The sequence below is a fragment of the Diadema antillarum genome, unplaced genomic scaffold, assembly GCF_040938485.1.
Source record: "Diadema antillarum isolate AM-2024a unplaced genomic scaffold, OU_Dant_1.0 scf00000202, whole genome shotgun sequence".
Lineage (NCBI taxonomy): Eukaryota > Metazoa > Echinodermata > Echinoidea > Diadematoida > Diadematidae > Diadema > Diadema antillarum.
This window is the reverse complement of record NW_027271091.1, coordinates 145,974-268,958: the sequence shown is the minus strand read 5'-3', so window position 1 is coordinate 268,958 and position 122,985 is coordinate 145,974. Positions and strand designations below refer to the sequence as shown.

Sequence of the window (122,985 nt, the reverse complement as noted above, 5' to 3'; positions counted from 1 at the left end):
ATTATTATTCTTATGATGTCTGCAGTGTTTGATAACTCTGAACCTAGACCACTGTCACGGTGCCTCACAGGTGCACCATGGTCAAGTACATTCAAATAGAACATAATTTTCGAGCAAATTGGATAATTGGAACCCTTTCTGTATGCGTACCTTTGTGACTCAGGGCCGCTCGTTTCGGTCACATGACAAATCAAATTCAAACAGACACACACACACACACACACACACACACACACATATATATATATATATATATATATATATGATATAAACAAACATGTATATTTTATGCACAAAGTCAGTGTCATGTGATTGCAAAAAAATAAACAAACAAACAAAGAAACAAAACGAGAAAATGAAGGAGACTGGTCTATATAGATCTACAACTGTTAACGACACAGTACACATGGTACAAGTTTATTTATAAATGTGCCAGTGCACGGCAGATTCGTGTAAACGATCACTGAGTTAGGGTGAAACTTGGGCTGGGTGAAAAAAAAAATGACTAAAGGATAAAGATTGTGAAAATCTGTACTGCTGTAATTATGACGATCCAAGTATATACTCACGGCCACTTCCATTTTAGGAGACTGTCAGTTAATATCCAAAAGCAAAACGCAGCTTGTAACTTTCGAACATGTATCTTGTAAATCTTTTACTCTGTTTCACACACGAGCGTAATTCATAACATAACATAACAACATAACATAACATAACATAACATAACATAACGTAACGATGCAATACGACTACCAAAATTTAGACTCTTACTTTTAATTTCGCCTCATCTATCACTAATTTATGCCTACATTTTTTAAAGTAAACTTGTAACGTAAAACCGATTCATAACTTTACAATATAAGTATGTATTATAATGAACTATGAATCAAAGCTAGGAACATGACAACTGAACCTTTTCCTTCAACAAATGACAAAATATTCTGAAGTCATAAATCTACGAAACAGCATCATTAGCATCTCTCTTACAGGTTTTCGAAATGCCTGTACTCACACTATTCCATTAACAAGGATTTCGGCGATTAAAGTTGTCGCTACAAGCTCTCTGCTAGAATCACGAATTATGTTTACACTCTAGCAGGTTTCATTCCTACATAGCCATTCCATACCAGGTCTATAGTCATATTATTTTGTGGAAAAGTAGGTTAATATAACGTTCCATAGTTACATCTGAGATGGTAGATCACATTTCCATCTACACATGTATGTTCATGATCCTCTCTTTTTTTTTCTTTTTTTTTATACTGGTTTGGCAGATTAAATGCCGACATATAAATGGATGAAAGCGGATATTACGTTAAAGGACACTTGTTCGAAAAAAAAAAATGTCATGGATTGTACTTTCAAAACTGAAACGTTACAGCTGCTGGTAGTATAGATTTCTCACATAAGACACACTTAGGAAAAATTATAAAAATCATACAATCGTAGTTTTTCCATAGCGACAGCAGTGTCCTCAATGGAATGTTGACAGCCTGGATGGAAAAAAATATATATCAACCACGAAAATCATTCAAATTGAAATTCAAGCTCGAAGTCTGCCATTTCCTTGATATAAGTTCGTCGAATCGCCGGTTCTGGTCTACTGTGAAATAGTTCTTCCAGTCTCCGATAGCACCTGAGAAGATATGTCAGCCATTTACAATCATTATTTCACCCTGACGTTATCGACAGAGAAACGGATCTCATACACATATTGGGCTATAGTTATTAATGTATATATATATATATATATATATCTAATCATATTGATTTACTTATCAGTACGGCAGATATTATATAGGGCCTACCTTTCTTCATAAATGACGATCCAGTTTTGCTGCTGCTTTCGCTCGTGGCAAGATCATCTGTAGTTAGTGAATCAGGATTGGAACTTTTACTCTTCTTCATCGCACTAAAGGTGGACGCCTCAACGATGCAGTCTGTGACGTCATCAGAGAGGGATTTCCCCATGAAGTTGGCCACCTGTTCTACCGCTCCACGATGATCCTTAAATTACAATAATGTACACTTGCGAATTAGTTTTCATTAATGCTTTCATAGTTACCAAGTAATTTCCCCTCATGATGAAAAAAAAAACCACACCAAACAAACAATGAAATTAACCGGTCTGGCAAACTCTTGAAAAAAAAATGCTAATCAACTTTTTTTTTTTAATTTATTCAGTGGATTGTTAGAAAATACGTAATTTTTCTGAGAATGCTGATTGTGTATAGTCTTCTGTTTTACGACCATATTAAAACAATAAGAAATTTTCAAATAATCAAACTCGCATTCATGAGGTTTCCACTTTAGATGCAATTGTTATTTTCCCCCTTCTGTGGCTACCCCTTTTCTATTCACTCTTCGCCTTTCAACGAATTTTAATTTCGCGAGGTGTTTATCCTTTTATGCATTTGTGATATTTCGTTGTTTTCTACAAAGGCAATCAACTTTAATGCCTTCATAGATATATTCAAGTACCAGTAATTAGATTTGGCACTTGGAATAGTGACAAAATGTACTACACATTTTCTTCCAAATTACATCGTGTTCACCACAAGAAAGTTGTATTTTGAAAACGTGACAACATCTAAAGTAAAGTGCCTTATCCTTATTTTCATTTTTTTTCAGCATTACATCCCGTTGTAGGTATACCTGCAAAGTTATTACATGTTAAACCACTAAATTTGATGTAGAGTTATGCCAAAGTACAAGATGCTGGTCTTCCGTTCCAATTTCACCTTCACCTTTACTCTAGATGATAATAAAACCTGCACTTGGGAGAATGCAGTTGTTCTTTGCATGATATACTAGTATACGACAAGGATTATATACATATATATATATATATATATATATATATATATATATTTAATATATATATATATATATTATATATTTTATTATGTTATATTATATTATATTAGGGGGAGGGATGGGTAAAAAATAAACTGTTGGTGTAAAGCATGACAATTTAACGGAGTAACTTCTGTTTTCCCGCTATGTATGTTTGTCCGAATATATATATATATATATATATATATATATATATATATATATATATAATCATATATACATATATGTCTACTGGTATAATTGTTTATACAATATCATTATATTGAGCTGTTTTGCGTCACTGCATTCCCTGAATTCACATCATACTTTCTTCATGTCTTCGTATTTGAGGAAGAGCACGTTTGGATGATTCCTTTTTCTCCACCAATGTAGGACATTTTCAAACCAGGATCCACTCGGACCTGAAAGAAGAAAAAATGCCATTATCTATTTTAAAAAAAAAAAAATCACAGCTCTAATTATAAAGCAAAATGAGATGCACGGAATGCGCTCATTCTTCGCGGTTTGTTCCTATCTGTTGAAAAATGCATGCTTTATATCTCTGAAAAGATTCTGTGAGAATTGTAGTGCTCAGAAAGCCTATGTCAGTGCTTTACAAATCTTCCATCCTATATTACAACGTAGAAAAAGCAGGTACCTGTACATTGCATAAAACATGTAAAAAGTACACTCCCATTAAAATACTTTTTCATAACATATGTACTGCAAGGTTTCTAGTGATCAAAGTCGGATCTCTTTGGTAATTCCAATAATAATGATTTTTTTTTTTTTTATAGACCTTGTAAAGCATTTCGATTGACTTTGAAGGTGAATAGCAGCATGTATGCACATCAGGACAGGAAATGTCCTGAGGAAGTAGTCCGTAGAGCAGCTTTCTCATGCAACACACACACACACATACACACACACACACACACACACAAACACACACATACAAATATGGGATGGACATACAAAGGGTGATAGGCATGATTGATGTTTTGAACTCGAAAGCATGTCAAATTTTGCGTAGAAGACTAATCCTATGGAATAAATGTCATGAAAAATATGATCACTCCTCATAATGAAAGCAAGTATTGTCTTTGACCACCCTTCCAGCACCAAGATAAGAAACAAGTGATTAATCATAATTATGCAAAAATTGAAATATATAGGAAAGAGCAAAGAGGACGAATGGAATTTTCTAGCAAGTGCTTGCAAGCTTGTCATTACCTAAGAAATATACAGTAAAGATATGTAAACGGAAATGATTACCATTCAATTCTATTGATTTATTGTTTATAATACACAGAATAAATAACTGCATTTTCAAGGTGACATTCTTCAATATCATGCCGTTTTGAAAAAGACATTTTCCAGGATTGAAATCTTACTTTTCGTTGGAACTACTCGTACGCACTTGTTTTATCATTTTGCTAATTTCAAATGTGTATATTTTAGGCGCACGTCTTACCTCTTCCAGCAATGAACTGCTCAAAAAAGATGTCCCAAGTCTCGTAGGACGGCAGATGTCCTTTCAGCTGACAAAAATGGTAGAAAGACACTGCGGTGTCCTTTGGATTCCTTGCCACGTAAATGACTTTAGCTTTGGGGTCGTCTGATCTGATGTCCACGGGCAGCCAGTCTGGACGCCGATGAGTCTTTAACATCCTTGGGGATGGCATGTCTTTCACAATCATAGTCGGCAAGTGGTGGAGCTTTGCTCAACTAAAGGAAACGTACAACCAAAAGCTTAATGGTTGATGCATTTCATGAGAAAACGTAGCCTAATTCCAGATTCATGTCATTCAATAAGAAACGTTAAAAAAGGAACTATGCGAAGCATTCATCTATATCAAAAGAAAATCACCTTATTATATATATATATATATATATATATATATCATTCTTCTTTTAGGGTAAATAGATATAGGTTAACAATAATGTATGCATTTCGTCTCATTTTATTAATTTCCATATCCTGTCTTATATGCACGATGATATTTTTTCTAGATTGGAATATGGCTAATAGTGTCAGTGATGCAGAATATTATGGAAAGTACAAGATTATCTTTAAGTGTTCAGTATACTTACATCAGTGTATCTGAATATGTCGACTATATCTAGAAAGGGAACCACGTCCATTATGTGTTCCCCTTCTAATTTTGTAACGTCCCCCTCGTGGAGAACGAGCAGCATTATCTGCTGCATCCAAGTGGTACTTGGAGGGGAAAGATGTGTAAAACGGCTACCGAATGAAATCTTTGTAAAACATGCATGTACACATCACACAGGCAATTCAAGTTTAACAGCTATCAGAATAGGCTCACATACTCACACACACACACACACACACAGACACAACTTGGTAGGGATGAATATCTGTTAGAATAGGCTACAGAGTAAACGCGGTTTTGATATATCTGATTGACATATGAAGTCGTTCTAGGCTAATTTTCATTTGTGAATTAGAAGTGATTGTATAATAGTTCGGGGTAGCATTGCCGTCCTCGTTAATAACAAGGTAAATAAATACTAGGCCTATGCAATTCGCGAAGAGGGTTCATGTGTATCTGCGTTATACCACCAGAAGCACACCTAAGTCATAATTGAAGAATCTAAGATAGTATGTCAGTTTTGCAGTTGAGAATTTATATATTTGACGAAGTATTGCCAATAAAGTAGTTTAGCCTCCCCCCCCCCCCCCCCCCAAAAAAAAAAAAAAAAAAAAAATATATATATATATATATATATATATAATATTAGTTTCAGGCTTAAAAAAAAAGGTTTACTTTGCATACAATTATCATATAGAAACTACTGTAGGTGATTATCCACAAAAAAAATATTAGTGGTCTCCACGTACATTATGTTTCTTTAGGAACAAAATCATACGTCTGTGATAGAATCCCATAAAAGCATACGATTGCTCCATAAAATCCCAAACGAGATCATGTAAGTCAAACTTAACCTAATCGTAAAGAAGGAATGTTTGTGTTATTTACGACTTGAATTCTAATCATATAGCTCTTGGATGGTCCTAGGTATAGGCTATTGTACGTGCTCAGGAATGATAGCAGAAGTACGAAAGGAAAGTTCGGCCAACAGTAGCATATCAATACTAGTTAAACGTCGTTTGAGGTAGGTACTAAATCGTTCACAAACTCACCTGACTTCGGATAAGTTATAATAAAAACATCGTCAGGCCGTACTTCCATATTTTCCACGGATTCTATGGCGCGAGGAGGCATGTGATTTGGTATAACGGCGCCTCGGTATTCGCAACATTTCTCCTTCACACACGCAGGAACTTCGAACGAAAAGATGGGTTCGTCACTTTCAGAAACTCCTATGACATGATTATAAGCATAAAGCAATGCCTTGGGGAAAATCTCATGCCATTCAAAATTACAAAAGTGAATTTCAGCGTCAGTATAAGTATCATGGAATGGGATATAATGAAGTGAACTAGGAGAGGTAAAGTAGAAGCGATACAATGGTCTATACATGATACACAATGATAAAAAATGAAATACAACAACTACAGATTTACCTTCCATTCTGGATGCCACAATTGTAGTAGCGGTTGGGATGGAGATACACAGACTGCTATGGAATCAGCGAGCACCCTTCACTCCGGCGCAGAAAACCTTTTCTCGTTGCCAAACTCACAAGCAATACAATATACGGGTAGGTCTGGACGAGAAGGCAAGGCGTACGTGCATGGCATCCGATGACCATGGCCTGCGGTAAATGTTGGCATACGTGTTGATGTAAAGCCTCCAGGCAAAATTTCGCAATTTGATGAATTATCTACAAAATATACGGGTTGTTATCTCTTAAATGTTTTCACCATGGTAACATGATCATGAATCTGTATGCACGCGATGAGGCACTAGAAAAGGGGTTTTCTTTTTTATGATCAAATACTTTTCTCCCTTTTCTACGCATGATAGCATACTTACAACAGGGCGTCGAAGTCCATAACGATGACCTCTTATTTAAGTTTGTAGAGTCGAGAGAGCAAAAATGAATGTTTCAATTTAACTGTTTTTTTGTTAATCTTCATTTTTCACAACTGAAGGGCATTCTAACATGACAAACACACAATGTCAACCCCAAAGCTGAGGGGAACATGCATGAGAGCAATGATTTCACATATTTAAAAAAGAAAATCGTATTATTTGTTTCCTTGAGTGTTTGCCTGTCATACTCGTACAGATAATAGGAACCGCGAAACATTTGTTTGTTTGTGTTTTTTTTTTTGTCAGGTTGGTTTTGTTTTTGTTGGAGGTCCCGTGCGTGAGAGAATCACAACTCATTAACGCAAGTTCTCTTCTCTCTCCATTTATTAATCCAAAAGAGCAGAGTACATATTGAAGAGATTGCATGATCTTGGTTGAGGCAGAAATTCTACATTTTAATAATTTTGGGAGATAGCTAGAAAGCTCTCGATAATGTTAAAGAGCATACCATTCTAGGAGGAATTCAAGGTTTATTTGATGAAAATCGGTTTTGAAATGGCTGATATATCCAAAAACAAAGTAATACAACATGGTCCTGATAAAAGTTGGTACCCATCTTTGTTTTTGGATTTCCCAACCATTCCAAAACCATTTTTTCAATAACCTTACATTCCTCTTAGAATCGTATCCCTTTAATATTTCATAAAAGTTATGAATATTTCATTTTCCCTCAGAAGCATGGGAAACCTGAACCCAATCTCAACCAGAATTAAACCATCCCTTTAAACCTGGCAAAGTGATCCGCTTCGCATTCAACAGGACCCGCCAATAACCTGTTCGTGTATAGCTGAAAAGAGGTTATCCAGCCATCTTCTAAGATTAAGAAAACGAAGCAAACAAAGAATCTTGAAAATGGGTTTTCTTGTGCTTTTTAATTCCTGACTTTAATCGGAGTTTTTGTCAGAAGTGTGGGAGCTGCACCCCCAAGGCTCTCCGTCCTCTGCATTCTGAACTGGTAAGCGATAACGATAAGTATGCTGCGCATCGGTGCATTACAGCAATAAAGTAATTTCAATGACTTTCGTATGACCCACATATATCTAGGTTTGTGACAGACATATTGCTGAAATATCTCGGTAATTCAAATGATGTGTCTTGATTCACAGACATCATTTTTTTTTTAATATGATTTATTGAACTGATTCCATTCAGTTACAAGATAGAAGACATCGGGTTACAAAAACGATACCAGCAAACGAGAAAAAAATACATCACAATGCGCAAGTGTACCAGTCTAACTTCCGAGAATGTTCTAAAGGGATAAACACAATCAAATTATATCACTTCAAAAATAAAAAAGGTAAGTAATACACACAATTTGTATTGAATGCGTTTCCTCCTACTTTTAAGAGTCGCAGGACAACAAAGCACAACAAAGGACAAATTACCCCAGGTAATAAAAAACGTAACAGTATTATTACATAATCAATGAAGGATTAAGGATTACTTTCCTGGCTATTTCTTTTTAATCGTACAAAGAGAATACCAAGTTGACATATTGGCCTATATTGCAGAAGTCGAAATGAACTGAAAACAACGGCAAACACGATGTTGAAAATACTTAGTTCGGCTTTAGATTTATACGAAACACCCCCAGCTTTTTTCTTATTGGCTGTATGACATGCAATATGACATTGTCGTTACAACAATACGCTGAAATATATTTTTAGTCATGTGTGATATTCTAAGAGGCAAAAAAAAAACACCAACTTATCTCATATTTGGTACACAAGACAATCAAAAGGTTCTTAGGTGTTGTTTGATATTGATTTATATGAAAAATGGAATATGTTAAGAAAGCAATCCTAAGTAAACACAGGCATCTATAAGGTTAGGCCTATTGTTTCTCAACAATACCCTAATTTAGACACATATTGCAATAACTCACTATGTAAATGCATGTTACCCGAGAACATTACACGTATTGTACATACATAGTTGATGTGATAATATCAAATCAATTGTGATCTATTTAAAACTTTTGTTCATAGGAGCATTAGTTATTGTTCTGCGACGTACTTAAAACGATAACTATTAAGCTTTGTATATATTTCTGGCTAAAGAAAGTTACTTGTTGAAGTAAGATAACATTCTCTTAGTTTGCTAGTGTCCTTATAAACTTAAGGCTATCGTAAGGCCATCGTATTGAGTACACACGCAAGTGATTGCCCCTATCGAATATCATAAATGTAAACATTTCGTCGCTGGTGGTCGGTTCCGTCCGCTGGACGTACGGTAGGTGCCAGTGAATGAGGTGATCTTACGCATTAACCCGTAACACGCTGAGGTAAAGAAGGATCACACTTTCGGCGTCGACTTGGGCACTTCCGGTGACGCAGGTTACTGTGCAGCAGACATGAGCAGCAAGTACATGCGGTAATCCCATATTTTCTTTTTTATATCTTATTTGTCAAGACTTAGATTTTGTCCCTCCACAATAAGCCAGTTCGGAGTTAGCTCATGGGCACATTGGTCCGAATGACCTTGCTTTTTTCTCAGTCGGTTAAGGGGCTCTTCACTCGTTTTCAGAGCGACATAATGCATAAGCTTTACGCAACGGTTTATGGTATTCATCAATCCTGCTTAAACAAAGAATGAACTCGCATAGACCAGATGGCCAGAATGATCCGTCAATTAACACTTGGGAAAGCATCCATTTCATTATCTTACATTGAATGTAAGAACAACCTCTTTCTATCGATATTGCCAAATACCACTTTTGCTGTCAGGTGGATGTGCTGGCAAGCAGCATTTAAAAGGATTACATGAATAATCATTATACATAATAATACATCACAGACGCTTATCCCAGTGACTTTACAAACCAACGTGCCTGTTGGTCCGAATGACCTTTTTTCTGCTCATGCGCAGAGTGGAACTCCGAACTGGCTTATTGAAATGCATTTTCAGAGCTTATAGCTTCGTATTTCTTTTCCCAAAATTGCTGAGAAAATCTGCAAAACTATGGTTAGTTGGAGAGATGTTAATAAATACTGCACAAGATATACATAGGCTAAATTTGCACAAAGCCTTTCACCAGATCGTTGTTATTAAATTGTGATGATATACTTTATTTTGTAATCGCAACATACTCCTGAAGGCAAACAAGTGCATTGTAAAAGAAGAAAACAATTCGAAGTTCATCTACAGTCATATCAAGTGTATAATGGATCAAGACAACGTCTATTACTCATCAGGATACTTATATACCTGGAGACCATGTAGAGAAAGCTCAATTCTATTGTCGAAAAGAATGATAATTCACTTTCTACAGGGATTCTGAAATCTTTGTAAACTTTGTATAGGAATTACATAAAATACATAAGCGATAATTTATCGTATTAAACATATGCACACTACACAATGGTGAATAAACCTGAACACAAAAGAAAGAGATAATTTATTCAAAATCTGTCTCTGTTCAATCTGTTTCTGCACAGAAACAGATAATTCATTCAAATTGGAATTCAAGGCCAGTCCCCTTCATTTTTTCGGCGTAGAGTTCGTCAAATCGTCGGTTCTGGTCTTCGGTGAAGTAATTTTTTCCAGTCACCTATAGCACCTGACAAAACGAAAACAACGACAAAATATCGCGATCACCGTCAATCGCAAAAATATGTATTTATGAAGACAGGTACAGGTACCGATTTAGATATAGAAGTGTCCGAGTGACTTCCATGGTAATGCATAAACACCAGTTTGGGAACTACAATGTGTCATATCTGATAAACAGCTTGATACAAATCGTCGCTGTCCTCATATAATTAAACCTTGAAGTATCAACGTTCATCTCTGACAGTTTCAGGAAAATGCATAACTGATAGTTGTAGTGGAGAAGCTATGATAATTACATCTGTACAGTTTTTTTTTGTTTTTTTTTGGGGGGGGGGGGGGGGTTATCACTGCGTTTATTTCGTTTGCCGTATTAAAAGTCATTCGTAATATCGGCCTGTGATTTGCCATTTGTTGGGCAAGCATATTTTGCCTGTAAATATTTGTGCATGTTTTATGGACGCATATAACACAAAGAAATAAAATCGACAGTACCTTTCCGCATGAACGAAGACCTGCTCCTTCCGAGCCAGGCCCACTCTCGCCAGGAGGGAGTCAGGGTTAGAACTCTTGCTCTTCTTCATCACGCCGAAACTTGAGGCCTCAACAATTCGATCGATGACGTCATCAGTAAGGGACTTCCCCATGAATTGTGCCACCACCCGCTCCACTGTTCCACGGTGATCCTAGATCAGATAATTAGGCTTAAAGTTACTTTTTGGGTGTTTTTATTCAATCCTTTGATATATTTTCAGGTAATCTTTCAAGTTAGAGAGGAAAAAATAGTGAAGCATGGAAGACATTTAGGCAGAGGCTTCTATCTTTTTTTTCTGGATTGGGGAATGTATCAGGGGTGTGCATTTTGTATTTTCAGGATTGAAATTCCACTGAAAAGAATTTTACATATTTATTCGAAAAGTAAACAAAATAAATATTTCGCGTAAAAATGTGAACGGCTACAATGTATTAGGGTACACTGTATTAACTTTTTTCACTTTGTGCAAAATCTATGGAAATTTGGGTGTGAATAGAGGTATCCCTCGGCCACACGATGGGGTCGTAATATTTTTAGAATTAAAAATGAACGATCTAGTGCACATTTTGGGTGGAATACATGTATTCAGAAATTGAGGTCGAGTGAAGGTTATAAGAGGGGGTATCTCCCCTCAGACATGAAGGATTTTTTTTCCATTTTTAGAAAAAATTAGAATTCATTATCTGGTGCCAAGTATTTATGAAATGTTTGGAAATTCATTTTGATACCACACACTGTAAATGACCACATCACTGTGTATGCACAGTGTAATTTACACTATGTAAACAAAAAGAAACAGAAAAACGAAACACCACAAAGTGAAGACGCACACCCGGAATAAGAAGTGACAGATCCCACGATCTAGTCATTCACAATTACCCTGAATATCTATAAATCCGTACGTTGCATGATAATAAATCAAGTTATCATAACATGGTGTAAAGCCGGCAAAAGATTGCGCAATATCTATCCTTTTGTGGAGTTATTATACGATGATTTGATAGAAAATGAGGCTGTAAGATATGTTTATGAGTGGTATATCTATACAGCTAAAGTAATGGACAAAAAGAGTTGAAAAGTACTGTGAATAAAAAAGTAATACCAAATTTATCATCAAACCATTGTGTGCCTTCAGGTAGGTCCTGTACATAATTATACATACACATTCGTCTATATACATAAAGCATCTACATATCCACCCATAACTCGTTGGCTGACTGCTCTCCTTAAAGGATAACTCCAGTGTAGGTTAAAGATATTCTGAAAAGAAGGAGTAAAATTGTTTAGCACAACAATGAAAATTTCAGATGCGAGTTTCTTCTCTTTGTCTCCCTCTGCAAGGCGATCTTAACAAATTTAATTTGTACAGGGAGACAAAGTGAAGAAACTCGCATCTGAACCTTCACCCCTCTGAATAAAATCTTTCTTTCAAATGAAAATTTGATCAAAATTAGGTGAAAAATAAGGAAGTTATGACATACTGAAATTTCACTAATTGTTCAGGAAGCAGTTCTTGAACAGTCAGTATGAATATGCAAATAGTGAGGAGGTGCTGTCATCCCTCATAACTTGCCATATAGTTTGTATATAAAATTTTGAAATTTCCAGTTTTTCATTTAAACGCAAAATGACACCCAAGTCCAATAATCCTGATATTTCTAACTGATCATCATTTTGAAGTTATTCAATCTGGAATGACATCTTGTCTTACACATTGATAACAGAAACATTGAATTTTGTCATTTCTTTTTACATGATCGATAGATTAAGCCAATGGTAAATTGTGAAGTAATGACATCATAAGCTAACTCATTTGCATATCCTTGTCAAACTGGACGAGAACTGTTGTGCAGAAATTAGTGAAACTTAGCCAAATTCATTTTTTATCTGATTTGGATAAAATTTTCACAGTTGCACTCATAAGATTTACTCTTTCTTATCAGACTAAAGGGAAAGTTGAAGGGAAAGTTAAAGGGAAAGTCTAGACAAATTTCACTATTTCACATCATTTTTTACATTAATCGATACCTCCATGTACAGATTTGTGGAATTTATTGTGGTCCTTGATCAGATAAACCAATCCTCTGAAAAACTAAAAACAAATTACGCTGAACAAGGATGATGACACAGGTGGCTCACATATTTCAGAAATTATAGCAATGTAATTTCATTACAATAACTGCTCGGCTAACAAATTCACCTATGTTGAATCTATGCATGCTTTCTTGTTTTGTTTAAACAAAAGAAGAAAGCACGCATAAATTCAACACAAGTGAACTTGTATAGCGAGCTGTGTTGTAATGGAATTTGATTCCTTGAGCCCCACTCACGTATTCCTATGGTAAAGCTGCCATGCCATCATTTCCTTGTGTGGTGCGATTTGTTATGAATTTTGAAAGCATTTGTATTTCTCATCCCAATCACTGTAAATTCTGAAACTTTGTACCCTGTATATAACTAATAATTATAAAAAGTCTAAAAATCATTCGGAGTTCTCTTGAATAACTGGACTGTAATTCTTAACTTAGGAAATTAATACAGAGATTACGAATTTTTCTCTATCAGGAAACACACCTTCTTCATGTCTTCGTACTTGAGGAAGAGCACTTTGGGATGGTTTCGTCTCTCCCACCATGGGAGCACGTTATCAAACCATGGCCCTAGAACCGCTGTAAGACAAACAAGAACAAAATTGAAGGTTACAAGGACATTCCATTTCAAGGCGCGTTTCTATCATTTCCTTCTTCAAATCCTGACAAATGATGTTGACGGATTGCTTATCATTTATTCCGAAAGATTGCTTGAGCACCATAGTCAGGACACTATGACATTCACAGAACGATATTTGTCAGTGCTTTATAGAAAACGTAGGAATAAACTGTCGATATACATACACGTCAGAATACAAGTTAAACGATTTCGGTAATCGTCTAAAACATAAAAATCGCATAGAATATCATTGATATCTAAGGATTTTAGTTTCACAACATTGAGGACCATAAGGCATATTTTGTCGGTGTTTGCGTAGAGATATTCCTAAGCTCCATATATCTGCATTAAAAAAAAATCTAAGTATTAGGAAAAAGGAAATGATCAAACTCATTTCGCCATTTGTCAGTCAACGTATTGAATAGGCAAATAAATAACATGCATAAGCTCGTGACTTCTTGGTAGTGTCAGTTTTTGTATTAAAAAAAAGAACAACCAAAAAACGTTTGAATAAAAGAGCAAGGTTTACAAATCTAACAGACTTCCTCCAAACACTAGTGTTCAAAGAACATTATGATTCGATTACTTAGATTACTTTCTTTCCTTTAGTGCTACTAACATCGATCGCTGATGAATTCTTCGAAAAAGACTTCCCAGGACTTGTAGGGAGGAAGAGTCTCTATGAATTGACAGAAGTGGAAGAGAGAGACGGCGGTATCCTTGGGGTTTCGCGCCAAGTAGATGACCTTGGCTTTGGGGTCGTCCGATCGGATGTCTTTGGGTAGCCATGACAGCCGGCAGTGTGACTTCATCATCCGTGGCGACGGCATCTTGCTTGCCATAACTGCTATCGACGGAGCTTTGTCGTACTAGTGAACAGTGAAACGAATTAATAAAAGCATGTTTGGTTTATAGAGAAGCACGGTAGCTCTTGCAGTTTTAAGTTAATGATTAATGTACAGTGAATTCAAAACAACGACTGAAGATCATCTTAAACACATATATAGATAACAAAAACAAGAAAGATTTACACATGAGTATATCTCAGTATCATCGATATCTTTATTGTATTTTATGGTAGAATTGATTAGGGGTATAATAGGGAAGGAGCCGGGACACTGATAATTTCTAGGATTCCCACACCTCATTTGTAATTTAAGGTTAAAGAAACATCAAATGTGTCTTTAGTCTTAAATGACAAATTAGATTTTAAATTTTAAACAGTGTCATGACATCACACAGTGGTAATTTTAAAAATGCAAATTTGACCGTCCTTGATCGATGCGAATGTTTTTAGGGTAATGGCTTCCATTACATACAATTGTCAATGTGTTAGCATTAAAACAAAATGCTGAACTTTGTTTCCGAGCGGGGGCTGTGATGGATTTCTTCTGTTGTGTTTCTTCCCACAAGGCGACTGTTTAAAGGGATGGTACAGTATTGGTGAAGATGAGAATTGGGCTTTTAACTTTTTGCGAGATACCAAGAAAACACTTATGATATAGTCCAGAGCATACCATTTTAAGAGGAATTCAAAATCCTCTTTTTTTGAAATCTCAGCCATTTCAAAACCAATTTTCATCAAATAAACGTTGAATTCCTCATAGAATTACATGCTCTTTCATATTTCATAAGAGGTTTCTCATTATCTCACCAAAAAAATGTTAGAAACCTGAATTAAGTCTCAACCAAACTGTACGATCCCTTTAAGTCCCAATATTTTAAAAAAGTGGGATTGTTGAACAAGCAATTTTGGCGCGCCCAATGCAAAATCAAGAGGTATTGAGAGAGAGAGGGGGGGGGGGGACGGACTCTTTGAATATTTTTTTTTTAATACAAAAGTCCCTTATAGTTCTAACGGATATCTTAATTCTAATTGTTTAGAGGAACATCATATTGCAGTTGTTTTTACCCAATTTCTTATGACAACTTCAGTACGCAAAACAGTGGGGAGAACCACGTATTCAGGTCTCCTACTGGCACACAAGTAGGCCTACATGGGCCAAACATTTTATTTGACTTAAATTTGGTTGGAGGGTTCCCCACCTCTGCGTCTCCCCGATATAACATTCCTCAGTAGGGACAAAAATAGACAAAATTATATAAATACAAATAATTACTATCGGGAACAAAACACTGAATCGTTAAAAAAGTGTAATTTTTTGCTTTATATGATGACAACCCCCATCCCTCCCTCATAAAATAAAAAGCAAAAAACACGGGGGCCTCATTTTTATCATTCTTATCAATTTTTCGGGAGGGGGGAGAAGTATGCTGTGTGTGAGGCGGGGAGGTAAGAACTGACCACACCCCCCCCCCCCCCCCCCCTCCCGACGCCCCGTATGGCCTACATGTAGTTCCGATACCTCTGATATCCAAAGTTTGGGTGATTGAGAGGAGAGGGGATTGATTGTAGTGTAGCCATTATTCGAAATACGTTCTCTTTTATAGGTCTTTCAAGATACCAGCAAATATTTTCGGATACGGAGTAACTGAACTCCTATCATAATCATAGCCATTTATCAAGTCTTTAATGTTTACTACAAGCGCTACATAGTTTGATTTAATATTAACAGCGGGATACACAGCATTCCTACTGATGCCCTGTTCTTGCTATTCATAGGTTGTAGTTGTTGGGTTGATTCTAATTTTTAGCACGCAACATAAACGAGTTTTCTGTCTGGATTGTTTTTCTGTTCCTTTTGACAATAAAAATTATTGACATATTATATCATGGCCCGTAATAAACTTTATTATGCCCAATCATATTCTTTTATGAAATCCGTCTATATCTTTTTTTTTATATCGCTTTGATGACCATTCGTTCATTCATTCATTCATTCATCCATCCATTCATTCATTCATTTTTCTTTTTCAAGGAAAACATGTACATCAATATTATTTACAGAAAATAAATACATTGACATGCAATGTGCAATCGACGAAATTTATAAGTGTAGGGCCTATATGCAAATGGCAAAGAACGTATGAAAGCGACTACAAAATGTATTTTGAGTATATCAGAATGGTGATGATACAGAGGACTACTGCCAAAGCAATGCGTAAAGGATGCCTTTACCCTTTAAGATAATAAAACACTAATTGATTTACTATTCATAGATATTGAAGGAAGGAATTGCAAACCCAAACTAGGCGAATTAATGAAACTAAGGATAGAAACCTAACTAGCTCAAAACAAACACCCCAGAGCAATCCCAACACTAAGATGCTGTGTAGATGAAAAGAAAGAAAAAGAAGAAAAAGAAAGAGAGGGGGAGGAGGAGAAGAAGAAAAAGCTTAAAATATGGTGTGAAAATAAAACAAAAGTCGATGGCGAAAACAAGAATGAATGAATGATGGGAGCGGCTGAGCAATCCTTTTACGTTCAAGGAAAAAAAAAGCTTGATATTCCGGTTATTTTGGACGTATTTAGAAGTCAGCAAAGATTTAGATTTTCGTGGGGATAACATAATTATACAACATCGTGTCTTATAATTAGCCTCAGATGAATTTTTGCAAATTGCTCAAAAGGACGTTTAATTTAATTAGTTCTGAAAGAATTTAGACACGGGGCCATTTTAACTTATCCCATGGGCTTTTCCAGAATCTTGGTTCAACAATTTGATTAATGTATATGTAAATTGATTTAAAAAATAGTCCTAGTTGAGTTTTTGTGAAAGGAGCTGCTTTTTCACATGCATGCCAATAAAGCTGGCAGGTATAAGTTATAACTGAGTTTGTGCATAAATCAAGGGCAATTACCTCCTGGGCAATTATCCCAGACCCTTCCCCTTCCCCTAAACCCTAAGCCTGATCCTGAACCTAATCCTAACCCTAATCCAAACTCAACCATTAAACCTAACCCTAACCCTAATCTTTACCCTGACCTTTTTACTTACCAGTATTTAGTCGGGGGGGGGGGGGATTGCCCTGGTACGAAATTACTAATGACGATAAAGATCAGTTATCTTTAAAACATTAAAATGAGCTCACCAAGATACGTTGCAAATTATACGAAGGGCTACTTTTATTGTGTGTGTGTGTGTGTGTGTGTGTGTGTAGTTTTTTTTTTTTTTAGACGAAACTGTCTATCAAGATCAATTGAATGAGTCATTTGTCGTGGGGACACAGTTAAAAAAAAAACATTGGAAGCATATTTATATGATTTATGTACATTATGAAGATTGCCTTGAGGAACATCGCAATTGAAAGATTGTTTCCTAGAGCTCTGTCTGCCCATTCTTGATGTAGTAAACGAAAGAATGTAAATTCAGTGTATTAGGTACTCACATCAGTATGATTAAAGACATCGATAATGTCTATGAAGGGAACCGTCTTAATCAAATGCTTTCCTGCTAATTTTGTAACGTCCCCCTCATGACGAACGAGTAGCATTATCTGCTGCATCCAAGTGGTACCTGGCGGGGGAAAAGACAATGAAAGATGTGGTCACACAGTATTTCCTTTCTTTAATTGTTTTACAGAGTAGCAATACAGAGATTGAGCGGAAAAACGCATCACATCTCCCTGTCCCCAGCTCTGATTTAAACTTCCCGACTACGAACGGCAAACTCATGAAATGATATCGAGCGTCTAAATTTGTTTCTCACAAAGGTTCATAGTTCATGGACTTACTAGCGAATGGACTTTCAACGAATGCAACCACTTATTAGTACGAGATCCCCCGTGACCCGATTATGCGCATCTAAATGAGCACATACAGGTGCCATGAAAATGATGATTGCATAATCATGCATCATCACTTGGAAATCTAAATAAACGAACTGCAATGAGATTACATTGTTACAACAGAGGTGCGAAAAATGAGGTTCGCAACTCCGAAGGTTCGTTAGTATGCATCTTGTTTTCATTCAAATTACCAAACCTTCGGAATAACACTTTTTCCATATTCCTATCAATGAACCTTCGGAATATTGAACGATATTTTATTTTTAACTAACGAACCTTCGGCGTAACAAATCGCCACAAATCAACGAACCCTGTTTTATTTTCCGATTCACGAATATCAAAGTACAGAATTCGTGTGTTTCGGAATAACGAACCGTCGGAACAAAAAAAAAATAAACCTATTATTTTCAGATTATTGAACCTTTGGTATAACGAGCTTTGATTCGTTTTCAGATTATCACACCTTCGTAATAACGAAACTGTTTTCACTTTTTTTTGGGGGGGGTGGGGGATTGATAAACCTTCGGAATAACGCCACGTTGATCGGATAAAGTAACGCTATGTCATTTCTGGATTCATGAACATAGGTATACGGAATTTGTGTAGGTCAGATCAACGAACCTTGGCAATAATGTAACCCTCTTGACATATCAAGAAGTACGTTATCAAAGACACTTTTCTTTTCTGTAGTTATACAACAGAAATGTACAAACGGACACAATGTTGGTCATTAAAAAACACAAATTATTTCAATATATTGCTTTATCTAGCCGGATAGGTCATGTATTTTGATATCCCCGACGAAATCAAAAACATCACACATCACGAAGGCTCGTTGACCCGTGAGGACAGGCTTCTCGATGAAATAATTATATATATTGGTCAAACTTACCCGCTTTCGGAAAGGTGACAACAAAGATGTCATCTGGCCGGACGTCTAAATTTTCCAAGGCCTTCAGGGCGCGAGGAGGCATGTGGTTTGGCATGACCACACCCCGATATTCGTGGCATTTCTCCTTGACGCACTGAGGAACTTCGAACGAAAAATTGGATCCTCCACTTGCGGGAATTATCTCTGAGGAAAGCAGAAAGTGACAACAAATGGATGTTACCAATGACAAATACAGTCATGGTCGACATTATCATGCAAGACAAAACAGAATTTAAAAAATATATATATAATATTGCCGAAAATTAACTTTTTCTACATTAACGTGGCATAAAAACACCAATTTAGGTATATACGAAAAGGTTCTCTGAGCACCTCTAGCATTTGGTGTCGTCATTGTAGCTGGGTGCGATGTCGCTATGAAGTAAGGTTTGATACCCTTTCCTATCTCTGCAACATTTTATAGCATCCTCGTAAATCATCAAGTCCATAATAAGCTCAGGAGGTCTAGTGACGTAGGAAAGTGGTATGCAAGGTACAACCCATAACTGAACATGAGTTTTCAATTTGACTGTGTCTACTTTCATCCCCAAGTACGTGCACTGAAATAATTTTCTCCATAACATTTGCTCCTGCCACAGTTTTTATTGCTCCCATGAAATATATGCACGCTAAGCCAAGCATAGTCTCTATCCACAAACATAATCCTAACTCTAATCCTAATCCTCACATTAAACTACACCTAAAACCCCTATCTCAACCCTAATCCAAACCCTAAGTCCTTCCAGAAAAAAAATAAGACTGCAGCAATTGTCGCAGGAGCCGATATTGTGTCACCACTTTAGGTCCAGTAGGCTCAGTGTCTCGCTGCCGCGTCACGGATTTCTGTGTGCAATTCTATATATTTTTTTTTTTATTCAAATTCAGTATTGAAGTGTAGGCTTATCATGCATGATAGCATCTCGCCGCCTGTAAATTCTAAATGATTGCACCCTTGCTAGTCCCGTCTATACATAAGTGGTTGGGTTGTTGTTCTTGTTTTGGTTTTTTTTTTTTTTTTGAGGGTCTGCTTGTGTGTGCTCGCATAGGCCTACCAGTCATATTTCTTAACGGATTTTGCTCATGTTTTTCACAGATATTTGTTTGTGAAATCTGAACCCCTATAACCTTTGATGATGCTGGAGATGAATCATGGTGAAACTCAGATCCTTTTGTTTAGTGTGTTTAGTGATGGTGCCCCCAGTGTTCCGCCTTTCATAGTTTAAAGAAAATATTCTGGTCGATGTTCTCAATTATTTGAGTTCAGATTCAACGTGTTATCTCAGGACCGAGGACACGCAAAATGCATTAATGTTATCATGTAACAAAAACAGGTCTGAAGACATCTTTTTTTAAGTAAAAACGGAAAATCGGTGCATTTCTATGTGTTCAATGGGAGAGCTGCATTAAAGCGTTATTGTCAATTTGCCTTTCTCTCAAAACGTTAACAGCTTGTAAATTTTTACGTTTCTGACTTATTCCCAAATTTTCGCATATCAACTTCTCTGATGTTTCTGCTTTCATATATTAAGCGACTAATACAGCATCAGGATGGAATTCCCCTCAGCAGTTGTAGTTGAACGACCCGTGAGGTAATTTGTTCTTTCTAGTCTTGTGATATTTCTAGTTTTTATCAACATTTCAATACTCCAGTATAGTCCATTGGTTGTGTTCACTGAGTGAGTTGAGTTCATCTCAATCTCTTGTGTATGCCTTGTTTACCTTCTGTATAAATTGCCATATTAATTTTGTGTAACCTCGGGACTTCGCTGTTTATAATACTTGATGATGTAATTCTATTGTAGTTTTGCTTCAGATTCACTAATGCTCATGATTACCTTGCATTACAGCATTAGAAAGAGTAACAATAATATTATGTGCCCTCTATGGTCTATAAATGCTATGTATGGAACTTTCAGATGCAGGAATGCGCCGGTCAGCTTCAACTTTTACACAAGCAGTGCCAGTGCCAATGCCAGTGCCAGCGGGAGTCAGTGGTACATGAGGCGACTGGAACTGAAAGTAAAAACTTTAAGAAGCTTATTATAGATAAGCCTAAAACCATGTCTAGTCTGAACAGTCATCAGTGATTCTTTGGAACAGCCTGTTTGAAAAGAAAGCGGGGTTTGGTGAGTAGAGGATTTCGCAAAATTTCATTTTTCTATAGCGTAATTAAAGAGCACTATAATAAATGGTTCGGTGTAAAAATGGCAGAGGTAAAAATGGCAGGGGTAAAAAAGGCAGAGGTAAAAATGGCAGAGGTAAAAATGGCAGAGGTAAAAATGGCAGGGGTAAAAATGGCAGAGGTAAAAATGGCAGAGGTAAAAATGGCAGAGGTAAAAATGGCAGGGGTAAAAATGGCAGAGGTAAAAATGGCAGAGGTAAAAATGGCAGGGGTAAAAATGGCAGAGGTAAAAATGGCAGGGGTAAAAATGGCAGAGGTAAAAATGGCAGAGGTAAAAATGGCAGGGGTAAAAATGGCCCATTTTTTCCCGGTCTCCCCTATTTTACTTTCCTGCATTTTTTTTTTTCTCACGGATACCCTCTGCGTTTTAATGGAAAGAACCAAACCTTCCACCCAGCCTCCAACGTCTCTAAACTATTGCAAATGGAGCATGTACAAAAATTGTCCAGAATGAAAACTGCATTCCTTCACGACCAATAGGGCTTACGTACATGTACAAAATATTCCCCTCGTTTTCCTCACTTAAACAGGTAGAATGCATATCGCCTCACCTGACCTCTTTCTGGTTTATCCGAAACATTTTCTTGGGGCTATGAGATGAGAGTGCATAAACCGTGACGTAAACGATGTATACGTTATTATAAACATTAAAACGGAAAAAAAGGTAAACATGCGCGAAAAAACACGCGTAAAGGTTTGAAATTCTCGGATCACCACAAAAATTTAATCGTGTGTTACTTGTGCCATTCTCAACCTTTCCTGCAAGTTTCATCTCAAACCGTTAACTACTTTTTGACTTATTTTGCACACGGACAAACTAACTAACTAACTAACTAACGAACGAACAAATCAACGGTAACGAAAACATAACCTCCTCCCTTGGCGGAGGTAACTAACAAACTAGAAAAGCACTCTGAGAGCGCAGACCTCCGTCAAGCATGCAGCCCATTTCCACCATTGATCATGTTCTTCCATAGAACATTAAAAAAAAAGGGATTGTGAAATTATCTTGTGTAAATTAAATACGGCGGGGTCTAAGACTCTTCATATGGCTTCGTACTACAGGCCTCATGAAAATGACGAAGAGAGTCTTGCAGAGCTGTGTAAATTAAATCGCGATCATATGGTAGTCATCGAGGCGGTGATTTCATTCTAAATGGATGGGATTGGATTGGATTTTCTTACTGTTGTTTTATAACGAGAGAACAACGTCATTTTCGGTGGCTGAATATACCAATCTTTAGCAACACACAATGTTGATAGATTTACTACGTTAAACGTAATGGAATCTGACTTCGGGAGCAACAGCTAAGTTTGAAAGGCATCAAACATTTACATTTTTTCGCCTGCGGATTCGTTCGACAATGATTGAAAAAATCCCATGGCAAACTATCGGTTTTTACTCTCACTTGAACAGTTTATTGCTAAAGTTCGTCTCCAGTTTTAATAAGCATAAGTTTGTTAAGTGACCACAAAGTGTTCATTAAACTTCGAGATATTTGTTTTTGCGCCATGTGATACTTGAACAATGTAATAAAATGTTTTGCAAGAGCTTACTTATGTCTGCCGATACATCTGCTGTAGTTTGTTTTTTGCGTTTTGTATTTTTATTTCTACATTATGTCGTGATCAGGCCTTGTTAAATAAATAGCCTCCTACGAAACCTGAATGTGAGAAAATAACATAGAACAGGTGAAAAATTAGCGGTTTGCTTCGACTACTGATGTCTCCTTTACTTCTTTACACTAAACAGTTCAAAAAATGAAAAATAATGACAATATACTAGCCTGGACGTGATCGGAATTCGTTTGTTTAAGAGTGTGTATGTGAGAGTATGTATATCTGCGTATAGAAGTATAATGTTTATACCAAAAGTGGGTTCGTGAGTGTGTGTGTGTGTGTGATAACTTCATTGGGCGAAACAACATAGGATTATACTGTTTAAGGGTTTTGCAGCATTGTTGGAACCCCCTTATAATGATAGATAATAGTAATAAAGATAATAATAATAATAATAATAATAATAATAATAATAATAAAAATTTCCCATAGGCCTACTAGGCTCTTAGCTGGTTTATTATTCCTCTGAACGGACAGATTACGCCACTGCACTTGAACCAAACTCAGAATAGTGAGAGTGCTCTAATCTTTTTAAAACATAATTCAATATTCTTCAAACCTGCAGTTGGAATTTGATAATTCGATACAGTTTGCTCTGGCTAGGTTGTCAATCAAAACCTCTTCATACGTTTATCTCTGACGAAATCACTCTCATTAATTCTGACATTTTACCTCTGACATTTTTACCTCTGACATTTTTACCTCTGCCAGTTTTACCTCTGACATTTTTACCTCTGACATTTTTACCTCTGCCATTTTTAACTCTGCCATTATTACCTCTGCCATTTTTACCTCTGCCATTTTTACCTCTGACATTATTACCTCTGCCATTTTTACTTCTGCCATTTTTACCTCTGCCATTTTTACCCCTGCCATTTTTACCCCTGCCATTTTTACCTCTGCCATTTTTACTCCTGCCATTTTTACCCCTGCCATTTTTACCTCTGCCATTTTTACCTCTGCCATTTTTACCCCTGCCATTTTTACCTCTGCCATTTTTACCTCTGCCATTTTTACCTCTGCCATTTTTACCTCTGCCATTTTTACCCCTGCCATTTTTACCCCTGCCATTTTTACCCCTGCCATTTTTACCCCTGCCATTTTTACCCCTGCCATTTTTACCTCTGCCATTTTTACCCCTGCCATTTTTACCCCTGCCATTTTTACCTCTGCCATTTTTACCCCTGCCATTTTTACCCCTGCCATTTTTACCCCTGCCATCTTTACCTCTGCCATTTTTACCTCTGCCATTTTTACCTCTGCCATTTTTACCTCTGCCATTTTTACCCCTGCCATTTTTACCCCTGCCATTTTTACCTCTGCCATTTTTACCCCTGCCATTTTTACCCCTGCCATTTTTACCTCTGCCATTTTTACCCCTGCCATTTTTACCCCTGCCATTTTTACCTCTGCCATTTTTACTCCTGCCATTTTTACCCCTGCCATTTTTACCTCTGCCATTTTTACCTCTGCCATTTTTACCTCTGCCATTTTTACCCCTGCCATTTTTACCTCTGCCATTTTTACCTCTTCCATTTTTACCCCTGCCATTTTTACCTCTGCCATTTTTACCTCTGCCATTTTTACCCCTGCCATTTTTACCTCTGCCATTTTTACCTCTGCCATTTTTACCCCTGTCATTTTTACCTCTGCCATTTTTACCTCTGCCATTTTTACCTCTGCCATTTTTACCTCTGCCATTTTTACCCCTGCCATTTTTACCTGGCACCTAATAGATAGACCTACTTCTTTCAGACAGTCGGGGAAATAGCATTACCCTTTGAAGAATATGTCAGTAACATTTCAAAGGATGTAAATGCCTACTTTTCATTTTAAAAAGGAGATTTGTGGAATTCTCTTTTTTTTCTTCCTATCATATTTCTGCAGTGACGTCGTGAACTGTTGCCCGTTCGTCCGCAGATGATGGTACCAAAGCTTATAAACACTCCGAACTTTTGAACGCATCGTCCAATTTTTGTTAAAATTTACTATACGTTCTCTTAATATCGCTCTATACACTCGATGTAAAAGTACAGTTTGGACTGTTTGTCTTTACTATGTAAATCAAATTGAATGGAGAAAACCATAAAAAAAGGTGTCATGTTCACAACCCGGCTCATTTTCTTTCTTTTTTTCTAACAGACCTTTAACAGTTAAATTGGCAAAGAACTTGATCAATGACACCTAATGGTGGGATCACAGACCTTTTAATCGGCGTGATCAGACAGCATAAAATGTTATTACGTTTTGGGGGGTATTCACACAGAAATAGATACAGACGTATCACTCTTAATGCATTTACATGCATTACCATTAATGTAAAGGATATACATGTATTTGCATTACACATTTTCAATTCAATTCAATTTAATTTGGATGAAACTTTATTTCCAATAACATTGTTTGGTATCGATACAGATTCAAAGAAAACAAAACGTATAATGTATTGCAACAAAAAATGTGTACATATTATGGAACTGATTGTACAAAACAGGGATGCCAAGTTCAACAAATTTTTACGAGTGAGATTTTCATGACTCGGCATCTCGGCGAGCGAATGCGAGGGTGTGGGAGGGGTCCCCCCCCCCCCCCCCCCCCCCCCGTGGCCTCCCACGGTAGGGAGATTTTTCAATTTTTAGCTCTTAATGGTGCGATCACGGGCATACTTAAGTGAATATTTTTTACTTATTTTGAAAGCAAAAGGAAGATATACCTTCAATTTTAACTATCACTTTAATCCTTTGACAATTGTTTGAGCTATGCTCCTTATTATGGGCCCAAATTGCAGACTTTGCCCGATGCGTGAGAAAAATGGGTGCCATGCGAGAGATCGTGAGACAACCCCTAATGCTTGGGTCTCACTCAGAATGCGTGAGACTTGGATATAGCTCTGCCAAAATAACATGGCAATAACATGGATGATAAAGGCTAACAAATAAATGACAGCTAAAAAAATCATACTAAGGAAAGGCACACGATTACTAAAACTTTGAGCACATAAATGAAAACTACACAAAAGCTGTCATAGATTTTTGGTCGAGTATCAGTAAGTCTGTCATGTTTGATATGTGAGGAAGGTGCACGTGACGTTGGCAAAGACTGCTTTTCAGACACTAAGCAGTACAAGGCCACTGTCTTTTCTGCTCTCTTCTAGTACGGTGAAGAAAGTTAAATTCGCGTAATTTGTTACAAGGAAAACTCTCTGCTGTATAAATTGACTTTTAATACGTTGATCGTAATTGAAAGGTCGCATAGAATCAATCTAAGTAAGACCGGTATCTACATTGATCAAAACAACACGAAAATCATTGAAGTTATAGCTTAATAAGATTTCGCTATGAAGCAAAATTAACCATGGTCACATAACTTTTCTACTTAACTATAGACAATATCGTCTTAGACATCTGTCATTGGTTCTGTGGTTAGAGTTCGTTATTCGGAAAGTTCCGAAGGTTTGTCAATACAAAAATGAAATTAAAGTTCCTTATTCCGAAGTTTCGCGAATGCGAATCAAAAAGATTGTTGGAAGGTTTGTTAATACGAAAAAGAAAGGCTCGTTAGTCCGCACATCGTTGTCATTTTCCGATTAACAAACCCCATTTTATTTCATAATAATGTTTAACAAACCTTTCGAATCACGAATATTATCCTGTTTTTTTTTTGCTGAAAATTCAAAATTGATTCCTCTATATTATGAAAAAGCAAATAATTTTACGTATCCCCGTAATATGTCACCATTGCTAAATCATTATTACTCTTGAATATTCTTATGGGAATGATCACCATTCCTCTTGAATTCATATGCCAATACAGAAATTCAAGAGCGATCATTTTGTGTACCAGCTAATGAGAGACTAGTTATGCCAAAACAATATATAGTTGTCGCATCTGAAATGCATTGTATGCCTGTGACCATTAAACTTCTATTCTGGAGAATCTTATTTTCATGAAAACAAACAAACAAACAAATGTTATAAGAACAACAATTTTCGGTTATAATCAATTTAATGTTTTAATTCTAAAGATAATATTAGCATGAAATATTACCTTATAAAACTAGAAATATCACTTAAGGTGATTAATATCCCCGCCCCGTGACGACAGTCTTACCCAAGGAATGATCTTTCCTTGATCTTCTGCCATTTAAATGCCGTTACCATGGCAACGCAGCTTCCGACACGTCCGAAAAATATGTCTTGCACATCTTCCCACCAAGACTATTGTGTGTGCCACATTTCATAAGCTTTTGTCAAAAACTGAGGAAGTAGTTCAATCCGCAAGATCTTTCCTTGATCTTCTGCCATTTATATGCCGTTACCATGGCAACACAGCTTCCGACACGTCCGAAAAATATGTCTTCCACATCTTCCCACCAAGATCAAGGTGTGTGCCACATTTCATAAGCTTTGGTCAAAAAACTGAGGAAGTAGTTAAATCCGCAAGATCTTTCCTTGATCTTCTGCCATTAATATGCCGTTACCATGGCAACGTACTTTCGGGTACTGTCAAAAAATGCGTCTTGCACATCTACAACCAAAGGCACACATCTGTACCAAGTTTCATGGAAATTGGGCAAAAACTGAGGAAGTAGTTTGCAACACAAAATTTTCCATCATTTTGGCTCATAATATGTGAGCTGTTACCATGGCAACATACTTTTTGTCACTGTCAAGAAATGTGTCATGCTGACCTATATCCTAAGACAAACATTCAATATGAATTCCATGAGAATTGGAAGAACAATGATGAAGCAGTTTTGCCATGAAGCATTTTGCCCTATATTTTACCAATAACATGCCGTTACCATGGCAACTCACTTTTTGCCACTGCGGAAATATGAGTCTTGCACATTAACATATTCAGAAGAACATCTGTACCTAATTTCATAAAAATTGATCAAAAACTGTGGGAGGAGTTCGCGACGCAAGATTTGTACCCATTTTTGCCCATAATATGCCGTTACCATGGCAACGTACTTTTGGGTACTGTCAAAAAATACGTCTTGCACATCTACAACCCAAGGCACACATCTGTGCCAAGTTTTATGGGAATCGGTTGAAAACTGAGGAAGTAGTTCGCGACGCAAGATTTGCAACGGACCGACCGCCCGACCGACCGCCCGACCGCCCGACCGCCCGACCGACCGCCCGACCGCCCGACCGCCCGACCGACCGCCCGACCGACCGTCCGCTGATTCCTATATACCCCCTTCAAACTTCGTTTGGCGGGGGTATAGTAATAAAAGAGGTATTATAATTACCTTAACATAATTATAGTCATTAAGAGCAACATACTATATTCTGTTAATTTTACTCGTGGAGTTTACAGTAGTATTTGTTGTTGTTGCTGTTTTCTGTAGCCTTCTGAGCAAGGATAATATCCACGTATAAACAGCTATTATGCAAGACTCAAGAGTAAATATGATTATGTCATAAACTATGGAACTTATAGCTGGCGTCATGTTATTGATACTTTTTAATATCATGCAAGCCGTTGCTTGAAGTAAGATAGAATCTAAGAGCTGTAATCATGCTTCAAGAGGTTCAAAAATCTTCAGGGTTCTGTGCAATCTCTTTTCGAAATATCTGACATATATATGAATTTCCATAGGCCTTGGTAAAGTGTACACGTTTGATCAGAACATGGATGCGCATGAGAATCGATTATAAATGTCTTTTCCTTAAAAGTTTCCCTACCGTGATCTGCCTTACACGAAGGCATTTACGATTAGCTATGGTGAAGAGTTGAACATTATGAACTATTTTTGACTATTTCACTTTTGTGTTCATTTTCGTTGGATATTCTGAACTAGCTATAGTTCTTAGCTATAGTTTTGAAGGCAAATATAACCACCATCTGAATGAAATATCAGTGATTGTGTTTACTTTGTAAATCTCTGAGACACTTCTGAGATAAATAATTTAAGATATCACGCAATAAAAGCACAAAATTTTACTAACAAGAGGACCTTTGGTTCTATGATACACTGAACATGCAGACAAATTAAACGGAAGCAAAAGTGAGACTTCCCGCAGAAGAAGGCAAAGCTTTTTAGAAATAAAACATAGGTACATTATGTATATGTTTTATGCAAACATGCAATGTGTACACACACACACATCCGCACACACTCAAACATAATATTATATATATATATATAATATGCCATCCATTATTTTCCCTATCAACGAAAGAAACTCACACTAACCCCATACTTGTACACGAGTACAGATTTGATAACGTACAGGAATAAACATATCAGATGTACTCTTCATGTAAATGTATGAATTCGTCATTTTCATGTAACTGTCTGTACATGAATGTATTTCACAGGTCCTCTTCTAAACTGATTCGATGCTGATACAACGTCTCGAAATATTTCATTGTTTCGTCAGTTTCCTTGATGACGTCACTAGTCTCATCTTCTCACGAGGTGTTGGTCTATTCGGAAACATTAAATGAAGTAGGCCTACTTTGCATGGCACGGCCACAGAATGCCTCCATCTTTGTAATCTGGTCATCTCTACATTGCTATATACCACGAAAAAAAAAAAGCGTCACAAAAACATATACACAGGAAAGGACACAGTGCACACATACACATAAACACACAAACACAAAATATTTTAAAATAAACATACTTGCATACAAAAATATCCCCTGTCATATGCAAGTAAACATATGGATGCCAACATACACACATGCACCCATCTAACTTACTCACATATATGCACACATACACCAACACAAACCCAAAGCACATGTATACTAATAAGGAGTACTCACACATGTACCTACTTCGCTACACTGGGGCCGAGAAACGGGGTTGGGGGAGCGGGGGTGGGGGGGGGGGGGGGTGGGGCAAACAAAATCCGTGACTGCTCCGCCGGATATTCTTATAGAGAGACTAAAATCAATAATTCCATACAAAAACAAAACCAAGACTTCCTAGCTTTAGTTGTTGGCATATTCTGCGTTGCCAATTGCTACCGACAGTTCGGATGCCTGATGTCGTAAAGTTTAGTGAGGGGGAAATTCTCCCAATTTGTCCAATTTGTACGTTTTTCTCAGTACCAGCAACAATGATAACAATGTTTTACAAGCAATAATTGATCATAATTATATATCATGCAAGCTCGTAAATGCATTTATGTTACTACCGACAAAGCTCCTGGCTGAACATCCATTTTGCTTTAAATCTATTATCTATCACTAAAGCTTAGGCGCCGTCGTAAAGTGAACGAGGAAAAGGTCACAGATAATTCATGTTATTATACTCAAGAGTTTACGGCCAAATTCATTTCATTTTTCTAATGGACGAAGCTTGCCCTATTGTTGTTGATGTTATCATTATCATTATTGTTATTATTATTATTATTGTTGTTATTATTATTATTATTATTATTATTATTATTATTATTATTATTATTATTGTTATTATTATTATTATCATTATCATTATTATTATTATTATTACTAATAGTGGTTTCAATGGGGTGACGGCGAGAGAAACAGAGACCACTACTATACTGCAATGACGAGTGACATGGTATGCTGTGCTGGTTACCAAATGAAGAGTTTTTTCGCAAAAACCGATAAGTCCATATTTGCCAATGGAGACATTTGCGATTAAAGATCAAGAAAAAATAAAAAGAACAATAATAAATTTTTTGCTTCTTTTGACCATCACTTCACAAATGTACCTTTATATGTAGTGACCAATGTATCATTTAAAAAGGTATTATTTTGTACTTTATGACAGAGACCGTACTTCAAACTCTTCAAGAATGCACATGACAATATGACATTTGATCCTGCGACAATTGCTTCGGTCTTACTTTCTCCAAGGACTTAGGGTTAGGGTTGTGATAGGGTTTTAGGTTTAGTTTGATGTGAGGATGACATTAGGGTTAGGGTTATGTTCGTAGGTAGATTTATGTTTCGCTATAGCGTGCAGATATTTCATGAGAGCAATTGTTGCACGGGAGCAAATATCGGTCCTTTCTTTGAGGAAATGCCAAAAAGCTAATTATGTAGCCCAGCCCTCACGATGTTTTCATCGAATGCTTCTGTCATCTTGGGAAGAATGATATATTTGAGACAACTAAAACAGTAAACCAGTAGATGTCGCACGATGCCGGCTCGTGGTAGAAGCTTTCGACCGGATTTTAGGTCGAAAGCTTCTACATTGTACCACCAGGCGGCATCGTGCAACATCTACTGTTTTCCTTGTCTATACATACACTACATATGGAGTGATGGCAATAACTTCGTTAGATAATACGGTCTGTTATCACATTCACTCTCGTCATCTTCCGCATCAGTTCCCTGGTAGTAAGGGGGGGGGGGGAGAGGTGGGGATTCATTGAGATTGTGCTCGGTTTATTTTTGCCGCGAAGGTTAGCATAAAACAAACGGCGACGATCACTCCTCCAATCAATCTTTGAAGTCCACACATTTTACAAATGCTATCAAAATTGTCCGAAGATTGCCATAAAAGAAGGAATTTGAGTTGCCAGTCAGTCGTCCGCTCTGCCGATACAATTTTTCTGTGTTCTTGACCCCATACTCACATCAATTTTGCTCAAACATATTCACATTATTATTCTCATCAATCACAACTTCACGGCACCTGATGGTCTCATTAGGGAATGTGCCAAAAACAGATGAAAATACATGTAAACCTGTCAAACGATCGTCTTGATTATTCCATTACGACACTCACGTATCTCAGTAGGACCTACTTGTATCGGTAATGGCTCCCGATTCTCCCGTGATGTCAAGACAGGTTTAAACTATTAGTATGATGTCGCCCCGTAATACATGTAGCAGGAAACAGTCTTCAACTGCTGCCTATAATAGTTAAATCTCTTTTATGAAGTCTTGTGTTTCTGATCAGAAAAAAAGTGAGGAAATCGACCGAAAGTACTTCTGATTTTTTATAAACTTTTTATAGCGTAATAAAATATACGAATGTCAGGGGAAATGCTTATAAATGTTAATGAACTGCTGAAGTGATGATATCACGGTCTTTTAGAATATATATATAGCTTGGGTTGGAACCTGGTGCGTGCATAGACGCTCTACCCAGTTTCCATGGTGATGAATTTTCCTTTTGGTTTCCAATGTAAACGTAATGTGCAATATGCTATGTTATGTATATATTTAAATTTTATACTTTTTAGCATGTGGAATAAAATTGAAGATTGAATTGAATGATAATGACAGTGCATACTATCTGGTACTCTGCACAGTTCACATTTCCACAAATTTCAGCTAAAGACTTAACGATGATAACTGAGCTAAAAGGAGTGCTTTTGGAGAGTAAAGCATTTACAATGTATTTAAATGCTTCACGGGGTCTTCATAAATACCAAAAATACATACTGTAAAATACAAACAAAGCACGCACATACAGATACACATCGTCTTGGCATAAACAAAATGCTACTCGTTTGGCAGTTAAAAAAAAAAAAAATCATGTATGGACAGCGATCAAATATCACGTGATCTGCACAACTGCTATCAAGAAATGTAACCACATGAAGCACGCGCCACACATGACAAGACACAATATCACGAATCGTAACAAGCAATTACTGTAGACAGCACCTCCTCCGTACATGGATGATTCATGGAAAATGTAACGTTTTAAGAAAAAGTTAATGACGACAGACAAACAACACAGTACAAATATTCATAATAAACATATACTGTATTTCTTTCTATGCCTCAGTGTCATAATACAAACATGTTTCCAGATTAACGGATCAATAAATCTACACGGACCAGTTGCGCCATAAAACTCAAATGAGATGAACATAACAGGAGCAAACGTCAAAACAGTCATAGGCCTACATGCTCCACTTATGGGACAATTCTGTGACACTTCACAGAATTTCGTCAATGGCACTTCTTGATTTGTGTATTACACTGAGTTGTGATGGACAATACAAGACAACTAGAAATGTTATCATGGTGACTGGTATGCCTCCGCCATATACAGTAGCATAATTCTCCCATAGGTCTGATGTGTACACGTATTATCTTGACAGTGTGAGATGACAGTTTCATATACAGTGTACATTGTAATTGGTAAAAAAACTGAAATGACATATTTGAAAGTTTGATGGCACAACCCCAAATGTGTTTAGTGTTTATACATTCCTTTAATCAGATTTCATTTAAGAGACTAAATTGTTTTAGAGGGCAAGTATTTAGGAATTTGAGCATTTTCACTGGACCACTGACCCTCGCCCTTTGACTCCATGGCCCATATCTTGCTCCAAATAAGTACCAACTGGTAATATCCAATTTTCATGACAATACGTTGAGCTATTTTCAAAATATGGGGAAAATAGTGACAATTCAACATTATCATTAAATTAACCTTTGACTCAGTGGCCCAAATCTTTCCTTACAGAATCGCTCTGCAGTAATACATGTATACACCTAGTTTAATCAAGTGTATGCACGAAGAATTTTTCAAGGTATGTAATACTGTAATTTCAGCACTATTTCAGGGGAATTTTTGGATTTTCATCTGACCTTTGACTATTGACCTTTAACCCTAAAAAGGCGGGGGGGGGGGTTGAATCAACCCCCCCCCTCGACATTTTTCGCGACTGCTCTGCCGCGCGAAATTTGTTGACCGCGCCGTTCGCTGACTTTTTACTTTCAAGTCTCGCGCATCTTTTGACACCATTTTCGCGAAAATCGTGCATACCATTACGACGCTGCATAACGTTTTATACATGCCTGTCAGACCGAAAATGGTTCAAAAACGTGATTTTATGTATAAAGTCTATGCAAATGGAGTTTTCTCTTCTTATTCATAAAGATATGATTATTTTCACTTTCATAGGCTGAAACTAATTAATTTTAGCATAATTATGCTTGATATAGGTTCTGTCATAAATTTCGCGGAAAAAAAAATGATAAAACAAAAGGTCGAAAAAACAGAGAAATACATAAGAAATTCATAAAACAATAAAATACATAAGAAATTGATTTTGATACCAAATTTTTTTTCAAGTACATTGTTACGAATGCTACAAAGAATGTTTTCACCAAAAATTAGGATTCTAGGAGCTTTAATTTCTGATTTAGAGCAAAATGTATGATTTTATGCATATATTAGCATAATTAATCATTATGACGAAAATTTCCATTTCTTTTTGTATAGCTTGGTAGATTACGCCACAGGTAATGCACGTGCCAAATTTCATGGCGATTGCGCGATCGACGGCCGAGATCTCGGGGGGGGGGGGGGGGGGGGGGGGGGGTTGAATCAACCCCTCCCCGGCCACAGAACGCCCAAAAAAGCCCGGCCTGGTTAGGGTTAAACCCACGACTCAAGGATTCTCAAGAGAATATTTGTCAGGCAGTAAGTGCATATACAGTGTACTGAGTTTCATGAAGGTAGCATGAGCCATTTCCAAGATATGGAGGAAAACGTTTAATTTGCATTTTCACTTGACCTTTGACCACTGAATTTTGACCTCATGGCCTTAGACTTTCCCTAGAGAATCTTTACTTGGTAATGCGTGTATACACTAAGCTTCATGAAAATGCCTTCAGGCAGGGCAGAGATATGGGGGAAATAGTGAAATTTTGCAAATTTGACCTTGAACTTTGAATTTGAGCATGTGCATCCAGAAGTTGATAGGCGCAACCTTGTCTACTCATGTACATAGATATGCCAAGTTTCCTTTGGATACCTCAAATGGTTTGAAGTAACACTGTCCACATAATTGATTACAGATGGAAGGATGGACGGAAGGACAGGTGGATGGACAACCAGAAAACATAATGCCTCCAGCGACTCTTTGTGGCGGACATATAACAGAAACAAATCCTTTAGACATACCTTTACATGAACATTATTGTATGGAACTCACAAAGAGAGTTTAAATCTCGTCCATGGATTATGCAAAATTGATTGCATATAAATGAGTGTGACACATCATATATGGCAAGACATTCGAACTGAACACACACTGACGTGCCACACGTGCAAGGTAGGACTATTTCGAGTTTTAAGTCCAGGGACGAAATTCAAACCATGGATTTGATTTGAATTATCCTTGGGAATTCAAGCCTTTATGTTTGACTATTTTTTTGGCAAATAAAAAAAAAGAAGAAAGCAACACTAATACAAATCAATTTCTTAATCACATGAGAAGATTTAATGCTCACAGAAGGGAACTGCACAAATTAGGCAAGCAGTTTCCCCCGCACTTAATGTTTTTCTCTTTGTTCAAAACAATTTGAAATTGTGACATATGTATGTTTTCTGTTTTTTTCCACGCTCGTTTATTTGAATATCATCCATGCATATTCCCATTGATATTTGTGAACATATGTTATTTTAAGCACATGACGGCTTGTAAGCACTGCTGAGTTTACTAATGCAGTTGCTTTAAAAACACAAAATACAGCTACACTAGCTATCAATGTAACCAAGCGTTGAAGTAAAATGTGGGATACCCCACCCCCTTTCGAAATGTACATGTATTTCCAGTCAAAACCTACATTAGAAACTAGAGTTGTAACAGTACCAGTTCTTACGACGAGCAGGAAAGCTATTACTCTACAAGCTTACCACAAATAAATAATTGGCAGATAGTCAACTTTGCATGGGTGACATAATCCAAGAGAAATGTTCTTTGTGAGTCGAGTACTAGTTCAGAGCAGAGCAGAACTTAACAGAGCTATATATAGAATAGTGAAGTATTCCACATAAGACATACTATGATTGTTCTCCTTATGGATGACAAAGGCCAGATATGAAGATGCAGCACACAATAGAAGAGAAAATAGAAATTAATATGTGTGCCTAAACAAACTTTCTTTAAGATAGATAAAGTCCAAGAAAGTTTGAAATATTTTTCATCATACATACATTTTTTAATGCATTACCTGTATACTTTTTTTTTCATTCCACTCTATAAGAGTATTCAATTTCTTAAATGTTTGATCTTAAGAATTCAGAAAGAGAGTGAAATGTGTGTTCATTGTATTAAATGGTTGTAATGCAAATAAAATTTCCAACTTAATAATTAATGACATCTTACTTTAAATAACATAATGCAGTGACCTGTTTTTATCATGTCTTTTACATATGACTTTGTTTGGAAAGACTGGTAAGGTTTATACAGGTTATTGCATTGACCCGTTAAGACAGACTGATTTTCCTACACACATATCATGCATTTCCCATTTATCCCAGCCTGAGAATACTCAGGACTAGTTTTCAATGGGTTTATGACGAAGAGGCTTCCCAGCTTTCATCAAACATTCGCATTGACAGTTACTAAAGCATGACATACAGTGTACATGAATGCATTGCGGACTTCCACACCCAAGTTGGTAAGAGCTGTTTTTGCATTCCCACTAAGACTGTACTAGCATAATCTATATACATGTACAGATCTCCTAAGCATTTCTTTAACTGAATTTGGTAGGGAGGGAGTCTACATAGTTTTACTCTATTCATGTGCCAGAAACATATACCTCAAGGCAATGTTCATTTTGAAGAACAGACAAATAAATATTAGGGAAAAAAAAAACAAATGTCACTTTGCAAGTTCCTGTGTCTTTCTATTAATAAGTGTCTCTATTTTACATACAAGATCAACATTCACAAAAGTTGGCATGTGATGATGGTCATTTCCTTTAGTGTGCCGGACTATTCTCAAGAGTTCAAGTTACTTTTTTCACCCTTTTCTCTAATCCTCTGAAGACAAGCATACAATGTCATTGGCATCGCTTAAGTCAGGTTTTTGCAAATAGAATAAACAGGGCTTCATTTTGTCTGTGCTCATGCACATAACATCAGTATTTGGTTACTAGTACATCCCTCTGAATAGAATTTGAATATTAGTCCTTACGAAAAATCTGTGTAGAAATGCAACAATTCTAACATGACGGCAAGTGTGATACAATTAGATTCAAACATGGTTACGTAGTCTATGTTTATGGACAGTTCATATTGAAGACATTTGTGTCAATAGCAGGGGAAATCGAAAGATCAAAGTGCAATGCTCGGCAAACAAAACACCAAGAATAACATCATGAAGAATATAATATTTCTTGAACAGCATATATGCACATGATGCCCTGGCAGAATTATACGGGAAAATGTCACCCATTACTGAAATTTGAAGTAAAATCGTGATGAGCCACTTTGCACAAGCATCACGTTGAAAAAACAACCCATTTCACTGCACTCATGTGATTTTATGACTGCAACATGAATGAGGTTATTTGCATTTTGCTAAATTCTCCATTCACTTGTTTCTCGAATTACACTACTTTCATATCAGATAACCTTCTACCTGGAGACACATTCACCTTGCATGTATGCCAACATTGCAATTCAAAAGAATGATATCGTAACCTTATTACACTGATTGCAGCATAACCTATTTCAACTGATGTATACCATTTGTTGATTTTAATGACTGTTTTCCAGTCTAAATACATTCATAAGGATTTCAAAAAAAAAAGAAGGTAGTCTGTCTTTATTCATAATAATAATAATAATTGACAGTGCTTATATAGCGCATAACACATAGTGATAATGCCCATATGCACTCAAAAAATGAAAAGATTGTAACAAGAACATATAATTCCAATTACAGTGATGGTACCGAGCTTCATTTTGCTTACACTGTAACCCACTTTTGATGACTCACAATCAGTTTGCAGTTCCTCTACATTAACCATAATTTACTTGCTTGACTTGCTGGGTAAAGTCTGACATTTCACCTAACAACCTGGTAACTCTCCCTAAAATTTGATATCTGCATGCAATACCTGTATAACTGAATCAACTGTGTAATGTTCGGGGTTTTTTTTCCAAATCTCACAAAATTTGGCACATTCAGTTTCTTTCAACTATGAGTAACTCCCTATTGCCTCTGATTGTAGCTCACATATAACTCCCAAACTTGGAGTACCCTTTAATGTCTACCAGCATATCTGTACATGTTAGTCAGTAAGAAAATGAGTGCGTGGAAATTGTTCTACTAATGAGATGAGATACAACTAAATGAATGTTACTTTAAAGAAAGAAAGCAAATGTGTGCAGTTACATATACATGCTGTATTATTATACATACAGCTTGTATCTATCATGTTCGTGCATACAAGAAAATTTTTGTTTTTTAAGGGGAGGACTAAAGTTCTCCAAGGTTGCATGATCAATGTAAAGGCTTTCCGACGAACAAATCATTTCTTCTTTATGTTCATATGGTATCTTGCTCTACATTAGACGAGACGGTACAACCCTATGCTGTCGGTATACCAGTACAGGGCATCCAGAGCTGGGTTAATGTAGAAATCTGATTCTCTGAGGCATATCACTACAGTGAGGCTGCATTGCTGTTTGCATGTTCATCAGAAGATGGGATTTCGTCACCTAAAGTTGCCAACTCGTATCGACAGGCCCACCTCTTGCCTCTTGCGACGCTCCTTGGAGTTAGCCTCACCCATTGATACTGCATTTCTCCTATCCCTTCTCCTGAACAAAAGTAAAATTAAAAAAAAATGTTGATGATGGTAATAATGAATACTGAAACCAATAAACATGCAATCCAAAGTATGAATATTTGTATAGCTGTATAATACCTTTTATATATTTTTACTATATTTTTATATCTTTTGATATAAATATATATATATCTTTGACAGCCATTTTTAACAAGAGCTTTCAGGCAGTTTTGATGGCAATTACAAGGTTTTTGGTAGCCATGGCTTCATCCTTGATCTACATTTGTGTCACTTTCATAAAGTACAATGAACTTTCCACAAGCTTTCTATTCTGTACAAATATTTCACTAAGGATGTGTTCTCACACTGATATCTCATCTTTTCTTCCTCTTTTTTTTTTTTCCTAATATGCGCCTTGAAGATATCGTTCCATTAAAACAGTAATTTTCTGTTCATCTACTTCCAGATAAGACAGAGGCTGTGGTTGAATAATGAGTTTGTGTTTTAATACTTTTATACCTCGTTCTTTTCTCCTCTTCCAGCTGCTCCATCATTTGTTTGCCCTCATCGTCTTCTTGTGTGGTGAAATTGTCCTTTCTCAGTGGATCATGTTCCAAGTCCTTCATGCCATACAGAGGTGAATAAAAACCCTTTACGACATTTGTCATGAAACATTATACAATCAATTAAAGTTCATTGTCAGAGGCATGCACATCTGCATGTACGTATTTTGAGCTATGTTTCCGGCATGAATCAAATTTGATGGGCTATTATATAGGATTGCTACAACCCTTTGTAATTCAAGGCCTCATCAACACACCCAAATACCATCACATTTCAACTTGAACACATGCATTTAGCAATCAAATCACAATAAACTAAATATTATTCGCATAAAGCTCCCCGTCTGGCAGTAAAGTACCTCCAGTCAGAAACGACCTTTCATGAAACTAAGAACATATAATCTGTTGCATCACATCATGAGACCTATCAGTAATGTAAGGGCTCAAGACCTTAAAGGGATAATACAGTTTTGGTTGAGATGGGGTTTCAGGTTTCCAACATGTTTTTTTATGATGTTTTCTTGAGATAATGAGAAACCTGCTATGTAATATAAAAAGGAATATAATTCCAAAAGGAATTCAAACTTTATTTGATGAAATTGGTTTTGTTATGGCTGAGATATCCAAAAACAAAGCACCCTTAATAAAAGGGTAGACCCACCTTTTACTTGGATTATTTTGTTTTACTTTGTTTTTGGATATCTCAGCCACTTCGAAAACCAAGTTTGAATTCGTATACAATTATATGCTCTTTAACATTTTCATAACATGGTTTCTAAGTATCTCGCAAAAGTTAAAACCTGGATTCTCACCTCAACTAATACTATACCATCCCTTTCATTTAGTATTTGAAAAGTGAACACCATTTGCCATTGCAAGAATTGTAGAATAGATGTTACTAGCAATTTGTTCAGCTGTAAAAGTGCATGGTAACCTTGTACAGCTTTACCCTCTCAATTGTTGCAAAAATACTGATTTGTCAAACAGACTTGCTTTCCACATGTAACAGCTATACTTGCAAAAGCCTCAACTGACCAATATTTTGTATAATAAGACGACAGATGACTCACCAGCACCCCAAACACGTCCCCGTCCCTCACATTGTATGGGGCTTGCTTTAGATTGATGGGTTTGGCATTTTGGCCGCCACCTTTCTTGCCTCTTCCTCTACCCGCTCCTCCTCCTCCACCTCCTCCTCCTCCTCCACCTCCTCTTCCCCTGCCGCGACCTGCCTGTGTCACCTTGAAGGGGAACAAGCAGTATAAGGAAGCACACCCACGTACAGTGTACCTCACACAAGCCTACAGAGAATTCAGAGGATATGTGACCCGCTACAAAAAAAAGATCTAATAATTAGGGGAGGACAATTTTCTGAAAAAAAACACGACGTTATTTCCTTACTCTTCCACTTTAAGTTCATTTATAACACGACTCATTAAAGCACTCGGTTGCAGGGATATTGATGATTTTATTAGAGCATGTCAAGTGTTTTAGGAAATCAGCATTTCGAGAAAACCGCATTAAAAGTTTTCCTTCTGACACTACTATGATCAAAGGGAGGCAAGACAGTTTCTAACTCTTGACAATAGAAGGCATACTCCTAGCAAACTCTGCAATGTTCATTCAAGCTCAGCGCCACAGGTCTATACACGACCAATCAGTAACCAGGATGCCACAAACTGACCAATAAGATCACTCCCTCGTTGCTAGGGGCAGAGTCTAGCTGCGGTGCTAAATTTAAATTTTCGGACACATTTCTGTTCCGTTGAAAGTCATAAAATCATGTCCCAGAAAAACCGCTAATTTCTTGCCTTTCCCTTGATCATTTACAGCTTTGAAATTTCAGCAGATGATAGACGATACATAGAGTATAAAATTATGCCAAAAACAGAAATCCTATCGTTCTGACCAATTTTGATGATCTGACTTCAAACTTGATTTTCTCAGTTCAGCCGTCAGTGACTTTAGGATCCTTTTGTTGAAGCGGGTCACATATTCTGAAAGAAATTTGTGCCTTACCTGCAATTGTACAGGGTGTATGTAATATCACCATATATTTGTGCCTTGGCCTATGCCAGCACTGAATGTCCAAGAACTGTGCATGAAATCTAAATACATTCTGAAAGAAACTTGTGCCCTACTTTAATACAATTGTTTTAGGATGCTTTTGTTGTGGCGGGTCACATATTGTCTCTGAGCTTATTGCCACCGTGGTATTGCAGCAGAATCAGTCACCATGAGAGGACGAGTAGGCATTGTGCAAACAAACCTGTTGTACAACCAACACTGATGTTGATTACACTGTACACAGCTTATATATTCTAAAAACATATGTACATGTACACACTCCAGAAATTTCAGGGACTGAATTGTCATCAAATGCTCCTGATTTCCCCCCAAGTAAGAAAATTAAAAAAATAAACACTTACACATAAACTTCAATGGGTGGGACTACATACTCATTAATTAACACCTTCACATCTCTTAATACATCTTTGCACCTTGGCAATCAAGCCACACACTCTTGTGCTTTCTTCCTGCAATACTGCATCCAAGTTCACCTGTATGATCCTTCATAAAAGTTCTATCTAACTGCAAGTCAAGACACATAATGGGGTTATCCAAACGATTATCATAGTTTCATATCATGCAGTAAATATTAAATCAACAGCTCCATGTATAGATTTGTTGAATTGTGGGTCTTTGAGCAATGAAACCAACACTTTGAAAGAAAAAAAAATACACTAAACATGAGCGACTGCAATAATTGTCTGTTACCTGCCGGTCTTCTGGAATGAGAAGCCATTCATACTTTTTGTGGAGATGTTTGGCCACGACAATCCTCTCCACTGGCAAGAGCATGTGATCAGCAATGGCCTGTCGCAGACCGCTGGGGGCAGCAGACTTCTCAGCATCCCAAATGAGCTCCTCAGGGGGCATATACTGGCGGTCCTGCGAAATCCGTTGCTTGACCGTCAGGACGAGTTGAGCTGGCCTTCATATAGATATGGAGAACCGGCCAGAAAAATTAAAACAAAAGAAGCTTTTAGATTAGCACTAGCACTGATCGTCAGAGAACTCTGCATGAAATTTGAATATATTCTGAAAGAAATTTGTGACCTAAAATTGTATGTAATATCACCATGAATTTGTGCCTTGGCCTATGCCAGCAATGATTGTCTGAGAACTGTGCATGAAACTTAAACACATTCTGAAAGAAACTTGTGCCCTACCCACAATTGCATGTATATCACCACAACTTTGTGCCTTGGCCTATGCCAGCACTGATTGTCCAAGAACTGTGCATGAAACTTAAACACATTCTGAAAGAAACTTGTGCCCGACCTAAACATGTATATCACCAGTGATAAATTTGTGCCAAGGTCTTGCATGACATAGTGCATGAGACATGTTACAATATAGAACATACCTTAATTGTTCTTCCTCGGCAAGAATCTGCACCGCTATCTCCGATGACATCACTTTGGCAACCCTACACAAAGAAAACATCAGATGGTGTGAAAGAATTACATGTATGAGCAAACTTTGCTTTGCTATAGTCTTCATATGTGACAAGCCATAACAAAAGGATCCAAAAGTCGCAGACGGCTGAGCCGAGAAAATTTGAATTTTCTGTTGTTGGTATAATGTTGTAGTCAAATGTTTTGTGTATCATCTGCCAAAATTTTGAAGCTATGTTATAAATTATCAAAGGAAAGGGAAGATATTAGAGCTTTTCTGGGCTATGATTTTTTGACTTTCAACGGAACAGTAACGTGTATGAAGATTTGGATTTAGTGCCGCAGATAGACTCTGCCCCTAGCAACGAGGGAGTGATCTTATTGGTCAGTGCTTGGCATCCTGGTTACTGATTGGTCATGTGTAGACCACTGGTGCTAAGCTTGAATGAACATCACGGAGGTTTCTATGAGCGAACCTTCTACTGTCAAGTGGTGAAAAGTGTCTTACCTCCCCTCAATCACGATTGTGTCAAAAAGAAAACTTTGAAGGCAGTTTTCTTGAAATGCTGATTTCCTAGACCACTGAACAAGGTCTCATTAAATTAGCAGTATCTCTGCAACTGATAACTTTTAAGAGTCATTTTATATATGAAATAAAAGCTGAAGAGTAAGGGAATAGTATCATGTTATTTTCAGAAAATTGACCTCTCTCGACTGTCAGATCCTTTTGTTGGAGCGGGTCACATATTTAGAAAGGTATCTGGGCTGAGCCTCAGCAGTATAGCTATTCATCAATCTCAATGAAGTTTACTGATTTTCATCGATTGTTTTGGAATGAATCTTTATAAAGAATGATAAGATATCAAACAAATCTGAATCTACCATTGATGATAACAATTTGCTTTCTTGCATACTGATAATTTGCTTTCTTGTAAGTCTGACACAACATGAACCTTATTATGGTATCTACCAGAAAATAGAAATTTCCATTGCCAAGCAGGGCAAATGTCTCCCTCAGGATAACCTGAATTCAATGTACATATACAACATTTTATCAAAAAGATGGCACATCACAGGGATTATTACATAGTCTTGAGTCGAGGGTCAGGAAAATACAAGTGCTGCCATAAAACAAGAACCACAACAGGCTGCTACCTTTTTTAATGGTACACCTTGATAGGAACTTTTAACGAAATCCTGCACAGAAATATGCCCAGTAGAACACACAATTAATGTGACTCGGCAGCCCATGGAGGTCAGAATATAGGGGGCAGCATCACCAAACACACTACATATTAACCCGTAGAGGATGGTTTGAATTTGCCACAACACACATTTCCCACAGACACTTGCCCGAGTATACTCTAGACTCGTCCTCAATGGGTTAAAGCTAGAATGAGCAATCCTACAGCCCCATACTTAAAGGGATCATATACAATATTTCAGGTTTTTAAAATTTTTTTGGTGATATGAGAAAACTCTTATAAAATATGAAAGAGCATGTAATTCCATGAGGAATTCAACGTTTATTTGATGAAAAATGGTCTTGAAATGGCTGAAATTTTCAAAACAGCGCGATTCTAATAAAGTGTGGGACCCACCTTTTATTACGATCACTTTGTTTTTCTTTGTTTTTGGATGTTTCAGTCATTCCAAACCCAATCTTCATCAAATAAACTTTGAATTCATCCTAATATGGTATGCTCTGTACTAAGTATGCTCTGTAAGTGTTTTCTTGGTATCTCGCAAAAAGTTAAAAGCCCCATTCTCATCTCCAACAATACTGCACCATCCCTTTAAAGCTCAAATGAAACCCATTGAGAAAGAAATAGGGCACACGGACCCACCTCAAACTCTGCCTACTGTCTCGTAGCACCCTTCCCATCCTGCCTTCCTCCAAGAGACGGAGGCGGAGAAAGTCGTTCGTCGGCACAGAGGCATCCTTCATCGTCGGCAGAGTGAGGACCTGGTTCTTGAGGTCGTCGACAGATGCATCTTGGGATATTTCGATCTGCCCAAGCAAGGCACTCTGAGCATCGATGAGTGGGCGCTCCTGTTTATCTTGGGAATTTGCGTCTGCACTGCTGGTAAGACTGTACAGGATTTCTGGTTGCCATGGAAAGACAGAAAATACCGATTCTGCATTGGTCCCATTTCACTGACACTTCTAGATTACGCTGCAAGCCATATTTACAAAGAGTTTAAACACAACATTTCAAGGTTGATGACAGTGGATATCTTTCATGTACGGTTTGACAGTCAGTACCCTCTATCCATACAGACACTAAAGTGGGTGGCAGTGTACAGCAGGGCTGGCGGGGGGGGGGGGGGGGGGGGGGGGGGGGGGGGACTTGGGCCTCCCCACTTTTATTTTGCACCCTTCCCGTCAATAGGAATACATAGGGTGTCACCACTTTGGCCCTCCCATCCACTTTTTTTTTTTAATCCCAGAAGTGGCACTGGAAAAAATAGAATAAACCTTTGGGTACAGTAAGGCCTTTGTTTTTGTGCTGAAGACCATTTTGTTGTTGTTGCTGTTGCTTGTCAGCTGAAGGAACCCAGAATTAGTGGCACCAGAAGTTGTGCTGAAGGCCCTTTGCTTGTTAGCTCATGAAACTAAGAAGCATCCCACGCCCCACCCCCCCCCCCCCCACACCCTCCCCCACTTTTGAAAACATGGCACCGGTCATGTACCATGCAAAGCAGTTAGGCCTATTTGTTAGATCACAGTTTGTGGTAACTATTAGTAGGCATATCACACCATTTTTAAAACTTTTTTATTTTAACTTAAAACCGTTTGCAGAGGAAGGAGGGGCATAAAAGAAACACAAAACAGAAAAAAAAATTGAAATTCGTTTTTTCGTTCTCGAGTTATGCGAAAAATAAGACTCGAAAAAAGACCCTAAATTCAGCCATTTTGGGAAAATTGCATTTTTGGCACATTTTGACCCAGTATTTAAAAAAAAATCATAAATTCATAATTGCCCAAACACCGTCAAGTTGCTAGAAAGCTGGACATACCACAAAGAAAAGAAAAAATGAGCATTCAGAATTTTGTAATTTTCTTGTAATAAAGCATGGAAATACCTCAATTTGGTCATGAAATCACTGACGGGCCAGTCAAATTTGTTGAAAAATAAACTAAGTCCAGCTAACATGTGTAAAAGATAGGCATAGCGCTGCACAAGGTCAAACCCTGACTCGTGGTTCGCGGCCGTAGCGTAGCGTAGGCAGTTCTGCAAAAAAGAGTGGAAGGCGGAAAACAATAAGCTGTCCCAAATGCCATGAAAATAATTGAAAAATGAATCATATATCAAATGAAAGGAAAATACTTCAAAATTAATAATCTGATATCGAAATTTAGATATTCGAGCAAATTCGGGTAAAAAAGCACATCTTCTTGCCTTCCCGTCGCTTGCCGGCGCGAGTCGCTATCTTCGAAAATTTCGGGACTCGGTACCCGATGCCAAGGTATACAGCTTGGTGATTGGCAACCTCATTTCCAGATATATTACGTGTGGCACCCGGAAACGATGCAGAAAGCACACACAAACAGGTTACGAAATTGCGTGGCGCGGAGGTTGCCACCGAGATATCGCCGTTCGAGCTTCCCTGACCGTGTCGGTAAGCCGCGCTTTAAGCCTCTTTTTTTCGTATTTGTCATCAAAAACGGACACACATCAACACAGACACGCAAGAAACAGATATTTTTTTCTTAAATATGTATGTTTTTATTTCTCATCATTCAAAAATTTGACAAAACAATCATGATTTCTCACCCCAGTATCATCACTCACTTCACATGAAAATGGCCGAACACGCACGATCATTTTGAAACGGCTGATTTTTGGGTGCGCGCGAGTGACGTGCCTACTATTAGGTGGAGCTGTCAGTCTTACCAGACTGTCAAGTGGTTGAAGCATGTCAGGCCTAGGCCTGTGTCATTTGATAATAAGACTATAATAGGCCTACAATACTCTGACTCTGTTGGAAAATTCAGAGATTTGGTTATTACAGTGAATTTTGTTACTCTATTTCTAACGGAACGAGATCAGTCTACTTCTCGAACCTAAAAAGAAGGCCATCGTCACCACCGCCCTATAGACGAATGAAGTGAAGGGCAAGGTTAGAGCTGGTAGAGCTACAGTGTGTCACTCTCTTGTCATAACTAGAGTCGTTGTTCTGTTGAAGGTCTCTGCATCATGTTCCTGATTCTGGACAGACTACTGACTAATAACTGAGATTTTGTGGATGCGAAGGACTCACTTGTGAACTGCTCAGTGATCCATGACATGGCCCCGCCCATTTGAGAAGTGGCCGCCTCGCTCTTCTCCGGAGGTGGGTGGAGCCAGACGGAGAGGAGGAGGAACCCCTTGGGAGGGAGGCGCCCCGCTTCTAGCATGACGTGATCTCCATCTTGAAGATTGAGCTCAGACAGGGTTTGGTCCTGAGAAGGGAATGAGGGGTCATTGTACATGTATGAACTAAAGATCAGCCAATTTTACACACTAATCAAGTCCATTCTATCAATAACTTTACCAACTATCAATGCAATAGCATCACCCTCTGAAAAAGTACTAAAAGTTGAAGGTGAAGAGTGCATAAAGAGTTTTTTTTTTCCTTAACCCTAACTAGGCCGGGGGGCCTCCGAGGACCCCCTTGACGTCTCGCGCGATGTATCGCTATCGCAAAAAGCTGTGGCCGCGACATTTCATTCAATTTCATTCAATTTTTTTTTTCTCTTACATTTGCTAAGGACACTAAAAAGAATATTTACACAAAAAATGTGCCTGTTTGGAGCTTTAATTAGTGATTTATACCAAATTGTCTGATTTCATGCATCATTACATATGCATAAATTAGCATAATTTAGCGTAAATGATACATTTTTGAAAAAATTAACTTCATGGTACTTAAGATTACATCATAGGCAATGTGTGTGCCAATTTTCGTCGCAATCGCGCAGTCGATGACCGAGATCTGGAGGGGGGCCTGGGAGGCCCCCCCTGGCTCAATCATCTACCTAAATAGCCCGGCCTAGTTAGGGTTAAGAAATGAAAAGGGACTTCACAGATAAAACTAATCACACTACTCAAGCAAAAAAAAAGTATTCTAGAGAAAAACAGCACAAAAAGGCAATTTAACTTTCATAATTTGTTTTATGACCCCAAAACTAGTACGAGGAATTGCTCTTTCAGACAATTTAGACACATAAACAATACTGACTAGGTGAACCTTACACCTACTTTGAGTCCTTACGGAAATCAAGGTCAAGATACTTTTTGTTGGTTTTGATGCGCTGTCACATAAATTCTGTTCCATTTCTTATAACTCGTGTTGACATACCATGTCAGATATGACACCAGTAGCCTCCCCACACCAGTTGGTCTTCCTTAGGTGATACGCAGAGTCTTTGATACCAGCAATATGCAGCATTCTCTGAAGGCACTGCCAAACGTGAAGAAAGAGGAGTGTTACAGAGTGGTTGCATATTCACGAAAATGCATAATTAACTACTGCACACAATAGTAACCTACAGTATTTTACAAACCCTCCCCCCCCCCCACCCCCCTCCCTCAGCTACATCAGGGCTAGGGTTTAGGGTGAGTTTTGGGGTCAGGATTAATGATTAGCATTAGGGAAAGGGGAGGGGTCTGGGATAATTGCCCATGGGTATATTAGTTACCAAGGTACCTATGTAATTTTACCAGACTTATTTGGAGAGTATCAAAATTATATATTTTTGGAAAGCTTATTGTATAAGAAATTAGGAAAACAATGTTTCCTTTTGCCCCAATACCTATACGGCCGCCATATTTTTTTTTTCAAAATGGCTGCCATAAAACAGGTTTTCTGCAATACAGCTGTATATCTGCTTCAAAATAACCTTAAAAAAAAAAATGATTTTGACAGCAAAACCACCATTGCACCAAACATGAGTTCAATTGCTTAAAAATTGTGGAAGTTCACAATTTTGTCACTCCACGATCACGGTGACTCCACTCCACAAAATTTTCAAGAAAATTTACTGTTACCATAGTAATGCCTCGGCTGGTACAACTAGAATAATCACTGAAGGTGATTAATACCCCCGCCCCTCGTGTTGCTTTATAGTATGTGATGTCATGAGGGCAATGACGTTAATACCAAGTATGTGCACTTGTCGAATTGGAAACAGAATAATTTTAGTTTACTGAGCAATTACAGAGTTGACACTGAGTTCCACAAGGTTTGGGTAAAAAGTGTGGTTACCATGGCAATGCATTGTCAGATACAAACACAAGGGACATTTTGCATAACTATACTTAAAGGCCATCATACACACATTAAATTTGACCCTCATAGCTTGAATGGTTTATTTCAATACAAAAACCAGTGGTTACCATGGCAACACATTTTCCTTAAACTAACACATTGGTGTCTTGCAAAACTACACTTGAAGATCATGATACATACTAAATTTGACTTTAATTGCTTGAATGATGGAAAAGTTATTTGATCTGCAAGGTTTTGGTAAAATTGTGGTTACCATGGCAACGGTTTGTGTGACAAAACTGAAGAAGGAGTTTGAGATGCAAGATTTGCAACGGACCAGCCGACCGCTCGACCAACTGACCACACGCTGATTCCTAAACCCACTTATACACTTCCTGTATGCTAGGTATGAAAGGTATGAATTAAGCTGAGAATAAAAGGGTTGTAGAAACTGTCCTACCAAATGAAAGGACTTCACCGAGCTGGGAATAAAAGGGTTATAGAAACTGTCCTGCCATATGAAAGGGTCTGCACTGAGCTTATAATAAAAGGGTTATAGAAACTGTCCTGCCCAATGAAAGGAAATACTGTGAGCTGGGAGTAAAAGGGTTATAGAAAATGTCCTGCCAAATAAAAAGGTCTACACTAGGCTGGGAATAAAAGGGTTACAGAAACCGTCCTGCCAAATGAATAGGTCTGCACTGAGCAGAGAATAAAAGATTTATGGAAACTGTCTAGCCAAAGGAAAGGTTCCACACTGAGCTGGGAATGAAAGGATTTTATAAATTGTCCTGCATATGAAAGGACTTCACTGAGCTGGGAATAAAAGGGTTATAGAAACTGTACTACCAAATGAAAGGGTCTGCACTGAGCTGAGAATAAAAGGTTTACAGAAACTGTCTTGCATAGTGAAAGGGACAACACTTAGCTGAGAATGATTGGGTTATACAAACTGTCCTACCAAATGAAAGGGTCTGCACTAGGCTGGGCATAAAAGGTTTATAGAACCTGTCCTGCCAAATGAAAGGGACAACACTGAGCTGGGAATAAAAGGGTTATATAAAATGTCCTAAAAAATTAAAGGGTCTGCACTAGGCTGGGAATAAAAGGGATATAGAAGTTGTCCTGCCAAATAAAAGGGTCTGCACTGAGCTGGGAATAAAAGCGTTATAGAAACTTTCCAGCAAAATGAAAGGGTCTGCACTGAGTCAAGAATAAAAGGATTATAGAAATTGTCCTGCCAAATAAAAGGGTCTGCAGTAGGCTGTGCATTAAAGGGTTATAGAAATTGTCCTGCCAAATGAAAGGACTACACTAAGCTGGGAATAAAAGGGTTATAGAAACTGTCTTGCCAAATGAAAGGACTTCACCGAGCTGGGAATAAAAGGGTTATAGAAACTGTACTACCAAATGAAAGGGTCTGCACTAAGCTGAGAATAAAAGGGTTATAGAAACTGTCTTGGCAAATGAAAGGTTCTGCATTGAGTCGAGAATAAAAGGATTATAGAAATTGTCCTGCCAAATAAAAGGATCTGCAGTAGGCTGTGCATTAAAGGGTTATAGAAATTGTCCTGCCAAATGAAAGGGTCTGCACTAAGCTGAGAATAAAAGGGTTATAGAAACTGTCTTGGCAAATGAAAGGTTCTGCACTGAGCTGAGAATAAAAGGGTTATAGAAACTGTCCTGCACAGTAAGAGGGACAACACTCAGCTGAGAATGAAAGGGTTATAGAAACTGTCCTGCAAAATGAAAGTGTCTGCACTGAGTCGAGAATAAAAGGGTTATACAAACTGTCCTGCCAAATGAAAGAATCTGCACTAACTCGGGAATAATAGGGTTATACAAATTGTCCTGCAAAATGGAAGGGACTAAACCAAGCTGAGAATAAAAGGGTTATAGAAACTGTCATGCCAAATGAAAGAATCTGCACTGAGCTGGGAATAAAAGGGTTATAGAAACTTTCCTGCCAAATGAAAGGGTCTGCACTGAGTAGAGAATAAAAGGGTTATACAAACCGTCCTGCCAAATGAAATGGTCTACACTGAGCTAGGAATTATAGGGTTATAGAAATTGTCCTACCAAATGAAGTGGTCTACACTGTGCTGAGAATAAAAGGGTTATAGAAATTGTCCTGCAAAATGAGCTGAGAAGAGACGGGTTATACAAATTGTCCTGCAAAATGACAGGGACTACACTGACCTGAGAATAGAAGGGTTATAGATACTGTCCTGTCAAATGAAAGGGTCTGAATATATATTGGCAGCTACAGGGATTTCTTTTTTCCCATAATGATCATACTTTTCAGCAACGTGTTTACGATATCGTAATGAATGAGACATTATCAAAGTTTATCAGCCTGACAAATGAAAACTTAGCATATTGTAGTCCCACTGTACCTCATTTCCAGTTGTATTCTTATCCAGCATGACGTCCCAAGACTGTGGGTCCCCAAGCACATTGAATTTTAGAGTCAGTTCATTGGATTCCGGGGGCAGGCCTGTTTCTATGACGATGATGTTACCTCGCTTGATACCAGCATCTTCCAAGCTTTGGTTTTCATGTACTGTAAAAGGAAATCACAGAGTGCAGCATGATGCAAACATTTGTATACCAAGTAACAAATGGTTTGATATCTGTAAAACAGAATCAAAGTTTCTTAGTAATTATTTCAAAAATTACGATATTGAGAAAAACACAGCAACACACAAACAAGAGATACTCTTGTTCCCATTCTCAAAATACATGCCTCTTACACACGCTCAGAAAGGTTATCAAACAAAAGTAGTAAGTTAGCACTGTGCTTATGAACAATGTACAAAACAGATGAACTGGATTGAGAAAGCAGCAGATTAAAAGAGCAAAGTGACGTGGCAGTGTTCATTGTGTGATTTCACCAACATTGTAAGTATTAAATAAACTTTCTACTACTGTATTTGTACACTGTACAAAGTGTACAATGTACAATTAAATGACAAAAACTATATACTAATTATAATTACGGAGTGATCCATTACTTTTGACTCTGCACTAATAGGGGTTGCAGTATTCTTCATGACAAATTATATTATTTTCATCTAAACTTACAAGGAGGCAGGAGGCCAAGAGCATTGTCACTGATGCGGAGTCGGCACCCATCTTTGGGCCTGTGGTTGCCATAGAGATGGAACTTGATGATGATGGCCTGTTTCAGCTCAGCAATCGTCTGCAAAAGTATGTTGACAAAACTGTGACAAAAATTGGCAGTTTACGTGAGATTTGGGTTTAAGACGGAGCTTGGTAAATATACCGCACACAAAACAACACGCGCATTCTTTGATCTCTAAACTCTTTGTGGCAGCTCTGCATCAATTCTGGCTCCTTGAGACCTCACCTTTGCTTTGCTGAAGTCGATGACAGTGGTCGGCCAGTCGCCCTCATTGTTGGGATCTACACATCTGTTTTCGGCGGTCAAACGAAGGCTGCCTGCCTGCTTGTCTGCCTCCTGGCATGCCAGAGACTCCTCTCCCAACTTCCTATTGTCATAGAATACAGAAAAATGTGAGGATCTTAATTCATACTTCATATCAGATATTATCCCTATGATATAGTTTTTGTTGGAGATAGGGATTCTGGTTTGAACTTTTTGTGAAATAATCACGAACCAAGTTTATGAAATGTTAAAGAGCACACAGTTCTAAGAGGATTTATACATTGAAATGAAAATCAGTTTTTGAAAAGGCTGAGATATCCAAAAGCAAAGTAATGCAAAGCAGTCCTAATAAAAGGTGGGTCGCACTAAGGAATTCTTTGTTTTTGGATAACTCAGGTAGTTGCCCTTAAATCTGATTTTCATCAAATAAACTTTTAATTCCTGTTAAAATTGTATGCTCTACAAACTTTCATATGAATGGTTTCTAATTTTTCCCACAAAATTAAAACCTAAATGCCCATCTCAACTACAAGTATACCGTTCCTTTGCTAGGCACACTTTATAAAGACGGTATTTCCTAACAACTTCTTTATATGACAATTTTGGACATCACTCATGTGTAATAGTACTACGGTTCAAAACAGTGACCACTGATTGTAAAAGACAACTGAGATTTTAGGATGATGTAATCCCTATTTAGTAGTAGTTGGATTGCAGGATGATTATGCCTACTGTAGCAGTGACAGGGTTTGCTAAACAACAAAGCATAAGTATGCTCACCTTACCAGGCCACGAGATCATCTGTATATAAAACTATCTGAGAATGACCCTTAATATTGGGTTTCACAGCTTGAACTGAAGGTGCAAACACAAAAACATGCTTATCATTATGTACAAATTTCAGTACTGTTTCTCTGCAACTTTCTACCTCTCTATCTTTTTCTGCCACAGTGCTGTGGTCTCTTCAAGGCCTTTGAATGATTCTGATGGATTGACACAAAATTCACCTTGTCAATGTCTCAGAGGGAGAATGCATTTAACATCAGGTTGGGAGCATTTTTAAGAACTAGTCAGATCATCACTTCTCAATCTTGTCTGATAACAAGTACCCTAGGCACTCATAGGTGTATCATCTTAGCCCATTCAAAACAAGTTCCAAGTATACTCGGGCAGGTGTCTATGAGAAAAGCATGCTGCAGCAAATTAAGCCTGTCCTCAGCATCCACAGTGTTTTCACGACCCATTCAGAAAAAACTAGATATATCGCTACGGCGACTGATATGCCTCCGCCATAATGCATGGTTCTCCTAATAGGTCTGTAGTACAATGTCTTGACAATGTGTGATGACAGTTTCACACAATTGGCAAAATATTAAAATGACAGGTTTGACACAAATGTGCTGAATGTTCACTTTCCTAGAACAAGGTTCAATTGGATGAATGATTAAAATGTCAGAGTGCATGTATTTGGGGAACTGATGATTTTTACTTGACTTTTGACCCTTTTATAAGTTTATGCATTGAGTAATTTTCAAGGTAATGAGAAAAAGTATAATTTCAGCATCAAATGGGAAAATAGCATTATCTAAACCTGGCCTTTGACCTTTGACCTCACAGTTCCAAAGAGAATCACTGTTAGGTTGAACATGCATAAATATGTAAGTTTCATGATGATACCTTGAGTTACTTTTGAGATATGGAGGAAAAAGTGCAATTCAGTACTTTCACTTGACCTTTGACCTTTTGGCAAGAAACTTCCCACAAAATATATATTGGGTAATACATGTATACATCAAGTAAAAAAACAAACAAACAAACCTTCAGGCATTGCATAAATATAAGGAAAGTAGTGATATTTTGAACAGTTGACCTTGACCTTTGACCCCCTGACCTTTGAACCATGACCCCCAACTTCCCTAGATAATCACTGCCGATTGGAACAAGCATATATACTAAGTTCCATGAAGATACCTTGAACCGTTTGCGAGATATGGAGAAAAACATGAATTTTCAACCTTTTTTGTCACAAAATAACCTGTGACCTTTGACCTTTGACCCCGTGACCCTAAAATCCAAACAAAGTATTATCCCCCCAGGATATACCCTCATACTAAGTTTGATGTAAAACCACCACACGATTCTTGAGATATCGACAAAAACAAAACGGGACGGACGTACGTACGTACGGACGGACGGACGACCTTACGGTGATATACTTGTGTGTCTACCCCTTTGTTCTCCCTTTTGTTAAAATAGACACACAAGCAAAAATTTTAGCCACACAAGCCTGACGGAATAAAGGCCATCTATTGTGCACTATTGTTCTCCTAGCCACACAAGCATACTCTCGTTAGCACGTACATACGGACGGACGGACGGACGGACGGACGGACGACCCGAAAACATAATGTCTCCGGCCACTTCATTGGCGGAGGCATAAAAAAAAATAAAATAAAAGAATGCTGTAATATTCAGACTTTCATTCTAACCTATTCCTTCCGCAAGTCTTTTAGTGTCTTAATGACCCCAAACAAGATTCTTTTTTACTCGTCGACAGAGAATGGACAGATTGGTAATCCACCTGAGCGAAAGCAGTCAAGCGGTACATGTATCCCCTTTCCATGGTCAACTACATGTGCCAGTGGACAATGAAAATATCGATCGAGTGCAAGGTATGAATAGAGCATGCGCTGATGAGCTCACAGACTCTTTTGTTCTACATAAAACGGAGCACTTGAATGGGATGACTGGGATCAGCAAACACAAAAATCTACTCGAACTCAGCTTCGATCGCTATGTACATGTTCACACGAGTTTTATAGCAAAGCAGGCACAAACTTAATTTTAAACTAGAAATGTCGCTATGGCGACTGGTATGCCTCCGCCATAATGCATGATTCTCCTAATAGGTCTATAGTACATGTGGACAATGTGTGATTACATTTTCACAAAATTGGCAAAATATTAAAATGACATGTTTGTCACAAATGTATTGAATGTTTACCTTCCTTGACCTATGTTCAATTGGATGAATAGGAGAGCATGTATTTGGGGATTTAAGAACTTTAACTTGACTTTGACGATTTCATAAGTTTATGCACTGAGTAATTTTCAAGGTATGGAGAAAAAGTGCAATTTCTGTATTGAACAGTAAATTGTTATCATTTTCATCTGGCCTTTGATTTATAAGAGAAGCACTGTCAGGCAGAACATACATAAATTCAGCATGTGCTAAGTTTTCAAGATAACTTGAGCCACTTCCGAGATATGGAGAAAAAAGTAAGTTCAGCACTTTCACTTGATCTTTGACCTTTTGACCTTTGACCTTCTTGGCAAAAAAAAAAATCCCAGAGAATCTCTATTGGGTTAGACAGGCATACATCAAGTTTAAAAAAAAATATATCCTGCTGGCATTGCATAAATATAAGGAAAATAGTAAGATTTTGAAGTATTGCCCTTGACCTTTGACCCCTGACCTTTGACCCCATGAACCCTAAATTCCCTAGATAACCACTGCCAGTCAGTAGATGCATATACACTATGTTCCATGAAGATACCTTGAACAATTTCCAAGATACAGAGAAAAAAGTGAAATTTTAACATTTTACTTGACCTTTTGACCTTTGACCTTTTGACCTCATGACCCCAAACTTTCACCAGAGAATCTTAATTGGGTAGTACATGTATACACTAAGTTTCAAGAAAATATCTTCAGGCATTGCATAGATATGAGGGAAATAGTAAAATTTTAAGCATTTGACCTTGACCTTTTGACCTTTGACCTTGAGCATGTGCACCCAAAAGTTGATAGGCACAACTTCACCCCCTAATACACATACATGCCAAGTTTCATTAGGATACCTCAAAAGGTTTTGGTAGTTACCCTGTCCACAAAATTCATTACGGACGGACGGAAGGACGGACGGACGGAAGGACGGACGGACGGACAACCCGAAAACATAATGCCTCCGGCACCACTTCGTGGCGGAGGCATAAAAAGGGAAATAATGCTGTGACATACACATTTTTCATAAAGAAAGAAAACATATGGTGATAGAATGAACTCTCATCTTTTTATCAAACCCATTTTTCTGGGCATTACAACAAAAAGGAACATGAATTTGGGCCACGAGAGTAGGCACTCTTATCTTCATCTTGAGAACCTGGTAAACCCATTCCCGTATATCAGTTGCTCCCATAGGAACCTGGTGTACCAGGTTCCTGTAAGGAACGGGTTGATGCAGTTACATACAGTGTAAGAGGGTGTACCTTCCTCCAAGAACATACACAGAGTATTCACTAGAAGAGAAAGTTGTGCAGTCATTTTCACTAGAAAGCCAGCTTGCCAGGCCTTCAACATTCCAGATCACACCTACCCTCCTTTCCTTCCTGACTCGGCTACCACTCTGTCACCGTCCACAAAATTCATCTGGGTCATCGTCCTCCCACCGTTCTCCTCTGTCAGGACTACGGGACCATCGGCCCTGACCCGGCTCAGGATCAGGTTGCCGGGGGCGATGTCGACCATCTCGGACACCATGCAGCGAAATTCAGAGATCTTGGTGTCCTTGGCGACGCCCAACGACAGTTCGCTGACGCCCCGGTCATCCAAGGAGTGATTCCTAGAGGAAGTGGAGGAGGGAGCCGTCAGCACGATGAGGATCGGCTCACAGTGGGCTCCAGTCAGGGGCTTTTTTCCATCAACCTGAAGATGTCAAACATGGTAATAAGCATCACTCAACATGTGTAGTGCAACCATGTGTCACGACAGGGCCAGTCATTTTATCTATGAATCCCCGCCCCATCTATCACTCAGCCCACTGTTCATTCATCCTGTCATCTTAACCATTTATTCATTCACTCATTCATTTATTCAGCCAGTCAGTTATCCATTCATTCATTCATTCATTCATTCATTCATTCATTCATTCATTCATTCATTCATTCATTCATTCATTCATTCATTCATTCATTCATTCATTCATTCATTCATTCATTCATTCATTCATTCATTCATTCATTCATTCATTCATTCATTCATTCATTCATTCATTCAAGGGGTAATTAATAACAGCATTTTTCACACCAAAAGGCTAATCTGTAAAGTTTGCAACAGAAAGCAGTTAAAACAATTACAGTAATGATTACAATTTGTACATTGTCTTGAAATAAGCCCTGCACATTACTTCCATTTTCATTTTTTTTTCTACTACCCCCCTGTAACAGTTTTCCCTCAGATTTCTTGACAACGACTCAAAGTGGACCAGGTGGACAAAAACATATCAAACCAAGTCAAGACTTTACATTTACACACAAAAACATTAAGCAGCTTATGTATGTCTAAAGCACACACATTTTCTTGTCCTAACATTACACAAAACTTAAGTACTCAGAAATCCTGTTTTATGTTAATTTCACTTTTTCTTTGCAGCATTACTCTCAGAAATTCATTTTGTGCTAAACTAGGAATGTGTTGTCATGTAGAATGACCTATTTAAAGCAAAAGAGTATTCATGCATCCTGGCCTAAGACTACAAAACAAACAGATCTAATGTACTGATTGATTTATTTGGTTTTGATCAATTCTGGACTATTTTGCCCTACATATACTTGAATAAACATGTCTGTCAATGATTCCCAATCAAGACAACTCAACAGATGAATTCATCGATTTGAATATGTTAGTATTCTTATTCATAAAGTCTTGGATTGAGTCTACCTTCTGTTTTGTTTTCTTTTTTCCTTCTTTACCAATTTTCAGGGGTTCTCCCTAAATGACATTACCTCCTTTCCATCCCACAAGAAGAGAATTCTGCCATCAGTAACATTCTGTTCTTGAAGTGTTTTCTTTGGGTCATCTGAGGAACAAAATAAAAACAAGGCACTGTCATCACACATGTGTAAAAGTCACCAACTGTTATTTCACCAAAATACCATTTAAGAAAGAAAAACATGAGAGACATTTCAATATAGTCCTGTTATTAGAAATCAATAATCAAATTGACTGGGTCACCAACAAACTTGGTGATTTGTATCAGCCTTCAGCTCTAAACTTATTACATACTGGATGGTATAATGAAGAGCAATTAGTTTGTACCTCATAGTGATGGACAGGTTTGACAGCCATTATGTGATACATTGATCATTCATTCTCACTTTCTTTTCATAGAATTTCATCATATTTCATCATATTTGCCCACTTAACATAAAACTTCATATCTGAGTTACTGAAATAACTCCCATCATAAGACATGTTATGGCACTGAAAATCTAAACTGTAGCTAACAAGTACATTGTACACTGTGAATGAATCATTTTTGTTGCATCTGTTTTGCTTATTTGTCATCATCTTTAGTGAGATTAAAGCAGTATCAACATGATATCAGCTGGCCCTCACATCAAATGATTCCGCACAAATTAAAGGCAAGTACAATGCATTCATAATGAAGACACTAAACAGTGATTGTTTCAATTCTCAGAATCTATACAAGCTCTTTATCAGTTGGTAATTGAAACATTTGGCTGCTGGTGTTTATAACTTAGCTCAAACACTCACTACACTGCATGAGCATTATGGCATCACTCAAAGTCATCTTATAAATCCATACACAAATCTCTATGGGATTTCATATGGTAGCAAAGTGAGAAATATCGAGCTGAAAAGTTCTAAAGTTGCATGCATGCCTAAGTTGATAAAGGAATGGATTCAGGATAGTTATTGATAATTTCTTTTTTGCCCTATCTCATGACTGGATGTAAATGCTGCATCCATTTGCTTTCCATTTGCAATGAATACAATCCCTCATACTACGTCAGGTGACAGATGGGACCTACGTATGGGACTATCTCAAAATTTCTTCTTCCCCATTACGATCCCCACTCCACTCTGTGCATGAGCATCACCTGTGACACAATCATAGAGGTGGATCCCTGCTGGTAATTCTTTGGCAATGTGAAGGCAATTGTGGCACTTGTCTGGAGATTCAGGCACCTGTAGAAGGGCATCATTGTTGAGAGGGGGCAAGAGATGAAATGGGCTAATATGTATATGCATGAACAGAATGACAGAAGTTAATACTATTAAGGCAGACGGAAAACAGAGAATTACAGATAAATTGATGAATGGATAGATACAATGGAGATAGATAACTCCATAAATAAACAGACAGACAGACAGAGACAGGAAGAAAAAAAGGGTAATGGTATAGATATGCATTTAGGCAAAGACACCTTTTGCATAAAATTAAAACTATATATTAGGGAAGCAATAAACCATTTACATCAAATCATATTAGAGACATTTAAATGGAATTATGACAATATTTTCATATGCCTGTTTCCAGATCTTCTGAAAATTGGTAGCTATTGTAAAACTTTTGACATGTTTTCAACCAATGAAAATGAGATAGCAACACAGCGAATGTATGCCTCAGAATATTTCAAGGACCATCGACAGAGTCTGTTCAATGTCAAACACAAAAGCTTTTGTCATCACTGTTTTAGAGATAAATATTTTATCTTTGGTCAAGATGACTATGATGGGGTGTGCAGCATACGTAAACACAGCCTGCTTGTGTGTGTGTTTGTGTATGCCAGTGCAATGTAATAATCTTCTACTCGGCAAGTTAGTGCTGCACACATACATAGGTGCATTACAATGAAATCATTTTGCCACTCAATGCATTAAATTAAAGAAAGCAAAGGATTAAAAATCACACTGGAGAAATGCCATACTTGTTCGAGTATAAGCTCCATCAAATGCGTGATGCTTTTCCTGCGATCTAAGACCAACTTGAGTAGTTCCTCTGTTGCAGAAGGTTTCTTGTGCAGACATCCTCTAGCCAGTGTGTAGTCAGCCTCTAGTAGAATGGTAACCTCCACCTGATTCACCAGCTTCTCATACTCCGCCCTGAAAGATGATTTAGATGTTTTTCCTGCTGTATTTTAGTTTTATTGATAATTGCAGACTTACACTTATAACTTTGCAAAGCATCAATATGCAATGAAACTACTTTAAATATAAAAAAAAACAAGGTTACATGAATCTGATGAATTATCAATGTGCACTAATTTGACTTCAGTATTCTAAAATCTATCATTACACAAATACAGACAGGGTTACATAACATAGGATATGGCAATTATGCTTCATTTATTTTTATGTGTGTGTTGTACAAACCACTTGTACAATGTGTATTTCTCCAGTGCATCTGTACATGTTTATCTCTGTTTTGTTGTTGGCTGTTAGGGTCTTCAAATTTTATTCACTCATATTTAAATCTGATTCATTCTAATCTATGATTACAAACTGCTAGGAACTTTTCATTTGGCCTTCAAAAATAATAGGATAGCAGAAGCTTGACGAATCTGCTTGATGGAACATTGTACAGAACATGCTGGTAAACGAGTGCAAAGTATAAACTGAATGATGTCATGGAAAAGATTAGTAACACTCAAACCTCTTCTTCTCCATTTCTTGATTTGCTGCTTCAACCTCATCTTTTAGCCAGGCAGGCATCTTGTAATCTGGAGTGCAGTTGGCTGAAAATATGTATGTGTACAGATGGCTCCTTTGTCACATAAAATATATTACAATAATCATAATACACACTTTACAGTAATACATACAAAATTTGATATTATGAGAGGTACACCTGACTTTGCAATAATAAGAAATAATTTTTAAAAAGCAACTCACATGGGTGAGAGTAATGATACTAATAAAATTATAGAAGATGTAAAAAAAAGAATATACCATCTTACAAACTTATGAAATTACAAATGACCTAGTGACAGTTTTTCAGCACTTCTACACTCACAGTACAAGAGCTGGTGCACCATAGTCATGTTATTCATAAATTACTTTCTTTCCTTGCTTTTTCTACCTCTTTTACTCCCTGCTAATTGCATCATGATGTATTAAAACATGCAACTCAATGATGCTCCCTTGTATTGGCAGGGAAGACTTGCTAGTAATTGTATAATTCTATATTTTTCCCCCTTTTCCAGTCACGTCGTCAGGACAACAGTCTTTTTATTCAGATTCCCTGAAGGTATCATGATACAATTCCATTGCTGTTGTGAATGCTTAAAACCAAATGAAATTATAATAATCATACTTATTATTATCTCAACCACTAAATTTTCTATGACAAACGAGTTAATTTTCAGCCAGGGGGATCACTGTCATTCCATGCATTAACTTCTACATGAGCATTAAACATTTGTGTGTGGTTTTCAACACAAAATTGAAACAGGGCTCTAAATTTAACCCGTTCTATGTGGGAACCTGGTGGATTTTAGACTCGCGGAACAGGTTAATACACTGTCCAATGGATTATCTGTGCATGCTATGTCGATGCCTCACACTATCTTGGAATTTCTATCACTTCATCCATTTCATCTGTGCAGGAACATCAACCCGTTGAGGACGGTTTGATTTTGCTACAACACTCATTTCCCATAGATGCCTGCCCGAGTAAATTCGGGACTTGTCCTCAACGGGTTAAAGAAATACTTGAAAGACAAAACAATGCAATGTCTCAAGCCTCTTCAAGAATGTTAATACCTGCTGGAGGTCTTGGTAAAGCCTTGCGCCTGTACAACAGCATGTAGGCACTTTCCCTTCCCTGGAACTGCATAGCGAGGGCGCTCTCTCTGATTGGCTTCACAGTGGAGTCATTAAAATCAAACCAGCAGTGACCTGGCCTCGGTACAGAAGCGGTAGCCCTGAAAACAAATATTCATGAGAGCACTCTTGGCAACGGTGATATGAATATTTATAAATACCTCTTAATATTCCCCATCACACCTGAACAAAACAAAACAAAAAAACAAAAAAAAACAAACCTGATCTGTAATTATTGGACACTAGTTTGAAGTTACGTTCAGGTGATATCTAGTAGTATGTAGTTCACTTTGTACGCCACAATTTTATTGACACTTTCAGATGATTGAGTAATCCACCTCCCTGCAAACTTATGCATTATAACAAACACAACAATCATTTCAACCAATCAAAAAAGACCTCATGACGTATTTTCTGATAGTGTCATCAATTCACTTTTCTAAGAAAAGAAGTGAACTAACTAAACATCTTGACTATGTGCTGTGGCTCAGTGAATATTAAAGACAATGGATTGTCAAGCAAGAGGCCCCTAGTATGAGTCCCCTGGCAGCATCATTTGTGCCCCTACGCCAGATACTTTATGCTCATTGCATAAACCTTCGAAGGGGACTCCAAGTCATAAGTAAAATGGTTGCTTGCTTACATGCATTCTTTGCTTCCTTTAAAGGTCCTTTTACCTTTAGGAGCAAAGATTTTAAAATGTTAAAGATATCACTTTTGATGTATACACTCTATGTGTAGGTTAGTTGTATCACAAAACATCCGACCATATAAAATTTTTGCAATGAAGCCTAAAATATATGGAGATATCGCTATTTTTCTCATTAAACCATAACTGTAGATGGTTTAGTCTGGAAATACTTTTATTATAACTTTTGTTCATATTTTGTATATTCAACAATACTTAAGATCAATTATACTGGTTCAAATTTTCACATTATTGGTTGTTTCTATCCCTAACTCACATTTTAGAACTAGTTTGAAGCACTAATGCTGGGTCTTTGTTTCATCTGCAAATAGTAAATTGTGCTTTAATAGTGGCTGCATATTTTAACTAGAAATGTCGCTGTGGCGACTGATATGCCTCCGCCATAATGCATGGCTCTCCTAGGGAAATAGTGAAATTTTGAGGAGTAGACCTTGACCTTTGACCCATGGCCCCTAAATTCCCTCAATAATCCCTGCTAGTCTGTACATATATATGTACCAAGTTCCATGAAGATACCTTGAACCATTCGTGAGATATGGAGAAAAAAAGTGAAATTTTAATGCTTTCACCTGACCTTTGAAATTGACCTATTGACCTTTGACTTCATGACCTGAAACTTTCTCTGGAGAATCTTTATTTAGTAGTACATGTTTACACTAAGTTTCAAAAAATACCTTCAAGAATTGCATAGATATGGTGAAAATAGTAAAATGTTGAGCATTTGACCTTGAACTTTTGACCGTTTGTCTATTTCATTCAAAAACTAATTAATTAAGTGCCCCATCAAATATCATATATGGACCAAGTTTGGTGAAATTTGCTCATCCACTCTTGAATTATTGCATTAACAGATATATCTTTAGGATTTGACCTTGACTTTTGACCTTTGACCTCTGGCCTATTTCGCTAAAAAACTATTCAAGTAATTGCCCCATCATATGTCATCTCTGGACAAAGTTTGGTAAACTTCGCTTCATCCAGCCTTGAGTTATCGCGTAAACGGATACAATTTCATGATTTGACCTTGACCTTTGATCTTTGACCTCAGCTGATTTCATCCAAAATCTAATCAAGTAATTGCCCTATCATACTTTACACCTGGACCAAGTTTGGTAAAATTCCAATCAATATTACTCAAGTTATCGCATTAACAAATTTTGACGGACGTACGGACGTACGTATGGACGGAATACACGAAAACATAATGCCTCCGGCATTATACAGAGGTTCTGAGAATAAAGGGATTAATTAAAGGGAACTATCATATCAAATGGCCTACAAAATAGTGGTGAATGAAAGGGTTATTGGAAATTTTCTGGAAAATGGAAGGGTGCACAGAGGTTCTAAGAATAAAAGGATTAATGAAAGGGAACTATCATATCAAAATGTACTACCATATCAAATGGCCTACAAAATAGCTGGGAATGAAAGGATTATTGACACTTTTCTGTAAAATGAAAGGGTATACAGAGGTTCTAAGAATAAAGGGGTTAATTAAGGGGTACTGTCATATCAAAGGGTGAACAAAATAGCTGGGACTGAAAGGGTTATTAGAAATTGTCTGGAAAATGGAAGGGTGCACAGAGATTCCGAGAATAAAGGGGTTAACGAGATGTACTGCCACATCAAAGGGCTTACAAAATAGCTGGAATTGAAAGAATTATTGAAACTGTTTTGCAAAATGAAAGGGTGCACAGAAGTTCTGATAATAAAGGGGTTAATTAAAGGGAGCTGTCATATCAAAGGGCCTACAAAATAGCTGGGAATGAAAGGTTTCTTGGAAATTTTCTGGAAAATTGAAGGGTGCACAGAGGTTCCGAGAATAAAGGGGTTAACATATGTAATGCCACATCAAAGGGCCTACAAAATAGCTGGCATTGGAAGGGTTATTGAAACTCTTATGCAAAATGAAAGGGTACACAGACGTTCAGAGAATACTAGAAATGTTGCTATTGGCAACTGGTATGCCTCTGCCATAATGCATGATACTCCTAATAGGTCTATAGTATATGTGGACAATGTGTTACTACATTTTCACAAAATTGGCAAAATATTAAAATGACAAGTTTGTCACAAATGTGTTGAATGTTCATATTCCTTGACCTAGGTTGAATTGGATGAATAGGAGAGCATGTATTTGGGGGTTTAAGGACTTTAACTTTACTTTGACCAATTCATAAGTTTATGCATTGAGTGATCTTCAAGGTATGGAGAAAAAGTGCAATTTCTGTATTGAAAAGTACATTGTTACCATTTTTATCTGGCCTTTGACCCTAACATTCATAGGATAATCACCAGAGACTCCAACTCTCCCGTTTTCGACGGGAGATCTCCCGCCGAAAACCCATTTTTGCAAAATCTCCCGTTCTCCCGCTTGTGATTTAATTTCTCCCGCCCTGGCTCTGTGTCTCCCGTTCGAAAGGATTTCTTACTTATTGCTATTGTATGTTGAAAAGATAAGCGTTAGATAGCACCAGAGAGCATCTAGAACCCTAGGAACTTGGCACTTCGCACACATCAACTTGGAGTCTCCCGTTTGCTAGGGGTTTCAGGCAGGAGAATCTCCAGACCAGAAGGTGATTTGGGTTGGAGTCTCTGAATCACTGTCATGCAGAACATGCATAAATATGTAGTACGTTTCAAGATAACTTGAGCCACTTCCGAGATATGGAGGAAAAAGTTAGTTCAGCACTTTCCCTTGATCTTTGACCTTTTGACCTTTGAGGCAAAAAAAAAAAGAAAGTTTCCAGAGAATCTCTATTAGGTTATACAGTTCATGCATACACCATATGTAAAAAAAAAATATATATATATATAATCCTGCTGGCATTGCATACAACAATATGAGGGAAATAGTAAAATTTTGAAGTGTTGCCCTTGACCGTTGACCCCTGACCTTTGACCCCATGAACCCTAAATTCTATAGATAATCACTGCCAGTCAGTACATGTATATATACTATGTTCCATGAAGATACCTCGAACAATTTCCAAGGTACAGAGAAAAAAGTGAAGTTTTAATATTTAACTTTACCCTTTGACCTTTGACCTCATGACCCCAAACTTTCACCAGAGAATCTTGATTGGGTAATACATGTATACACTAAGTTTCAAGAAAATATCTTCAAGCATTGCACAGGTATCGTGGAAATAGTGAAATTTTACGTATTTGACCTTGACTTTTTGACCTTTGACCTTGAGCATGTGCACCCAAAAGTTGATAGGCACAACTTCACCCCCTAATACACATACATGTACATGCCAAGTTTCATTAGGGTACCTCAAAAGGTTTTTTAGTTACACTGTCCACAAAATAAATTCGGACGGACAGACGGACGGACAGACGGACAGACAGACGGACAACCCGAAAACATAATGCCTCCAGCACCACTTCGTGGCGGAGGCATAAAAACAAGTCAATTCAAATTAATTTCTTTATATCACAAAATAGGAATCGTCAAAGGCAAAAGCAGACCATTTTATTCACCTCGCTATTGCTTGCTCTTTGTTGCTTTGATCCTGCATGTCTCTGTCCTTCACTTTGCTAACCTCGGTCCCAGTATCTCCATCACAGATTGGGTCACGTTTCTGTTCCTCACAGGAGACTGGTGATGAGGGTTGCCGTGGAGATGGGTTGGATGCCTTCCCTTTCATGGGATCCACAAGGTGGACTACTGTGCCCGCCACATTCAATTCAAAGATATCATTGTGTTTCTTCAGGAACTGGGCATTGTTTCATGATCAAATACAGAAAGAAAAAAATAAGCAGGACAGCAAATGGTCAATTTGACTGAACATAACAAATAAATGGATGGATGAATGTAAACCAGCCCATTTGCATTTTCTGTTGTTCTTCATGTAGTTTCTGCACACAACATTTGGCTAATCATGTACAATTGTATTGAATATCAGATAAGAGTAAGAACGGAAACTTCATCTAGAAGTATCAATTGATATAGGGGTATGATACAAAAGCAAATTTGTGGATGCCCTCCTCCCCCCCCCCTTTTTTTTTTTTTTTTTTGAAGGGGGGGGGGAGGGGTGGAAATGTGTCATTTCTTTGGTTGCTATGACTTCAAGCATAATCTTGCCTGAAGGCACATACATCAATTCAGGCGTGATGCAATTTAAAAAGGATAACATCCAGTCAACTTTTTGCCAGTATATAATGTATCAATACACTGAACATTTTACTCAATATAACAAATGTTTTAATAGCAAAGGGAAGTCACACGAGTTTATTACTCAAACTACTAAAGTCCCAGTTGATATCAGCACTACTTTCTGTATTGTAAATGGATGTGACAAACCTTGGAAAACTTTGTGAACAGTATAACATTCTAAACTTAAGAAGTTTTTTGAGCATTTCTAAGAATAATGACTGAAGTATACTGCACTCTTACCTTGATGAAAGTGCCATACTGTCTCTTGAAGCGTTTGTTCCAGGACACTCCAGTTTCTTCATTCAACACCTGCGGATATCACCAGAGAACAGACTATCATCACGTGTGAAATCTTTATCAACCATGGCCAAAGAGCATGGATGACGGTGTTGCTGTAATTAGTCCACATTGCACTGACTGACATGGATGTATGCTGAAGCAGCCAAACACCCCAATGACAAATAATTTTAAGGTCAAGGGAAAGAAAAACAATATAGCAAATAATTTGCATTTTACCTTCATCTATGCCAAAAAAAAAAAAAAAATACATATATATATATATATATATATATATATATATATATATATACAAAAATTAGATTAACTCATATCCATGTAGAATTGACTGAGTTAATTGACTACTAAACCTTTACCCCAAAAGTTCAAATAGGTTCAAAAAGTCCTCTGTATTTCTGTAGTCTGGTGCTTTGTCGCTGTCATCATCACTGGTAGTATTTGATAAAATTTCCTTTGCATATGAGCCCTGTATTGGTCATGTACTTTTGCTTTTATTTTTCGGCAGAATAATCAAACGCCCCTAAACTGTGGCATTCATAGCTAAACCTCAGTGTTCGGAGTAAATTTGCAACTTTTGAATGTGTTTTTTTTTTGGGGGGGTGGGGGTGGGGGTAAATTTATTTACATGATTTTGTGCAGCTTCAATACATTCAACCAGTCACATTCAGTCTTTCTCTAATGCAACACAAGTAATCATGGCGATGGTTCGAGACTTGTAACAGTAATCTGGCAAACATTGTACATGTATCTCAAAGTTGCATGGTTTTGCAAGATGCATTATGTTGGTAAACATCTTGCATTTATACATGTATTTGCAAAAATTGCAAATATATCACAATTCTATTATTGATCATGATGAATTCATGCTACGACTTTTATGCAAAATACATAACTTTGCTATCAAAACGCAAATTCAAATCGTGTAATCAACTCTAAATCACTAGATTACATAGTTTGGTCAAATCGCTGCCGACTGATGAGAGGTTTATTTGGTCCAGTTACATGTACCTACCTTTAACTCTTGCGCAGCCAGCTTCATAGAAACAGGACTCGTCTGGCACACTTTTTACTCACGACCAAAAGTGAGCCCATCTCACACACTATTCAAAGAGACACACAAGACATGCACATCTCGTTTTCACTCAGTGGCCCGGCTACAGCCCATTTCACACTGGGCAGATTCACTATGACTATGTAATCAGTGGGCCGTGCATTGCCCATTTCATACAGTGCAGACTCACTTGGCCTAGTTTATCGACTGCCAGTGTGTGATCTTTGCCACCATGCTTCCTGAGGAGGGCCGTCAGGCACTGCTGGGGAGACTTCATGTCAAGGAGGTCTTCCTTTCCACTTCCTGGGTCAGGGGTCAGCCGAATGAGCTCAGATTCCTGTACAGTAGGGAACAGAATAATATATCACTATGAATGTAGAGAAGATTTTGAAGTATCCATGCATTATCCCTCCACTAGCTTACAAAGTCATGCCATGCCATACTCCTTAGAGACTTTTAATACCCATGAAATAAAATATTAGCGTAGTTGTATTGAAAGTCCTTCAAAATTAAATAGAAGCTAAGGATAAAGGTACAATGTATATTTAAGCAGGCAGTGAACTTTAAAGGAATACAATTTTTAAATGAACTTCTTTGCATAGCAATTTGTGAATTAGGTGTATTGCTCATGTTGCAAATGACTAAATATGCGTTGGGAGATAATTCAGAATTTTCATTACACCTGATTACTGTGTTGTACGAGATACTTATATTTTTTCAATTTTTGAGGCAAGTGCACGATACATGTACTACAGGTAGTCTCATAGGGTGAATCGCTGCACGTACAGTACTGTAGAACAAGTTCAGATTTAACATGGCCAAACCTCCTAGAGTGAGTTTAACCTACTAGAGACTAGTCCTGAGTATACACAGGCAGGTGTCTATGGGAAATGTGCATTACAGCAAAATCAGCTCATCCTCAATGGGTTAATACTGTTCATCACGCTCACCGGCTCTGACCACTTGCCGAGGTCGTCGACGTCCCTGATGTAGGCGTGGTAGTGACCTCCGTGCGTACTGCCGCTGTGAAGCACTACAGAATACAGCTCATAGATGGCTTCCCTACCACCCTGTGATACATATGAACACAAAGAAGAGGTACTGTATCTATCACAACAATCCACAGCATTGATGCACAGAATGAATGAAAATCGCTCACAGTGATACACAATTGCAAATGCACACCAGTGCAATCCATAGCAATGTAAAGATCTTGCGGATGTAAAAATCATAATCGATGTCATACACAACCAATACAGACACACACACACACACACACACACACACTCACTCACTCACTCACTCACACATGCATAGGTTAAAACTAAAGAGAAATAGACATTCTCACGGTTGGTAAATTTTTAGAAATACTGTAAAAGAGGATATTCTCATACAAGTTATTTTCAGTGCTCAGCCAGGTAAGATGAATTTTGCATGCTTGGAATCCACAGGATCGAAATATACGAGACTATTATACAAATGTTTGAAGTACCAACGCAAAAAACAGTTGCATGTATTTCTCATGAGTTTCATGTTGCACTAGATGTGCCAAAAAAAAGGTGTTTTTCACAGTTCATGTATCTCACCAACATATCTTCCTCAAGAAACAAATGGTCACTTACGTGCTCACAGTAGGCGGACATGTCGAGTTCCATTGGGAAGGTGTAGTGTCCTGTTTCCTTGTATCTCTCCAGCTTCACAAAGTCATAGCTGAATCTTAGCAGGGAAAGGGTTAAGACTGGGGGAAGAGACCTGATCTTCGCTCCCTGGAAAATTCATCAAAGAGAAAAAGACATTTGTCATAACCGTTTGTGGTCACATGAAGTCATATAGCAACCAGGCATTATCTGAAGGACTTGTAGGTAACTCTTTCAGTAATGGCCAAATGTCAAACACCAGTGTTGAAATAATTTCAGGCCTACCAAACTCCAGACTGCATCATTCACTTTTAAAGAACATTGCAAGTTGGACTTCAGTATTCACAGTTTTAATGAGTCTGCATTATGTCAAAAACATCAGGTTTGGGGTATTTGTTTTGCACATACGTGTCTACTGCTTAAAATATTGATTTGATTTTACGCAGCTTCAACAAGTCACTTAGGGTGTTTACGATAGTGCAAAGCAATACCTATTCATCAGAAATAAAATATCAGTAAATTATACAATTGGCACAGAACAACACACACATTATTTACATGATTGCATTGCTGTATTTTGGGTGCTCCTTTTTGTCTGCAATCAAGTGTGACCTATGGAGCAAGCAAATAATTATCATGATGATAAAAATCATAGTACATGTAATGATAATGATCATAATATCAACAATAATAAAACTTCAGTTATATTGAATCATTATGATAGAAGAATGTAACCATCTTCTTAGAACCATCCTCACTATGTGTACCTGTAATGCCCCATTTCTTACCTTCCTGGCATTGACCAGCTTCCTACAGGAGTCACACCGATACTGGTTGCTCCCTTCCATAGTCTCCTCCTCCACATAGTTAGCCCTGAGTGTGTCCTGCACCCCTACATAGCCCCCTACCGCCAGGGTCAGGTCCAGAAAGTCCTCCTAGAGTCCAACAAAAAGGGATCAGAGCACAGCACAAACATAGATCATGCTTGTTACCTCCGCCAAGGAGGTTAAGTTTTTGCCAGCATTGGTTTGTTTGCTTGTCTGTTCGCAAAATAACCCAAAAAGTTGTGAACGGATTTGGATGAAACTTACAGGGAAAGTTGATAACGACACAAAGAATAGATGATTAAACTTTGGTAGTGATCCAGGAATTTTTATGAATTTTTTAAGGATTTTTTTTTTTTTTTTTTTTTTTTTTTTTTGTCTCTTGGTAAATAGGGTTAATAAACTTGGGAGTTCAAGCTGCATATACTTGTACACTGTATTTGAGATCTGAAAATGTGCACTAAAGTGTGTGCTCTGCTCTAGGCACCGCACAGCAGGAAGCTGTGAGGTAAACACAAGGCTTCTTTATCATTGGGAAATTGGGCGATTTTCAGCATGCGTGTGTGGATGAAATGAGCTGCTTGGCGGAGATCTGCGCTCTTTGAGTGCTTTCCTAGTTACACATACAGCACTCCATCACAGGCATTGTGAGTTTGTGTTAAAGTCCATCCTAAGTAAGATGTCATTTGACTTCACTATTTGGCTTCATAATGAATTGCTACCCTGTGTGGCAGGGAAAGAAATCTACATAGATTGACTTAATTTTTCTAATTTTTTTTTTACTGGAATCCATTTCCATAATACATTGTACACCAGTACTACAAATTTGGGCAGATGTTTGTTTGTATCCACTATCTTCATATTTTTTTCTCAATTTTCAATCATGATGTTACTCTCCTAAATTGATTTTTTTTTCTTGTAACCTTACAGCTTGAGAAACAAAGAGATTCACATATTCTTGTAAGAAATAAGGAATATGGAAGGGACTTGACAGAAATGTGTTTTGCGTCACTTACCTCTCTTTCACTCACTCTCTTGCACTCTTCACATGTGATCTGTGATGGAAAAGAAAAAGAAAACGTACAAATTATAATTTCATGGGCACTGCATGTACATCGTCCTGTGAGACTTACCAAAAATGAGTGTCTCAACTCATACATGATGTATAGTATATTAATAGTGCACATTACTGTTGCGGCTACTTTACATCATATATGATGCAACCATACATCTGAAATTTTAGATACCATCTCTGGCTTCGACACTGACAAAAATACCTACATAAATGTATACACAAGAAAAAGGATAACTTTGTACGTGTGCTTGTTTCATTATCTTCAACTCCGCACACCGGGCACTATAACAAAATGTTCTCACCTGGTTGACCACAGTGCCCCTGTAGAGTCTAGAGATGAGGTGTTCTCCAGACGTCCCCACCAGACTCTCCTCTATGGCACAGAACAGGATGCGGTTCAGCTCCTGTACATCGTGCTGCTGTAACTCCTGTTGGGATAACACACGTCAAGATTTGCTCACTAAATTTTCACTGCGATTTGCTCACTCATGTCAGATTTGTGTATTCTTTTGTGTCATGGGTGCGATTCATGTGCCAATCTTTGTGGATGTATAACATTGATTATAAATTGACATGTAACTCTTCTATAAACTTACGTTTGGTTGTTTTTCAGTTAAGAAAAAAAAAAAGTTTTTCAAACTTTTAAGGTATGTACATGTTGCATATAAAATAGAAGTATGAGCTTGTGAGTGACACCAGCACACATGTGTACAGTACAGCATATAATCTGATTTGAGGTTATAAACATCCACTGGCAAAACAGATTTCAATTGCAATATGGTGATGAATCGTATGAAATTCTGACAGCGAGGTCAATTACCTGGTTTATGAATGCAAAGAAGCTAAATGACACAATGTATCACCTAAATTACCTGAATTACCTATTATGACACCCAAGTCAAAGACTCGAGTATGTTAGATACAAGTATGTTTATTACCACACCAGGATGATCCATCTGATTTGATATCATAAACTAATTATACATGTATCAGACCCAGGGCTGCAGCCAGTGCTGCATTCATTGGCAACCCTCTCAGCAGAATGCCTGGGAAATGACAAGGACACACCCCACTCTTTCGATTCAATGATAACCGCATGGTCACTGTAACTAAATTTCTCACCTCATTATTTGTCCAGCCAAAGCTGTCCGTCAGCTCAGCTGTCGAGGCACTCTTCTGGTCCAGTAACAGGAGATGAGCAAACAGACGCTGCAGGTTGAGGGGGATGATGCGCACCTGTGGATGCAACACAAGGAATGTCTGATCAAATATTTCCTTAAATCCCCTAATGCATGTACAATGTACAAATGTATACAATGTGTCAAAGATCAAGTTACAGTACCAGTACAGACTAGAGTAAACATCCCTGTTTGCGACAGGCCTTGTATAGGGTGCCTATTTGTGGCAGGGGGCCATTTCATTCATGGATGAAAAAGCCCAATCAGGTGTCACTTCCCATGACACTTGCCAGAAACTCCTGCTTGTGTTCTAAAGTGGGACTGAGCACACATGATGTTCATTTGCTGTTTCATTAATGAATGAAACTGTCCCTGCAACAAATAGGCACCCTGCCGCAAACAGTCCTGAGTATTTTACTCTATATCACACAAGAAGGAATACAAAATACACATGTATGAATAGCACAATATGATAACATTTATCTCAAATGAACTTTTAGTATTCTTATAACATATTTAACATGTACATTGTAAGTACTACTTTGCATATTACACAGCCTACACTCTCAAAAGAAATCACATGAAAGATTAACATAACTTTCAAGCAGTCATTATGGGTTTGTTTATAATACTGACTTAATCCTGCTTGTCTCTTTTCTCACAACTACAGTTGTACCTAAGGCACAATATATATTTCACTACAAAACAAGAGAATGTAAAATCAAGAGCCCACTTCTGTGTCTTTGTCACAGATTTTTAATGTGATTTAATTTTCTACACAATGTACATGGTACTAGATCTGTAATTGAGGTTGAGAAACTGGACTTCTAGTTTACATAGACGGCACAGTACTTGTCTATTAAAAGTCTCACTTGAGGTTGAAGTTTGATGAATTGAGTGAGGAAACAAGAAAGACATTCTCCTGTATCAAAATTTGTCTTAAAATCTGTACAAAACATTTTTATATGCACATACATTGTACCATGGAATATCAAGTGTCATTTACAAAGCAATTGTGCCACACAAGTACAGTGCTCTGTACTTCAGAAGTAGGTGGGGATTCCCCAAAACAATGATAGCACAGACCACAGCACATTCCATCCACACAACTGCTTGAAAATACTACGCATCATAGAGCAATAAATCTTTTGTAGTGTTTGCCACCATTGTCAAAGATCATGATTCAACTTAAAATCTACAATGTACATTTATAGTGATTACCATTTGCCTTTCTGTGAATACAAGTAAAAAGAGATAGTTTCCCCATTTTGATAGATTTGCATTTGTTACTAGACCCTCCATAAATAGGTCCTAATTAACAACTTTTACTTTTCTCAGAAAATAATATTTATCTCTTCTCCTTCTTGTTCTTCTTTAAATTTCTTTGTTTGGTCATTTGAGAGTATGAATACGATACTCTACTTTGCAAGCAGGTTGCAAATGAAGGGGAAGACAAACAAAGCAGAAAAATACCTCCCCCCCCCCCCCCGCAAAAAAAAAGAAGAAAAAAGAATGAAATAAAAACACACACACAAAGCAGAGCAAAAAAAAAAATGAAACTCACTGTAGCTCGCTATAAGTATTAACAGTGGCCCGGAGCTACTATAAGTTGATGTTTTGCCACTAAATTTCAAAAAAGATTATCTTTTAGTAGCCTGATTGGGCAAATAAAATTCAAAATTAAATTTGATATAATTTTCCTTTTAATTCCAGCAATTACATTCTTTTTCAAGCCACCAAAATTTCAAATTAAAAAAAACCAGGCCACCAGACAAAAATGTTAACTGTCAAGCCCTGATTACCTTGCTCCCTTCTTTGTCCTTGTCCTCCAAGCTTCCCAGTTCATCTTGCCTCAAACTAAAGAGAGATTCTGTATGCAGCAAAAGACAAGACATGTATCAACAGGGGCACAATAATGTACTATAATAGTCACATAATGATTACAGGAAGTTTTGTCTCATTCGTTGATGTACAGTACATTGTATGTGCAGGAGAAAGTTAGTACTGGACAAGTACAAGTATGAACTGTACCTCTAGAATAACACAGATAACAATTGCAACACCTTATCTTTGCATTATCATTCCTTCAATAATTTTATACAGAACATGTACACGTACACAGATTTTAGCAATATGGACACAGGTGCACATACAAGTATGTATATACACTGTAGTTCAAATTCAATTATTAATTGGGTGTGACTACCCAGGTTGAGTATCATTTCAGAGTCAACCTCAAGACACTGGTGTATGGACAATTATTTCTATGAACCACACACAGAGGCAGATCCAGGAATTCTGTAAAGAGAAGGCGCCTTTACAAAATTAAAAGGGGGCACAAATCCCCCCCCCCCCATTATTTTCTTCTTTTTTTCAAAAAAAAAAAATAAAGGGGGGTGCGCACTTGGTGCCCTTCCCCTGCATCCGCCACTGACACATAGAGTAGCCCTCACACTGATGAAAAAAGTAGATTGAATGAGGAATGTCTAATTTAAACGACATCAATATTTTTACATCACAAACACCATTTACTAACAGCAAAGTACAATGTAAACAAGAAAATATAAGTTAGCTCATGAAACCCGGAAGTGCCTCCAACGTGGCGCCAGCGGTGCAGATGAATGTGGCCTGCAGAGAAGTAGAAGTGGGCTATTCCAGTTTCCTTTCTCCATATTGTGCACCACTGGAGACATGCATCCTAGGTACTGTAAGTACTGTACATTGTATGGATGTCTAACCTGTAGGCCTACACGACTAGGTTTATAAAAGAAACATCTTACAACAGTTTCCCGATGAGCACCGAATTTTAACATCAATTATATTTTCTTTTTGGATGGCTATGACTGGGATACGGTACCAGGTAATATTGCAAGAGTTAGGACCAATATTGCATGAATCGCAGATGAGTGCAATATTGACCCTAAGAAGTGCAATATTTATATTATATTGGATGGCTATGAATGGGATACCAGGGAATATTGCACGAGTTAGGGCCAATATTGCACAAATCGAAGATGAGTGCAATATTGACCCTAACAAGTGCAATATTCCCTGGTATTCCACGAATCAAGGCCATCCAATATAATTATTATCATCTATACAATCAAGCAGAGCAAGCATAAACTGCTAAAAATTACCCAGCTTCTACTCGTCTTGGAAGTTGACTCGGCAGTCACGTCCCAGCGCTGAAAAGGAGAAGCCCCTAAAACTGCGTATGAAACAAACAACTAGCAAGATGCGCGCTTGTGAATTGTAACAAAATGAATATGGTGTGATCTTGAACGGCAAGTAAACATGGTAGCCTATGGAGAACGTTGGCCTATGCGTTTCGTTCAATATGCTCTGATATTGAACGGTAAAAATTGAGCGGACTACAATACGCGTTTTTAATGCGCCGCTAAAACGTCCTCTATAGATGATAATCCCTGGTATCCCGTGAATTTAATGCCATCCAATATAATCATTATCATTTATACTCATTTTAGAGAAAGCATAGTTTTAAACTGCACAAAAGTATTGTACTTCTACTCATCTTTGAAGTTGACTCAGCACTGAAAATAAGAATTTTAGCCCCTATGCAATCAACTGCATATGAAGCAACTACATCTAGCATGATGTTTGCATGCTTGTGAATTTGTAACAAGATTTCGCGCACTACTAGCAAACATTCCTGCACTCTGCATCGTGCAACAGACGAGACAAAATGTGACCCTGCACCACAAAACCAACAAAAAGTCACCAGACATGTATTTTCAGTTAAGATCAGTTTATGAAAGAGCAGACTCTAAGCCTCAAAATGATGTATAACTCAATTCAAATGGACTACACTAACCTATCTTAATATTGGAAAGAGAGGACACACTCTGCAAAGTGTGAACTGAGAAAACAGGCTCTAAAGTTCAGGGTCTATTCAAGTGCTTCACCTTTACCAAGCCACACTAGCTGTGGGATGAATGGAACAAAAAAAACAGGATGTTGCCCACTGGAGCAACAACAATGTAGGGATTATCAGATTAAGCTGAAATTAAGCATGCTTTTTTAATACATTCTGTAGATGAATAATGCCAACTTGCAATGCAGTCCTTAGCATCATTCTTTTAAAAGTTATTTCAATTTCAGGAGTTGAAAATGAAGAGTACCGGTATGGGTAGAGTTTTTAAGAAATGAAAAGATGGCTCTGTGAGAAACACCCATTCATACTATTCTATACTAAAAAGTGTTCGAGAAAAACTGCTGAAAACACAAGTTTCTGTTTGTTTTATGATCCCAAACTTTAACATAATGTAAAGGAAGACTTGCTCTTTCACTCAGAAAATAAGAAAAACTCAAGGTTGGTTTTAAGTGACCCATTTCACCTACAGTATTTTCAGTCCTCACACAAAATCACTAAATGCGACTTTTTGTTCATTTTGTGATGCACAGTCACAAAAATGGTGTATTCTTGAATGGCCAGTAACAACAGCGGTAGCCGCGCCTATGGAGAATTAATCATTGACATTAGTGGCTCGTAAAAATTGAGTGGACAACACATCTACACGTTTTTAATGCACCGCTAAAATGTCCCGTATTTAACAGCGTATAGATGATATTAGCATTCCAGGATTGCCCCCGAGTTACTCCATCCCAACAGTGAGTGAGTTAACCTTGGTGATGATGATGTTGTCCATAGCCCATAGGGGCTCTTCAATACAATAGTCAACATAATTTAAATAGGCAGTCTCTAGCCAGTTACACGTATCTAATAATTTCTTTCACATTTTGACATTTTAATAAACTTTATTTGCCATTTTTACACGGTCCAAAGTTATGACATGAAATTTCGATTATTACATAAACACAACAGCAAATACATTTTCCATTGGTTTTCGATACGTAAAAGTATTTACATACACAAACAATTTACCTCGAAATTCTGGCGTGAGCAGCAATGTTTGGAGCAGCGAGTTCAGGTAGCACGTTGCACCCTGATTGGCGATGCCTGCCAGCCCGGTACTGCCCCGGCGGGAAGGTGGCTCATGGAGCCCTGTGCTACTGGTGCTCCCCTGAGCTGAAGAGGGAACTCCATGCGAGGCCAGATCATCCTCCTCTCCAAAAAGGTCCCCAAACATGATCAAATCTTAAGTAATGTTAACGCTACCTTGTGGTAAGTTAATGTCTGTCAGAAGTAAAATTCCTATGGGGTTATTTCCTGTCGCGTTATTCGTCGTCTATGTTCGTAAACTTTTTGCTGTCTACATACTGTATATATATTGCACAATGATGGTGTGAATGCGGGCGCGTGTTGCGTGTGACGTATGGGCACGTAATGTAGGTTGTACTGTACGGTACATCGACATTCTATGATTCAATGTGCACTTGTTGTTCGCTCTCGACCGCAGCACGCGCGAACGCCTGTCTTCTTTTCTCTGTTCATAGTGTATTTATTTAGAAAACGTACACTGAAATGCATCGTAGTGTTGCAATCCTTCATCTTTTTTTTTTTTCAGTAGTGTGAATGAAGTAGTATGAAGTAGGCCTAATAACAACAAAATTATAAGAATAAAGTCCACTCAGATCTTTAACAATCAAGTAACGTTACAACCTAACGATATTATGATATCGTTGTCAAGTTGATCAAAAGTAGTTGTAGATTAAGTGTGTACAATGTAGTACGTGTAGGTCCTATAGTAAATCAAAAGATCATACAAAATCATAATATTATAATAACTAAGATTTAGAACGTCATTTTAGTTTTGCGTTTTCATACAAGTCACTATGATAACTGACACTCTGCAAAATGAATGACATTGTAGTCTTGACTGAACTGTCGATCAAACAAAATGTAATAATTTTCTAAGTATTTTTAGGATGTGTATTAAAAGAACAAAACTTGATAATTAAGAAGAATCGGGAATGTCAAATTTTTACTTGTTTTCACATGATAGTCACCTTGATGACATTCGTAGGCCTATAGCCGCCATATAAATTCCATGAAGTTATCATGCAAGACACTCATTCACTACACAGAAATGTTCACCAAAAAAGAAAGTCGTTATCATGGGCATTTCTTTGCTATTGCATTTGCGTAAAAACAAAAACAAAAAAACAATACAAAAACAAAGTATGTACTCATAGTGATGTTTTCTTTTATAGCATAAGAGATGTAGCGGCTAAACTGAGAACATTACTCTCTAAAAAAAATCGAGTGAAAATATTCACTCTTAAAAGAGTGAATACAAAAAAAGAGTGAATTTAGAGTGAAATTAGAGTGAATCTTGAGTGAAAATGTTCATTTTCACTCATTTTGGAGTGACCTCAGGGATCACTCGAAGATTTTGGAGTGATCCCTGAGTGTGAGGTCACTCTAAAACGAGTAAAAATGAACATTTTCACTCAAAATTCACTCCAATTTCACTCTAAATTCACTCTTTTTTGTATTCACTCTTTTACAGGAGTGAATATTTTCACTCTATTTTTTTAGAGAGTACGCCCCTTGAAGTTCACAGTTACCATACGACAACAGTGATGATATCGAATCATGATGCATATATATAGACCGTCACAATGGGCTGTATATCATCTGAGAATATTATTTTAGTATCATATAGGCCTTGCTATGTAGAGGCTGTCAAAATTTCACAATTTTCTCACCTTTGCGATGAAAAATCTACGCCGGACAGGCATTCTGTTTACATCCGAGTTTACTCTGGAGCAGGCTACCTGACAAGCTTTCCAGCCTGGAGAGGCAAATGACTTCATCCAGATTCGAACTTGTGATAGACGTTGGCATAGTATACTATAGTTCATCCGAAAAGTCTAGTACACATGAAACCAATAATGTTATGGAATATAGAGAGTTTGTGTTCGAGAGCGGTCGGGGTGGGAATTCCCCGCCTGTTTAGCAGGATCGCTCCCATCAGATTCATTTTAGTAGGTTGATTCTCGACCCGGTGGCAGGTAGTTGGAAATGTACTTTAAACTACTAATCAAAATTAGAAACACCATTAAAAGCCCTGATAATCATGTTGGCACATTATTGTTCAGGGCCTTGGAACGTGTTGTTGTGGGCTTGCTTTTGTTTGTGTGTTTGTTTACTTTTTTAAATGTTGTTAAAGGTCAATTTCAATGGTATGTCCGAATAATTATACGATCTCCGCCTCTTCGACGGGAAAAATCTTGGGAGGGAACTTCGGGGAGGGAACCATCTCTTATTAATGGATTCTTCCCCCCCCCCCCCCTTTTTGGGATAGAGCCGAGTTATGCTGTGTGTTGGGGAGGGGGGTATAGGTCACAGGGCCCCTGTTCTTTATGTTTCTCATTCATGTTCTACAAGTAGATGGATAGCTATCAGGGGCAGATCCAGGGAATTCCGTCAAGGGGATGCGCCTTTGCAAAATTAAAGGAGGGGCATGCACCCCCCCCCCCCATTTTTTCTTTTTATTTCTTTTGATTTAACCAAAAATAAAGAGGGTCGCGCGTCCTCTGGATCCGCCACTGCATCCATAGAATGGCTATGAAAGGAAAAAAAAAGAACGTTACCTGGATGATAGGCCTATCTGTTGATTGCCACTACCGGGTTGATGATGTACAAGATCGCAAAATAATGGGCCCAGTATCCCCCTTTTTAGGATCGTGTGTGTGTCGGAGGGGGGGGGGGGGTATTGGACAAAGGGCCCATATTATTCTTTATGTTTCGCATTCATGTTCAATACTAGTAAGGTTTACCTGGGTGTGATATTAAGGTGGATAGCTAAGAAAGAAAAATGAAAGTTTATATAGGCCTATTTTGTTGATTGCCAGGGTCGATAATGTATAAGATCGCAAAGGAATAGTATATTCACCGAAAGTATGGTGTGTCTGTGGTAGGGTGGAAATATCTAGGATCCAGGGCCCCTATTCTTTATGTTTCTCATTCATGTTCTATACAAGTGGTGGATAGCATAAAGGAAGAAAAGAAACGCAGTTTAACTGGATGATTGATAGGCCCATGTAATATTCTGTGATTGCCAAGTCGATGGTGTACATGATCACCAACAATCTTAGTTAGACTTACACATCATCTTACCACCACTAACAGGGGCGGATCCAGGAATTCCGTAAAGAGGGGGCGCGTTTACAATATTAATTATTTCCTTTGTTTCAACAAAAAATAAAGGGGGGCGTGCGCCGGTTGCGGTCCTCCCTGGATCCGCCCTGATGGGTAGGAGGTGAAGACAGTCGATTCGTCATCCCAAAGGCTCGCACATTACTGCCGGTAAGTGCCGGGGGTGCATTCTTTCAAGACATTACTGAGTATTCGTCTGCCTAACTCCTTGCCTTAAAGTGCCATCAGTTCACCGTCTAAAAATGACTTGGGCAACTTATACTATACATTTAATTCAATCTTGTAACCCCGGCGGCAGAACCGGGGGGGGGGGGGGAGCCCTCCCCGTACTTTTTTGGATAACACAGGAATAAGGGTCTAACCACTTGCCCCCCTCCCCAACTTTTTTTTCCCCCGGCAGTGGCAAAAAAGGTGATTTTGTTGTTGTTGTTGTTGTTGTTGTTGTACCAGAGGGAGCTATCAGAAGTGCGGGTAAGGCCTTGTTTCATTTTTGTTTTTGTTTGTTTGTTTTGTTGTGTTTTTTTGTTTGTTTGGCTGTTTTGTTTTGTTTTGTTTTTTGCTTGTCAGCTGGAGAAACCCGGAAGTGGCACAAGAAATAAAGTGCTCCCGCCCCCACTTTTAAAAACGTGGGCCGACCATGATGCCACATCATTCTTTAGGGCCTATACACCACAGAACTCTTACACAACATAATGCAGCTTTTCCACAGGGCCGTGATTTTCATTTCCGTGGTACGTGTAGAAAACATGTTTACTTACCTTTTTATTATACGCTGCATCTAGGTCTCACCAAGGAGGTTTACCTCCTTGGTCTCACTAGATTCTCCATCGGACACACACACACACACACACTCACTCACACACACACACACACACACACACACACACAAACACACAAAGAACGACAAAAAAAAAAGCACAAGACTTGAAAAATTCAGTGTCTTTCTCGTTTCATAGCTAATAGTCCAGGCTATATAGGCTCCATAGAAAGTGCACCTAACCTTGTTTTTCGATATATACAATGTTTTTTGATGGTTTCTTGTCAATTCGAGGGTGCTGATTCCAAATCCGATTGATGCCACTCGCGTAACCTTGAGCATTTTCGGCAAAATGCAAAAATCCAAAATGGCCGCCAGATATGCTAATTTGACCATGATAATCCCATTTATGTCAATTTTATGACCGATTATTACATCAAACTTTTTTAAATTTTTGTTCCTTGAGTAATTCTATTTGCACATGCTAGAAAATTTTCATTTAATGTAGGTACGTTTAGTATTTTAAGCTTATTTTCAATTCAAAATGGCCGCCATTCCTATACTCATGTACTTTATGAATGGCAAAAAAAATATGCATAGAAATAGAAGACGAATTTGCTGTTTTTCCAGTCACATACCTACGCTGTTATCAAGTTTTGCATGTGCAATGCAAATTTGATGAGTACCACTTGCAACACAAGCAAACAAACAAACAGAAAATATATTCTTTGTAATCTTATACGTTCTTCTTAACCCGTTGAGGACGAGTCCCGAGTATACTCGGGCAGGTGTCTATGGGAAATGCGTGTTGTAGCAAAATCAAACCGTCCTCAACGGGTTAATACAAAAATTCAAAATGAATGCCACTCATATACCCCTGTACAATATGAACGATAAAATGTGCATGGAAATAAACGAATTTTCTCTTTTTTTTCTGTCATGCAGCAACACTGTTTATCAATTCGGGTGCTGATTAGAAATCAGAAGAAATCAGAAGGTTGTTTAAGGCTGTTTTATTTGTGATGCAATCATCCAAATTTGCTTCCTCAATCTGGATTTTTCACAAGGAATTTGGGAAAAAGCCCAACAAAACTTGAATTGATCATCACGATCGTTTATCAGGAATTATTAGACATGAACATTTGATACCTACTTGCCTTGAGATGTTCAACTTCATAAAATTTACTCTGATTTACTGAAGCTAAATCTCAGATGATAACACAAATGAAATTTCCAAATAACTATCTAAAATATCGAACTACCTGAAATAACTCTAATCTAAAAGCAATATTATACAAACAGTTCCGAGAAGGAACATGAGGCAGGGGAAAGTTGAAAAAAGGGACCACCCCACTTCCTTCCCTTAAATAATCTCTGATATTAAAAAAAAAAAGTTTTTCATGTTCACCCAGAGTATGATAATTATGCTTGAAAATACAAATGACAAATGACCTTCTGTCTGATCTGTATAAAGTAGATCAGATTTACCACTGGTTCTGTGATGGCGTGATTTTTCACCTATTTGCTCAAGGTTGGTTAAATTGTAGCAGCATGAACTTGTGTACTTGCCACTGTAAAATTGGTTACAGCTCGTTATTCCGAAGGTTCGTTATTCCGAAGGCTCTTTAATCCGAAGATTCGTTAGTCCGAAGGTTCATTTTTCCGAATTTCATTTTCGGATTAATGAATCTTCGGAATGACGAACCTTCGGAATAACGCCACAAATGTTCGGATTAATGAACCCTTTTTCATTTTCGAATTAACGAACCTCTAGGTATAGGGAGTTTGTGTGTTTCGGATTGACGACCCTTCGGAATAACGAACAACACCCGTAAAATTGACACATTTTTGTGTCTTGAGATGAGTACACTGCTCTTACCTTTCCTTCAGTGATGAATTGTGGAATTATGAAATATTTACCAATGTTAGTACAATGCAGGTGATTCATGATAAATATAATGGGATGAGTCCATAAATTATTAGTCAAGGGGCTTGTTTTACACCTGTTTGCCCCCACCTCTGCTGCTGCCCAGCCCTGCCCGACCGCGACCCCTGCAATCCTGCAATTGCCTTACAAGGTACTTAAGGGGTCACTGGGTGATCTTGCCATAGAAAGAAGGTAAAGACGTGGGGACTTGCTTGAGCACTCCTTTACAGAAGATCCAAAGCCCAACCTTACCAGCAACCATCCACAGAGCTATCTGACGATAGACATGCTGACATTGTTGCCTAAAATGTAGCCATGATAGGTGAAAGGCTTCACTGTTCTCGCGATAGATGGATTTTACCACCAGTTTTCTCGGAGTGAATGTCTTTGCGTATGATGTCCAGGGAGACACTAAGATTTCTTAAGTGCTGCCTCATTCTGAAAGCAGTGCTATAACAACTTCACACTGCTTGTCTTTAATTTTCAGCACTTGCAGCTTCAGGATTTCGCAGACCAACTGACTTAATACTCTGAATGATGGCCTCCTCCAGGGTGGCTATAAACTAACTCCACTCCTTTTAACATGGTGACTTGATAATCACTTCATGAAGGAAGTTTGCTCGTGCAGATGACCTTACCCTTACGTCTCATAGAATGTCCTTGGATGACATTAGCCGAGTACTACCCATCTCAAGACAATAGAGGAGTAATTATCCTTTTGGAGACTTTGCCTCAACCTTTACATGATTACCATTAGGCCCATGCCTTTCATCTTAGCAACCATCTTGTCAACGCTATTATGTTCAAGGTAGCCTTCTGTGGCAGGCATAGGCTAAGGAAGTCTACCCTCCTTCACTGGTGCTCAATCACTCTCCCTCCTTACGCTGGAAGGAAAGGATGGCAAGCGTCCCCGTGCAGTGCCGTCTACGCATACCCTGATCTTGGCTTCCAGTCATGATAACCTGATAACCTGACCTGGGCGCATTTCATGAAGCGTTTTGTCTGACAAATTTGTTCTCAGACAATCACATGCAATGGTTTTTAGGCTTATAACAGTTTTTCCAAAAATGTATATATATATATATATATATATCTGACAAAACGCTTCATGAAATGCCTCCCCCCCCCCCCCCGGAACCTGCCATCAATGTGTCTGAAATCCCACAAGCCAATCTAGATCCCCCCCCCCCCCCTCTCTCCCCATCACTGAAAGCTTTGACCCCAAAACCGGATGGTGCAGAAGCTGGTCTGAGGCCATGGACCATCCAAGTTACCTCTGACCCTTGAGGAAGTCATGGAAGTGCTGAACATCATCAGATGTGGTTGCAATAAAGGCAATTGCGGGTCGGACTGATATGCATCTTTAGTCCTATAATCCTGCAAATTTGGGGCTGATGTCGCCTGCTGCCAAACATCAAATTAAAGAGATCTTTGAAGACAATAAAAAAGAATAGTTTTGGTTTTAAGACGAGAATGAATGACCTCATGATGTCAAAGTATAAACACATGGGAAGTGTGACAGAACTGAAAGAGGTACTTCACATTGGTCCTTGGTTTTGAATAGTTTGAAAGGTATTGCGTTTTGACAGTTTTGTTTATACCTTCATCACTGTTTGTTGTTGTTTTAATTCAAGATTCGATAACATCAAAGCGGTACTTTTAAATCATATCATATAAAGTGATGGAAGTTATGATCCATTTCAAACTCACCACAGGAATCCCCCCCCCCCCCATTCCTTGCACCATTTCTGTCCCTATTAATAATGGTTTCAGTGAAATACATGTTAGAAGCCTTGCTTTCTAGCTTCCCCTCCATTTTCAACATTATTTAATAAATACCATGTATCTAGGTTCTTAACATTGTGTGAGTATTGCATTTTTATATGCAACCTGCATGCAGAACAGGAATGTATATTGATTTTTTGCGTGATGTGTAGTGCACTTATATTCTTTGATGAAACAGAATAAAAGATAAGAAATTGTGTTAAACATCGTAGCTAAGGGTTACCATTCATAATTCAAATAATTCAAGTAATAATCTAAATTTATGTGGTAAATAAGGACTTTTGCATCACTAAAGAATAACTTTTTGTTAAGAACATCCTTCAGATATGATCAGCACTAGATCTTAATAAACGATGTAGCTGGATGTCAGAAAAAAAAAAACCACCCAGCAAATTGGCTTTCTATTTCCACATATATTTTTGTCATTCATATTGTACAGAATAAGAGTAATTGACGACCATTTTAAAGAATAAAAATACATGTAGGGCCTATCTATTGTAAGTGGCACCCAATATATTTGCGTTGCACACGCAACACTTTATAACAGCTTAGGTACGGGACAGGAAATACAGTAAATTTTCTCTATATTTCTATGCATATTTTTACCATTCATATTGTACATGAGCATAGGAATGGCGGCCATTTTGAATTGAAAATGAGCTTTAAATACCAAATAAATCTATATGAAACGAAAATTCTCTTGTAAATATAGATGGAGTAACTCTAGGATAGGAAATGTACAAAGTTTGGCGGAATAATTGGTAATACAATGCGCCTTATTCTGATTATCACGACCAAATTAGCATATTTGGCGGCCATTTTGAATTTTTGCATTTTGCCGAAAATGCTCAAGGTTACGCGAGTGGCATCAATCGGATTTGGAATCAGCACCCTCGAATTGACAAGAAACCATCAAAAAACATTGTATATATCAAAAAACAAGGTTAGGTGCCTTCTAGCCTGGACTATAAGGGGGGCAGTCTGATTTCACTACCCTTCCGGGTTTCTTCAGCTGACAAGCGAAAAAAAAAGAAAATCGCCCTGGTACAAGTGACGATCCTCCCCCCCCCCCCCCCCCCCCCCCCCCGGTTCCGCCGGCCCTGTATTTCAATATCTCTGGTACTGTAAGTGGTAAGAATACGTGATGAAGCTCAGTTTGGTCCACTTCATTCACAGACTACTCTAAGTAGTGTACAACCAAAGATCCTGTGTAAACGTCAGTGTGAATGATCTTTGGTGATACAGTGTACTGTAAAACGAGAAATGTTCGCGTGCATTTTAATTTCGCGAATTTCGCGAGCGCCAAGATTCGCGAAATTAAAATGCACGCGAAATTTCTTATCTACACTATATGCATTGAATGCAAGAGGCAATTCGCGAAAATTTCTTGCCACGAAAAAGGCCGTCGGCTCCGATTCGCGAAAATTTCATGCCGCGAATATATCATGTTTTACAGGAGATCCCGTAGCAGATCACAGTAATAGTGGGGTACAGACACAGAGGGCAGTATTCCCATGGCGGCGGCGAATTCGGAAACAGGGGCGCAAGTAAGTTTATTATTCTCCACATTAGGAGTGTTGCAGTTGTCTCATTAAAGTTGCGATGATAGACTCGTATGTTTTATGTATGATTTCAGTTGTGAGGTTCGATTACACGTTACATAACGGTAACGGTAACGAAACACAGCAATCAATCAATCATATTCATTACGATTTACACAAAACACAATGTACCTCACATGCTAGTGTACACGGTTGTATTCTGCAGTACGTTGTTTTGGTATAGTGTACCGAATCCAAATGTATTGTAGTACTACTGTAGGCGAGACTCTCTCAGTCCACTATCGTACGCAGCTGCGCAGGCGATGGCGATCGGCAATTTTAGCGCTTTTTTCGGCGACCCTGATTCTTAACACGGCACCTTTGGAAAGTTGCTCCGATTCTGCGTTTTTGACAGCGAAACTTGGGATTTTAGATGGATTTTTGGAGGTGACTCAGGCACTGCACTTTCCGGTTTCCCGTGGCTTTGCGTTGTGAACGAATGAATATGTGCCAGTGTTTTCTTGAGTGAGTGCAGTAATACCAGTGCAGTAATGTTCCGGTTAGGCCCTAGGGCCTAGCCTACACTGTAGGTAACCGCACCAGCGACCCCAACACGTACTACTACTAGTTACAGCGCCCCGCACCGGAGTTATAGCCTAGAGTTAGAGTCTAGGTAACTTTAAAAAATAAAATTACAAATGAAGCACAGGTCTGTTTATGAGTGCGTCAGTCGGAATTGTGTGCGTATAAGGTACCGTCGGTACAATATAACTACAGTTAGGGCACTGGTTTTCGACACTTTAGCACATTTCCTTGTTTACCGTCAATACTGCACCGTTTTACCTCGGAATTTCGATATGAAGTTGAGCTACTATAAGGCCAATAATAATATGGCTAACGAATTCCCATTTGAATGCACTCGTGTTCAATTTTTAAGCGATTTCCGTCATGCCGTCGCTGGCATCAGATTTCGACAGCCAGCATCATTTTTCAACACAATCACAGTGCGCATCACACATAAATCACATGGCGCGTACAGTACGCGTACACTGCATTGTGGACGCAATTAAACCAGCAATCATACCAGCGCAAGAACTTGTTGTTTCCTCTATAACGTGTCTTAATATGGGAATGTCGAAATCTGGTGCCACATTCTCAAAGCCAACTCTTTCTACAAGTTTGCTCATTTATCACGAATTCAGCCATGAAATTACTAAAGACGATTATGACTCATATGAGATCAAACATCACGATTTGGCAAACAAACTGATACTAAAGTAAGATAACCGGCATGGGTGAATTTCATTTTACGGCGATGTATACAAAATGCGTCATATTGTTTTGAACCCCTAAAAATGGCTTACATCAACATTTCTGCTGACACTGTGTTGTTTTTCTCCTAAATATTCTACCGTCGGATTATGATGACAAGTGACAAACGGTGTTTATATAAGACTAGAAATGTGATTGATAACTTGGTCGATTGTTGAAGTCAGACGTTTGTAATTGAGTATAAAATTCAATAAGGGGTATCTGCTGGGTGTCGAAATCTGGGTCCTGTCGAAAACTGGTGCACTAACGGTATCTATGCCATGGAATGCTTAACTTCGCCTTGACCCTTGTGGGTTTAGGCTTAATTTCATAGTTACCGCATGCACACTAACTATATTCCGACTGAAGCACGAAAAGATGTGCGTCATCTGTGTTATAGAATGGGTAATTTTCTTGCCAAAAATCCATTTGTCTGTCAATTGTTACCCAATGACAAATTTGCTGGATGCATTTTCTTGGCTTGCCATAGACTAGTGCCCGAAATCATGCATCCAGTAGGTGCCTACTTCAAAACCATGCGTCTAGTATTTACTGGATGTAAGGAAAAAGTACTGGATGCATGATTTTTTTAGCCAATAGGCATCTCGTACTGAGTGCGCGAACGCTTACTTATAGTGCGTGACTCTTTGTTACAAGCATGCGTACTCTTGTAGTCTGGCTTCCAGACCCTCTGCTTGTAACTATTTTGCTATCAAAGGATATTGACACCCTCAACGTCGAAAAACTGGAATAGGCTCGGTGGATTTGTCCTGCAAAATGATGATGAATTTAGATTCTTTTACAGAGTACATTTTATATATTGCCATTATTAATCAAAGAAGTTAAGCATCCACTATCGTAGTGAGAAGAGACTGTGCTTATTACATCATACACTGTAGTTCAAAGGTAATCATTCCATCTTTGTTTCATTGGCAGCTCCTTGTCCGCCTGGGAGAAAAGTCTTCACTGGATAAACTGGATCCAGCTCTAATTCCCCCCGAGTTTGTCCCCAGACCCGGCGATGTGGTTGAGGTGTATGGTGGCAGCGGAGCAGGAAAGACAGAGCTGCTGCTGAACGTCACGGCAACCTGTATTTTACCTCCGTCATGGGAAGGCATCAACATTGGGGGAATAGGGACCAGTGTGGTCTTCTTGGACACCGAGCAACAGTTTTCCATGGTGCGACTCTTCACTATCATGGAAAGCAGAGTGAATGAGGCTCTGGCCCACAGGTCAGAGGGTACTCCTGATAAAGGGAATGATCAACTTGGATGCAGTGATAACCAATTTGCACACACTGATCATGACAGAGAAGAAAGAAAGGGGAATACAAAGAAGTGTGGTCATAATGCCAGTGATGTCAGGGATGATCAAAGAGAACAGCATATTTCCCACAACCTAGAAGGAAACAGCAAACAGTCATTGTTTTCACCATCTGAAGAAGAGGTTGAATCATTTCTGAAGTCCTGTCTGAAGAAGCTTTACATTGTGAAGATTGTTACCAGCGATCAGCTGATTATAACTCTTCATTCTCTCGAGTCACTCTTAGCCAATCAATGTGGGATCTCTGTTGTCCTTGTTGACACAATCTCTGCATTTCATTGGCTCGACAAAATGAGCGGAGGAGACAGTGTGTTACATCAAGGGACCAATCAAAAGCTGGCTTTCACGGCGCTCTCAAGGCTCCTCAAAGACTATCACCTAGTGGCGTTTGCAGCCAAAGCAGCCCTGGTGACCAAACGAGCCCAGAGTGACCCTGATGCAGAGCATGGCGATGACTCAAGGACTCCTCACAGCAGAGCTACGCCTTCAGCTCTCGGGTTCACCCCAAGAACAGAACATCACGAGTTCATGAGTAAGGAGTGGACGAGGCTTGTCAGCCATCGAATCGTCTTGGAACGACATGACAGCAGCGCACCTCTGATGGTGAATGGCATTCAGGTGTACAGCACCTTCTCAGCAGTTCTTAGTCAGAGGACTACAAACAAAATACATACGAGTCACTTCATTGTAACAGCTCAAGGAATTGTCCATGTGTGAAGGGAAGAAGAGGAGGTTCAGTTCACATGCATCTGTATATTTGGTGTTTCAAAATGGCTATTGATATTTATGTGCCTTAGTACATGTATTGAAAAGAGCATTAGACACACAAAAGCATAAGATACACACAACACACACACACACACACACACAAACACACACACATTTACGAACACACTCAGAAAGATAATTATGAACATTTTTGGGTACCTTGATTCACAGTTGATGTGCTTCATGTACAGGTGTACAGTGCTGTATGTCAGTTTACAATTTTACTTATGTTATACTGTATTAGGAAATGGACTTGTGCAATTATTTGTTTTGTTTTGAGCCAGGAATTCTCTATACGCTGTACCAAAAAAGGAACTTTGGATTGTAAAATCAGAAAATAGTAGTTAAAGACTAATACAAGCCTGTAGTTTTGTTCTGCATTTATGCATGCTCGTTACGTACACATACTTTCTCACACCCCACCCCCATACAGAGACAGGGAGGATGTTTTATTACAGTACATTGATATAAAGTAATAGAGATATGAAGAAAGAGTTTCTTTTTGCAGACATTTAAAGGGATGATACAGTTTTGGTTTAGATGGGGCTGCAGGTTTCCAACTTGTGTGTGTGTGTTTGGGAGATAATGAGAAACCTCTTATGAAATATGAAAGAACATGTCATTTTTAGAGGATTTCACAGTTTATTTGATGAAAATTGGAAATGGCTGAGATATCCAAAAAAGTGATCCTAATAAAATGTGACAGGCCATGACTTTTATTAGGATCTCTTTGTTTTATCTTGTTTTTGGATATCATTTCATAACAAAATTTCATCAAATAAACTTTCAATTCCCCTTAGAATTGTTTGCTCTCTTAGTGATTTCTAAATACATGTACATGTATCTTGCAAATGTTCAAAGCTGAATCCTTACCATAACCAGTACTATACGATCCCTTCAAAGAAATTAGCTGGAAATGCAGCTTTCTTGCCTGTACTCTAAAAACCTTCACTAATAAACAAGCAACTCAAATATGGTTTGGAGACAGACATGTATTTATTCAAAATCCCAAATGTGATCTTGTACTGTCATGGCCTGGTAGTTTGTACATGTACAATTGTACATGTACTTATTTGACTCTCATGCAGGCCCATGGGTGACATCTCAAATTTCATTGTATCTAGTGGAAAAGACATAAATGTCAACTGTTATGATGTACTGATTACATTGTACATGTATTATCACAGTGCACTCTCATTATAACAAACACCAGAAATTCCAGCTACAAGTAAAAATTGAGGCTGCATCAGTATTTGCTCTGTTTGTTATTGTTTTATTTGTTTGGTTATCACAAAATTTTGATACAGTACAAGTATAACAAAAGAACACTGCTGGTCCCCCTGGACTTCGTTAGAATGGGAGTCCACTGTATAACCAAAGTGGTAACACTTGCAAACTTTGTTATGGGAGTGATGTCATTCTCACATAAGATTCTGATGTGGGTACACTGTATTTCAATTGTATATATGACATTGTGCCACAATTTAGCCCACCATTGAGATGCAATTATGTTGTTGATTTTTTGTTTTTGTAGGGTTTCCATGCACACATTCACATGCTTTTTGGTCAGAAAATAGAGAGCATCAAAAGCTTTAAGAAAAATGCACCAATTTTAATGTATGCTTCTAAACTTCAGATTTATCTAAAGAGTGCTCTTCCAGAAAATGCCAAATACATTGTACTGGATATTTAAAATCAACATTGTTGATGTAAGGTTTGCATGGATTCCTAGGTTTCAGGAAAATTGACCCATGGTATCTCTGTTACACCTTGTAGTGGATTTTGTCTTGCATGGTCACTTAAAATTGAGAACGGATAGATTTTGCTGCAACACGCATTTCCTTGAGTATACTCATGACTCATCCTCAACAGGTTAATAGTACAGTGTACAGCTGTGTGTTGTGCAGTTCTTGTCTAAACTTTTTTGTAAAAACGGTTTTATCTATTTTGGACAGGGCAGGGCATAATCTAAACTACAATAACACAAAGAGGACACAGAAAATTGCTTTTACTGCATAAAAAATGGAAAGGGGAGGGGGGTGTTTCCACATAAATTTATTACATTGTTTTTCTTTACCACAATCAGACATACAAAATTCATAGCAAGAATACAGTTTTGTTGCAAATGATCATTCTTGATATCTTTCTTTAACGGATTCAGTGAATCAGCTTCTTTGGTTTACCGTAACTGAAATTGAGAAGATGTCATGTTTAATGTAAATGAATGTGGAGAGTATGTTTACTCTTGAATTTTGCCTCTTTGATGTTGGAACAATGTACCTATAGAAGTTGATGAAATATGATATGATTTTATGAAAGGTACGGTACATCATCAGTAGTGCTTCCCCATGCTGGGGTAGGGAGAACCCTCAAAGGGCTAGAAAATATGCATTGTACCAAATTATTGTGCGTGTGGTTTTTTTTTCTTTTTCTTCTTCCCTGGAATCTTGGGAAAGTAACTTCAATACTGAATTTGAATGAAGTTGTGTATGCATATCATTATGCAAGTTTTAATGATGAGTTTGAAATGCTCAATAAATAGAAAGAACAAATAATGACGAAGTAGTTGATGTCTGCTTGTGGAGTGCAAGAAAACCTTTTACCTTTTTGTATGTTTTTTTTTTTTCTGCAGTGCAAAAACAGCACTGGTACTCTGTAAATCTCGGCCACAGTTAAAAAAAATACTGCATTTTCAGTACTGTTAAAGTTTGAAGTCCACAGGCATTGCAGATAAAGTCCATTATTTGGCCTCAAGGTGGAAAGCCATTTTTACCAGGTGCTCGCGTTTAACTGCAACAAAGGTTCACGCCCAGCAATTGCATCACCATGTTGCTCATCCATACAGTGAAACACGGTGGTCCATCCTTCTCTTTGTTTCAGGACAAGATTAACACTCCCCTCACTCTGGTCGAAGAGGGAAGAGGGGGAAGTGGGCATTAGGCATGCTTCAGTCCAGTCCGAGTGGAAGAGTTTTTTTATTGTCACTTTCATGTAGCACTCAGTGTGCCACCACAGAAGATGCAGTTTGCTAGCAGGATGTCCTCCAACCACTTGGGATCTGTAAAGCAGATTGAAATTATCTAACAACATCAATCTGTTTGCAACAGTTACCTCACTATGTCAAATTTTAGAACATGCCATCATGTCTCTCCAGATTAATTACCTCTCCCTACAAAGAACATAGATAAATGAATCAATAAATATGTAAGTACATATAATACATAGATAAATGAATGGATGGGTGGATGGATGGATGGATGGATGGGTGAATGAATGAATGAATGAATGAATGAATGAATGAAAGAAAAAGTGGGAAAGCCTTCCTATGGTACCGGCAGGTGTATACACATGTATATCAATAAGGATACTACACTGTATACATGTACATACTGAGTTTTCTTACAAAAGATGTATGCATACATCATTAGATAGATGTACAATTGTAAGTAGAAAAAATAAAATAAAAGAGAGGGAGAGGGAGGAGGGAGAGATGCTAATACACAAATGCAGATACCATGCATGCACACTGTACATGTATGTCTTATCTTTTTTTCCCTCTCTTTTTGATTTTGCTAAAACAAGCATCAGATAAGTGCAATTTAATTGTATTTTGCTAATTACTGCTGATATTAAGGCTGGTGAATGACTGATTGACAAACAGCTTTACGACAAGTCACACGAGGCAAGAGTAATGGGTATACTTTACAGTTGTACCTGTAAGATCTGCCTCTGCATAATGTGTCCCACAGAATGTACACTGACGTGGTCTCAGGGTCTGGCAGAGTTGTAAGGTGAGACTACAACGTCCTGCCAAGTCAACATGGATACAACAGAGAGGAATTATGGGTCCCTGCATGGTTCCTAACAAAATTTTACACATAAAGATGAGGCTGTCTTGTGTAACTGTATGATTTAGTTTGCATGATTGTACAAGGGAGGGCTTCTCATGGGTGTTGTTGCCTCCTTTGCCAGGATTTGAACTTTAACGAATAAAGAAAAAAAAAAAATTTGGACAGGTGTAAATCTTGTCAACATACAACATGTACATCAGTTTGTAATGCAAGTTAGCCTCATGAACGAATTTTTTCCCCAAAATTCTTCCCATCCATTCACCCCCCCCCCCAAAAAAAAAAATCAAACAAACAAACAAACAAAACAAAAGACAAGCAATATTTCAATTACTGTCAGTGTCCAACATGGAATTATATTTGTTTTCAGTCATTGCTGATTTGAAGGCAATAGAAAAACAAGCAGCATTGACAGAGACTCAGGAAAGTTTTAAAATAACAAAACAACACAAAATAAGACACTCACGCCATGAATGGCCGTTTTGACAGGTGTCACTGTAGGCTGATGTCAGTTTAATCTGTGTTAACTTGTCAAGGAATGAATCTTGCATGTTTCCCAATCTGCAAAATGTCACACAGAAAAGTGAAAGCAGATCTCTGCTTCATGTTAGGTCACCATCGGAGCAATGATTGCAATGGCCTGTCACCTACGGTAAGACTAACTTTAAAATGTGACCTTCAGTAACCTTTAACCTTTGATTTTAGCATGTGATCTAAAGCTGCACCATTAGATGATCTGATCCCCCAAATGCATCTCATATCCAAGAATGATCACTCATATTTGACCAGTGATTTCATATGTTGTCACAAAAATAGTCTTGAAGTAGTGCCAGTGAGATAATAATATCTTAAGCATTTTCTTGCCTTACAAACTCTTCTTTAAGAGCTGTTTACCATTGTACATGTAATCCATTCTGTTGGAATTACACTTTTGTTTGTTGTTGTTGTTTTTTTTTTTTTTAAAGCAGAAGAATTCACTAGCGTTCACTCAAAGTACAACTGTATAATAGAGTACAGTGGCAGATCCAGGTGGGGGCACACCTTTATTTTTTGTTAAAACAATAGAAATAAAAAGAAAAAATTGGGGGTGCTTGCGCTCCCCCCCCCCCCCCCCCCCCCCCCCCTTTAATTTTGTAAAGGCGCCTTCCTTTACGGAATTCCTGGATCTACCCCTGGAGCTGGAGTATGATTTTTTTTCCCCCAGTCACATTGTCAATGGCCCTTTTAAATTACACAGTATAATGTTAACCCATTCCATACGGGAACCCGGTGTCCTGTGTATTAAGTCTAAGGGGATTTCAGAATTCAGTATGGAACGGGTTAATAGCATGTAACATGTCACTTGTGTGATTCTCTCAAAAAGGATATCTTGTCCACATAATCTGCAGGTTTCTCTGCTGGCAATCTTAACTGATCCCCTGGCTGTGATTGGCTCTTCTGATTTGGAATGACGCAACTTCAGCCAATCAGACATCAGACCCAGAACGATACCGGCTCTCCCACGTTTGTCTGTATTAGTGGCACCGAGCAGGCATTGTCAATGAAGTCACAATCACGATCAGAGACTTGCATTTTTAATGCGTAAGAAAATCTCAAAGAATAGATTCCTCATTTCAAAAACCTCTTTCCTTCAAACAAAATACATGTAATATGCCCCAAATAAACAAACAACACGTACATGCATGCATACTAGTATGCATAATAGTTCATAAGCATTCCAACTTTTCACCATATTCTTTCACACGTTTTCCTGACCTAATGATCGTCCATATATGCCACAAACGTGCCATATGTTGGTTATCAACACTTTCTTTGTGTTTGTTTTTGTTTTAGCTGGCAGGGAGAGTGGTTAGTACTCACAGCAAAGTGTCAATCAGACATCAGTGGAATATATCCACAACATATTATATTTCACAAACTCAACATACTTTTATTCGGACAAACACAATCTTGTACGTTGTACATGTAGTAGTAATGTAACTGCCCAAGAGAAGTTTGTTGTATTTAAGTTTGCCAGTGGTTACAATGGTCCAGTTATCCTGCAAAGTCATGAAGCTTGAGATAGAATAAAAATACTTATTAGAAGCATAAATAATCATTAAGGATATTCAATATCCATATATGTACTGCACAAGTAATATTTCACCTTTGAGTTTGTTGTGCTCCACACAATCCTCAACATGCATGGTCAACAGTCTGTCTGACAAACACCTGATGCTTTCTTCCTGCAAATAAGCAAAGGAACAGACATAACTACATGACACATTTCAGACAGTCAATCTGCTCATTACCTTCTCATTGTATCCTCTAAATGACTTTAGAGGAATATAAAATAAATAAAACAAAACAAACAAACCTGCTGACCAGTTTGTCATCCCTGAAGGGATGCTAATAAATTGTTATGGTGAACTTACTATGAGAATATGGTCACTAAAAAAGAAAGAACATACTCTTTCACAGGAAAGCGTATCTCTAATCTATAGGCAGAGTCAAATCTGTATCTTGAATGGAGCAACATTACGACAAAAACAACAAGAAGAGCATGAAATGTGTACAAAGTGGGAACTTTGTATATCAATACAAAATCCTGATACAATTATCAGTTTTCAAAAATTTTGTTTAATGTCTGTCTCAAAAAAAAAAAGGTATTAGGAAAAAGAGATAAATTAGGCCACAGCCTGCCAAAATGCAGAAAGCACTGAATAATAATAATAATTAATAATTGATATGATTATATCTGACAAATAAGCCACTGACAAGAAAAAAAAAATTGCACAGACTGAAGGAAGTGACAATACAAAACACAGAGAAAACAACTCGGCATAAACTGAAAAAGAAGGGACGTAACAAGCCACAAAGGAGCTACAAAATGTAACTCTGCATATACTAAAGGAAGTGATATCACAAGCTGCAGATATACATGTAGTGACTAAATAAGGGATTCCCAAGGGCCTGCCACCAGCGGTTTAGTTTGATGTGAGGATTAGGGTTAGGGTTACGTTTGGGGGCAGAATTTATGTTTAGCTTAGTGGGCAGAATTTATCTTTAGCTTTTAATAGCGGGCAGATATTTCATGGGAGCAATTGTCGCAGGACCAACATCATGGAAATGCCGCAGGCACACACACTAAGTGTAATCCAGGAATTCTGTAAAGGGGGTGGTGGCAACTAATACTTCTGGTGCCACTTCCGGGTTTCATTTCATTTTTTCTTTTTATTTCTTTTGTTTTTAACGAAAAACAAAGGGGGGGGGGTGCGTCGGTTGCACAACCCTCTGGATTCGCCACTGCTATTGAGCACTTCCTTACCTTCTCTTTGATTTCCGTCTCCAGAGACCCCTTCTCCTTGTTTCCATACACCTGTAGGAGCTGCTGGGAGAAACAGTGGACCAGCATGAAGCAGACCAGTCTGCGTAGCGCCAACAGGTAGGCCAGGTCCTGCCTGCCCCGCCCCTCCAGGGTCTGGTCTGACATGATGACATCCACGGTGTCCTGGGGGACGCTTTCTGATGTGATTCTGTGGTACAGCCACTCCAGACAGTCACACTTATCACACAGGCTCCCTAAAGTACAGCAAAGACGGGCAAAAATAAACATACACTGGTAAATGGCAAAGAAAGGTTCCTATGCAATCTTGCCTTCAACACTGTAATACAGGATTAACAAAAGAGGTACCGGTAATGACACTGCTTTGTTTTCCGAGGTAAGATCCAACCAGACAACAAACACATTTCAAGTGCTTCAGTATTAATAACTTGAAGTGGCATCCCTAAAATACAAAATGTCAAGATAACTAATGACCTTTGACTGCTAGAGTCTTCCCTCTACCGATGACAAATGTTTGTAGCACACATCACAATCATACACAAAAAGGAATTGTAACAGAAGATGAAGAAAGTGGAGTGACATGAATACCTGTTCCATAAATCAAGGTTTGATATCTTTACCCATCTTTGACCAATCACTGCCTTTTTTTTTCTAGGAATGAGGAGAGGGGACAAACACATTTTTACATCGCAGACAGATACTCCCGTTATAACAAACACAGTTATATGATAATTTTCAGTAAAAATTCAGTTCCCAACATTACTACCCATATATCTGTACTTCTTTTATTTGTTTGGCTTTAATGAAATTTCGATATAATGAAATAAAACTGCCTGTCTTGAGGACTTTGATATATTGGGAGTCACGCAACTTTGTTTCGGTGATTGTTGCCGAACTTGTTTTTGTATGAAATTTATGCACGGTTAGCATTTAAAGCTAGATTGCATTTACCTACATGTACACTGCACAAATTTCCCGTGATAGCATTTTCCAGGGGAAACTTGATCGATAGAACAAGTCTTTATTTTTTAATCTTGATTCAGCTGCCCTACCTACATTAGTTTTTAGAACACTGATCTGACCATTACAATACAGAAACACCATGTTTAATGCCATAGCAGACACTTTACCACAAAACCAACAGCTCTGATGTGCCTCCCTTCTGTAACAATGGGAAAAGCAGTTAGGGTTAGATATATAGACATGTTATGGTGGATCACACAGCCATGGCAACATACAGACTAACCTGTCGTGTCTAACAGAATCCTTTCAATTTCCTCCTCAGATGCAGCCACTATGTAGTGCAGTCGAGATGATACACGTGCTGCGGACATTCTTGGAGCAGCACGACTGTGGTAGGGTACCAGCACACAAAAACTATCTTACAAATCCTCCTACACCTCAAAATCAATCCAACTAGAGAACAATTTTTTTTTAGATGGTTTTGAAATCCAATCGGGCAGATAGGTGTCATAGAAAATATCACGCAAGTCTACAAATTACTGTATGTATGTCAGTGCAGTGAAAAGGTCATGCATTCTTCTCTTATTCTCTATTTTGTTGACTTTCTTTTAAATTGACAGATTTCCTCAGCTCCTGTGTGTTTAAAATAAGGAGGTTGATGGGACAATGTTCAATCAAACTCAAAGGTGAGAAAAGCAAAATACGATATCTATTAAAACTGAGACCATACCACAATACTTAATATCCATTGCTAAAGATTGGTCATAGTCTTTTATTGCTGTCAACTTTGTGTGCCAAAGTGAAAACCCTGTGTGCCAAATTATTCTGAGACCACAATGCATAAGCACTTTTATAATAGTAAAACATTCATGTTTTTCAAAGCCATGCAACTTTTTTATAAAAACGTTTTGCTAGACAGACATGCAATGAGCAAAGTCCTATAGAAAATTCCAAGCTTTGCTGTAATGTAAATTCTATGACAAATCTATGATTATCATTCTTGCAAATGGCTAGTAGCTACACTTATGTTCATGTCTGAGAGGCATGACTTTAACAGACGCAACCACATCAGAAAATTAGAATTTACTCGAAATTCCCTAATGAAACGCCACTATTCAATCACCATGCAACGCAACATACATGTTTCTTTGTGAGGAATGGAACCACAAGTGAAGCTTTATTTGTACTGTGACATTTGGTGATTTATCGATTGGTTTGGGCGGGGTTGTACCCGCGAGCAAAATACGCAAATTTGGCAAGCCATCAACTGAATCGGGCATGCAAACATGGCACATGAAGAGTTAAAGAACGATATCAGTACAGGTGTACACGTACAAGTCGAATTATACATTTAAAAAAGGATTGTCCAACACGCACAACAGGACATATTCATTGGTGAATTTTACCTCCAGCACTATTGCCCCACAAAATCGAAATGAAAAAAGCAATGAAAAAACAAACAAACAATGAACTGAAGACATTCCATTCTCCCCTCAGAAGGTTTACTGCTGTGCCATGTCAAGACAGGAAAACTTCATGTGCAACAAAATTACTCTGATCCAGAGAATAATGAATACCAACACTGCATGGATATTAATAAACATGCGAAATTGTGCAACTTACGTCCTGATGGCAGCCAAGAAGACGCCATTCCTGGAGATAGCGAGGCCATTGACCTTGTAGCCAAGGATTCTTGCTGGCTCCTTCAGACTCAGAGAGACCGAGATGCCTGGAGGGTAAATTTGTGGAGTGGGGAAGGGGCATGTTTCACACTCAATTCTTGGGATATAAACATCGCTGGGGCGACAAGACTCATATCTAGAAATGTCAAACGTTCAGGAGAGCAAAAAAAACCCCAAAAAACACCAACAATAACAACAACAAAACCATGGCAGCCAAAGCACAATATCACATAGGACAGACTTTTCTTTGACATGCTGTGGCTAATTCATTTTTTGGGTAAGACAATTAGGATTTGGACAGGACATCTGACCATTAATCCAAAAAGTCATTTTCAACAAAACTTGAGATACAAGATTTTGTCACCCCAGCAATGACAAGATGATGACTGAACAATGGAAAGCAAGGTCTCCTTGATACAGTGGAGTCTCCTTTTATAAAAAATAATGCATATAACAAATCCCTTTACCAAGAGGGTGATTTGGCAGTTCCCAACTCTACATATTTCCTTTTTTTGTGTGTACTCTGATACAGCAAAGGCAAAAGGTACTGGACTTCCTCTCGGATTATACTGTGGAGAAGACAGGGGCGTCACCAGCTTTTTTTCAAGGGGGGTGCGTTTTGACACTAAATGTTTACGAGATTTTTTTGGACAGACATTTGGAATATAGGAAGCTCTCAATCCCTAGACTTTTACTGTTTTTTGAGGGAAACCAAGCGGGGAAAGGGCAACGGCGCGCCGGTAGCTAGGATTTCATCGGGGGGGGGGGGGGGGGGGGGAGGGTGTGGAAGTGCCGGAGAGGGTTGCATCCCTTATAAGTGGATTATGGAATGACGGTGTGAAACGACAAATTACTGGCAGCGATATCAGGGGAATGGCATAACGACTACATACGAGCGAGCGGAGCGAGCGAGCTTGGAAATTTTGACATTTTACAGTAAAAAAAAACTGCCGTTTGTAGCCATATTTTTTTTGCTTTGTAAATGAAGGGGGGCGCACCGAGCGCAACTGCTGGCAATTACTGGCAGCAATATCAGGTGAATGGCATGATAATTAAATGCGAGCGAGCAAAGAGAGCGAGCTTGGAAATTTTGACATTTTACAGTCCCAAAACTGCCATTTGGAGCCATATGTGGAAGTGCCGGAGAGGGTTGCATCCCTTATAAGTGGATTATGGAATGACGGTGTGAAACGACAAATTACTGGCAGCGATATCAGGGGAATGGCATAACGACTACATACGAGCGAGCGGAGCGAGCGAGCTTGGAAATTTTGACATTTTACAGTCCAAAAAACTGCCGTTTGTAGCCATATTTTTTTTGCTTTGTAAATTAAGGGGGGCGCACCGAGCGCAACTGCTGGCAATTACTGGCAGCAATATCAGGTGAATGGCATGATAATTAAATGCGAGCGAGCAAAGAGAGCGAGCTTGGAAATTTTGACATTTTACAGTCCCAAAACTGCCATTTGGAGCCATATTTTTTCGCTTTGTAAATAAAGGAGGGGTGGGGCGCAACGGGCGCAACTGCCGGTAATTACTGGCAGCAACATCAGGAGAATTGCATAACGACTACATACGAGAGAGCGAGCGAGCGAGCTTGAAAATTTTGACATTTTACAGTCCAAAAACTGCCGTTTGTAGCCATAATTTTTTGCTTTGTAAATTAAGAGGGGTCGCACCGAGCGCAACTGCTGGCAATTACTGGCAGCAATATCAGGTGAATGGCATAATGATTAAATGCGAGCGAGCAAAGAGAGCGAGCTTGGAAATTTTGACATTTTACAGTCCCAAAACTGCCATTTGGAGCCATATTTTTTCGCTTTGGAAATAAAGGAGGGGTGGGGGCGCAACGGGCGCAACTGCCGGTAATTACTGGCAGCAACATCAGGAGAATTGCATAACAACTAAATGCGAGCGAGCGAGCGAGCGAGCTTAAAAATTTTGACATTTTACAGTCCCAAAACTGCCGTTTGTAGCCGTATTTTTTTGCTTTGGAAATTAAGGGGCGCACCAGGCGCAACTGCTGGCAATTACTGGCAGCAACATCTGGTGAATGGCATAACAATTAAATGCGAGCGAGCGAAGAGAGCGAGCTTGAGAATTTTGATATTTTACAGTCCCAAAACTGCCATTTGGACGCATATTTTTTCGCTTTGGAATTAAAGGAGGTGGGGGGGGGGTTCACCGGGCGCAACTGCCGGCAATTACTGGCAGCAACATCAGGAGATAAATGCGAACGAGCGAGCTTGAAAATTTGACATTTTACAGTAAAAAACAAACTGCCGTTTGTAGGTATATTTCTATATTTAAGGGGGCCCATCGGGCGCAACTGCTGGCAAATACTGGCAGCAATATCAGGAGAGCATAATGATTACATTCGAGCGAGCAGAACGAACGAGCTTGAAAATTTTACATTTTACAGTCCAAAAACTGCCGTTCTTTTCTTAGCCATATTTTTTCGCTTTGGAAATTAAAGGGGAAGGGCACCGGGCGGAACTGCTGGCAATTACTGGCAGCAACATCAGGTGAATTGCATAACGATTAAATGCGAGCGAGCGAAGAGAGCGAGCTTGAAAATTTTACATTTTACAGTCCAAAAACTGCCGTTCTTAGCCATATTTTTTCGCTTTGGAAATTAAGGGGGGGCGCACCGGGCGCAACTGCAGGCAATTACTGGTATCTTGCAACATCAGAAGAATGGCATAAAGATTAAATGCGAGCGAACGGAGCGAGCGAGCTTGAAAATTTTGACATTGTTACAGTCCCCAAATTGCCGTTTGTAGCTATAATTTTTCGTTTTGGAAATTAAGGGGGGGGGGGCGCACCAGGCGCAACTGCCGGCAATTACTGGCAGCAACTTCAGGAGAATGGCATTACGACTAAATGCGAGCGAGAGGAGCGAGCGAGCTTGAAAATGTTGACATTTTACTGTCCAAAAACTGCCGTTTGAAGCTATATTATTATTTTTTTTCGCTTTGGAAATTAAAGGGGGGGGGGGGGCGGACGCCCGGTGCGCCCGGTGCGCCCCTCCCCCTGGATCCGCCACTGGTAGTCAAGGGTGTGGGTTTATGTTCATGACTGGGGGAGGTATGACCAGCGAGGTGGCGTCGAAGTGACCAACCGGGGAAAGGATGTCCAAAATCTGCACTTTAGAGCATCCCCTAAACTAATTGTGCGTGTTTGTTTGTGTGTGTGTATTATATATACATGGAAAAGTTAGGAATTAGCCCAGGTCAAGTCTATTTATCGGCAATGCAAGACATTTTTACATAGACTAGTATGTAAAGCAACACTGCAAAAGCAATGATCTAGCTTTGATATAACGAAGCGTAAGGTACAAAGGTGCTGTACATTCTACATCACATTGCGCAACATTGTAGCCACTCTTCGTTCGGATGTACTGAGTACACTGCGCACATCCTGCTTATATGCAGAATGCCAACCAGGAATCACGCTGAATCACAATCTTTTGTCGGGTCCGGGCTTTTTGAACAATGTTTCACACTATATACCTATGTAATTATGGTTAAAAGAAATCATAGAAAAATATCTTATTTCTTGATCACCCTTTCATTCAAAAGCAGTTTACTAACACTTGAATTACTATTTCGGTAAGTCTTTTTTTTTTACCAGCGGATTATGAGGGGGCGCACCCCCCCCCCCCTCCCCCCGTAGTTACGCCACTGCTTTTTGGGTGAAATAATTGGACAGATTTCTTGAATTCTAACAAAAAAGCAAGACAATCTTTTCATCGCGGGAATTATGATCATGTGGGGTGGGGCAAATGGTGCGCTTGCCTTCCAATATTTTTATGGGAGCAACATTTTTGTTTTATTTCAAAAGCCAGAAAATTTCTCATTTCGGGAATTATTAATTATGGGGGGGGGCAAAATTAAGATATGCTTGCCCCTCCAATATTTTATGGGGGTAACTTTTTGTTTTTCGGTCAAAAAAAAAAAGATAAGAAAATCTTCTCGTCTCTGGAATTATGGAGGGGGGTGGGCAAAATAATATGCTTGCCCCTCCATTTTTTTTTTCATCTTTTTTTAATGAGGCTAAGGCTCGCTCTTGGGCTGGCAATATGGATTGGTCAGAAGTAATGTACATAGACCCTACTATGTACTTGTAAGTAGCACACGTACATGCAAACGTGTATAAGTGCTCGGTATCGTAGGGATGTACAGTACGGTCGATAAATAGTAAACACTGTAGAATACTAATAAAATCAGTGCTGCCAGAACCAGGGGTGCGAATTGATTTGTGTGTGTGTGTGTGTGTGTGTGTGTGTGTGTGTGTCCCTGGTGCAAAATATGAAAAAAAAAATAGAAAAGAGTAATTATTTAGCGTCCGGCGTTGAGGTCGCTCGCAGACTGATTTTTTTTTTTTTTTAAGGATCTGAAGGGGGGTGCGTTCGCACCCAACGCACCCCCCCTGGTGACGCCCATGGAAGATGAGGGGGGGGGGGGGTGGACAACAACATACTGTGACAGCTAATGAGTAAGGTGAATAGACATTTATTCAAAGCCAGTGCCACACAAGTTGATACATGATAGCCAAAACATGAGAATAAGTCATTTCATCACTGTCTGTTAGTAAACACACATTGGGCTGTGCTAACTGCTCACAGGAACTAGAGTAGTCTATATTAGCGCATTGTAAGTAACATGTTCTGCAGCACTGCAACACCTGGGGGGCATTTCATGAAGCGTTTGGGTCGGATATTTTTCTGACAAACTGTTATAAGCTACTGAAATCCTTGCATCTAATTGGCTGAGAGCAATTTTGTCTGACAAGTTTATCAGACAAAATGCTTCATGAAATGCCCCCCTGGACCAGATTTAATGCTTATGAAATTCAGACAACTTTAGCAAGCCTGCAAAATGAATTCACATGAATTAACCAACAACTAGAATGAAACAACAACATGGCCTGAACCAACCATTTTCCTTCTGAATGCGGGCTTCCTGGATGCTGCCATCTGTTGATGAGGAGTACACCAGGTTCTTGTAACAAACAAATCCTGCGAAGAGGAAGACATTACACAGTAAGACAGTCACTGCAACATATCATCTTCATCATGCATCTTATATTCAACTACTGTACGTGTGCATCACAAACCATAGACTAAGAAAGACCTACAGAGATTGCAACTTTCAGCATGGAAAATTTTGTTTGAGAATATCTCATTTGAAGTTGTCAGAGGCAAAAAGTAATACATGTAAAAGCCATCATACCTCATTCTATGTTTGATGAAGCTATTTAATACTCAGGCCTGCACAAAATGTTTACAGATACACTCAGTTTACCAGATGTGAAATTATTTCTGGCATAACAGGAGACATCAAGCATATGTAGAAGCCCTTGTTTTGATATGCCTGGCTATACATATGTACGATATGTTTCATATCAAAGTAATTTCAAGTCTATGGATACTTCAAAATCTGGTAGGAAACTGATTAACACATGACGAATATCTCCACCTTATCACTGAAGACAACACTCAACATCATATAGTATTCTTTCACAACATTACTAAAATTACTATTAAACGATGAACACAAAACAAGTCTCTTATCACTCTCATCAACATATCCCATCACAATGAAACACAAATAAATTCAATTCATGAAGCCCATATGATAATTTGAATATGACAGATGCATGTATGCTAAAAGAACTATAACCTTGCGCTACACTGCATGCTACCTTAAAGGTTTTAGAATGCAAACACAAAATCAACACAAACCAAACTGAAAACATACCTGAGAGAAGAGATGTGTGGAGTGACACTTTGTGAGACTGGTGTCGGACCTCAAGTTTCCCTTCTCTCATCACAAACTGGAAGACCATGATATACAGACCCTTTGCTGCTGCTAGGACAAACGCGTCACCAGTCTGCAGGGATACAAAACCACACACACACACACACACACAAACACAACACATGCATTCCAATAGAATAAAGAACATTGAAACAGTTAATCATTGTGAAGATATTCTGTGGACATCAAGATTGTGAAAACAATTGATGATGACTTGCTAGATTGCAGAATAAGTTGTTGTAGCTTGTAGCCAAGCTAATAAGATACATAAAGCTGGCAACGTGTGATATGTTGGTATGCACATGGTAGAGAAAACTGGCCAAAGTTTGGACAATTTCCATTGTCTTATTGCCACATTAACTTTCTGAGATTAACCCGTTGAGGACGAGTCCCGCATATACTCGGGCAAGTGTCTATGGAAAATGTTGTAGCAAAATCTCCCCGTCGAAAGAAGTTTGATAATTATATCATTGGTCTTGTAATCATCACCTATGACTACTCCTCCTTAAACTATTTATTTACTGATATCAAATAGAGTGTAACCCATCTTATAAAATATGTAGCACACCTCTCACTTGAAAATTTATGATTACACAATTATGCAAGGAACAATAGCCCTGCAAATATCCTTCTCTTATCACTTTTATAGATAAGATGCTTATGTTGGCTGCACCTCCACAAGTAACTAAGAGCAGGAGTGGATAATTTCTCCTTATGTTAGATTTCTTCCAATTTCTTACATCTGTTCTTGTTTTTATCTTTTCCTTTGTTTCTATCAGAGACAACATGTCAAAGACTGAGCCAAACAAACAATGTGAGGCCATGCACACATTCAGTTTAATTTGTTGTTGATTACTCACACAAAGTGCAGTGACCCAAGCCATAGCCTGGACTTGGAGCTGGTCTTTCTCCTCCCACGCATCGCCTAACTTCCTCACGATGACCTCTTGACCCAAGGTCAGAAGAACTTGCCAAATGGACAGTCTCCCCTCCTGACCTCCAGTGGCAAGGAATGCTGTAGAGATGGCATACAAACCATAGATGTCAAATACTATAAAAGTGAAAATTTTGCCTGGGCAATTATTCATGCTCTGCTGGGTAAGATAAATGTTTTTAGTTTCACAAAATCAAAACATTAATTTTAGTCTTATCAATAACTATAAAAAATATTGGCATGTTCTAATTTTCCTGATAGTTTCTGGTCGCGCTAAATGCATTAAAATTTCCACACCACAAAAATGTATATTTTTATAGTATTTTAGATGGGTTACTTCCATTATTCAAAAGAAGAGCAAATTGGAAACCACTTCATTGAATGTTTTAATATCCATTCCATGTACTATCAACAATGAAATACTGCACTTGATTCACTAATCTGGAAAAGTCCGCTATTTTGACAGCACTCGTATGAATGAATCAATTAATTCACAGAACAGATGCATGAATACAACCACAGCAAAGATATCAACCCGTTGAGGACGGTTTGATTTTTCTACAACACGCATTTCCCATAGATGCCTGCCCGAGTATACTCGGGACTCATCCTCAACGGGTTGATAAGATTTTACTGAACATCCTCTGTAGGGAAGTCACTGGAACCATTACATGTATCCAATTCACTGCATCAGACAAGGATGAATTTTAACCAGTTGAGGACGAGTCTGAGTATACTCCGGCAGGTGTCTATGGGAAATAGGTGTTGTAGCAAAATCAAACCGTCCTCAACGGGTTAAGAATACATCCACACAGTGTCTTCAGTCTCTTGTTACCTCCGCCAAGGAAGGAGGTTATGTTTCGTTACCGTTGGTTTGTCTGTTCGTTCGTTCGTTCGTTTGTCTGTGCGCAAAATAACTATAAGTATTGAACGGATTGGGATGAAACTTGCAGGAAAGGTTGAGAATGACACAAGTACCAAACGATTAACTTTTGGTAATGATCCGAGAATTTTGGGGGAATTTATGAAGGATTTTTGATATTTTGGCAGGTACACGTAGGGTCAATGATCTTGGGAGTTCAGGCTGGGCGTATTTGAGGTTTGCATGCACGCACTTAAGTGCGTGCCCTAGTTTCTGCTAGGGCGAGGCGCGCCGCGCATCTGAGGGTTTATGACGTAACAAAGGCTTCTATATTGGGGATCTCCGGCAATTTTTCAGTGGGTGGAAATTACTGATCTCCATTATGGAAGAGCAAGATCATCGATTGAAAGTAACTGCTTGGCGGAGGTCTGCGCTCTCAGAGTGCTTTTCTAGTTTTATATAGTATCTTTGGATAACTGGTAAACCCCCAAAACATTGCATGCTTAACTCTTTGTATGCTTTGAGTGCTGATTGGCGCAGAAAATGTCATAGCATTGTACACACTGTTAAAAGTCCCTTGCACAAAAAGGGTTAATGCTTTGGGAACTTTCATACTGTGGTACATGCTGCACCATACAGAATTTACATGTAACCCACTGAGGACAGGCTGATATTGCTATGACAAGCATTTCCCATATAGACACCTGCCCAAGTTTACTCAGGACACGTCTTCAATGGGTTAAGCCCACTCTATGCTGTATGGGTTGCATTTACATGTACAATGTATGCGCACCTTCCCATGAACCTCAGCCCCCTTACCACTCTGACCAGGATGTGCAGTGTCCACTAGTGGGTGGTGCCAGGCTAGAGCCGATGTCCAGTCATGTCCAGCCTCAATGACTGAGGCTACTGAGGCAGCATCCCTGGAGAAGAATACAAAGAACATTTTCATAAAGCTACATATGAGCATGACTGAATTGAAGAATTGACAGATAGATATAGATAATAGATAGACAGACACAAATACAAATAGATACGTTGATACCTTGCTGGCTAGCTCGCTGAAGTAGATAAAGAAAGCTGTCAATTTACTTCAGTAGATTTAAAGATGCATAGAAACATGCATAGGGTTTAGAGATTGACACGTGCGTAGATATAGAAAAAAAAAAAGAAATTCCTTAAATCATCTAAATCTGTTGAGTTGTCATTTAGAATGATGATGACACAAAAAAATGATATGCCATTAACATGCAGCATATTTGAAATTAATCTCCTCACTGATACAATGTTGTACATATAGATACATACAGATTCCATCTAAATAGTATCCAAGAATATGGTCATTTGAACATATATTCACATCTACTACGTGAACAATGTCATTTAAAATGAAAGAACTATCTATCTCAATTAACGGCTGAATATTCACATTTCAGTACCCTTATTTGCATGTCCCAAAAAAAAAAAATTGTACAATTTCATATCAGGAAAAAAACCCAACTAAATCAACAAAGTTCAAAAATACATCAAGCTGGAGTTTGGAGACATTGGCCCGTTGAGGACGGTTTGATTTTGCTACAACACGCATTTCCCACAGACACCTGCCCGAGTATACTCAGGACTCGTCCTCAACGGGTTAATGAAAGCTGGCAAACAGGAAAGGAGTCAAATACTCCCAAATACAGGGCATTTAGAGCACGCCTGAAACCCTCTGAACTCTGTATGAACAGAAAATCTGGCCTTGCAGTGCTCTAATGTTATGCCCCTCTCGAGGTTAGGTTCAGGAGAGCTCCTGAAGCATTATAAACTCTGTATGAACAGTCACCAACATTTTGAGAGCTCCAGAAGTGGTATGTGGTGTACGCTGTGTATGCAGTTTACATGTTAGAAGTTCCCCGTGCACCTGAAGGTCACACTGACATTTATACCCGTCTCAGCCACTTCGAGTGTGCTCTTGACAAGCCATGAGTCTCTATATGAACAAACTCAGAGGGATATTACTAGTAGTTAAAGCACTACAGGAGCGTTCCTGGGCACAACTTTGTGTATAGATAGAGTTTAAATAGTCTTATCAAAATTTTGTCAAGTGTTAGTGCGGGGGGGGGGGGGGGGGGGAGGCAGAGGGACAGGAGAAGGATACAGCACACGACAGAAGACCTCCCTGGAAAGGATGACATGATACCAACCTGTGTTGAATGGGATATTCCACCTTCCACACCACCACATGGCCACTCTTCATGGCAGCAGCCAGGAGATAAAGCTGGACGTGGTCCAAAGGAGGGCAATCCACTCTGGATCTCTTGGCCCTGGGGCCACCTGTCTGGTGCTGCTCTACCAGGGGCTTTCCACTGAAAGCCTCTGACCATTCCATTCCTACATGGGCAGAATATAGTCATATCACAGGAAATAGTGCTGGAGTGTTAGAAGAGGCATTCGAACAAACTTGTCTCCCTATGTTTGGAGCTTTCATGGGGTAAAGGATAATCCATAATCTCCTTTGATATCTATTATACCACAAGACAGAAAGCATACTCTCAAAGAGGAATGTTCGCCTGCATTTTAACTTCGCAAATTTCGCGAGCGGCAACATTTGCTAAATTAAAATGCACGCAAAGGTTCTTGCCTACACAATATTCATTGGATGCCAATGACACCTCGCGTAAATTTCATGCAGCAAGAAAGGCCTTTGGCTCCAATTCACGAAATTTTCATGCCGCAAATATATATATTGTTTTACAGCATTAAAACCCTTTACAAAAATGATATACACACAATAATCAAGCATATTGTAAGAATCACTTTAAAAACCCAGTTGCTGGGTAAACATGGGTGGTCCAGTTGAAAATATCTTCATTCGCTGCCAACAGGGTACATTTGAAAAAACACAAAAAGCGTCTGTCAGTCATGTATCAGCGAATGTCAGCACTGAAGTGCTCACTCATTGGAAACGGTCAACTCCAGTCAAGATGCTTCACCTGAGTGTGTATTTATATACTGGAGATCAGTGATGAAGCTGTCTACAATTTTTAACAGGATTCTCAAATAATATGATGCAATATTTGGTACCCTGGGATATCAATTGAAAATTCGCCATTTTGTTGAATTATTTATTTCTTTGTCAGCGTTGTACCCTGGGTTACAAAAATGTATAAAAGAATCATTTTCGTGCTATTTTGTACAGAAATGTTTTCTATTGTTTGTGATTATGCAACAATATATGCATGCCAATAATAATTTTTTTTTCCTTATCTACATGCTCTGTTGTAATCTTCACTGTTTATAAGTTGACATGGAAGGAACATCAGCATTTGAATTGTTAAAACCGCGCCAATTTATGCCGGCACTGATGATGAGAAAATAGTCACCACGACAACATTGCACAACTGTATGATAATGGACACAAGGTGGTGCTACACAAGGCCGAACCCCAGGTAACAACGGTACCCCGGAGTACGGTGTGCTGCATCATATACCAACCAGACCAACCTCTTCACTCCATGGTGTCCCCACAGTACCAGATACAAGTGAACAAACACTACTGTATACGCCATATATTTCATGAGTCTAAATTTTCAGGAGACGGGAATACCCAACGATTTCGCGAGTGGTTAAATTCGCGATTGTGGAGTCCTGTACTGAATGGAGAAGTGTACACATGTACGTCACATTCACATCTGGATCATAGTCAATATTTTCGCGTGTCTTTAATTTCGCGATTAGCACTGACTCTCAAAATTCGCGAAAATAAAAACCTCGCGAAATATTTGGCGTATACAGTATGTCAACAAAAGAATTCATGAGCTGACCAGTAGTTTCCAGCTGGTGCATCCTATGTTGGCACTCCTCAAAGTCACCGGTCAAGGTCAGCTTTTGGTCACTACTTGGCTTTCCAGTCAGGCTGAAGTTCCTCATTTTGACGTAGTCATAGAGACCAGGCATCAGATGCAATGGCTGTCAATGAATGGTGAATGTTAAGGTTAGTCTGTTGAAAAGTAGCTCCATTGTCAATATCATGAATACGTACATGATGCGGCAAAAGACCTGTCTGGAGTAACATTACTAAAAAGTGTTTCTATTCCATCAAATCCTGGAGGAATTTGTACTCTTCTAAATTGTGTTGCCAATTTGAGAATCAGCTGTAAATTTTCAGCAGTTAGTACTCTTATGAAAGAAGGAAATACTGTGACAAGTTGTGCTACATAGATTTATGAGTTACAGTAAAAACGCACACACATACACAACAGGACTCTCATGAAGGACATTCTTAGTACATGTAGCTTTTTTTCTTTCTTGCATAAAATTGGTTTTCACCTACAATGATCATTTTGTTTTGCTATTTTTCATGTGGTTTCATTACAAACAATATAAAATGGAAATTAATATTCCCTCCATCTACTATAATCATACCATTTCTGCATATTTGTTTGACAGCCAATATTACTCATAATCTATTTATTTCAGCACAAATCTTGTGAAATCTTAAAGTTTCCATGCCATTAGAAAAAGTTTTCAATGAACATGAAAAAAAAAGACAGAAATATTACAGGAACAGTGAAGATATTAAAATATTTCTCCAGAGTGGTTGGTGTAGGGCTTCCATACCTTGCCAATGCCATTTGAGTCTTCTTTCATACACAGGACCAGCTGGTGAGCTCTCGTTAGACATGCTAGCAAACTCCTATGACAAATAGAATCATTGAGAGATGCATTACAACATGTTAGTTTACTGTGTGGGCCTACATAGCTTTCAAAGAAATGAAATGATAAGTAATATGGATCATATGTTTGATATGCCACCTGGAAATTGAAGGCTGGTGAATATACCTAATTTTTACCAGGAGAGACAAAACAAAGCATATTCACGTAGTGAGACTTCAAAGCACTAAATACATGCATCACTGTAGGCCTACACGTTACTACGATGTCAAGTTAGATAACAGTGTGAAAAACAGTTTGAAGGCACTGCAGAATAACTGTGAGGGGACAAAACAAGATCAAACTTGACAAAACATCAATTAATGAAGAGATGTTTGTTCTTAAATTTTTGTTTCAGGGTTTGTTGGACTGATGTATACCCATTCAAGAGAGGAGAGATGATGTGGTAAAATGCCAACAGTGCCTGCTCACAGTCGCTAAAAGTGTGAAGGGCTCCAAGGGGCAATAGCTTGCAACTCTTCTCTCATATATTTTGACAGCAGTGTTTTTATAATAAGAACATAAAATCTTTGTGCAAGCAATGTGCATTGGATCTTCTGCTCTTTGCAGCACATTGAAATTCTGTTTAACTACACTGTGCTTCTGCATGTCATCTCCCTATTTATCTTTCCCATTTTCATTCTTTTTTTCTGACACAAAGGTACAGTCCATCATAACCTTTTTCAGAATTCTAGTTAGTGCAAAATTACTCTGAGGATTATTGCAGACTTGAGAAAAGGGACTTGATGAGCAAAGCCTGCATTTATATCAGGTTTTGAAATTCAAATTTATTAGAACTTTTTAAAACTCAAGGTGTTACATATTGTCAGCATGCAGAGAGTAGTTCATTTGTAGTTTTCCTTTAATGCTCAGCAGTTAAAATTAGACACCTGATTTTGTTATGGTTAATAAGAGATATGGTATACCAGCATTACCTCTTGTTGGAACGACTGATGGGAGAAAATTTGACTTTCAAAGGGTCAGAGTTCAGCTCAAAGTCAATCAGACCATTCATGACAAATCTGTGCTGGGTGACTGTAGAGAGAAAGAAATTAACATGAAACTAAGGTGATACGAAATGGATTAGCAGACCAATTAATCCTTGTTCCCTGATGATTATACTGATTGATATGGAGAGTAGCCTACTGGAATTCACTATCGTGTTTGTGACACTAATGTCCAGCTGGGCAATGCTAACATCATCAATATTTCTTTTTTGATCATTATACAGCTCTGCTACAGGCTCCATGGATACTTCTTGATGATGTCCCAGAAGAAAATGTGGAGGGTCTACCTAGGCTCCAGTAGCAGAGAGATCTTATTATTCACTGTCAGCAAAGAGCATTTCTCTGTAAGCCCGTATGCAGCAGATGTGCCCACTGGCAAATAAAACATGATGCAGTTGAGTTGGAAGTTCAATGAGACAGATATTAGAACAGCCTAAACACGAACTGCACAGTCATTATAAAGATTTCATATCAAACGAGGTGAAAAGGAATCACTGTTTTCATGTGGAGCTCTACATCACTAAACTTGACCTGCTGAACCGTAGGTGGGATTTCTCCCTTGCCGTGCTGTGAACTTACACGAGTCTGAAGGCAGTGCGTTCACAATCTTTCTATTGATGCCTATGTCAGGTTTCTTATGGCTCTCAGTCCCCGGATCATAGTCCCATACTTCTTTTTCAAGATCAAAGAGTTCATCTCTCAGAAAAGGTGTAAATCTTTGAACCTGCAAGAATGAAACAACAAAAATTCTACAATTAGGTCTTGTATTAAAAATCAAAAGGCTATTTTTCTGCACAAAGAATCAACTTGTGATAGCCAAGCAATAAAGCTCTACTTGTCAAGGTAAAGATTGTTTAATCAGTTTGTTCAATGTTGTTGCATTTCTGGATTCTGTATTCATCAAAAATGCAGGGAAACAAGCTACTTCACATGTACAGTCTGATAGGTAACTTTCCCTCTACTTAAAGCACTCATTCATTATTCATTCCTGTTGATCTATTCCGTAAGTTTATCAGCCCATCAATTTTCGCCCATATTGCATGGATACATGCAAGGCCAGGAAAAAGAATGTTAATTCACAACCAAGATGTTCGTTCACTAGCGGGATATGCAGTTCAGACAGTACACTACAATTCAGTTTGCAAGAATCTTCAGCTTATTGAAGGAGGCAGACTTAACCAGAACCAGCAGAAGGAAGAAGAAGACAAAGAAGAATTCAATTGTCAATAAATTTACTAATCTAATACTAATAATACTAATTATAGGGCCTAGGCGCTAATGCAGTTTTGTTTCTACTCCCAAACTGACCTGAACATTATTACATCTATCTTATATATTCTATGGGTACACCGCTGCCAAATACTATGTTAATAACAGTCAATTTCAGCAGTCTAGACAAGACCAACTACTAGTTCTACTACTAGTTGCAGTGACACTGGGTCACCGTGGTCATTCCATCGGGCTTCCATCACCCCGCCGCGCTGTCGCGCCGCGCTGTACGCTGCTAAGGCAGCAGGCAATCCGCGGCCGCGACATCGACAGATACAAGACTACAACAACAGACAAAAATGTGTATACGTGGGACTGTAATCTTGATTCGCGGTTTGAAAAGAACAACTTACCAACACATAGACTGACTTTTCGGCAGCAATGGCAATTTTGTTATCCTGGGACCATGTCAACACATCAATACCAACTGCCGTTTGAACTAATTCAAGGTCAGATTTCATTGTAAAGGATAAACCCTCGGATCGGCTCACAGTCCACGGTGCAGTCGTTCACCTCGCTCGACTTATGCGGGGAGCTCGAGATGGGGGGGGGGGGGGGGGGGGGCGCTGGGGAGGGGGCCGCCTAGAGGCTGTGGAAAAAAAAAACGAAAATATGAGTTAAAAAACAAAAACAAACAAACAAACAAACAAAACACTCGTGACGCGTGACTTTCCTGAGGTTCCGTACCGTCCGGAGATTCTGCTGTCGTCGAATTGGGCCATGGGGAAGGGTACAGAACTCTGCAGCTGCAAAGAGTTCTGTGAGGAAAGGGGGGGGGGGGGGGAGGGGGATAACATGACCCTTGACACTGCCCACACCTAAAACGTTCTGCGGCCCGCAAAGCCCTTGGGTTAAAAAAAAAAAAACAGTCACTTTTTATATGTGCTGTCAGTTGGTATTTAGGCCTATATCCTTTTACTTTCTGTGAGAAATGACTCAATTTTCACAGTTCATCGTTGCATACAGTATGATTTTTCCCTTTTTGACATTGATCAGAAACCAATGTAAAGCTAAGGTTTGTGAACTAAGTTTGTAAAGAACAATACATTTTAAAGTGAAGTTATAGCATGCCTCCATCGTACTATATTATAATTCAATTCATTTCAATTCAATAGTTTATTTATTTCCATCATCACAAAGAAAAGAAAAGAAAAAGTTGACATAATCCAAAGTGATACAATTTTTTTTCATTTCTCTTACACTCTTCTGATAAAGGATTTTTTTCAATACAATATGAAGTATATACACGAATGATGTCGTATAAAAGAAACAATGCACTTTGCCATGGCAACAAAAATAGTAAATAATCACAATGATGGAAAACAGTGTTCCACTAAAAAAGCCAGCTTGTAAGACGTGGAACACTGTAACAAAACAACAACAGCACCAATTTGTTATTTCAGTAAGACATATTCATTTTAGATTCTTCTATATACTATTGTACATTTTACTCATTGATATATGATGCTGATACTATGAACAATACTTACTAGGATTTTAGAATGCAAACGTATAAACTATGTAACATATCACATTTGTGGCACAGACACTATGGGCCAGGTGTGCCAGGAAAATTGAACGGAAAGGAAGATATGCAATCGGCCACAAAACATAACGACGATAACAACAACAATAACACAATACACAGAAATAACAGAATTTGAGGATATGCACTCAGACAGATACTGGACAACGAAGAACGAGGAAAAAGGAGCAGGGAAGAATAGAGAAGGAAAAGGAGAGGGAAAAGGAGATGGATGGAAAAGGTCTGTGGACACACTAAAAAATCTCAAGGAAAAGTGAAACATGACGGGTTTTTTCATTGAACAGAATTAGCTGGTATATTTAGAAAACAAATATTTTTTTAGTTTATACTTAAATGTAATTAACTTCACAGATTCTTTTAGATCATATCTATGCTATTCCAAAATCTGGGTCCGGTATAAACAAATGTATTTTGAGTGTGTACAGTTCTCACTAAGGGAAGATGAATTCTTTAGATTGTCTCGTGGGATAATTATGTACGTGGCTGTTACGGTGAAATAAAGAATAAAATATTCTGGGTAGATGGTTGCAGTTGTAATTAAACATAAATTGACCAAGTTGAAAACAAATACAACTCTTTTATTTTCAGAACTTTGTGTTCAAGAAAAGCTTGTCAGTATGTGCCTCGGATATGAAGGTTAAAAACGATTCTGAGCGCCATCTTTTGCAGAAGAAAAAGTTTATCTAACAATGTCGAATATGTATTCCCCCAAGCAAGAAATCTGTAATTCAAGTACGGCAATACCAAACTTGAATAAAGCGTAATCAAAGCCGAAGAAGGAAGATAATATTTCATCTATCATTATGCCTATGTTACGTGCAATTACATTACAAATATTGTTTATGTGACACTTCCATGATAACTTATTATCAACACAAACACCTAAGAATTTAATAGACGAACCTCTTCTAGGGAGTAGTGTCAAGAATATACATTACCTGGTAATCTATCTAAAGAATTACTGAAAAACATATACTTTGTCTTCTTAATATTCAGTGACACTTTATTTGCAGGGACATTCGTTCAATTCATAATTCACTGTACTAATTAAAGTATCTAGGGTCATGGTGGGAATAAAAAAGATTGGAATCATCCGCGAATAGTATGAAAGAGAGTTTATCTGAAGATCTATAAAAATCATAAATGTAAACTATAAACAACAGTGGGCCCTACAAACTCTAATTCCTTGCGGAACACCACATTTTATTTTCTTCATAGAAGAATCAAAACTGTTCACATGTACATATTGAAATCTGTCAGATAAATAACTCGTAAACCATTGCCAAGGCTTTTCCGCGAATACCATAATGGGATAACTTAGAAAGAAGTATACCGTGATTAATCGTATCAAAAGCCTTGGAAAAGTCCAGTAAGATGCCTATGTATGCGAAAATGTATCAAGTGCATGTGTAATCTTTTCCACAAAGGTAAGTAAAGCGTGGGTGGTGTTGTGATTTTCTCTGAATCCAAATTGAAAATTCGTAAATATATTACTCATATTAAAAAAAATTACATTGTACTGTAAGACATGGACTCCGGTATAGTTGAGCACTGACGTACGACAGCCATATTGCAGTCCACGCTCTACTTACGCACATGTAGTTGCTCCGCGTATTGGCAGTGATATTAGACATAGCAATAATAATGTCACAATAGAGGAATGCATTAAATGCCAATTGCCTTGATTTTAATTCAAAATCCGAATAAGCACTGTCATCCCTGACGGAGGGGGAGGCCCCAGAAAATTCGGTTTTTGAATTCAAATCAAGGCACTTAGAATTTGATGCATTCCTCTATTGTGACATATATATATATATATATATATATATATATATATATATTCACAACAGTAGGTCAATATAAACTCCGTTGGAGACGTAAATTTGACGAATTTTCGCCCATAGGGCTTTGTCAAGTCAATACATTTGACAAATAGACAAATTGACAAATTAGACGAAGAGCGCACAAGGGCGCACATAGACAAATAGCGCACAAGGTAGGACGTCACAAAGAAAACTAGGAAGGTAAGGAAAATACAAGAAGCGTACAACGGCTTGAACTTGATTGAATTAGAAAAAAAAGAGAGACAACATAATAATGAAAAGTCAACAATTCAAATCGAAGAGAGAATAAAACAGCAAGAACAAGCAAAAAGAATAGGAAGTGGTTATATCAAACACTCTAAAAAAAATTCGGGTCAGAACTGACCCGGAACCGGGTCTGTTGGGGGTCACGACCCCGTTCCGGGTCAAAAATGACTCGGAATTTGGTCATGAAGATCCGGAATGGGGTCACCCTGACTCAATTCATGACTCTGAATGAGGTTATATCTGACCCCATTCCTTGTCATTTCTGACCCGGAACGGGGTGTGACCCCAACTTACCCTTTCCGGGTCATTTCTGACCCGGATGTTTTAAGAGTGAACCTTACCTACCATTGATCATAGGTATACAGTCAAGCCTGTCTTCATGGAGAGTGGCTGTTGTGGCTGCTATAGACAGGCTTTCCCAAATTTCGTGTGCATCACACATACAGTTCTGCATGTAGGCCCTAGTGGTTATAAGTATCAAGCATAATATGCAAGTGTTTCATGCTTTATTGGACAATGTTGTTATTGATCGCGTCATCGCACATGAGCATGCACTGACAAATAAGTTTTTCTGAGTGCATTGCTGTGCACTTTTTTGTTTGTTTGTTTGTTTGTAACTGTTCACCATGTATGGCTGCAAAGCAGAAAAAACCGCCAAATCTTCGACTCAGCTGCGGCCGCTATTCACAGGTTAAAATCTACCACTGGATACATAATTGGTGGCCGCTGGCCGCGTAAGACAGGATTGGCCGTTATTCACAGGTTAAAATCTACCGCGGGATACATAGTCCGTGGCCTGACTATGCACATGGTCTTAGCACTGTTTTCCGAGGGGGGGGGGGGGGGGGGGGGGGTTCCAATGGCCGTATACGACAGGTAGCCACTAAAGACAGGTGACCACTAACATAACCCAGGTGTGATCGTACGTATTGTATAGTTGAAACGCTTTTTTATGATTTGACTTCGTTCAAAGACAAACGGTGTCTACAAAGTTTGTGACCTATCACCGTATCACTCCGGAAAGAAGATTTATTATTTGGTTCCTTAATTTTCATTACATATAGGAGCAGATTATCATTACGACTGAATGAAGAGACAAAGTACAAGATAGAAATGAATTATGAAACTGTAACTATCAAACAATATACATTATTTGACAAAAGTGATCATGCAGTGTTGATGACTAAAATCATTCAAAATAATGTCTTCGGTGGAATCACACAAAATTAATTATTTAAAATAGTGGGCGCTGTACTACACTTTCTTCAGAATTACGCGCATGCTGTATACCTCATAGCAAGACTCATTATATTTCCCTGATCGTGTTTATTCCTTTTATAGTGTAACAGTGATAGAGATCATCCGAGCTCTCTTTAATTCTTTATGCAGCTGACACATCTTGTATGAGAATAAAGACATTTAAACCTTGTAATGACAGTGTGGTCAATTCAAATTGAGGAAAAAAATGTCTGCGGCTGTTCAAAAGCAATAAGTGGTTTGTTAATCCAAGTTTAATGTTCCAAGTCTGCTATTCCTCAACAGGAAGCAACGAATTAATTGAATAAGACAATTTACAAATTAGGGAGAAAGATTTGCGGTGACACCATGTGTATGTATAGTCCTTAACCGGATCGTTGTTTGGCAGATGAGCCTAGAAAGAGTAGAATTGAAGAGGGAAGCGACATATGGGAGTTGTAAGGAGGGCAGAAAGTGAAGGGTGGGGGACAGTAATGGGCTAGAAGTTGAAGTTGCACTAGTGGAGACGGTAGAGAAAGGAATAGAGAGAGTGGTAATGAAGAATAGAGTGAGAATCAGTAAGATGTTCGGACATACAGAAGGGAAGAGGAAGAGGGAGGAGTTGAATGTTGGAGAATCATGGAGATAGGAGAGAGAAGTGAAGATTCATGAAACCAAGAGAAGAACGAATTCGGCGAACAGTGTTTAGTATGGAATGCGGAATCAATGGAGAAAGGACGAATAATCCCGTGAAGGAAAGGTAAGTAGAGGAGAGATGAGACTAAGTTGAGAGAAGGGAGAGAGAGAGAGAGAGAGAGAGGGAGAGAGGGTGAGAGAGAGAGAGAAAGGAGGAGAAAACAAAGACAACAAGAAGAAAAAGAACAAATTGAAATTCAAGAAGTAAAGGAGAGGGAGCTTAAGTGGATCCTAGAAATAAATGCTGCAGAGGAGAGAAAAAAATATATTGGAGAGGAAAATAACATAGATAACAGTTAAATCCTGAAAAGGTTCCTGAGGGAGAAATGCAAAAATGAGAGATTAAAATAAGGTTAAAGTGTAGACCTGAGGGGAGAAGACAGGAGAAATAACCTGTGAAGAAAACTGTAAATTAATACAAGTGGTCCCCAAAAGGACCGTTGGGTTTTATGGAAGGATGAAATAAAATGAAAAAGCCGGAAGAAAAGAAGAGAAGAGAATAGAAAAGAAAAGATAAGTAGCGTAGAAACAGATAACTAGACATCTTGCTCTACCTTCACTTGTTCCTTTTACTCTGTATTTCATTCCTTTTTCCTCTCTCTCCTACACTTTTGTCTGTGGTGTCCTGCACATAAAAAAGGATAATCAGAACAGCATCTCACCGGGAGACATTAGTATGATACGCTTGTGAATAATATATTGTTTCTATCTTTTTTTTAATTTGAAGTGATTGAAATTGTCAGATGCTAATGTGCTCCAACAATGTAAAAGATATAAAACTATGCATGAAATAAAGCATCATAGTTTAAAATCAATCTTGATCTTAACCAGAATATTTCTAGACAAAATTCAGGGTCAAAGGATGTCATGTAACAATTCCCATATTTTTATATACAAAAAGTCCTTGTCTATGGATATAAGCAAACCATATTTTAAACTGGCCCAAAACTGTTGAATGATTCACCTAATTCTTATACAAACAGAATTGTCATGAATAAAATCCTCTTCTTTGAGTACGGAAAAAATAGTTCACTTCATTATTACTTTTGTTAACTGTACAATGAAGTCCAGTTTTTATTATTAGTGTGGTTATGATGACTTTTTCTTTACAGGGTTATCCGGTACTATTTTGTGCTCGTTTTTGTTATGTCATGTATAACATTGTAGGCGTGCCCAATACAACTTTTTGGTGCCACTCCCCCTTTAACGTACACAGATAGTCATTACATTCGATTTTCATTGTAACGATTATTGAACTGTTATTGAAGAATACACATGTACTGAAATAAAAATGTTGCTTTGAGTGCTTCAGCTCTAATGGCTTTTATATAGCGCCCTCCCACGCTTGCTATGCCCGAATAGAGGTGAACTCGAAATGAAGTTAGTTGTCATCTGCGACGACTGTACTAAGGATCGGAGCGATACTGTCATCCCCTTGTAGCCATGTGTGTAGGAAAATCACAGTCGTCGAACTCTTTTCACCCTCGCTGTCTCATTCCACGGAATCGCACGAATTACGTCCTCCCTTCAGCGTGAGAATAGTCCAGTACATGATTTACCAGACAGAGGTCATGTAGACCGGATCAAAGACTGACATTCGCGGCCGATTTCAGGAATACGTCTAATGAAATTGACTTTATATCAACGTCAGAACAGGTAGCACATTGTGCAACTGATGGAATAAGCGCTGTCGGGGGAGTTTGTGATCTCTTCTTTTTTAGACGAAATCCCAGATCGTCGTGAGCTTAAAGCGACAACTACTGAGGGACGCAGCTGTTGCTTCAGGTGTTGGCTAAAGTTTCACAGTTTTTGAAACGCTAAGGTGTACTGTAATTACTCTATTTGTTGAGATCACTACACAGAATCACACACTGACAAAGATGAGGACTATCTCGAGACAATTGGCTTCTCTCAAGTTTCATGGAGTCACTCATCTCTTTCTTGTAGTGATACAAATATCGTGTGTTTTCGGCTTTACAGTAGGAAACTCGTACAGCGGCGGGTATCAGACCGGTGGTGGCTATCCAGGACCGGGCTCCTCTCCCGGCGGCAGCCCTCCGGGTGGTTTTGGAGGCACCTGCTCTCCGAACGTTTACCTGGCACCTACCGTGAATTGCTCCACGGAGGGTATACAGACTGAGCTGAAGCGAATCCAGCGAGATGTGGCGATGGTATACGAGAATATGCAGCGACTTGTGGATAGAGTCGGATCGGCACTGCCAGGTATACAAATCCTTCCTTATCCATCATGTTCTCTCTTTTTTTTTCCTGTTGGCGTGTGTTTTTTTTTTCTTTTTTCAAGTGTGACTTTAAAGTGCCAAGAGTATTAAAGACTTGAAGCACGGGTTGGCGGAAACCAAAAACAGACACAATGGTTCATGAAGCCTATTACGATTAGATTTGACGATACACCACACACATAGCCATAGATTTACCATATCAGCTGAGAAAATTTACCTATATAATATAGGCCTACCACCATCCCCCAAATAACATAATTGTGATGATAGTGCATGTGTTTGAGCGAGTGTTTGTAAGTTTTGAGATTGTCTCTCTTGTACTTTATTTCCGGAGTTACGTAATCAAAATCGATGAGTGTATTGCATTTATCATTTATTAGATATTTAATATCCATTACATAGGTCTATATCCGCAGATATTCGCCTAGTAAATGATTACTAGTACGAGAGAGA

The 122,985-nt window shown here is 38.4% G+C and overlaps 4 protein-coding genes and 1 pseudogene across 4 annotated transcripts; 1 reads left to right on the top strand and 4 right to left on the bottom strand.

Moving 5' to 3' along the window:
- Window positions 1–1,514: 1,514 nt before the first annotated feature.
- LOC139723890 (sulfotransferase 1C2-like) lies at window positions 1,515–6,395 on the bottom strand. The gene is given in 7 exon segments (XM_071635095.1): window positions 1,515–1,636; window positions 1,809–2,007; window positions 3,163–3,257; window positions 4,310–4,522; window positions 4,899–5,056; window positions 6,001–6,184; window positions 6,389–6,395. Coding segments are annotated over 7 exon segments (978 nt in total).
- A 3,916-nt stretch (window positions 6,396–10,311) lies between these two features.
- LOC139723889 (sulfotransferase 1C2-like) lies at window positions 10,312–20,335 on the bottom strand (annotated as a pseudogene).
- An 18,102-nt stretch (window positions 20,336–38,437) lies between these two features.
- Window positions 38,438–78,043, bottom strand: LOC139723923 (ubiquitin carboxyl-terminal hydrolase 40-like). The gene is made up of 29 exons (XM_071635126.1): window positions 77,726–78,043; window positions 74,625–74,692; window positions 72,767–72,880; window positions 71,947–72,072; window positions 71,586–71,624; window positions 70,534–70,680; window positions 69,731–69,874; window positions 69,059–69,178; window positions 68,299–68,445; window positions 67,001–67,069; window positions 66,085–66,320; window positions 61,830–61,990; window positions 60,721–60,802; window positions 59,996–60,170; window positions 59,165–59,252; window positions 58,046–58,119; window positions 56,638–56,966; window positions 52,223–52,364; window positions 51,937–52,054; window positions 51,249–51,415; window positions 47,944–48,045; window positions 46,864–47,044; window positions 44,445–44,703; window positions 42,567–42,629; window positions 41,915–42,131; window positions 40,344–40,377; window positions 40,207–40,295; window positions 39,093–39,193; window positions 38,438–38,604 (listed from the first exon to the last, which is right to left on the bottom strand). Exons 1-29 carry the CDS (start codon window positions 77,928–77,930, stop codon window positions 38,499–38,501), a joined length of 3,903 nt encoding a protein of 1,300 aa, XP_071491227.1. The 5' UTR covers window positions 77,931–78,043; the 3' UTR covers window positions 38,438–38,498.
- An 8,845-nt stretch (window positions 78,044–86,888) lies between these two features.
- On the top strand, window positions 86,889–90,267 carry LOC139723888 (DNA repair protein XRCC2-like). The gene is made up of 2 exons (XM_071635094.1): window positions 86,889–86,921; window positions 89,163–90,267. The coding sequence occupies exons 1-2, from the start codon at window positions 86,889–86,891 to the stop codon at window positions 90,264–90,266; spliced, it is 1,137 nt and encodes a 378-aa protein (XP_071491195.1). The 3' UTR covers window position 90,267.
- A 6,387-nt stretch (window positions 90,268–96,654) lies between these two features.
- On the bottom strand, window positions 96,655–115,242 carry LOC139723887 (general transcription factor 3C polypeptide 4-like). Its single transcript, XM_071635093.1, has 14 exons — window positions 115,078–115,242; window positions 114,035–114,179; window positions 113,384–113,483; window positions 112,356–112,431; window positions 111,560–111,704; window positions 109,940–110,126; window positions 108,573–108,676; window positions 106,818–106,972; window positions 105,898–106,030; window positions 105,075–105,155; window positions 100,077–100,182; window positions 98,737–98,840; window positions 97,473–97,726; window positions 96,655–96,666 (listed from the first exon to the last, which is right to left on the bottom strand). The coding sequence occupies exons 1-14, from the start codon at window positions 115,183–115,185 to the stop codon at window positions 96,655–96,657; spliced, it is 1,710 nt and encodes a 569-aa protein (XP_071491194.1). The 5' UTR covers window positions 115,186–115,242.
- Window positions 115,243–122,985: the final 7,743 nt, after the last annotated feature.

Bases quoted from the DNA above. Each gene is read 5' to 3' on its own strand.
- LOC139723923 (XM_071635126.1), bottom strand. From the start codon at position 77,930: ATGTTTGGGGACCTTTTTGGAGAGGAGGATGATCTGGCCTCGCATGGA. The intron at 74,693-77,725 runs GTAAATTGTTTG...TGCTGCATACAG, and splicing joins GCTCACGCCAGAATTTCGAG to AATCTCTCTTTAGTTTGAGG. The intron at 59,253-59,995 runs GTATGGCATTTC...GCCCTTCTACAG, and splicing joins TGGAGCTTATACTCGAACAA to GTGCCTGAATCTCCAGACAA.
- LOC139723888 (XM_071635094.1), top strand. From the start codon at position 86,889: ATGGCGGCGGCGAATTCGGAAACAGGGGCGCAA. The intron at 86,922-89,162 runs GTAAGTTTATTA...TTTCATTGGCAG, and splicing joins ATTCGGAAACAGGGGCGCAA to CTCCTTGTCCGCCTGGGAGA.
- LOC139723887 (XM_071635093.1), bottom strand. From the start codon at position 115,185: ATGAAATCTGACCTTGAATTAGTTCAAACGGCAGTTGGTATTGATGTG. The intron at 106,031-106,817 runs GTGAGTAATCAA...GTATCCCTGCAG, and splicing joins CTTGGGTCACTGCACTTTGT to ACTGGTGACGCGTTTGTCCT. The intron at 97,727-98,736 runs GTTAGTCTGTAT...GCTGTACTTTAG, and splicing joins GATTCTGTTAGACACGACAG to GGAGCCTGTGTGATAAGTGT.